General features: G+C 37.3%; 1 protein-coding gene across 1 annotated transcript; it reads right to left on the bottom strand.

Moving 5' to 3' along the window:
* Positions 1 to 67,995: 67,995 nt before the first annotated feature.
* On the bottom strand, positions 67,996 to 132,478 carry NDFIP2 (Nedd4 family interacting protein 2). The gene is made up of 8 exons (XM_058548364.1): positions 132,143 to 132,478; positions 96,219 to 96,384; positions 91,681 to 91,814; positions 85,909 to 86,002; positions 77,767 to 77,891; positions 73,258 to 73,324; positions 70,444 to 70,549; positions 67,996 to 69,017 (listed from the first exon to the last, which is right to left on the bottom strand). Exons 1-7 carry the CDS (start codon positions 132,461 to 132,463, stop codon positions 70,446 to 70,448), a joined length of 1,011 nt encoding a protein of 336 aa, XP_058404347.1. The 5' UTR covers positions 132,464 to 132,478; the 3' UTR covers positions 67,996 to 69,017; positions 70,444 to 70,445.
* Between the last annotated feature and the right edge of the window lie 11,701 nt (positions 132,479 to 144,179).

Here is a 144,179-nt window from a genome sequence, read left to right as displayed (position 1 = left end):
TTACAAAAACCAAAATTCAGGAAAGTAAAATGGCACCAACGTTACGACCTTAATGAAAAGTACCAACAAGCATCATATAAACAGAAAATGCAGATGGGATTGAGTATTTCCTTGAGGAAGGATCTATTCTTTCTTATCATTGTACTTCAGTTGAAGACAACATCAATGAAAAATAATTTCTTTAACTTATTTTTTGATAATTACTTGAAGACGCTCAGCAATTGCTCCAGGTTGACCTCACAGGTACCAATACTGCATTCATTGCTTGCCTATCATGAGCAAGACACTCTCAGTGTTATTCATTCTTCCTTAAATATTAGAATTCCGTCTGTTACAACCACTGTTATGAAATGTTTTCTAATAAATGTTAGAACAACGTCATACAATAGACATCATTATTCCCATTTTATTGGTATGGAAACTGAGGCTTAGAGAGGCTTTGAGCCTAGAGCAAAGTCACCCAGCTTATAAGAGAGCCAGTCTCAAACAGTTTTGTCTTGGTCTCCAAAACTCTCTCTCTTCCTACTCTTTATTTCTATGTGGCAAACTTCCTTACAGGGAAAATATTTTAATGGGACTCTTATCAGACATATCAGAGCATAAACCAAAATGGGTATTCTACTTCAAAGTATTTACTTCAGGGGGCTAACTACCTACTTCACCTTTGAACTCTTTTTCGGGAACTGCCTTCAGCGCCTGTTTACAACCCGCAGAAGATCATGAGTCTCAAGCTTATATTCACCCCTCGTAACAGGAGTAAGCAGCCGCCTCCTCCGTGTGAGTGTGGGGTCATGAAAATGCCTCAGTGTCCCCCCAGATAACTCTCTCACTCACTGGGTGAAGCCTGAAACCTCCCCAATAAAAGCTTAATCCCTTTAATTTAAAAGTTTGATCTTATATTAAAATGGAAAACCCTGCAAGAGGAGTAACAAAGGATCTAAGAGCAAAATCCGTGTACCAAGCTGGCTCGCTCTCACTGTAATTTATACTAACGCTCTCTTAACCTGTTGAATGCTCACTTATTCACATTTTTTCTCACATTTGCTCCTTAGTTTGAAAAAATAAATCCATGCTGGAATGTTAACATATATGTTTGCATGTACTTCCTCAAGGTAATATTTGTGTTTGTATTTTAACAGTAGCCGTCTGGAAATATATTCTGATTGGTAAAATTTTCAAGCCAATAATAGAAAATATTTTTCTAGATGTGTCTTTCCATCCTGATAGTTACTCTTTTTCAATGTCTTGAATTCCAGGTCTTCTGATTAGCATATGGTTTTGGAGAACCAGTCCTGTTCCATATGGAAACTTGTTCTATAGGTCAAAAATTCCTAGGAAATTGGTCCATACCAATTTTTTTATGCAAGAAGAAAAGTGGAATTACCGAGTTTTTTTTATTTAGCATGAGTGGAGGGCTTTCAAAAAATAATTATTGATACAATTCATTTGTTCTTCCTTTTAGCAACCATGCAGAATTATTCATTTTACTACCTAAAATGGAAACGCCAATAAAATCTTACTTCCAAATCATAGAATAGGATGTTTTAGAATTTAGAACATGGATGTTTTTATCCCCTTACAGGACCAAACAGAAAGTTGTAAGCCCAACCATTCAATAGTGCCTAAACAGTGCTAAGTACTTATTAAATATCCTCTTCACCTTGTGCTGCACGGAATGCATGCAAGTATGAATAGAAGAAACAGCCAGCAACTGTATTTGTGGGACCATCACCTCAAACAACAAAATAGACCATATTACATTCCCATTTGTTGCTTCCTCAACTTAAGTCACTCACTTCACATCAATTTAATACTTACAAAAGATATTTGACAAAAAGCCTTTCCACCAAAGAGACACAATTTAGGGTACATATTTTGCTTAGCTGTTTCTAAGTCTTGATGCAAGTGGCAGTGAAGCTGAGATTATTTACTCTCACACCCAGGCTGTAGTGATCAGTAAAAAGGAAAAAACAAATCCATAATCACAGTCCTTTATTAACCTTCACTTTGTCCCTACCCAATAGATCCATAACTAAGAATATTAAGAGATGTTAAAAAAAATTGAAAAGAATAAAGCAAAGACAGAGGAAAAGAAAAGAGGAAGAAAATAAAATAGGTATTCTAGAGAGGGTTGTGCCTGCTTACAGCAGAGCAAATAAAATTAAAGCCAGAACCTCTTTGCCTTCATCCGTCAAGCACATGGTTAAATAATTTGCAAAATGGTGGGACAAAGAATTTTTGCTTCCTTCATACATTTGCCACTCTTAGTACCTTCAGTGAGTTTTTTGGTTCATCAAATCCCCTCTTCAGATTCTATTTAAATGACATTAACATTTGCCCCCTGAGAACAGGGCTGATATTATCAACTTACTTAACAAGGACTATGAAATTTGAGACAGACTGTGGGAAAATGTTGGCTCAATGGACAGTACTATATTTCTGTTTCTCTTTCTGGGCCAGAATGTCAGAGAGATAAGTCTCTGAATTCACACGCGTTACTTTCCCTGCGCTGGCTGCACACTGCGTGGCAGATGGCCGAGTGTGGACTAATGCTCTTTAGTAACTTAAGTGTGGGATGGAACCGAAGCCAAGTTATTATCTTCACTTTTTTTTTTCTTGATCAGAGAAACAGCCTTGAAACTCATGACCCCAATCTTAAACACTGAAATGTCTTTTAAAAAAATCCTGGATCATTTTCAGTAACAAACCAGGGAGAGACTATATTCTATGTATTTATCTACAAGCTAGAAAGAACATTCTCTAAGAGCACAGGCTTTTGACAAATTAATAGATATTTTCCAGGCAATATTTTTTTTCCTTGAAAAATGTTTTCATATCTCATACATACCAAATAGTACATAAAATATTCTTTTATATACGGTTTATATAGAATGTACATAGAGAAATAGACTGTACCAATATATTAGAAGACTGCTGGGTGTCCCTCCCTGATCACCTCTCCCTTCTCACCATTCTAAATTTATTAGTCATCCCTTTCTTTGTATAGATTTACTTTGTATGTGTGGATCACAAAACAATTTACTGTTTAGTTTTGCCAATTTTCTGAGATTTACATACAATCACACAGTGTGCATGCTTACATGATTTGCTTCTTTCACTCAATATTTAAGATTTATGTCAACACTTGTAGCTTTTCATTCATTTAGAGTGTATGTTGCTATGTAGTATAGTATAAATACACCAAGATTTATTCATACATTCTATAATTGGTGAACATCTGGATTTTTTTCTGGTTCTTGACTCCCCAGAACTACGCGACTATGCACATTTTTGTACACGTCTCTTGATGCTCCCGTGCAGGAAATCTTCAGGAGTTATATCAGGGAGTTCTAAACAAATTCTACTGACTAACACTCCCACTAGCAGCAGATGAGGTTTCCACTGATCCACATCCTTTCCAAAACTTGGTAGTACCTAACTTTTAATTTTTGCCAGTCTGTTATGTGTTAAATGGTATTTCATTTGAGTCTTATATTTCATTTTAATGATTACTAATGAGATTAAGCATCTTTTCATATGTTTATGAGCCAGTCAGGTATCCTTTTCTATGAAAATCTCTTAAAGTCTTTTACCCACTTTACTATTGATTAAATTCATGTGTGCTTCACTATTTGATGGGTAGGAGCTCTTTATATATTTACAATACCAATCCTTTGTTAGTAATAAATATTTGTAATATCTTCTAGGTTTTTGTTCATTTTTCATTTTCTTTGTAGTATCAAAATTATAATGTGATAATTCAGTTATTCTATTTATGGTTTGAATTTTTGGTGTCTTCTTTAAGAAATCCTTTCTTACCTAAAGGCCATAAAGTTATGCTTCAATATAGTCTTCTAAAAGATTTATAGTTTTGCCTCACATTAAAAGCTTTAATTCACTGGAATGAATTCACTCAGCTTCCCCTCATGTTATCAATTTCCATAATCAGAGTATAGCTATCAAAACCAGGAAACTAACATGGATACACTACTACTAACTAAACTACAAACCTTACTAAAATTTCATCAATTTTCCCTCTAAGACCCTTTTTAAGTTTGAGCATCCAGACCAATATCCCACATCTCATTTAGTTGTTGTATGTTCTTAGTCTCCCCTAATCTGTGAGTTCCTCTATCTTCCCCGACGCTAATGTTTTTGATGAACACTGGTCGGTTACTTTGTAGAATGTATCTCAATGTTGATCTTTCTGATGTTTTCTCATGATTAGAGTGAAATTATACATTTTTGTTAAGAATCTCATAGATGTGATGTTATGCCCTTCTCATTTCTTCCTATCAAGGGATTTATGACTTCAACATCTTAACCATGATCACTTGGTAAAGGTGATGTCTGCCAGGTGTCTCCTCTGTAATGTTATTTTTCCCTCTGCAATTGATAAATATCTTGGGATACTTTGGACTAGGTCAGTATCTCATTTTTTTTCAAACTTTTGCCCTCTGATTTTAGCATCCATTGGTAGATCTCATTTGCAACAATTATTACTGAGGTATTTGCCTAATGTGGTGTTCATATTTCTGTCGTTCCTTCTACATTTATTCATTTGAATTCTTCCATAAGAAAGGACTATCCCTTATCCTCATTTATTTATCTACTCAATTATTTATATCAGTATGGACTCATGAATACTTATTTTAATCTATGGGCTTAATCCAATAGATTATATTGGATTAATCTTTAACCAATATTAATCCAATAATACTTAATCCAACACTTAAGTATTTTCTTCCTCAAATTGGTCCAGTTTTGGACATTGGAGCTTCTTCACTTTGGTTCCTGTGTCCTTTTGACATGCCCCAGTCCTTTTTTCACCACTTTCTTTTTCTTCTAGTACCACAAGATCGTCCAAGCTCTCCCTGTATATTTCCTGCCCCAATCCTGTAATCAACCATTTCTCTGAGAATCCCTAGTTTCTCTTATTGGAGAATGATATTTAGAAACCAAGATCTGGGTGGTGCTAGGTTTGCTTATTACTACTGGGGTGCCATTGTTCCTAGGCTCTCTCAGCAGAGAGAGCTGGTAAATATATGTATGTATAATAACTCACACACACACACCCCTATATTTCTATAAAAATCTGTGTATATATATATATCAAATACTTTGAATTCACACTGATACCTCTGATTCCAAATTAACACAAGATTCATTCCAGCCTTTCCCTTTTCTTTATTTTTAATATCTTTCTGACAGAGAAACCTGACTCTCAATGTCTACAATGCATTCATTTATTCCCTCAATCCTAGTAGACACATAAAGTAATTACAGAATTGTTAACCCATATTCCTACAAGAAACAGATTTACTAACTAGAGTACCGTTTTGTTTACATGGTTGGATTTTCTTTTTTTGTTTGTTTCGTTTTGTTTGTTTTGTCTTTGCCTTACAACATCTAGTCAAAATACACTTTTCCAAAGTAACTCAGATTAGTTCTAATCTTCCCCATCCTCCTCAGTGAGGTTATGTTATTTATTTGTAATACAGTTAGATTCATTTGTTACTGTTTACATTCCATTCTGGGATCTCTACATCCTGGTTGACTTCAATTATTTTTGAGTATATGAAATATTACTGTGGTTCTTATAGTCAAAGTTATTGAAAATTTATGCCCAGAGAAGAGTGGAACTCTCCCACATCCACACAGTCCCATTCTCATTTGTCCCTTCTCTCTACTCATTTTCCATCCACCTATTTCTATCCTTTTTCTAGTGATTACATTTATACATATACCCTTTTTAATGCCCTTAGGGCCCTGTTTTCTCATTTATCTTTTTATTATGTGGTTTATTAGGGTTTTTTCCCCAGTATCCTTTAATGTCCATCTCTTGCTTATACAACAATAGGCATTTTCTATTTTCTTCTCTCTTTTTCTCCCAATTTTTAGTTGCATTATTTCTACTTTGTCACAGTATATGACATTTGTAAATTCATTTTCACACTCATTCTCACTTTTTTGTAGTCTTAGATGCACCTTTATATATTTTTTAAATGTTCACCATCAGTCCTTTTGCTGAAATTTTACCAGTCACCACTTGGATAAAGTTCATCCTCTAGCAGATTCCTCAAGAAGACGTGATGGGTACAGAACTCCCAAGTTCTCAGAAATTGAGAATTGTTTTTCTACAGCCTTCATATTTGTCAGACACCTTGGTTGAATGAAAAATGCTTTTTTCACTGATTTTCTTTTTAAATGTGCTCTCTTGTTGCCTTTGCTTTGTAGGTGAGTTTTCAAAAGTCTGATGCCAATCTAATTGTTTTGCCTTTGAAAGTTATTCGAATATTTTACTTGAAGGCCTTGAGATGTTTATCCTAATCTTTGAAATCTAATAATTTATTGATTATTTGGGGGTTTATATACAATCATATTATCTGAAATAAATGACATTTTCTTGCTTCTTTTCCAATCTTCTCCCCTCTTTCCTCTTTTGTCTGCCACTCTGGCCCCAGCACAAGCTAAGACCACTTTCTTGGTTATAGCCCAGTCCAGTCCCACTCTCTGTGAATAATTCTCTATAACTCCTGGCTCTGTGCTCTTGGTTCTGCCCTCTGAGTCATCCTTCCTTTTCCATAAAAATAGCCTGAGGTTGCAGCAGAGTAGATTTCTAAGCTTGTTCCTATTGGCAGTAAATTGGAAATCCAAAATTCTCTTTCCACTTTGGGCTGGCTCTGCCCCCTTCAGTCCAAGCTAGTATAAACAGATATTTAACTTACCAATATAAAATGTTAAGACAGATAGCAATAAATTAAAAGCATGCTAAACACTTATATAAAGAGGTAACTAAGAAAATAAGCAGTTTTAGGCTCTGACGCCAGGTGGACTTTGGTCAAACACACAATCAGCCACTTACTGACTCTGTCAACGTGGGCTTGTGTAAATTCTCAATTTCACTTCTATCATCCTAAAATGTGGACAAGGGATGTAAATGAGTAAACATTTAAAATACTTTCAGGACCTGCTACATAGTGAAACTAAATACATTTTGGTTATTGCCAAATGGTTGTTACTCCTTCCCACATAGCATTTGTATTCAGCACAGACAAATTAACAAGAAAAGCTTGACAGCAGAATTGAGCAAAGAGAAAAGAACTATAAACTATTAAGCCATTTTGACCATTATTTTTATTTATTTGTGTGTGTGTGTGTGTGTGTGAAGATTAACCCTGAGCTAACATCCATTGCCAATCCTCCTCTTGTTTTTGCTGAGGATGATTTGGCCCTGGGCTAACATCCGTGCCCATCTTCCTCTACCCTATATGTGGGACACCTGCCACAGCATGGCTTGACAAGTGGTGCGTCTGTCTGCACCTGGGATCCGAACCTGTGAACCCCGGGCTGCCAAAAGCGGAGCATGAGAACTTAACTGCTACACCACCGGGCCAGCCCCTTGACCAATATTTTTAAAACTAAATATATAGCTAGGGGAGTGGATCTTGAAAGTTCTCATCACAAGAAAAAAATTTTGTAACTATGTATGGTGACAGATGTTAACTGGACTTATTATGGTGATCATTTTGCAACATACACAAATATCAAATCATTACACTGTTCACTTGAAACTAATGTTATATCAATTATACTTCAATAAAAAAATATAATAAGCAGTGGTAAAATTTTTCTTGCAAATTTTACTTTGTTTCATTTTAGTTTTTAGGTAAAAGCAGCATCACTTAATGAATAGAGCATTGACCAGAAGTTAAAAGTCTTGGCTTTTCCTAACGGCTCCTCCTCTGACCAGTAGCCACTGGATGTGAAAACTCACAACCCTCCTGAGGCTTCATTTCTCTATCTGCAGAATAGGAATTCTATCCCTGTCCTTTTTTCCCTCCATGGTTATTGTCACTATCAAATGAGACAGTGAAGCTATCAAAAGGAGAAGAAAACCATCGAGTACCTACTGTGCGCCAAGTGCTTGAGATAACGTCATCTCACTTAAATCTCCCAAAAACCCTGAGAGGGTAGTATTATTTTGAGCAACTTACATATAATAAAACAGACTCAAAGCTTAAGTAACTTGTTTTGGGTTACTTGCTAAATGGTAGAGCTGGATCTCAATCTCAATGTGTCTCTAACCCACATATGTTCTCATGACATTGCACTTGGAAAACTATTATCCTCTTGGCATGATTCTGTCCCAGATCAGATTACCTAGGCTGAATGGGCCCGACTCAGAGAGACTGAGACCTGGAAGCAGATGTGCTAACTGAGGTGGGGGGTGGAGAGTGAGTGGGGCAAAGTGGGTCCTGGAAGGTCAGTTAGGGAGCCAGAGTCTAGGTGGGTGGCAGTAGTGCAGTCATACAGATAAATGTAGGAAATCTGAATAGAGGAAATAGGACATCTGGATGGAATCGCATCCATAAGGGACCCAGAAGTGAGGAGGCTTGCAGCCGAGGCAGATAGATTAATTTCAGCATAAGGCAACCAGCAGCAGATAGTGGGACCTCTGCCTTGGGTTAGAGCTCACAGGGCAGGAGAGATTTTTATCTGTTTTGCTCACTGCCACATTCCCTATGCCTGGTAGATAGTAGGTGCTCAAATAATTTTTGAATAAATGTGGGGGTCTAAGAAGAGGATAACAGGGTTCTAGAATGTTACTGAAATAGTGAAACTCAATTATCAGAACTAAAGGATCACCTCCACCTAATCGGCAGGAATTACTTACTGCTGAGTCAAGAAACCCTGTCCTAGAGGGACCTCTTACTGAAAGTCAAAAGAGGACCATGGAATTCAGGTTAGGTTAGACCTGTAGGTCGGGGTCAGATGACCTGACTACAGGGAAGAAAGGACTAGGAAAAAATAAAATAAAATCAAGCACATACCTTCCCTTAATTTTACACCACATTGCTTCATGAAAGTCCCCACCTGTCCCAACCCCATTCCAGCTGCCTGTAACGCTCTTCTACCTGCAACCTCTGCCCCGGATCAGTGAGAGTTGAGCGTTCTGGCACATTCACAAATGGTCTCTGAAAACATTCTTTTCTTCAGGTATCCAGATCCTAGTTCTCTCTCCAAGTTCACTTTGGAGACAGAACCCTAGCTCTTAATCCTAGCTTGGTCCCCCGGAATTCAATCTGTGTCCCTGTAGGCTCAAGTTTCTGGTGATCCTTTTGTTGATACAAAACCCCAACTGATAACCTGATTCCCTTTTAACACAAAGCATTGCCATCACTGAAAAGAAATACCAAGAAGGCACCATTACCTCCCCCTGTCAGAGAAGAACATCCATATTGACTCCTCCCTGGGACTGGACCCAAATCTGTTCCTTGATCTGTGAATTTATGGGAAAGGACATTGGCATCACACAATCCCATCCTCAGCTTTCACTTTCTTCCCTCCATCTCCTCCATGTCATTGATCTCTCTCTCCTCGCTCCATAAAGTTTGAGAGGAATTGCCAACTTGTTTCATGGCCAGAACTGACTATTTATGATATGTAGGTGATATGTCTTTGTCCTGATAACTGTTTCCAAATACAAGCTCTGGACAGTTGCTTACTTCAGAAGCTCTTAACTCAGTACAAGATATGGTCCTACAAACCACTAGAAAGCTTTGGACTTTGATTTATGGAAACCACTCATAATCTACTCTAAGTTATTGAAAATAGCAAAATTAAGGTCTCCGTGGTCTTTTAGTATATCTGTCTCCAAATACTGAGAAAATAATGTATCATCTGAAGTGGACAAATGAGTTGCTTAACAGTGTTCTCAAAGAAGATAACATTTAACCAGCAGTCACCCTCCGTGCAGTAGGGAAAGAAGAGCCATGACAAGTACAGAGGATTTACATTTATTCCTGATATAATTTGAGCTTAATCAAAATATCCACTGGTCATAGTTATATCTATCCAACACAAACTAATTAAGACTAAAAGCAAGCATTATCTATCCTCATTTTAGCACCTGATTCAGAATGCAAATACTCTTAGTATATTTACTAAAGCATAAAGATCCAATTAATTACAGCAATTTCCCTTATTAGCTCAGAATATGTCAGAGCAAAGAGCAACAGAACTATATTCTAAAAAGTGGATAAAGGGAAACACTAAATAGGTTGATTTGAAGACAGCATAAAAGGGAGATGTCACCAGTAAGATTATATTTTGAATTTTGTTCAATGAAGGGCAAAAAGAAAAAATGCTTGTATCCTAACTGTATTTTTTCACAGAGGACCCTGACACATTTTTGCCCCTCAGAAAGTTACTGAATTTGGGAATAAAATGCTAAGAAAAACCTTCTGCCTTATTTTCAGTTCCTAACACATACTCTAGAGATCATGCTCTAGTTATCAGGAGAAACCTATGGAAAGTAAAGCTGAACTGCAGAACTGCAGATTATCAACTGGCTTAACCTTGTCAAGCAAGGATGTACCGGAAGTGCCATGTGACATTGACTGACAAAATGAAAACCGATGAGGAAAACACACCTAAGATAGTGAAAAAGTTAATGAGGTCTGTACTCTACCACAGCCAAGATCAGAGAAAAGTGATATACTCATTACATGTTTCCGCAAATGGGTAAGTAAGTTCCAGCAGCCTTTAACCTTTCCACCGCCCTGTGTACACCATCTTGATGATGGGCAATGAGAGATAACATTTCCTAACATCCTAATATCAAGGTTATTATGTTCAAAAACTGTACAGTGGATGATGTAAGGTCATAAATTAGAGAAAAAAAGATTTGGGGACTGCAGTAAACATTTTATTTCCTAGGGTTTTCTATTATAGTCTTTTTTTAAATTGCGGTAAAATATGTGTAATATAGAGTTTATCATTTTAACCATTTTTGCACATATAGTTCAGTAGTACTAAGTACATTCACACTAATGTACAGTCATCAGAACTCTCTTCATCTTGCAAAATTGCAACTCTAGTTCTATACCTGTTAAACAATTCCCATTTCCTCCTCCCCCCAGCCCCTGACAACCACCATTCTACTTTCTATCTCTGTGAATCTGACTAGGTACTTCATATAAGTAGAATCACCCAGTATTTGTCTTTTTGTGACCAGCTTGTTTCACTTAGCATAAAGTCCTCAGTGTTCATCCATGTTGTACATGTGTCAGAATTTCCTTCCTTTTTAAGGCTAAATAATATTCTGTTGTATGTGTATACCACATTTTGTTTATCCATTCATCCATCAATGGACACTTGGTTGCTTCCACCTTTTGGCTATTGGATAATGCTGCTATGAACTAGCCCTTCTGTTTCAATCCTATGTTTAACTGTGCCTCAGACCCACATTCATGAAAAAACCACAACGTCAAGTCACTCACATTCCCGCTGAATGGAAAGACAACCACAAAATGTGATATGTCTTCTGCTAAAATATTAAATTATATTAAGGAAAGGCAGAGTCCCCAAACGTTATATTCCATGCTCAGAAATTTTTGTTTTGTGCTTTTTGTTGGTAGTGTTATTTATTTTAATGAAAGCTTCCATTATATCATTCAAAAACATTTTGTTAAGTCAACTTACACTCAATACCTGTTGGTTGGTCTTGTCAGTATGGGAATCTCCTTTTTTCTAAGGAGAGATAGCTAACTACCTGTTTCTCTGAGGGACAATAGATATCACAACAGTTACCATTATATCCTATGGTTAATTGAGAACAAATAAATAAAATGATCCTTTTGAATATAAGGACATACAAGGAAAAAAGAAAAATACATAATTGGAAAATTCTAGACATTCGAAGACTAAATGTAACAGTATCAGAACATGGATAGGCATTTTTAGAAGGCAAATTGCTAAAAAAGTACTCATGTTGCGCTAAATCTCTAGGACAATTGTTGGAATGGCACTCTTACTGTTTTCTGTATGGATCCATGAAAAGACCTGCCAGACACAGAAAGCAAACTGCTACAGGATTCAGGCCCTGATTACAACATTCAAGTTAGCTTTAAAATTACTCCAATTTTGTGTGTGTGTGTGTGTGTGAAGAAGATCGGTCCTGAGCTAACATCTGCCAATCCTCCTCTTTTTGCTGAGGAAGATTGGCCCTGGGCTAACATACATGCCCACCTTTCTCTACTTTATATGGGACCCCACCACAGCACGGCTTGACAAGCAGTGCGTCGGTGCGCGCCTGGGATCCAAACCCCGGGCTGCTGCAGCGGAGCGCGCGCACTTAACTGCTACGCCACCAGGCCAGCCCCTGAAATTACTCCAATTTAAATCAATCTCAATGTGTTTATGTGATACCTGAGATTAACATAAATTAAAAGTATTGTTAAAAATAACTACTATTAAGATATAAAGCAAATGATTAAATTTGGAATCAACAAACCACTTGCTAAGTGAAATAGAGACATGGTCTTGGTATATTCAGAAGCAGAAATCTGACACTATCTTCATTTGTTCAAGGGTGTATGGACTTCACAATTTTCATTTCCTTATAAGTGTCCGATCAACTCTAACAAATGCATTTACAAACCTGAAATCCCAAAAGGCCACTAAAGGAAAGGAAGAGAAACTCATTTATTAATTCCTTTTCTCTATTAAGCACAATATTAGATGTCTTTATATGCTTTCTCATTTAAGCCTGTAACAACGCTGCAAGGAAGGCAAGATTAGCTCCATTTTATAGATAAAGAAACTGGCGCTTAGAAAAATTATGTAATTTGTCCAGGGTCACACAGCTGGTAAGTGATAAGCAGAAATAAATACTCAGTTCTATCTGAATCTCAAATCCGTTCTCCTCTTTAACATGATCTTAAATTTTAGAAACTATTCCTCCAATATTGCTGTACTAGACAATTGTGTTTCAAGTAGCCATATTATTTTTAGCTATACATTTTTTCCAAATACTTCAAAGTTTGAACCAATAGAACCATGAGAATCTAATAAATAATTCAGTGTGTGCTAAAGAAGAAACATGAGATTAAACTTTGTATGTAATATTTTCTGGGCACTTCACAATTCTAAGTTATTAACTATTCTAGAATGTAGTTTGAGGTTTTCTTTCGCATGTATGTACCACTTGTCATATAGTAGAATCACAAATATGTAATGTTGTGTGAAGGGATGTGTCAATCATCTAGTTTTAACATTATCTTCTACATTTAATGACTCATAAGAAATTTTGGATTAAGTGAGTAATTGAATGAATGCACAAATATGAAAAACTGAAAAAAAATGGTGAAATGGCATACAATCTGCTATGGGGGTTTCAGATGAGCCAGGAGTTCATTTCAGGACACATGTCTAGGATCCAGGAGAAGAAAGACATTCTATGATACACCAGATCTTTGGAGCACAGAAAATGCAAGAAACAGCCAAGCAAAATCAGATCCATCGCGTATTTTTTCTTGAAAGTTCAGTAGGTTAGCCAGTTCTTGCCCACTGAAAATTGATATAACTTCCCCTTGCTTAAGTCTTAATGGTGATGGAAAATCTCTGTTACCTTAATCCACCACGATATTTCAGGCTAAGCAGATGGCCTCCATACTACTTGAGTTGTCCCCAATTTATTATTTCCCCAGTTAATCTGCAGGTACTTCCCCTGCTATTAGCCTCTATATTTCCTAAATTCTCAACCTCCTAGTCCCTGAAATCTACTTGTGAGCCTTGCAAATTAATACTATTTAGAGAGTAATTGTTCTCAAACTAGGGTTAAGTGGATGCGGTATCGGAATGCCTAGTGTTGAACGGGTGGGATATCAAAATGTCCTGTGAGATATTTTGAACCTATATAACCCTGCCCTCATCCTTCCTCCCCTCTGTTTTGATGTTTTGATGTGTACCTATAAGACCCTTGCACAAATCTTGGAGCATAGACATAACATATGAACTTTGAAAATTATATCCCACCCTGGGAGAAGGGGGATACGTTAGAATCTGGGGCAAAGGGCCAATGTGCATGGCTTGAAAAAGCCCCAAAGTTATCCTGATACACATAACTTCTTGAGACCTACACCAGTGGCTCCCTGGCTTTTAGATTTTGCTGACCAGTAAACTGTAAAAAATATTCCTAAAAGAAAAACATTCAAAAAGAAGTAGTTTGGAAGTTAAGACAATTCCTTAAATGTAAAAGATTTAACTCAATGAAAAACTCACTTTGCTAGAACAAATAAAAATTTTCTCAAGCACATCACAGAAACCATTTCACCCATATGGTCTATAATGTGTAATTAGCACACCCCTAGTTACAAACCAAGCTTCCTTCCTTCCTGCCACATGATCTTCACCATGCCTGAAGAGAAAAGAAAGGAATTGTTATATCCATTTCAGGGATAAGAAACTCATGCTCTCGGTGGGTAAGTGTGCTCCCCGAGGCAACATGATCAGGAAATGGCAGAATCAAAAGTAGAACTCTAGACTTTTCTGTGGAACATCGAACTGAGAATAAGTGTTTAGAAACTTTTATAACAATTTGCAAAGTAAATTTTGTCTGTTAAATCTAAAAATAAATAAATTAAGATTTGTACTTTGTATGTCTTAGGGGTTTTATTTCTTTTTTCTCATAATTTTACTGACTTCTAAAAAGTATCAGTCCATAAGAATTTGAAAATTAAAGAAAAAGAAACTAATCCTTTACCACAGAAAGTTTGAGAAGCACTGTTGGACTCTAAAATTTCTCCCACAAGAAATCCACTCTTATATAAGTATGGGTGAAAATAAGTATATGTTAGCAACTCTATATACTGTCTCAAAATACTTTATAAGTAATAGTAAAGGAAAGCAAATATTCACAAAATATGAGAATGTTCTAAACAGCTTATAAAAGGAGCATATAATGCACAAAGAGGTAAAGACTGCACTTTAAAATAGCAGAAGAGCCAAGGACAGAGTCTGAAAATGAAGATTAAGTGTTACCATTAAGGAGCGGGATGAGTCTGACAGAGCTCACTTCCTTCTTCATGGCCCAGAGACAAAACCACAGTCCTGCCCAACCACAGCCCCAGCGCTGACCTCTCCAGGTGTCCTCTGGTCGTTGGCCATTCCCTTAGGTCACTGAATCCCTCTCCTGGAGAGAACAAGTGCCTTCCTTGTCACCGTGGGTCACTCCACAGATCAGGAACGGTGTCCCTGGCACCCAGCTGAATAACAGCGTAATCTACTTAGCACAATTTCCTAGCAGTTTTTTTAAGATAATACTTGAATTCAGCTTCAATACAATTTACAGCATTACAACAAGATTATTTTTTGAGTTAATAAACCATGTTCTGCAGTTTTTATCTATGGTAAATTGGTCCTTTAAAACCACAATGTTTATACCAGAACTGCCGTGAACATTCTTGTAAACACAAATTGTTTTATATTCAGGCTTCTTTTCATTGCCTTAATTTTCGGGTAATTATACTCCTTTGTTCCACCCCAAGTAGCATTTTACCTTCCTCGGTATTTACACATCCCAATAATTGCAGATGATTATCAAGGCCTCTCTTTGCTGTCTCTAAGCCAGGGCGAAGCCATTTAATTCCTTTAGCCTGTCCTCCTAAGTCAGTCCCTCCAACCCCCTCAATCATCTTCCTGACTTCTTGTCTGAACTTTTTCCAAGAAAATGTCTCTGTCTTTCCTGGTCTCAGGCTCCCAGAACAAGTGTGGTTTTCAGGTGCCATTTCATCCAAATCACTTCCCCACCCTGGGGTAAATCTCTTGAATTCTTCACATCCCTTTGGTCTTTTCCCCTCTTCCTATACCCAGGGTGGGTCTAAGGTATGTCACTGCCCACGGCAAAATGAGACTTTTCTTTTATGCCACAAAATTGGATTCATTTCAGAAAGGTTCACACCCTCTCCTCCCCCCTTCTCCCTTTCACTTCTGAATTATAGAGACACTGCTAAATTATCTGGCTACAAGAGACTATAAATAAATCCACGGTCTTGTAGTATTTGGAGAGGTTACAGGCTCTAGGAGGCAGAAGTGAGAAATCTGGCAATTCACTTAATTTCTAAAAGCCTCAGCGTCCTCATCTGTAAAAGTGGGCGATAATAAGAAAATGTATATAAAAATAAGAAAAAGTACACAAAATTATCTGCAACACTTAAGGAATTATATAGACTAAGGCTTCTTGTTCTTTTGTTATGATAATTTAGGGTTTGTTAGAAAAAATAATTAGGTAACAGAATGACTTAGAAAAAGTAAACACGGCATAAGGAAGAAATGCTACAGGTAATCCAGATTTCATTCCTTCTCCCTCAAAAATCCTCAAAATCATGAAGGATCTGTTGTTTAAATAGATACTGAGTCAGCTTTAGCCCTATCAGGGAACAGTAATTTGCACACTCCTCAGAGTCTGTGTTGTCCCTTTATTACTCCTTAGAAGCAGCCTTTGTGTATCTATGAAACCTCATGTTTTCAAAATCCACATTACAAAAGCTAATTTTTCGGTCAGAATCTAAAGGGGAAGGAATTTAGAGTATATAAATTATAAGACTCATTAAAAAAAGTTATTTTTTTCTGCAAGAAATTTTTAAATATAAAGGCATTTGCTATAGCTAGCTTTAAAAAAGTCAGACCATTATACTAAGGATACTCAATGTTGAACACTCTCAGCTTTTGTTCAAGAGTAAAAGCATTTCTTTTCCCCATTTTTTCTGACACGTTTCTCACTGCCTTTAACACTCATATTGTCAGGATTATCAGCCTACTTGCAATTCCTGTACAGCCTTGCACAAGATAAAGACTAAACTCAATAGTAAAGCAAGACCCACTCACCTCTCCATGCGCACTGAATGTTTGAACTTGCTGGAAGCTGGCCCAGATCCTGCTCCAGGATGGAAGCACTCACTCTCTGTTTATTGGGTGTGTTGATGGCCTATGGTTCTCAGTTACTCCTATCTCCAGTAATAGCCTTGCATTGAACACAGCCCCTCACCCAAGTTTCACCGCCCCACTTACCTGCATCCAACGATTGTCAATTAAAGACATTAAAGGCCTAAGAATTGGCTGAGGCCTTTGTTGTAAGTGCATTGTAGTCACTTTCTCCCAGGGCCCAATTCTGCTTCCTTGGTTCCCCCTAGATGTTGAACTCTCGCACTCTCCGATGAACTTCCTGCACCTGATTCTCTGTCTCAGATTCTGCTTTCCAAGAACCTGATGCAGTCCAAGGAAGCAGACTCGAAAGTGGGATTTTGTATAAGGATGAACAGCTGGCCTGCCAGCCATAAGGACCCCCTCACTGGTGGGGGAAACACAGGAAAAAGCTCCTTGCACCAGGAGCAGTACAATTGTTAAAACTTTCACCAGTGGAGATCTGGGCGTGTGTAACAGTGGAAGGGAATGCACAGGCTGATGCAATATGCCAGGCATTTGGATGCGTGTTGCGGGGATCAATCGATGATTTGGGGGCAGACAATAAACACCTGAGAGTGATTAATCACCAATTAAAGTATGTGTCCAAGCCAAGGGCCTCTTTAGCAGTATATAAAAAAGACTGTCATCTTTTGTTTTTTCGGTGAGGAAGATTCACCCTGAACTAACATCTGTTGCCAACCTTCCTCTTTTCTTTGCTTGAGGCAAATTAGCCCTGAGCTAACATCTGTGCCAGTCTTTCTCTATACTGTATGTGGGTCGCCACCACAGCATGGCTGACGAGCGGTGTAGGTCTGCGCTCAGGATCCAAACCCACGAACCCAGGCCGCCAAAGCGGACTGCACTGAACTTAACCACTACATCATGAGGCTGGCCCTAGACTGTCATCTTTTACAACCAGAGGGCAAGAAAAATTTGAGATTAGATCCAGGACTTAACTTAAAAGTAGCAGAGCTAGAGGAGAGGTTGTATTCTCAATCCCTTGACCAATTTGCTACTCCAGGGTCAGGGCCCTGATTGAGAAGTAATGGAAACCTAAGATACAGGACGGGGATACCTGAGTTGATATATTAAAAAATCCTGAATACTCAGATTTTCCTGAGCCCTCTAGGCCTGCAGAAGTGGTCCACTCCTTCCTATTAAAGGCTAGTGACTGACCTCGCTTTCCTAAAAATTATGAAGAGATGTCTGCCTTACAATATCACACACACACAGACACACCCACACACGGAGGACTCTTGATCTACTCCCACCTCCTGGCCACCAGAGCAATAATTAAAGTTAAGTTAAAATACAGTCCCACTGAAGAAGTATTGGGTCTGCTAAAAAAGCAGAGAGATTATACCTTAACATTGCTGCAGGACCCCAAGATGTACCAGCAGAAACTGGAAGGGTACATATGGGACTGAATTCTGAGAGTACTATGTTTATAGGAGCAGAACATACAACTGGCCTAGAAAGAGTTTCTGTTATGGCAGCACTCTTCTGTTATCTAGAATTTAACACACGGGCAAGGATCCAGAGAGATAATGCTAACACATTGCTAGGATGACTCTGGAAAGCTTGGAGAAAGTGATGGCCCTCATTAAATGAATAGAAATGCCAGAAATATCATGGTTAATAGTGAAGACAGAATCAAAGGACTCAGAGAAGTAGACACTTTATAGTGGAATAAATAAATGGTAAGAATGAATGAATAAATGATATTGATCTTACCTTTCCTCAGCAAGGTATATTTAAACATGCTGCCAGAACTATCTTTCTAAAATTCAAATCTGATCACATCACTCCTTATTATCACATACCAAATAAAATTCAATTTATTTGTGGGGCTGGCCCAGTGGCGCAAGCGGTTAAGTGTGCACGCTCCGCTGCGGCGGCCCGGAGTTCGCTGGTTCGGATCCCGGGCATGCACTGATGCACTGCTTGTTAAGCCATGCTGTGGCGGCGTCCTATATAAAGTAGAGGAAGATGGGCACAGATGTTAGCCCAGGGCCAGTCTTCCTCAGCCAAAAAGAGGAGGATTGGCATTGGATGTTAGCTCAGGGCTGATCTTCCTCATACAAAAAAAGAAAATTCAATTCAATTGTTTTAGATTTATTACCATATATATTTTTTATTGTATGTACCTGACACATATCGTACTCAAAAAATATTTGATGAATAAATCAATGGACCTACCAAGCTCTCAAGACTCAGCTCTTTCCACTACCCTCTCTTCTAAATACCTCTCATTTAAAAGGACGGACACAATGACTTTCTCACCATTCCTCAAATACAACAGCCATTCACATCCTGTGCCTTTGTATAAGCTCATCACTCTGCTTCAAATGCTATTTCAACATTCTTTCATTCATTCAACCAACAAATATTTACTGAGTCCTACACACACCCTCCCTGCCAACTCCAATTCACTATTTATGTCATCCTCTGTGAGAAGGGATTCTAGTCTCCCCCAGGAAAAATGATGTCCTCTGGGCCATAGCCCTTTGGACCTTCCCCCCTAGAATTCTCCCCTTTGAATTCCTGTTTGTCAGTTTACATGTCTTTCTCTCCACTCCATTGATTACACTCAGTGCAGAAAGACTACCACCTAGCTTAGACCCCAACAAACGGGAAGGTGTGTTGCAGATACCTTTTTCTTTCTGCCTAGTCTCACTTTCAACATTCTTCTAGTAGCAACACTCCTACTTCTTTTAGGGAACTACTGCTTTCTCCCCCTGCTCCCCAATCTATATGGCTCCTACTGCTAACGACAGTTGATTAGTCACAGATGTCACACATGCCCTTAATCACAGAGGGGGACATGTGACCCAGCTCTGGCCAGCAGTGCACCTCCTTGGAAACCGTGCTTGGTCTAAGGATGGGCAGGTGACCCAAGCCAGACCAATAAGAGTCTTTCTCTGGGATATTATATATGGCCACTGGGAAGGGAGGAGACCCCTCTTCCCTCTGGAGTCCCTAACTTAAAGCAGCCTGTGGTCATGCCCTCCTGCTCTCACCATATGAAGCAAGGACATCTGAAATAGTGAGAATGTGACCAACCACAGAGAGAAGCAGATCAAGGAGAGCAGACTTGACAACATTATTTTAGTTTCAGAAATCCCCAAGGCCAGATATACTCTAGTCATTCAGGTAAATCGTCAAAAAAAAATTTGTTGAATGAACACAAACAAAATTTTAAAAAATACTTCAAAACAGTGTTCATTGTCAAAACTCAATTCAAACATATTAAATTATCCCATAAACTATTATTGAGCCTCTACTATGTGCTGGGCATTCTTTTAAATGCTAGTCTGGCACAAGCAGACAACTTACTCTTTTCATAATATAATGCCATTTTACAATGCTCTTTGGAATTAGCCCTTATATTAAAAAGAGTAAAGAAGCTCTCAGAATTTCATTAAATATTTATATGTTAGAGTAATAAACGCAACGCTCTTTTATTGTATTTATATTCTTGGTTATTGGGGTAATTTCTTCTCAATTGTGAAAGCAGATAATACCAAAAAAAAATGGCATGGATATTGGATCAGTACCATAGAAGTCAGCTAACCAGTAAACATAATACATCAAATGGGGTCAAGAATAAAAATGTATATTGTATATGTTCACCTGTAAAACTTGAGACTGATTTGATTTTTGATAAAGCAAGAATGATAATGTAAGAATCGTATTGGTTTTTAAAGATCTTTCTAACTCTGCCACCTAAATTCACTGACAAGTTTTCCCTCAGATAGATCAGCATGGAGTAGACATGTCAGATTGCAAATTCAAGTGGTCCTCCTGAAAAGCATGTAGCCCCAAACGTAACATCTCTAAGGATGTGATCCAGTCCAAACAGAATATAGGATTACTACCACCTCCCAACTGTGAATCCTGAATGAAGTTTGGCATTCATGGATTAAATACTTGAGGTATAAACTCTTGTAGAGTGACTCAAAACTGTGATGTGTACTTTTTCCAAGGCACCAAATGATGAGGTAGTTTCAAGCAAATCTAGACTCATGTGTGTTTCCCAAACCTAGCTATGTATCAGAATCATAGCTTTTTAAAACTACAGCTATCTGGGTACTAGTCTGACCTACCAGTCAGATTCTGAATCAATGGATCTGAGATAAAGCCTGAGCATCTGTATTTTTTTCAGTTCCCAGGATCACAGTGACGCAAAGCCAAATCTGAGATCTAGAAAACAGCCCAGAACTCCTATCTGACTGAATTTTTTTCTCTACCCGTTATCATGCACGCTCAACTTTTTTTAATGTCCATTAAGTGAGAAACAAAACTTCAGCTAATATTAAAGACATGGTTAGCTTGTGTCATAAAGATATACTTAGGAAACAAGTGACATATTTCTGTATCCAAGAATTGGGGAATTCATGAAGATCTCAGAATATAACCCTCCTGAATATCAAGCGTCTAGTCTTTTATAAATTTTGTTTAAGATTGCAATGGCAGCCACATTATATTTAAAATTATTGATTTTTAGGACTCAAAGAGACTTGGGAACTCATTCAGTCTAACTTCCTCATTTTACAGAAGAGGAATCAGAGCTATTAGTGTCAACATATTAATGGATTTCACTCAGATGGCAAATTAACTCTGAAATGTATATTTTAATGTAAATTTTTCAAATTCTGCTTTGGTGAGCTCAGCAATCTCCCAAATTACTAAAATCCTTCAAAAATACTGAAACTGATCCCTGGAGTCCATTGTGCCATTGGGTCAGTAAATAAGGAGCTGATTCCATCTGTAAGAACCTCTCCGTTGGCAACCATGACTTCTTTCCATCTGTTAAAATGGTCGGTTGACCTGACCATTTATAAAACACCTAATTTTAAAAACAAGGATTCTAGAAATCACGTTGAAAAATCTTGAGAAATTATTGTGTTGTGTTCCAAGATGGAGCATATTCTAAAACAGGTTAGACCATGACATAGGTTTGTGACTCAGGTTTACTTTCAGGAAACATTCAATGCTTCTTCAGTTTGATTAGTGAATCTAAGCAGAACATGTAACTTTCTAGTCACAACAAACATAATGTTCAGCAATGATACTAGTTATTGGTTTTCAAGAGAACTCTACCTCAAGTGAAACTGATATAACATTCTTTGTAGACATCCATACATTGGCTTATTTGTATACAGTGCCAGTTTTTATAACATCAAAAATACATTGCAAAATGATACTAGTTCTTAAAAGTTATCTTTAAATGTTTAATGTCTGTCTAATTAGGGACATTTGTGACCTTAGGTGGCTTATGGTATGTCAATATTTTATACAGCAACACTCCAAAGAAACCTGTCAAGTGGAGACTAAATTTGTAGAAGGCAAAATTCAGTATGAAACATATCCCAGATCACTTCAGACATCTTTAGTATACATATGAAGCTGGTCGGAGACAGAATACCCACAATAGATCTTCTACTGCAAGTTTATAGGGTTGTGGTTTGGTTATAAAACCTAAAAATCACATTAAGGTAACATATGTCATTGGTCAACTATGCTTCAGACTGTGAACAAGTAGCTGAACTTCCTATTTGTAATGGAGGGAGAGATAGAACCAGGCCTGAAAGGATCAGAGTTTGAAGGGAGATTATTTATTTTACTCATTAATTCATTTATTCGATAATCCTATATTAAGTACATTCATTACAAATACAAACTGGGAACTTACATCTGGAACTTCCTGTTGATAAGTTAACAGGTTATAGAGTGTAGCCTCGTTTGTTTGAGATTTACTAAACCAGAAAAAACTTTAGCTCAGTCTGAAAATTGATTAGAGAAAGAAAGATATTCTCAGCTAATTATTAACACTATAGAAATTACTGAAACTATTATTTAGGAACTATAGTGAGGCTTCCCTCTGGGACTTTCTAAATAAGGAAAATAAACTGCCCTCTGAGTCTAAAATCAAAACCAAAAAGTACAAAATCAACAAGCAACAGCTCATCTCATGTATGAAGGAGGCAGAAAATCTTTTAGGCTGGTGTGATTCCAGAGGCCATTTGAATATATGGTCAACTCTATTTTCAGCAGTGGATAATCCATTTGAGCATTTTCACGCAGTAACTAATTCACTCTGATTAAGCCTTAGGGCCAGGTCAAGGGTAACACACAGGAAGAGATCCCTGAGCATCTTGTAATTTTAACAAGAACAGCTCTTTCCAGGCCCTTCAATTCCCATCAGTTTTTCTAAATGTTGAATTACATATAATATTAATTAATTTTCAACACAAAAATAGTAGGTAAGAGTTCAGAAGATTTTTTAAAATAGTGACATAATACATGTATATATCCCTTCTATTACTCATTTAGTAATTTCATCATATCACATCTGAAATTTCATGAAATAGTAATTTTTTTCTATGCCATCACATTTACTGGTTATTAACTCATGAATCATATCAGAAGTATTAAATACTGTATTTAGGAAAAGCAATGGCACATGCTGTGCCCGGAAATTTTAAAAACAAGAGAATGGTTTGGAAAAAATAGATCTCAACATCACATTAAAGAAATTTTGTTTGTTTGTTTGTTTCATTTGCTTGATTTTGGTGAGGAAGATTGGCCCTGGGCTAACCCCTATTGCCAATCTTCCCCTTTTTGCTCGAGGAAGAGTTGCCCTGAGCTAACATCTGTGCCAATCTTCCTCTATTTTGTATGTGGGATGCCACCACAGCATGGCTTGATGAGTGGTGTAGGTCCACGCCCAGGATCTGAACCTGCGAACCCCAGGCCACCAGCAGAGTGTGCTGAACTTAACCACTGTGCAACCGGGCCAGCCCCAGAAAAATTTTTATTCTAAGTGTATTAGAACAAATATTTGGAGCTCATGTGCTAATATTTATGTTTGAAATTTCCTTTCAACTCTTTCTACTCAGTCAACAACTTTGTCATTCCAAAAGATCTCTAACCTCTCCTAGGCCATATAATTTTTTCTAAAAGCACTCAGCTCTCAAAAATCCTAGTGTCCCAAACCCTCGTATTTGAAAAAAAAGACAAAAGACAAAGAAGAGCTTAATCTAATCATTTGTATTTCTTGTTTTTCCTACTAGGAATGAGAAATATTTATAAATAAAGAGCTAATGACAAATGGAAAAACCCTTATGCTATATTGCACAGTACAGAAAATACTTAGGACACTTATAATACAATATTATGTGACCTTAAAATGTTTTAAGTCCTTTGTCTTTCTCAAAAAAAAAAAAAGCTTGAAAGAACTCACAGTAAAAGACTTCTTAACATCTTAACAATAAGGTTAAGAAATGAAATTATAGGAGCTGGCCCAGTGGTGTAGTGATTAAGCTCTCATGCTCTGCTTCTGCAGCCCTGGGTTCGCGGGTTCGGATCCCAGGCATGGACCTACACACTGCTCATCAAGCCATGTTGTGGCAGCTTCCCACATACAAAATAGAGGAAGATTGGCACAGATGTTAGCTCAGGCACAATCTTCCCCAAGCAAAAAGAACTCTGGTTCAGTACCACATGGGTCTCTCCATAGAGCAGCTCGAAACATTGCAACTTGCTTTCCCGGAGGGAGGAGTCAGAAAGAGGCAGAGAAAACGAGAGAGAGTGGGCCCAGCCCCGTGGCATAGCAGTTAAGTTCGTGCACTCCACTTTGGCGGCCCAGGGTTTGCAAGTTCAGATCCCGGGCACAGACCACTGCTTATCAAGCCATGCTGTGGCAGGCATCCCACATATAAAGTAGAGGAAAATGTGGCCAGCCCGATGGTGCAAGCGGTTAAGTGTGCATGCTCCGCTGTGGCGGCCCGGGGTTCACCAGTTCAGATCCCGGGCACACACTGACGCACTGCTTGGCAAGCCATGCTGTGGAGGCGTCTCATATAAAGTGGATGAAGATGGGCACGGATGTTAGCCCAGGGCCAGTCTTCCTCAGCAAAAAAAGAGGAGGATTAGCAGATGTCAGCACAGGGCTGATCTTCCTCACAAAAAAATAAATAAATAAATAAAGTAGAGGAAAATGGACATGGATGTTAGCGCAGGGCCAATCTTCCTCAGCAAAAAGAGGAGAATTGGCAACAGATGTTAGCTCAGCGCTAATCTTCCTCACCAAAAAAATAAAGTCTTACAAAAAGAAATGAGAGACAGAGCAAGAAGGAGGTTGCAATTTTTTACAACCTAATCTCAGATGTGATATTCCATCACTTTTGCATATGCTATTTGTTAGAAGTGAGCCACTCAGTCCAGCCCACATACAAGGGGAGGGGATTACACAAGGGTGTGAATACTAGAAGGTGGGAAGCCTTGGGAGCCGTGTCAGAACTGCACACCACACCTGCTCTACCCTCATCTCAACCCCTGTCACTTTTGTTCTCCAGGCTCCAGACACCTTGGCTGGAGTCCTGTCCTTTGAATACACTGAGCTCTACTTTAACTTAGGGCCTGGCCCTAGCTAGTCCTCTGCCTCGGAAGATTTTCTTCAGATCTTCATGCGACTAACTCCCTCATGAGTCCATGTCTCCACTCAGATATCCTGCCTTTCCCTGAACGTGCCAGCCAAAGTTATGATCAGCCCCCAGTCCCTCTCTGTCCCACAACCTCTGCTTTATTTTGGGCTTGGGACTAAGTCACCAAAACAATCATTCCTTCTTTCTGATTCTTCCTTCAGGACCAAAAAAACAATACCAATCAAATCAAAACAAACAAACAAACAACAAAAACACTTAGAACTGGCCAAGTTAATGGACAGATAGTGGAAAGAATTCCCCAAAGGTCTGAAGCATCAAATAAATTAAGAGCAGCCAGTGCCCCCCTTCTATCTGGTCACAAAATTCATGTTGACTTCTGATGCTATCATGGGCCCTGATTGGACCCTGTGCAGCCATACAGCAAAAAGTAAGAATGTAGCAAATGCATTTCAGGATGTTTTTCCCAAATTAAATATCTGTGCAAATTAATAAGGTTAATTTATCACCGACCTCAAATTTTCCAGTTGTCCCCAAAGTACGATCAATTAAACATTAAAAAAATAGAAAAAATGCTGATCTCTAGAATAGAGGTGTTGGCATATATGCTGCAAATAGGAATAATTTTAATTTAAACAAGTACATCTCTGAGACACAGGCACTCTTAAAACTTAAAGCAGTGAAGGATCAAAAAAGTTTGGTTAGCTGTGAGAGGAAGTTCTTCACGGCAAGTCAGAACATGCAGAGAAGTCAAAACTATTTCATAAGATTTGCACAGTGGTTCCCTACAAACTGAAAGGACTATTTGGCCGTAATCCACATACTTCCCAAAACAATGACACTGTGATTACAGCACATGCCCAACATTGATAAGGATGTCTTTATTACCCAGGGAGATGACTTCAAAAAGGTTCAGGTTTCATGTGCAGAATTAAAGACAAGATTTAAATGAGTAAATAAGTGTTTGTTTAGGTAGTCCTTTTTGAATGTTGGCATGAGAGAGAGGCTGGTTATGAAATGCTAATATGCTGCTTGCCATGGTCTCCCCTGAACTGGATGACCTTCCATTGTTATTGGAGTCCAAAGGCCACAGCAAGGTACATTAATCCTTGGAAAACACAGCCACAGGATACACTAGCAGAGCTTGCAAAACACTACTGTGAAATAACAAGGACTGCTTTAGTTGGTATTTACAGTTTGTTTCCCAGCCAAGTCTCTTAGGACAAAAAGCAAACTTGGCATTGCTAAGATTCATCTACCATGCACTTTCAGAGACTTTATGAGAGCAAATTTCCTTTTTTTTCCATTATAATATCAGTCAAAAAATCAGTGACTGACCTCAGAGGGGCGTTTTAACCAAATCTAAAGAGCAAAAATCAAAAAAAGGAAAAATTCAAATTAGACTTTTCCCTATTGCCTAGAGACAAATTTGTCCTGAGAAAGAGAATTAAGCATCTTTAGTTTAAAAACAAAAACTGGACCCAAAAAAAGTGAAAAGATATACTATGCCCTTTGATAGAAAAGCAAAATATCAATTAAGATTTTCCTAGGTTAGTTTATAAATTTAGCTTAATTCTCATAATCATACACATTAAATTTTTTGATTAAAGAAACTAAATGAAAAAGCAAATAAAAATTTCTAACTACAAAATTTCTGAAATAATAATGGTGGTCAGGGAGACTAGCCCTCCTAGATATTAGATCAATTATAAAGCTGCAGTTATTACCAATATTATGGTACTGTCATATGAACATGTAGATAAATCAACAGAACAGAATAGAAATTGCAGAAATAAATGTAAAGGTGATTAATATTTGATAAAAGTGATACTTCAAATCGATAGAGAAAAAATATTCAATAAAAAGTGTGAGCACAAATAGGTAGCTATCTAGAGGGAAAAAATTGGATTCCTGACTTCATAACTTACATTAAAATAAATCCCAGTTCACTCAAGCATTTAAACATGAAAATAAAACATTGAGAGTATTGGAAAAAATTTAAATAATCTTTGAGCAGGAAAATCTTTCTAATATTGATACAGAAATCACAAAATAAGACTTTAAATGTAATGACATAACAATAGAACATTTCCACTTGGTTAGAAAAAGAAAAAATACTATAAATCAGGTCAAAATGCCAAAAACAAACTGGGAATAATATTTGCAATTCATGTCGAAAAAGTCTAATTTCTCTAATACCAGAAGCTTCTAGAAATCAATAAGAAAAGACTAATAAAAAGTAAGCCAAATTTGGAAACAGACAAGTCACAGAAGAGTAAATACGAATTTCTCTTAAAAATATGAAAATATTTTCAATCAAAGAATAATTTTTAAATACTAATTAAAACTGGACTGAAATTCCATTTTTTACCCATCAGATTGGGTAAAGTTCAAAAAGTATGATCATGTATGTGATGGCAAGTGTATAGTGAACCAGGAATTCCATTGCTGCTGGAGTGCAAATGAGTCCAACCTGCATGGAGAGTAGGAGGCAATATCTATCAAAATTTAAATGTGCATACTTATGACCCAGAAATTCCATCTCTAGGAATTTATCCTATGGAAATACTTGCACATATGCAAAATGACATTTATATAAAGATCTTCACTGCAGCATTGTTTGCATTAGCAAAAGTTTGGAAATTGCCATCAGTAAGGTATTGCTTAAATAAGTGACAAGTCATCCAAACCATGGCAGATACTCTTACTGGTCTATCCAATAATCACTCCCTGTCTTCTGTTTTGCTACAGGCCATGTTTTGCTAATCCTCTCTCCAGCCCTAGGAGATTAATCTGAAGAGTCTAAATCAATCATGCTCATTCCATTCTCCTTGTTAGAATCAATAAAATCTCCAGACCACTGATCTCTGGGGGAAGCCAGTAGCTGGGGGATAGGGACCAAAAGGAGATTTACTGTTCCCTAAATACCCTTTTGAACTCTGAATTTTGCAACAAGAACATGTATGTATGAAAGAAATACATAAAATTTGTAAATAATATCATCCTCCATTTTTTAATTAAGAGACTGAGTCCTAAAAAATAATTTTTGTAGCTTTTGAAAACAGTAGTAGAAATAAAACCTAAGCCTACTGTCTTCTAGCTGTGGAGTGAGTCCCAGCAAGGCTCAGCCTTTCTGGATATGGGGTTTGCTGTTATTTGTTTTATATCATCTCTTCTCTTTCCACAGAATGATTAAGAAGCTGATGACTCTATCAGGCAGACGAGTTCAAATTCTGTCTCTGTTACTCCTTACCAGCTATATGATTTTAGGCAGGTAATATACTTACCTGATTCACCATCAAACAGGACAATAATGAAACCTTAAGGTTGTGAGACTTCTATTAGTTTAAACGAGATAAATTAGATAAAGCCATTAGCCCTGTGCTGGGCTTTAGTGAGTTCCCTAGTAGATGTTGGTTGTTGTAATGTGCTCATTTAATTAAAGTAGATTTAAATGAATTTTTGGTTCAATATTGGGGAAATTTTCAGCACTTCGGGAAATAATCAGAAACACTGCATCAAAGATCATAAAACTAAGATTGGCATAACTCCTGTTGAATTAGCAAAAGAAGAGTATTCTAGACAGCATTCTCACACATCAGCTTTGCCTGAACATTGGAAACACCTGGGGAGTTTTTAAATATACTGATGCCTGGGTTCCACCTTTAGAGATTCTAATTTAGTTGGTTTGGGCTGCAGTCTAGGCAGCAGAATTTTAAAGAATCTTTAAAGTTCTAATGTGCAGCCAAGGTTGAGAACCACTGGCATAGACTCTTCATTAAATCATCTGCTCTTTTTCTGTGTGTGTGAGGAAGATCAGCCCTGAGCTAACATCCCAGCCAATCCTCCTCTTTTTGCTGAGGAAGACTGGCCCTGGTCTAAGATCTGTGCCCATCTTCCTCCACTTTATATGGGAGGCTGCCACAGCATGGCCTGACAAGCGATGTGTCAGTGCGTGCCTGGGATCCAAACCTGGGCCGCCAGCCACAGAGCACACGCACTTAACTGCTAAACCACGGGGCCAGCCCCCATCTGCTCTTAATTAAGTCTTAGCTAGTCTCGTAACGTCGGTAGAGATTTTGAGGGTGTATCCATTTCCCTCATAGATTAGAAGTTTCATCAGCGCTAGAATTATTATCTTTCTTTATTCATTTTTATTATTATTTTTTTAACCTCCACCTTCTATCTTCCCTTTAGTCTCACTAAGTGCTTATTTGAATCTCAGTCTTCTCTGTTGATTGATTGGCTATTAAAAATTGAATACTGTTACAGCAGCTGGCAGCCTCCTTCCATTAAGGTCTTCTCCTTGGGTGGCAACCCTGCTCAATGAGAATCGCAATCAGGTTTGGCACATCTGCCACACAGCTGTCGCTTCTTCTGCAGGCAAATATTTCAGAAACGGGTTCCGTTCCCAGCCAAGACAGTCATGTTCCCTGTTGTTTTTCTTCCCAATTGTTTTCAACTTTTGCTGGATTAAATAATGATGCACATGAAATCGTGCAGAGAAGAAACCAAATATTTTGGTTTTGCTTTCAGATGTTTAGGGCAGGAATGTAATATAGCAAAAGAGCGCTGGCTTTGAGGTCAGGACACGGCTTCAAGTCCTGGTCTGCCACCTACTCCTGCGGAGTCACTTTGCATCATTGCTAGGTCTCGATTTCCCAATCCATAAGGTGGGTAATAATAATATAGGATTGTTAAGATAATGAGATCATGTGTATGATATAAAACACAAAGCATTTTTCAAATGTTAATTATAGCATTATGATTAGGAAAGAAGTAAAAACCTTAGGCAACTGATTAAATTGATTCTATATAACAATTACTTAGCATCCCTCATTTAGAATAGAAATAATTTCCCTTGAGTCTTTGTTTGACTAATCTATCAGATCTCGCATCCCTGTCTAAAATTTAACTTGGTTACCTTTATTCCCAATACTGTAATAGCACTAAAATTTGTCGTCTAAACTCAGAGCAACTATGTCATTATTGAGATATACCTTTTCCCAACAAACTCTTCAGAAGGAAGACACAACATAAAAGGCAAAGTGAAGGAAGCTAAAAGGTGCTCTTCATTCACTCATTCTTCAGGTGCGTATTGAGAATTTACCAGGTGTCTTGAGATCCTGCCAGGTGGCAGGCGCTGTGAAGGATCTGTGGTTGAAGTAATGACCGGGACAGACATGGCGGAGTGTAAGTCTAGTGGGGCACATGTGATAAATGTTACACCTGGGAAAGATGGTGATCGTTAGCAGGAGATCTCACATACTCAAAGGTTAGAAGAGTGAAGCTTAAGGAATTCTCCAGCCTCAACAGAGCTGGGCAGGATTAGCGCCCAGGCCTGGAGAACAGGAATGTCTGGGCGAGAGAGAGCATTGGTTCGTTAGAATAACTGAAAGACGTTCAGTGTACCTGGTGTGTGTGAGAAGGAAAGTGGTGAGAGAAGAAGCTGGAAAGGTAAACATTAGCCATAAGGTGTGGAACCCCTGTCAAGAAATTTGGATTTTATCCTGAGGGCATTGGGAAATCCTTAAACGATTTGAAACAGGAGGGTGATATAGTCAGATTTCTAGGGGTTTTGTTGTTGGTTTTGCTGTTTCTTCGGTTGCAATGTGGAGCATGCATTTGAGGGGAGAAGGAATGAGACAATGAGACTGGATGTAATACTTCAGAGGAGAGATGCTTGTGTCCTGGTCTTGTGTTGTGACAAATGGGGTCAGAGAGATGGAAGGGAGGAATCTTTGTAAAACTCAAATCTGATCACGTCACTCCCGTGCTTGAAACTCTTCAAACTTTTCCCATTGTTCTTAAGATAAAATTTCAAAAATTTTTAACATGGCTTAAAGTGTCCTTCGTGAACTGGCCCCCCATTCCCCCTGCACACTAACCCTCTCTGTTCCTTGTAGGTACTAAGCTTTACGGACCTGAGGATGATCACACATAACCTGCCTAGAAGCTACATACAGGTCGTAACTGTTTGGTTCACTGAAGAATGAATGATTGAAGTGGATGATTTAAGAGACATGTAGGAAGTCAAATCAATAAGACTTGGAAGGAAGAAGGACATCAAGGATGAAACAAAGGTTTCTGGCTTGAGTAACTGGTTGGTTTAGGGAACATTTGGAAAGGAAGCAAAGAAGATGGTTCCATTTGGCTTATATTGAGTTTGAGGTGGTTGTAAGTTATCTAAGAGGAGATGCTAAACAGGCAGTTGGATCTAAATACTTAACATATGCCAGATTCTGTGCCAGGCACATTCACATATATTATCTCATGTAATTAACTAAAGCCAAATGTAGATAAAAACAATTACCTATATGACCTAATTTTAAAGTAGGCTTTACACTAATTATGTTAATCTGGACTATGAATAGCCCACACCTATTCATCTGGGGAAATGAGCAATTTATCCTGGGGGAGTTAAAAACCATCTAATGATTTGAATCACTTCATTTCCAAAGTATCCCTATGGCACAATTATAGGAAGACTTAAAAAACAAAAGCAAGTATAGATGGGTTAGTGAATAATTTTATCTCCATGGAGCAGTTTTAGCCTGCCCTAGTCTTTTGCATGAATAGTCAAGGCGCCCAGTTTATTTTAAATAAGCCCAAGAGAGATAAAGAGGAAAATATTCTACCGCTTTCACCTCCAACACTCCACATTCTGTATTACCTTTTACACCCATTTCTGTCAGGGCTCCCCTTTCCTGCTTTTGGCAAGGTATGAAAAGCCAGATCTGTGAGGTATTTCTTCTATCTAGTTTATATATTTTATCCATCTTTGTTGTATGTCTAACTGCAACATGATGCATTCCACAATACATTTCCACTGCATCCTTCAAAACTTCAGACTGTAAGTTCCTCAGCTATAGAACTAAGTTCTTTGCTCCATAATATTTTAGAGCAATGTTTATCAAAGTATGATCACAGTAGCCAAACACATTGGAATCAACAGGGCTGCTTTCTTAAAACAGAGGCTTGGGTCCTTACCCCCAGATCTACTAAGTCAGACCCGGGAATCTGCATTTTTAAAAAGCTGCCCAGGTGCTATTTATTCACACTAAAGTCTGAAAATTCGGATAATTTTTTTTTTAAGTAAGGTAGATAATTCTCATTACACTTCTTGCTATCAGAAATAGTTATGGAATACCTTCTCACAGAGAAGTAATATACCAGAACAATAAATACATACAATAAATTAATGAAAATTTGAATCCCTAAGTAAAAACGAGACTGTTGTTCAAATACTCTGAATTGGACTCCATGAAAGAAGGTTTAAAAAGATTTTAAACCACCTACTGTTGCCACTAGAGTAATTGGTGGAGAACTGAGTTACAAATATTTCACACAGAACTGCTAAATACCAGATAAGTAATCACTGATGACAAAAAAATAGGCTAATTGAGAGGGCGCTTTATAATGAAGATGTTTTATTTAGAAGAGGGAAGAGTCACAGTACAGGGTAATTCCTAAGTTATGAGGTTTCTGTTTTTAGATTTTGTTTTCTTTTTTGTTCATTTTTTTGTTTGGCTTTTGCTAAGTGCTTTTCATGGAAGTTTCCTGAAACAAATGGCAGAATTGATTCACTGAATTAAACTCTCAATTATTTCCCACAAACCTTTATTCAATGTCTGTATCACTACTCGTAGGATGACTGTGTATGTTTACGTGTATATATACATATTCTATATATAATCTCTATTTACATTTATTATATATTTGAATATTATATATACAAAATATATCTATTCGTATATATGAAATAACTCTGAGTTACACACACATCTATATTTAATACTCGACACAGAGATATTTCAGTGTGGCTAAAACTCTTTTTCAAGACACACAAATATTGTTATTTGAAAGATGCTGGACAAATAGAAATATATGAGACTAGATCTCTGCTTAATCTGTATTTCTTAAATTTGAAAAAGAGAAGAAAAAATCATTTCTGTGGACATTTTTAATCCACAAAGTTATAGTCTTTTTTATTCAGATACTAAAATGTTAATTTTTAAGTACTTTTCTTTTGCAAAATAAATTGAAAATTCTATTATCCATCAATTAAACATAGGTAAGAAGTAACAGACATTGAACAGAAGAGAGATACACATTACACATGCAAGGAAAATTAAAACTTGGGATGTTGGGGGGGGGCATGTACTTTGATGTACAAAAGAACCATTGTTAATGTGGGACAAAACCTCCCCAGTATGGAACAGAGATAAAAAGGAGGGAGTTTCTAGCAGATCAAGGTCAGTCGAGATCTATGAATAACATAAATGCTATTAATCTAGTACCGAATGAATCACGGGAGTTCAGCAGGGTATGGTTGTGTGGCAGAGTTCGTGGTAGGAGTGTTTTATGTCACTTTGTATTAGATAATGAGCATATTCATCAAGATTCCTAAAGACTATCCAAACTGGCATAGAAGAAGCTTTAAGGAGCTGAGAGAACAAATCAAAGAACTAGATCTAAGGCTCAGAAAGGTAATAGGGATGTTCAAACAGTGCAGCAAGTTTAGATATTTGCAGGCATCCGTACAATCTCACTCTGCAGGAAATAGCATGAGAAAGGATTTCTTAGTTGGATGGCTAGCAGCTTATTATGAATAATGTTGCCTCCCTCATTATGTCCTAGTTTAATAGTTAGAAAAGATGCAGACAGTAAAACCTGAAAAGACTGTATGCTGGAAAACATGGAATTCTTTTCCTCTTATGACTAATTTAATATCCAAAATAGTTGCTTCTCTTTTCTTCAGGGAAACTTAGTATAAAACCACTAAGTAAATACCATTCCTTTTTTTTCCAGTTTCAAATCTACCTAAATGTTTGAGATCTCTTTGATCTAAGTCTTATGGAAATATATATTTGTTGAAATATACATTGAAATATATATATTTACATTCCAGACCCATACATTTTCAGAGCACAATTATGAGGAGTTGAAAAAAGGGAAAAGACGTGAAAAGAAGAAAAGGAAGGGGAACTGTAGAAGAAAACAGAGGACTTGTAACTGGTAATAGGTAACTGGTAATAAACTAATCCAACAGAAAATAGGAGAAAACAAAAGAAAGAGAAATAAGAAGAAGGTAAAAGCAAGGAAATAATATAAAGACAAGTTTTTTAAAAGTAGACTGCAAAGTAATACAATTTTCACCAATGGATTGTATTTCCACCAGCCCAACAAGGCATAGAACCTTATACAAATACTTTGGAAACTAATAAAGAGTGAGCACCCTGGAACACTGGCCCATGACATCTTAATTCGACTGTAGCTGGCAATGTATACCAGATACTTAACACTTGGACTCTAGTTCAACCTTATTTATTCATTTATTCAACAAATATAAAATACCTTGAATTAGGCATTGAGGATACCACAGTGAACAAGACAGATGTAATTCTTACCCTCATAAAGCTTACTGTTTTAAGATTTATTTTGGTAGTTATAGTGGGTTGAATAATGTTCTCCAAAAACTCATGTCTACATGTAACCTCAGAATGTGAACTTATTTGGAAATAGGGTCTTTGTAGATGTAACTAGCTAAGGATCTTGAGATTAAGTCAACCTGGATTTAGGGTAGGCCCTAAATCCAATGACTGGTGGTGTTCTTATAAGAGGAGCAGACACAGAGAGGAGGTGGCAATGGGAAGATGGAGGCAGAGACTGGAATGATACATCTACAAGCCAGGGAACGCCAAGAATTGCTGGTAGCCACCAGAAGTTAAAAGAGAGGCATGGGATGGTTCTCCCTCAGAGCCTCCAGAAGGAACCGACCCTGCTGACACCTTGATTTCAGACTTTCTGCCCTCCAGAACTGTGAAAGAATACATTTTTGCTGTTTTAAGCCACCCAGTTTGTGATCATTTGTCATGGACAGCCCTAGGAAACTAATACGGTGGTGAACAGAGTTAATGCAAAAATCAGCACCCAGACTTCAGTCTCCCGTATCACAGGGCATACTGAGCACGTGAGTGGCCTGAGGAAACAAACGTGCAGATGGGGCACTTTATTAAGAATTTAACAAAATTCTTAATAAAGAACCAAAGAGTGAGAGTGGGTTCACTGACAGAAAGGACTTGGAGATCATCTAGAGTCATCCTATTCATTTTACAGCCGAAGAAACTGAAGCGGTCTGCCTTTTGGCTTCCTTCCTCCTTTGCTCAAGTGAGATGCAGATGGTCTGTCCTATCTCAGAAGGAAATCTCTGTCTGGCTGACACCCTGAATGATTCAGCTGGATTCCCCCGGCGGGGTGCGGGGAGGATTTCTTGCCAGGAAGATGGTAACTATAAAACCCATTTATTCGACAGTTATTCTAGAGTACCTACTCTCGAAGTTACAATGGGAGAAGCAAGAAATACGAACTCCTATCCTTTAGAAATACTCACACAATCCCAAATATCAGACCTACTACATTTAAACTGTAAGTAAAGTCAAACAAGTACATTTTTGTTCCTTGGATTAAAACTAAAGGCTCAAAACAAGACAAAAGAAAAGGAAACTGTAGATCATTTCCACCAGTGGCATTTAAAACAACGGCAGGACTTTGCTATCTGGCTTATAGCAGACCAATTCTCCTACATAGAAAAAATAGAGAAGCAGGACAAAACACACACACACACACACACACACACACGCACCTATTTAATGTCACTGAAGAACCATGAAAGTAGCCAAAAAACTTGAGGGGGGTCAAAGCCCTTGAAAGAAAGAAAATTAATTGAGCCCAGGCAGAGAGGCTGAGAAGCCAGGCGGAAAGTGACTGCTGAGGTACAGAGAAACTGTTAGCAGTCTCCTGGGACTGGAGAATCAAAAACTGGAGTTCAAGACTCAAGAGCCCCAAAATGTGAGAAACCAAATTCCTAGAGAGAAGGCAAACACAGGAAAATAAGCCTGATAGTCCAAGGTACTTTTCCTCTTGAGACAGCCATCCGTTTGCCTGTGGTGTGGGCCAAGAGAGAGAGAAGCTGATCCAACAAACTCTGCTAAGAGGCTGAGACAGTAAGCAGAGCTATTGGCAGTCTCACTGTGCTGGGGAGATAAATAAAGAAATAGAGGGTAGGGGTCGCCAAAGTGGAGGTGCCCAGGCAGACATTCCAGGGTTTCATTTGAGACTTCCTACGCCTTAGGAGTAAGGGCAAACCCCAGATAGTCGGAGCCTTAAAGACTGATATGCAGTCTCAAATCGGCTTGGTCTCTGATTGGATTAAGGTGATCTGCTCCTATACTAACTGCCTTCCAGAAGCTGAATAACATTCTCTCTGAAAAAAAGAGATTGCCATCTAGACCTTCTACAACTTTTCATACACAAGGTCCAGTATTCCCTGGAAGATTATCAGACACATCCAGAGAGAAGACTAAAAAAAAAAAAACCGGGCCGGCCCTGTGGCTTAGCAGTTAAGTGCGCACGCTCCGCTGCTGGCGGCCCGGGGTTCGGATCCCAGGCGGGCACCGACACACCGCTTCTCTGGCCATGCTGAGGCCGTGTCCCACATACAGCAAGTAGAAGGATCTGCAACTATGACATACAACTATCTACTGGGGCTTTGGGGGAAAAAAAGGAGGAGGATTGGCAATAGATGTTAGCTCAGAGCTGGTCTTCCTCAGCAAAAAGAGGAGGATTGGCAAGGATGTTAGCTTAGGGCTGATCTTCCTCACAAAAAAAAAAAAAACCATAATAGAACCAGACCCAGCAGTGATTCAGATATTGAAGTTATCAGACCCAAACTTGAAAACAAGGGCAGATTTCTCCCTCTACCACAGATAGTTCATAAATGATCACAGACAAACTTGTACCTCATGAAACTAGAATAGGAGCTGGCAAGGAATCTTGGTAACTCAAAAATAGGCTTCTCCTCTGAAGGCTATTGTTCTGTGTGGAGAAACCTGGAGTAAGAGGAAGGAATTCTTACCATTGCTTCAGGGCCTCATTCCTTGACACCTTAGTGATTATTCGGATAAAGCCAGTACCTGTCTTCAAAGTCTTCAATTGTTGCAAGGTACTTGAATTTTTGAATAGCAAAGCCAAATTGAGTGTGAGGAAAGGAGACAGGGTAGCCTGGGTGAGTGGTAGGTGAGGAAGAGGGGCTCAGAATATCACCAGAGAGTTTCCCGTGAGTTGTAGTAGGGGTCAGACCCTGACACAGACTGTGGGAAGAAAGAAAATGGAGTTCCCACATAGATTTAATTAATATCTCTTTATTTTTATTAATCAGAGGTTAGGGGAGAACACAGGACAGGGGGCTTTGAGAATTTTAGTTCCCCCTCCTATCCTTTTCTGCTCCCACACTCATTAAGTCACAAATTAAAGAATTAATGAAATTGAGACAAGCCTCCCCATTACCTAATTCAGTTTACTTTCTTTGGTCTTTTCTCTCTTGTTTCTCCTTCCCGGGTTCCCTCCATGGATACTGCATTTTACCCTCTTCCCTTAAAATGCCCTAAAAGCTATGTGAACCCCCCTTACGTTCCCCCAAGCCTTGTCATAGGACTGTCCCTGGGGTAACAGATTCGGGGAACAAGACTAGCAAACAGAAAGGAAACAGGGTGCGCCTGGCTTTCTCCACTGGCAGCATCAAGCATGCTCTCAATGAAGGGAGAGCTCTGACCCTGACAAGTGCACACATGGGAGTAAACCATTCACTTCATTGTTCCGGGCCAGATGACAGGCTTTGCTCTGGTCACCACATCTGTGCTCTGAGTGTCTGCAAGCTAAAAACAAAGGAAAGGGTTTTTACCCTCCCTCTCCCTTCCCGTAATTACTTTTAGTGGTGAAGCAGTTAATGCAGTATTCCTCCTCTTGGCTGGAGTTTTCTTTTTTTATTGGCACAGTTTTATCCCCGGAGACAATAGCAGATTGTTTCTGGTGTGCGCAGAAGGATCTTGTTCTGGCAGGCAGGCTTCCAGTCAGCAGGCTTAACATCCTCTGCAAAGAACGTGCGTGTGCCTTGTTCTAACCTGACTTTCAAGTGTCTTTTATAACGACAATCATCCTAATCACAACCTGCAACTGCATTAGGAACTTGCACAAAACTGAAACAAAAATACTCTTGAGAGAGTCTGAGGGAGAAGCAAAGAGAGAGAGGAAGCCCAAAAGGGTACAGGGGAAGGAGTCCACGACCGAAATCCTTGGATCAAAATGCACCTGACCTCAGGCTAGCTTCTTGTTACCTGGTTAGAAAAAGCCCCTTTTTTCCCTCATACCTCTGACCTGGTTAACAGCCTTAAAACAGCTATATTGGGTAATCTTAACCACAGCAATCACCCCAGATGGCGAGCTTTCCCGGCAGGAAGGGAAGGAATTTAAAGCAATACAGAACTCCCTACTGGGGCCTGAGGGTCTGTCCCAAGCCACTGACTCTTCCTGAGGCCATAGCTCCTCCTCCACCAGCGGCTGGTCCACTGTCATTGACAGCCAGGAGGAAAGCACCTCATAGATGACCTCCAGGAAAGGCTCTTAGGGACAAGAAATCTGAACTAAGAGAAACAATTACTAAGACCTTTATATAGTCACAGTTTATAAAGCACAAAGCATTTTGGCCTACCATGTCTCAAAAATTTATGGGAAGAAGACAGATTTTAAAGATAAGGAAACAAACTCATCAAGGTAAAGTGACTTGCCAGAGGTCACATGGCTGGCAGACAACAAAGCTGGTTATTAAAATAAACTTTCCAGGGGAGAAAAGACAAATCTGTCATGCAGAAAAATTCCAAATAATTTATGGACATGTTCTGCCCTCAAGGAGGTGGAACTTAACTCCCCCTTCCTTAAGTGTGGGCTGTGCACAGTGACTTCCTTCCCAAGAGTACAGCATGGAATGTTGCGGGGGGAGGGTGGCCGGGAAACAGTAACTTCACAATGGAGAAACCTGACAAACACAACCTCAGGCGGGCGATCAAGGTCAATATTAACAGTGATAAGTCATATTTAGTATGTACCCTTGATTTGATGTGATGATGTACTTTACCTCTGTGGCCTTCCTCCCCAAAACCCATGACCCCAGTCTAATCATGAGAAAAACATCAAACAAATTCCAATTGATGAACATTTCTACAAAACACCTGACTAGTACTCCGCAAAACTGTCAAGGTCATCAAAGACAAGGAATATCTGAGAAACTATCACAGCCAAGAGGAGCCTAAGGAGACATGGTGACTAAATATAATGTGGTATTCTAGATAGAATCCTAGAGCAGAAAAAGGACATTAGGCAAACACTAAGGAAATCTGAATAAATTATGGACTTTAGTTAATGATAATATATCAATAGTGGCATATTAAGTGTAACAAATACACCATACTAACATAAGATGTTAATAACAGGGGAAACTGTGCTGGGTATATGGGAATGTTCTGTACTATCTTCCCAACTTTTCCGAAAATCTAAAATTCTTCTAAAATTAAGAGTTATTTATCTAAAATATCAGGTTCTCTGCCCCAACCCTCAAATCTTTCCATAACAGCATACAGTTCTGCCCCTTATTAAGCATTATCTTGGAAGGTCTGTAATTCAATTAGTGACTAGCTTCTCTACCAGACACTAGATTCTGAGAAGGCAGGAACTATGCCTGGTTTTGCTGAGCATGAGACCCCTAGCACTTTGCACGCTGCCTGGCTCGTAGTAGATGCTCAATAAATATTGGCTGAATGAATGAAGCTAGATCCAGGAGAGTTTAGAACTTGTTAGTCTAAATACATGAAATTCAAACATTCAATCCTAGGTCAGGAAGGATGCTAAAATATTTAAAGTATCAAAATAAAAAAATAGGATGCCAGAGCCTATTTCAATTGTTAAAGTGTTAATTCCGATGGGGTCGAAGGACATTTAAGAACAAAGCACAAACTAGAGCAAAGTTACAAACACAAATTGGAACCGACAGTACAAAGAAGAAGAATAGAAGAGTCAGTGAACTTCAAGATACATGCAAACAATGTGGTATCACATTAAAAGTCGTTGATATCAGTGTGTACTCACAGAAATACAATATTTGTAGGCCCACAAGTTATCCTTTCACTCTCTTGGCTCCTTGGCTTTATTCAAAATACTGTTTACAGTTTGAGATTGCCTACAAAAAGAAGACAGAATATTAAAATGATCACACAATAGACAATACCCCTATGTAGGAAAGTTACAACGTTGAGAAAGTTTAGCTAGAAAAAGGAAAAACTAATAAGTGACTCATTAGCAATTACTTAATATATAACAAGTTTTTGTAAGGACAGAACTGACCTCTTCTGTGGCTTCACAGAAGACCAGACAAGAGAAAAATGAGCTTAAATTGTCATGAGCTTTTATCATCAGAAATTTCCTCTTTTATATCCTGGATAACTTTAAAATTAGAATGGCCAACTATCTGGTCTACGTGGCCTGCCAAGAAAGAAAGGTAGCCCTCGTGCAAGTCTTTTATACCCTGATCAACCTGTGATTCTATTATTTGACCCTGTCTTAACTCTGTCCTTAAATAAAATGATGGCCACAGTGCTTTCTCCCATCACCAACCAGACCACAACCTTCATGTAGGCAGAAACCATTTCTGTTTTGTTCACCTCTCTCCTCAGCAACTAACTTTAGTGCCTGGCAGTTGTTACTCAATAAATACTTGCTGAACAAACAAATTAATAAGTAAATCAACCTTGAATCATGAAAAAGATGACCAATGATATTCTGCTTTTCTAGACTTAGGAGAGCATGAAGTAGAACAAGAAAAGAATGTTGCTATCATTAATTTCTATTCAATCATCTAAAAGAACTTAAAGAGATATTCTAAAGAAAAGCCTAGGGAAAGGCATTAACTCAGTGCCTGACACATTATAGGCACTGTGGCAAATGTATTTTCCAAAGATGACCACATTTAATATATAACCCGTCCCACACGCTCTTCTTACAAAGTGACATTGACACACTTCCATTAGGGTCTATGTTCCCTTTCCTTGAACATAGGCACACCTTGTAACTGTCCCAAGTGTTGCAAAAATGATGCTGTATAACTTCTGAAGCCAAGTCATACAAGGGAATATGTGGCTTCTGCCTCTCTCTCTCTTAGGATGCTTACTCTTGAAACCCAGCCACCATGTTGGGAAGAAGCCGAGGCCACATGAAGAAGCCACACATGGTGACACCAATGTCAAGCACAAGACATGTGAGTGTATGAGCCTTCAGAAGATTCCAGCCCCCAGCCTCCAAGTCTTCTACCTGGGGCCCCAGTCATCATGAAGCCATCTCTCTTATGCTAGGCCTAAATTTTTGACCCACCAAAATTGTGAAAAATAATGTATGGTTATTGTTGTGTTAAACCACTAAGTTTGGGGTAATTTGCTACACAGCAATGGATAACTAATATAGATGCTTACTAAATGCTAGTTTAGTTGGTTTAATTGGCTTGAGTATTCCCGGTTCAGCTAGACAAAGTTGCTCAATGCCAGCTCCCATATGACTGGCACAGTGTTAGGCACTGGGAATAGACACAATCGAGTAAGACATGGCCTCTCCTTTCCACTAGCTTCCTATAAGGGAAGTACACACAAAGTAAAAAGTTAATTTCAGAATAATATAATCTATATTATTTATTATACTAGTGGGTACCTCCTGGCTCAAATTTGGATCCTGAATTGGGGACCTGGCAACCCCTGTGGGCACCTATTTACTTGAAGTAATTAGCATGTAGTCTTGTGGCTTTTCTTGTGAGGGTGCGGACAAGAGATGTGGCTAAAGAAGGAGGCAGAAGTTACGTTTTCAGTGAGCTGAGGCTGCTGAGGAGGGAGGAAGAGATACAGAATGAGGGTTGGTATCTGTTACACACCCTAGGCCCGATTCTGAGTCTCTCTGAGAGAGGAGGCAATTGAGAAGTGGAGGGAATTAAGTTCCAGAAAGTTCTTGTGAGACCCTCAGCACTGTGAGGGCAATTTCAGGGGCCCAGGAAGGAAAGGCACAGTCTACAAGACTTCAACTATTGTGTTACTGTGTTGGTTATTTCTCATTGAATTAATACAGTCAAAGTCTGTTTTTTCTTAATTGTGGTAAAATATACATAACATAAAATTTACCATTTGAAACAATTTTTAGTGTGCAGTTCAGTGGCATTACTCAATGTTGTGCAATGATCACCACCATTTATCTCCAGAACTTTTTCATCATCCCAAACAGAAACTCCGTATCCATTAAACAATAACTCCCCTCCCCACTCCCCTCAGCCCATGGTACCTACCATTCTCCTTTCTGTCTCTATCAACTTGACTATTCACAAATTGGGAGCTTCCAGAGTGAAATCTGAAACTGGCCCCTGTACACAGAGGGCAAGGAGAGACTCAAAAAGAGGCAGACCACTCCACATTGGGAGGTGGCAGGTTTAATAAGGAAGGGAACTTGCGAGGCTTGTCCTGGGTGCTGCAAGACGAGTAGTTCTCCATACCCCTTCGCCAGAATCTTAAAAGTTTACATGGAGGCCTTAACGGGGTTCAGTCACATATGACATCCAGATGGTGTTAACAATACATTGCTCTCTCAAGGCTGCATCCTTGAAAATGGCTCCCACTGCAGAAACGGCGGGCTGAATGTACATTCCACGGACAGGAGAGGGGGTGAGGAGCCTCAGATTGCCCATCTCAGGTCAACTGGCGGTCACCTCCTCCTGATCACCTCCTTCGACACTCCACTCCTTGTGACTGGCTCTTAAAATCTTACCCACGCCCCCTCTTCCGCAATGTGCCCTGAACAGTCAGCAAGAGGCTTCCTTAGCGTAGAGATGGCTCGTTTGGGTGGCCCTCTGGCTGCATTGGAGGTGGATACACAGCAACAATAATATGTACATGCAAGAAGTAAACACATATTAAGATAATGATTCCCAAAATAAGTAACAATTTTTTCCATTAAGAGCCCCATGATCAGAACTATTGATTTATTAAGTCTCCTAGGCTGGGGGTCAGATCACTCAGGGTGTTCACTTGTGTCCCCATGTGATTTAATAAAGATGTTACATTAGCAGACTCATCAAGTACGGACACACAACTTTCTGTTTGGATAATGGCACAGGTACCTCCTTGTAGTAATAATGCCATCCTATTTTGGAGGACAGCATTTCTCATTAGAGACATTTCAGGCTATTATTTAATGCTTGTTGGGTGAATTTAGTAAGGGCTTCTCTGTGTGCTATTATGTCCTCCAAGCCAAATGAGGGGACAAAGATGGCAGCCAAATGATCATACCAGTGGAAAACAGAATATGCCCATTTGGCCTTGAGGAGAGGGAAGTTGGCAATTTTTGTTACCATGGGGCAGATTCTCCACTGTGCCCAGGGAAAACCCACAGTGCAGTAGCCCAACCACCCAGGTGGAAGCAACAGCCAAAGATTTGTGCCAGACGACCATTGAATCCCATCCAGGGCTACCCAACAAATACCTGGGCCATGAAACCAGTCAGTGCCAAACCAGTCATTATCTTTCAATGTGACAGAATTACTACACAATCATAGTGATATCCATCCTATATTCCTGGTATAATTGGGGTGGTTCTGTTTAGGGTGATTTTTCTGTTCCCAACATAGGGATGCCCAAATGTTCAAATGTCCATAACCCAGGATGAGCCACATGCACCCATCCCAAATCTGAGTGCAACCAGCCGTGGCTCTGATGGTGGTATTTTTAGGACCCTTCCAGTCAGCAGTTTGATAGTCTGCCTGTGTAGTTTGATTGAAGAAAAAGAATACCCATGCCCAGTGTTACTGATGGTGTGTGCCACAGCCATGTTTCTGGATCAGTATTGATAATATCAGATGAATTAAGAGTACTAGTCCTTGCTCTTAAGGTACTGCTTTAGGACCTTCCAATCCTCAGGCTCTTGCAGGTGAACTCAAATGTCTTTCCACATATCTTGACCCTACATGGGCTTATCCATGATTATCCACCCTTCTGCCTTCCATTATCCAAACCATAGGGTTAATCCCTTTAAAAGAGCCCAACTGTCAATGCCATGTCCTCTTGATGACCTCCTTCAACACTAGGTACCTCATATAAGTGGAATCATACAATATTTGTCCTTTTGTGTCTGGCTTATTTCACTTAACATAATGTTTTTAAGGTTCATCCATGTTGTAGCATATATCAGAATGTCATTCCTTTTTAAGGCTGAATAATATTTCTTTGTATACATACACCATATTTTGTTTATCCACTCATCTGTCGATGGATACTTGGGTTTCATCCACCTTTTGGCTATTGTGAATAAGGATGCTAAGAACGTGAATCTGAAAATAGCTCTTTGTGTCCCTGCTTTCGATTCTTTTGGGTGTATACCCAGAAGTGGAATTACACTGTATGGATGATCACTCTGATCACTTTCTCAGAGGTTCCTTCAATTTCCCTGTATCTCCAACCCTTGATCAAACTGTCCCCACAAAACCCACCCTGGGATCCATGCTGGCCTCTTGGTCCTTACTGCAGGTGGCTGAGCTGCTGGGACAAATCTTACAACCACCCAGATTGGCTGGAGAACAAAGTCGCATGTCTCCAGCCTCAGCTGGGCCTGCAACACTGTTTACTAATTCTTCCATTATCCTAGAACTCCATGGCTCACCCCTTCAGTGTCTGTTCCAAACCTTCACCACACCCCTCAAGCCCGACACCTTCCCGGGCTCTTTTCTCTCAACTCCTCACCTCATCTCTTATATCAAGTTTCTCCAGCCTCCATCATTCAGAAACACCTTTATGATTTTTGCCCTAATCATTTACCCTGGGACTATCATTTACTTAATATTTTTCTTTAAATTATTTTGTCTTTAATTTTTAATTTATTTATTAGCAATAACATCCAGAAGGTCCAAATTGTGCTATGTGAGATATTTTTTCTATAACACAACTATTAAAAACGTTCATCCACTCACCACTTAAAATTATTATCATCAGTAAGTATACTATAATTTGGAAAAGTGTCTTCTGTAAATGAGAAGACTAAAGACATTCAAGCCAGTGAATGCCTTTACCTCTACAAGCTCTCCTACATCCATACCCAGAAGATTCCACCACCTGGAATCTTAATTCTATCACTCATTGTCCTACTAGGAAACTTGATCCGTCAGGAGACTCCTCTCTCTTCTATCCTCCCATATCTTGACCTCTTCCAGCTCTTCTGGTTCCCGTCTCTTATACCATGACTTCATCATCTGTCCCTGCTTAAGTCTCCAGGCTCTTCTCCCATTACGCCCTGCCTCTGACTCTTCACTCAGCAACACTAAACTGCTTGAGTTTTTAACATGTATTGTTTTCTCTCACCTTCTTACCATTGCTCAGGCTCTTGTCTCTGTTTGTAATTGCTTCCTTCTAACTCCGCTCTCTATTTAAAACAGAAGAATAAGAAGCAGCAGCTATGGACCTAACAGAGGATAAGGGGTTTTATTTATTTCTTTTATGATCTTGAATTTTAAATAGACATAGCATGTGGACAAGTTATATAAGTTTGCTCAATTTTACCACAATCCCTCATTCCCAGCCACTACTTTTTTATAATAAATGTTTATAATATTTTTTCCATTCTTTACTCTGGCATCAAAATGCCCTGTAGTTTTATAATATTGACAATAACACTATCAAGTCCAGAAGCTTAGCTCTGAGTTCAAGGTAAAAGAAATGCATCAAAAATTTCTCTTGCCACAATATAAAGTCACGCTCAGTAGATATATTTATATGTAACATAAATTAAATCTTTAAAGCACATCTCGTTACTAAAATAAAAGTTCTCTCATTTCACCAACAGATATCAGACAATATAAATATTTTTAAAATTTATAATACTTAATATAATGATCTTTTGATTATCAATTGATAGTTATAGAATTGCTATATACAATATAATAGTTTTGATTTGTTCAGATTATTTGACCAATGTAATCTTTCCTTGAAGATTTCACACCGATGAATTTGGTCATCAAAGTTTTTGTTCATGGTAATATTTGCCAAAAAAAAGAGCTAAAATCTAAACTCAAAACTAGGTTTTAAAATAATTTGACAATGTTTATAGCAAAGATATTCCCTTATAGAGACCTAAGCTTCTTAAGTGTCTTATGAAATTTCTTCCTAAGTTTTATTTTTCCAAGGTCACAAAGAGAAACAGAAAATTTAGTCTACCACCTCAGTTTCCAAATCTAGTATAATGCCAGCAACTTTCTATTGGCAATATTAAAGCGGGAGAAATTCTAGGGACTTTCTTTCTTCTCACAGACTTCCCATAGATCCTAGATTCCACTGGATTCTGGACAGTGCTTATTGAATAGGCACATTTCAAATGTCAGTTTTTTACAGAACATGTCTATAAAAATATTAATCATTTTAATATTGTTCATAGTTATCCTTGAAAACTGGTAAGCTAGTAGTTAGGAAATATCCCATATTTTATGCTTCAAGGTTCTCAACCTAATAGAGTCTTACACTGTTTGTTCTTTCACATATCTTACATCATTTCATCTCCATCATAATCCTATGAGGTAGATAAGGTTGTGTGGCAAGTGCCCTCTTTCCTTGTTCCACTCCCTTCTGAGAGAAACTTACCTAGTCCATGTTTTGGAAGGCCATATGCTTTAGAGGAAGCTGGATAATTCCCCTACTTTATTAGCTTCAATTGTGATCATTATATTGTCCTTGCCAGTGATTGGTTTAGGAATGGCAAAGAGAAGTGAGGGAAAGTCTCTGAGGGGCCTCTGGAGAAGTTTTAAAACACAGCTGGAGGGAACATCTCTCTTTTCTTGCCTCTGCATGTGTAGTCACAGAGGAAGAAAGTGAGCCCATGAGGGGTTGTTGGGCCCAAGACCTGTACATTAACGGGAGTGAATAGGAGGGAGTAAACAGAAGGGAGAGATACTTACAAACAGTAGGCAACATATGTAAATATAAAATAAATATATGTAAAACATGTATAAAAGTGTACAATAACATGCTGACATAGATCCTTAATGCCCCAACCAAAACTACAAAGCAATAATACTCTTCAACAAAAGAGAAATTGGTGCCAAAAAATCAAGGAATGAACTACAACCATATGCATCAACACTGCTGAATCTCAGCATTGAGTAAAAGCCATCTGCAGAATCCACATAGAGTGGTTGCATTCATATCATGTTCAAAACCATGCAAAACTGAAAAAACATATCTTGGTTATACAGATGCAAAAAATCTACAAAGAAAAGCAAGACAATGATAAATACAAAGTTCAGGAGAAGTTCCCTTGTGGTACAGGTAGAGGGAAGGCATCAAGGAGGGTTCACGGGGCCTTCAAGAACACTGGGGTTATCCTATTCTCAAAATGGGTGATGGGAGATGGGTGTTCTTGTGTTCGTGTTACTGTTGTTCTTTACGCATTGCAGGTTATAGATATTCCTGCATAGTATTCAATATATAATTAAAAAACTGTCTACAGAGGCCGGCCCCATGGCTTAGTGGTTAAGTGCGCGCGCTCCGCTACTGGTGGCCCAGGTTCAGATCCCGGGCACACACCGACGCACCACTTCTCTGGCCATGCTGAGGCCGTGTCCCACATACAGCAACTAGAAGGATGTGCAACTATGACATACAACTATCTACTGGGGTTTTGGGGGAAAAAAAAAAAAGGAGGAGGATTGGCAATAGATGTTAGCCCAGGGCCAGTCTTCCTCAGCAAAAAGAGGGGGATTAGCATGGATGTTAGCTCAGGGCTGATCTTCCTCACAAAAAAAAAAAAAAAGAACACTGAGGTTATCCTATTCTCAAAATGGGTGATGGGAGATGGGTGTTCTTGTGTTCATGTTACTGTTGTTCTTTACGCATTGCAGGTTATAAATATTCCTGCATAGTATTCAATATGTAATAAAAAAAAAAACTGTCTACAGGGGCCGGCCCCGTGGCTTAGCGGTTAAGTGCATGCACTCCGCTACTGGTGGCCCGGGTTAGGATCCCGGGCGCACACTGACGCACCGCTTGTCGGGCCATGCTGAGGCCGCATCCCACATACAGCAACTAGAAGGATGTGCAACTATGACATACAACTATCTACTGGGGCTTTGGGGAGAAAAAGGGGGAAAAAAACAAAAAAAGGAGGAGGATTAGCAATAGATGTTAGCTCAGGGATGGTCTTCCTCAGCAAAAAGAGGAGGATTAGCATGGATGTTAGCTCAGGGCTGATCTCCCTCACACACACAAAAAAAAAACTGTCTACAAATAAAAAGCAATAATGTGAAGTGACCAATTAGGTCTGTGGGACATTTGAGACTATTGGAATATTTTTATTTAGAGAACAGAGTTGCTTTCACTCTGTGAGAATGGCAAGGCCTCCTACTGTAATCCAAGGTTGTGTGATCAGGTCCTGGATCAAGCCAACTCACAAGTTTTGTTGATTTCTGAGCATGATAAGGTAAATAGGCCTTTTGTGTGAAGTTCTATATTTTTATAGATAGGAGTCAGTCTGTGTTTACTGTTTGCTGTAGCTGTAGGTGTCAGGGGCCAAAATTTTCTCTACCATCATTGTTTTTGTCTCCTCTGTTGTCTTTGGGTTTCCCTAGAGACTCCTTCTTAAATGGGATCTGAGGCTTACAGTGTTTTCTGTGGTAATCCCTGGTTATTATATAGGAGCCTTATTTACGTAGTGAGACTTGCCCCTGGGCTGTGGTATTCACAAGTGCTTCTCAAATTTTTTTCCTCCTTAGATGAAATAGGAAGGCTAGAGGAGGCTATAATTGGGTATTTTCCTTCCCCCACATGGAAGGCTGGAGGGAGTTAGAACTGGGTACTTCCCTTCCCTTAAGTCAGGTAGGCTCTGGTAAATAACTCCTCTTGAGGGCAGGCTTTTGTTAAGAAGAATGCTCTGGGCATATTTCAAAATAGCTACTCCCCTTCCTTCCACCATAAACATGACATTTTTCTCCAATTTTCACTCTGAGAATATGCTGGGGCTCTGAGAGGTAAACTCACAGAAGTATGGAAGACTGCTAAGACTGGACTGCCCAGGGATTTTCATTCTCTAGTTTATCCACACTAAGCCTCCAGCAATTCATCAATTAGAGTTTAAGTTTTCCTACCCTGGTACTGCCTTCTCCTCCCATTAAGTTACAATTCTCTGTAGTCACCCATCTCTCTCTAATTTTCAGGACAATGTCTTGCCCTGTGACCTCAATCCTCTGATGGATCTAAGAAGAGTTGTTGATTTTCAGTTTGTTCAACTTTTTCTTGTAGTGAGGACAGAAGTGATGACTTCCAAGCTCTTTGCATATCAGACAGCAATCAAGCAGCTCACAATTCACTCTACAAACTTTCAGATTTTATAAATAAAACTTTATAAGACACTTACATTTTCTTCCCTTCTACCTAAATAGTATGTTTACAGTCCAAGAGAAAAGGAAAGGAAAGGGAGACAAAATCAAAAGTAAGAGGACTAGATGAGATGAAGGCAAGGCATTGGGCCACTGGTCCCAGATGGGTCACTCCAGAGGATGGAGCAGAGAACCAAAAAAGCAGACCTGTGCAGGAGGATGTGCTATACATGTTCTTCTAAGGAAACACACCAGCAGATATAACTATTCTCTAGAGTAGGTTTAAAATGCTGTCAAGAACAGTTTCACTAAAACACACAGACAAGTTTTGGGAAATGCTCATATCAAACAATGTTTACTTTAAGCCAAGAAGCATTTTTGGAGACAGACATTTTTCATAACAATAAAGTATTCAATGCACTATGAGCACCATAACAATTATAATACTATATATCCAGTGACCTCGCTTCAAAATACATAAAACAAAAATTAGTAGAACTAAAATCCTGGGGTACCGCAGCCAACTCACAGGGGGGCCACAGGCTGATGGAAAATTTTGAAAGAAACAGCAACGTGTATCAGACAATGCACAAACTATTCATTCAAAGTGGTTTCACGGCTTCAACATTAGATCACACTATGTTTTTTTCCATGACACCGTATTTTTGTGAAGCTGTTTTCAGTGATTACTGTGATAAAAAATAAGGGGCCGGCCTGGTGGCATAGCGGTTAAGTGTGCGCGCTCAGCTGCGGCAGCCCGGGTTCACAGGTTCGAACCCACACGCACCGATGCACCGCCTGTCAAGCCATGCTGTGGTGGCGTCCCATATAAAATAGAGGAAGACGGGCACGGATGTTAGCCCAGGGCCAATCTTCCTCAGAAAAAAGAGGGGAATTGGCATCAGATATTAGCTCAGAGCTAATCTTCCTGACAAAAAAAAAAGCATGCACCACTTGAAAAATCAATACAGAACAGGAAACAAGAGTGATGGTGTTGAATCTGAGTCCAAGGTTTGAGAAGTTCAGTAGTACCCAACAGGTGCATACATATCGTTGGTAAGTAATTGTGGTTGTCAAAGAATAAATTAGATAAAAAATAAAATTATTCCTTTTCTCTTAAAAGAATGAGATATGAGCCAGGTCATATAGGGCTGGCTCAACAACCTATGTGAGCTGAATTCAGAAAGAACACTTTGATTGTATTGTGTGTGATTCATACATGTTTGAAGTGGGATATGGAAAAGTCAGGGAAATAGAGACCCATATGCCAGGCAAGACCCTCTGATCTCACCCAGGACATTGTAGTAGGGCCTTGTTGCCTAAAGTAGATTTGTTTCTTTTCATTAAGTGAGGATACCATTGTAAGTAGGAGTTAAAAGACTCTTGGTTTTATACTCATGTGGCTGTCCAGTTTTCCCAACACCATTTGTTGAAGAGACTTTCCTTTCTCCATTGTATGTTCTTAGCTCCTTGTTCTATTGGTGAAATCTGGGAAGTGAAATGAGGCAGCTATTTCACTTTTTCTAGGTTCATTGAATTTGCTAACATAATCAGAAAAATCTTTAACTTAGTACTTTTTTAGTAGATTTCTTTCAAGATACACTGATTCTCAGTTAAATTTTGGTCTAGTTGCTAAATCGAAGATAATTGTTAGTGTATCTGAAATGCCACTTTCATAAACTTATGTTTTTTACTGCAACTGAAAATGACAAATCCCATAAAACTTGTTAGATATTCTCAAAAAAAAAAAGACTCTTGGTTTTAAGTACCAGAAACCACTCTAGCCAACTTAAACAAAAATGATGGAAAGATTTTAGGAAAGCACATGAAATCCAAAGATTCTTGAAAACCAAGCTTTCAAGACTCCACTCAGGCCTTCTCTGAGAACTTCACCACACAAATTTACAGTGTCTCGGTTACCAAAATCTCCTAGCCTCTGTATTTTAAGTTCTGAATTTCCAGAAAAGAGAATCTGATTGGCCCAGCTTGAGTCAGTTGTGCATCTTTGGACCAATTAGCTATGGCCAGAGACTGTAGAAATGCGACAGCTAGAATAATACCTCCATGGTCTAGAGAGAAAGCTCTTCTCTAAGAACCAGATAGAGTCAGCTTAACAGGGACCCAGTATTTGGGGTATTCTTTTTCTCCCAAAGGGGAAAAGGCACAGTTCTAACCTATTGACTTCTCTGAATCAAGGTCCTCATTTAAACTTAGTTTTATGTTACAATATGTCTTTCTCTACAAAGGAAACTACTGTAACAGCTCTGACATTTACATCACAAGAACACTGTTGAAATTAGAGGGGGAACCCCTTCCAAATGTATTAAATCTTGATGGAATTAATCTATAAAATAAAAACCTCCCTCTAAAGGTTGATATTTAGACTTTTATATGTAAGTATTTTAAGATATTTCATTTTATTTCAATGTGTAAGGTTCTGATATAAATTTTTGACTGGGTCTTTATGCTATTGATTATGTAGAGATATTGAATCTCATAGTCTGCAAATTCAAGTGGGCAAAACATATTTGTTTTTCTATAACTAAACATTTTCTTTCTTGAGCCCTCATTCCATTAATGACATAAAATTAATGCTAGCTAAGCAGAATTTCCTGAGCCAATTCAGAATGTTTTTCCCATCCCTTTTCCATTTCTCCAAGATTTCATCTAAGATTCAGAAGGATCTATACCATCCAGACATTGGGAGTGGAGGTTCGAAGGCATCTGAGCCCTGTTGTCATCAGACCATGCTGGCATTTTCTACTGGTCCTCATTCTGACTGGTCCTTAGTGTGGGACATCCACCTCTGCTGACATCTATAGTCCCATGGTCCCATCTGGTCTACAGTCTAAACTCCTTGACAGTTTCTCTGTGTCATAAAACCTAACCTTGGGGCTCTGCAGGTCCAACAGCCCTCCGTGTTTGTTTCTGTGCCCATCTTAGGGACAGGGCAAGGTTTTAAATGCTCTCCATGCCAGTTTGCCTAGGACCCTGACCTGCACTATAATGTAGGAGAGATCTGGAACCTCATCCCTCTCCCAGTTCCCACCCAGGAGATAAAGCAGAGTTACAATGCACTCCTGTACCCTCAAGCATGTGTATGGAGTCTTTCATTCCCTCGTACCATCCCCTAACCATAGCTCTCCTTGTCTACTCTCATCTTCCCCCAAACTGTGGTAACTTTATCTAGTCTTGGTAGGTAGCCTACCTGGATCTGTCCAATATTCTTCTATGCCTCTTGTTTGTGGCATAGTCTTATCCTTCAGTTCTTCAGAGTACTGATATTTGACACTGATTTTCTTACAACTCAAAAGGCTTTTTCTCTTCAACTACTATCCCTGCCATGAATGTCAAATGTGTATTTGAGAACACGAAACTGAACACAGACATTTTCATTAGTCAAGCCCCTTACTTGTTAGTCCTTGCCTTGCTGTTCTAATAACCAAACACTAAGAACTGTTAGTATTACTCTCCCTTCTGCCTGACTGGGGAGCACATGGCAGGGGTTACAGGAAAGACCAAGAAAAGAAGCATAGATTAATATTTTAGGCTATTATCTCACTGCACTAAAGAAATTTTACAATTATTTTTGATATTTCATTTCAAAATAACATGGCATTAATGATGTAAGATATTTTCCTTTGACTTACTGTAAATAAGTGAAACGGAACATTTATTAATGATATATCAATGAACAGCAAACTTACTCGTGAAAACTCTGATCCATCTTTATTGTGGGGTTTTATTTTACCATATTTTGAGGGTCTTTAGTTAAAGGTGATGATGTTAAATTAAAATGTTTCTTAAATATATTTCCAGTGGGACAACTAAAACCCATATCCAATGAAAACCCAAAGTCCCAATTTGACCTGGCCAATTTGCCCTGCTGTATCCCCACAGGACACAGATCAGAACTGCAAGGGTACTGTGGGCATCAACCACAACCTCAGCTCTCTCTGTTGAAGGAACAGTTGCAATTTTCACTGGGAGCTGAATATTCTGGTCTATATTGGACCAGCCCCACCCAGGTTGTCTGCATCCAGGTTTCAGTGCAGTTTAATCCAGTCCCTCCACACCATTTTTGGCCTATCAGGTTACTTTCTCCTATTCTGGTTTCCAGAGCCAAGTGACCTAAGTCAGCTCACCACAATAGTTCTTCCTTATATAAAAACCTGATGGGAGGAACCGGCCCCACGGTTGAATGGTTAAAGTTCCACCGCTCTCTTTGGCCGCCCAGGGTTCACAGGTTCGGATCCAGGGCGTGGACCTACTTCACTCATCAGTCATGCTGTGGAGGCATCCTACATACAAAATAGAGGAAGACTGGTACAGATGTTAGCTCAGGGCTAATCGTCCTCAGGAGAAATTTTTAAAAAAGAGGAAGATTGCCATCGGATGTTAGCTCAGGGAGAATCTTCCTCACCAAAAAAAAAAAAAAAAAAAAAAGCCTGATGGAAAAGAATAATGTCTTCAACTTGCCAACTCGTCTCTGCTTATAGCGCTGCCAAATTTTGGAGTGTATTTCACTTTTGTTTTGTTCTAAATACCAACGAGTGGTTAGGCCGACGCTGGGGCTCCCTTACCCATTGGTCTTCTCCTCACATTCTGTCTGCCAAGTGAGGCTTTTTGTTGGAGACACAGCACAGAGGACAGCACGGAAAGATTGCTCAACCTGCTGTGACCCTCAGCTTCACCTCCAGAGTCCCTGGAGCTGACCAAAGAGCCATGACCAGAAGCTTCATCTTTTTGGCTACTGTTGAAAGCACTAACGTCACATTCCATGCTGTTTACAGGCCATGATTGCCCACTGCTGGACAATGATTGTATTCATTATTTTGTTATATATAAGGCTGTCGTGAACATCTTTATAAAGTATTTGTTTCTTCTGTTGAGTTCTTTCCATGTGATAAATTCTCATAAATGAGATTATGGAAACTATTACAAATGACAATATGACAATTGTATAAAAATAAAATTTACGGTAAAACATTGTTAAGAAGAAAGAGAACACAGTTTGCCTGAAGAATAGCAATAACCATGCATGGGGCTGAGACCTGGAAGGAACGTGCCAAAATGAAAATTGTATCAAGATAATGGGATTATGAGTGATTTTTTTCCCCAAAACTCTATAAAATAATGTTAAATTTTGCTAGAATTTTTTTAGAAGACTACTGAAGTTTTCTGATTATAGTGGCACATGAGTTTCTCATTGAAAAAGTATTTATTCTTATTCTTTAAGGAGTACACAGGAAAGGAATAGCTTTTCTTCAGAGCATTGTAGCTTTTATTAACATAACCAAACTACGCTTGTATTGTTTGCATTGTATTGCTCTTTCGATATTTGAAAAGTATCTGAAGAGCAATAACAACAAAAAGATTCTCTAAGTCCCTGTTTTAATTGCACTGCTCTGTCTCATAAATATACACATTTGGGGGGTTGTAATGATGGCTGATCTACTAATTAAACATAATTGAATAATAATTTTTTCATATTTTAGTCTTCATTCATTCAGATTTGATTTTCGTTTACATCTTGTTTGTAAATTCCAGAGGAAAGACAAAATACACAAAAAGAAGGAAATGACACCGAGGATTCAGTAGATTTGTTTTGTGTGGACAAGTAACAAAATATTTCCTCTATCTGTAAAACTGTCTTAAAAGATGGCTAGTAGCATTAATGGGTTCTAGTTCCTTACTTTAAATCAAAATATAACAAATCCCATTCCTTTCTTCTTTTGCTTCCAAGTATCATTATGTATCACTTTATCCTTACTTCAACAATTAGGTAGACTCCAGCATTTAATAAGAAACTTTTGTTCTGTGTCTAAAAACTTTCTACATAGGGTAAAGCAGATACTATTTAAAAAAACAAAAAATCAAATTCATCTCACTCTGAAATCACAGTACAAAAATGCTATGGACTGATGCTGTGAATGCTGTATTTTTTTTCTTAAGAGTTTATTCTGTATGGGTGTGTGTGTGTGTGTGTGTGTGTGTCTATGTGTGTGTGTATGTCCTGCCTTAGTAGGTTTAGCAGGGGAAGTACAAGGAAAAGGAAGTTACAAGAAAAAGGTTCCCTACCAACTTGTATTTGCCAATCCAGAAGGGAGTTTTACAAATAGGTCACTCATTAAAAGTTTATATGGTAAATTCAGGAAGGCTCATCCTGAGGAGAACAAGAGTGAAGGTTTTATGGAGCATTCTGGGTGGGCAGAAGCATGGGGCAGAACCCAGAGCTTACATAAACCATTACTCTTTCAGATACTCATCTAGTCATTCAGTAAGAATTCAGTTATTACTTACCCTTAAGTAAACACATCTAATCATTTTTTTTCCTCAAGAATCAAAAGGAGACAAACTCGGTTACACAATTAAACAAGTAATTCGTTTCTCATACCTCTTTTACAGATATGTGAATGCTAAAGAATGCCAGACCTGGGGGATGGGAGTGATGTAAAATAAATTATTTAAGGCATTAGCAGTACTTTTTATTTTTTTACTTAAGAATGTCATCTTTTTAATTTCTAAAAATTTTCAAAATTCACCCAAAAATCTGTGGACTGATCAGCAATAACACACTAGAGATAGAAATTTTTAAGATTTTTAGAGCATTTTTAACTTTTACTGACATGGACAACTTAATAGACAATCTATTTACCTAAAAAAACATAAAACATTCCTCTACTAAAAGCCAAAAAATATTCCTCCCTAAGAAACTTACTTGCTTTATTTTCCATGTATTTCCAGAAAAATTTCAGAGTATACAGGTCCCATTGCACACCTGGATTCTTTAGTCTCATAATAAGATTGCTTCTCCATGGATCTCTGGATAATCTTTTTTTGTTGTTGTTGTTGTTATTTATTTTTTCCCCCAAAGCCCTGGTAGATAGCTGTATGTCACAGCTGCACATCCTTGTAGTTGCTGCATGTGGGAAGCGGCCCCAGCATGGCCGGAGAAGCGGTGCGTCGGTGCGCGCCCGGGATCTGAACCCGGACCACCAGCAGCAGAGCGTGCGCACCTAACCGCCAAGCCACAGGGCCGGCCCCAGATCTCTGGATAATCTTGTTCCTCTCGTTTCATTCTCCTTCCAAGCTCTCATCTCCAGGGCTCTATCTTTTACATGTTCAGCCCAGCATCAAAATCAGAGCTTAATAATCATAAAGCTTTACCTATTTCTCCCCATTAGCTTTCTTAAAATACATTGACATAACCAATGACTGGAATCATTTGGATTTTTCTCCAGTCTAAGTTACTTGTAAGATTACTTACTTGAACAGTCCCATGAGCATTTCCTGACATTTTTTCCCTGGTTTAGATTTTAGTAACTGCACGATTGAATCTTTGTTATGACTAGTGATTTTTGAATGAAACCTGGACATTTCATATTATGTTGTGAGACTCTAGATCTGATTTAAGCCTGCTTTAACTGGCTTTCTCTGACGAGGGAAAGGACCTGCTGCTTCACTGCTGCCCAGTGGAGTGGAAGTCCAGGCTCCTCACCCAGCCTGCGCTGACATTCCAGGAAGGGGTCTCCTTGTTACTGCTGAGGAGGGAAAGGCGTTCCAGCTCCCCACGTGGTGTCTGCTGACACTGAGGAGGGGTGGCCTTGTTATCACTTGATGTCGAAAGTCCTAACTCCCCACTAGGCCTCTTCTGACACCAGAGTGCAAACTCCCTACTTGGCCTTCTCAGCCCAGTGGCGAGTGGGGCGCCTTGCTACAGCCTGGCCAGTGTGGAAGTCTAGGGTCCTCACTTTGTTGGTGGAGGTACTGAGGAGACCATAGTTTAGTGTTTTTGGCTGCAGTAGAGTGGTTATTGTCTCAAAGTTTTCTGATTGCCCCTTTCCTGGTCCTTTGGTAGAGAGAGCATTTTGCTGGGGGCTATTTTTGTCTGTGTTCTTTGACGTTTCCGGGTTGCTGGCTTCTTCGGCTCCATGTCTGGGATATACAAGGCCAAAGAAAACTCAAGGAGCTCACCCCCGCATTTTTCTCTGGGTCCCAAGGTCCCTAGCTGGTCTGTCTTCTTCTCCACCTTTTCTTATGTCTGTTTTATGTAGTGTTCAGGTATAAATCTAACAAAATATGTACAAGATCTACGTGAGAAAAATTACAAAACTCTGATGAATTAAATCAAAGAAGAACTAAATAAATGGAGAGATTTTTCATGTTCATGGATAGGAAGACTCAATGTTATCAAGATTTCAGTTCTTCCCAACTTGATCTATAGATTTAACGCAATCCCACCTAGGATGGACTTTCACATATTTGGTCAGAACTGCTTTGAAAGCAAAACATTCGAGCTTGAAGTTAAATGAAGTTTGAGGGCAAATTGTGGTCATCTCATAAGGGTATAGTTTCTTCAGCTTTTGTTCCAGGCAAAATAAAACTGGTTAAAGGATTTTATCTAGGGCCTCCCACTTCTAGGAAGATGGAGTAGACATAACTTTTCCCATGCCTCCCACTATATACAACTAAAAACCCTGCTTTCACTATATCCTTCATCAAAATTTTGCTACAAATTTTGATGAGGTGTGTTTTCATTTTCATTTGATTCAAAATATTTTAAAATTTCTCTTGAGATTTCTTCTTTGGCCCATGTGCTATTTAGAACTGTGTTGTTTGGCCCCGTGGCTTAGCGGTTAATTGCGTGCACTCCGCTGCTGGCGGCCCGGGTTCGGATCCCAGGCGTGCACTGACGCACCACTTCTCTGGCCATGTTGAGGCCGTGTGCCACATACAGCAACTAGAAGGATGTGCAGCTATGACATACAACTATCTGCTGGGGCTTTGGGGGAAAAAATAAAAAGTAATAAAAAAAATAAAAAGAAGTGTGTTGTTTAAACTCCCCATATTTTGGGATTTTTCAGTTATCTTTCTGTTATTGCTTTCAAGTTTAATTCTATTGTGGTCTGAGAACAGACATGGTATGATTACTATTCTTTCAAATTTTTTAAGGTGTTCTTTGTGGCCCAGAATGTGATCTATTTTGGTGACTGTTCCATGTGAGCTGGAGAAAAATGTGTATTCTGCTGTTGTTGAATGAAGTAGTATACAGATGTCCATTATATCCGGTTGATTGATGGTGTTGAGTTCAACTATGTCCTTACTGATTTTCTGCCTGCTGGATCTGTCCAAAAATCCTCCTCTAAAAGACTTCAAATATAAGAATTCAGAGAGTCTTGCATTTGAGTTATGTATATTGAAGATGGCTAATGGGACATCCAGTCAACAGCTGATCTAACAGGATGTATATTGTGAGTTTCTGAAGATCCCAATAAAGCACTTCTCTTTTCCATCTGGGTTGTGTATAAATAAGTAATAAAACAAAAGAGTGGCATATAGAGAACTAAACTGTTATTACTGCTAAAACTAGATTGGAGGGCATAGTTAAATGAACTCCACAATTGGGAAGATGTACTCTTCCCAAGTAGTGCTGGATTGTGGCTGGCTTCCCTGGGCAGAGGCAGAGCACAGCTCACGCCAGAGAACAAAGCACTACTGGAACTCCTGTGAGCTGCTAGCTCCCCAGAGGAAGAAGAGAAGCCGAGCTGAGCAGACCCAGGTATTTACATTTCAAATTTACCCATCAAATAAATTACTTCCCTGAGGAAGAGCTAATAAAGAGGGGGAGGGAGGTCAGGAGTTAACACTAATTTCATTCCCTCCACATGGAGAAACATCAGAAGTGGTAGAGGACTTACCCCCACCTTCCAACAGTACACTAAACCTTTAAAAAAAAATCTCTAGTTCACAAACATGTAAGATATTAGCATTATTGGAAACATTTTCCTAGAATTTGAGGACCCAGAGATTTGCGAAATGTAGACGAATGGCTGAAGTTAATACACACAGGATGGAGCTCATATTACAAGTAATTTCTCTTCCAGCATTTTTTATATTTGGCCTTTACTGTTGACTTCAGACAATGATAAACTAGGTTTATATTAGCAAAGAAATGGTGAGAGAGGAAGGAGGGGATAAAGGAAGAAAGGGCAGGAAGTAGGGAGGTAGGAACAAATAAAAGAAAGGGAGAGCAGACGAAGGGAAGAAGTAATCAGTGTTAACAGGTAGATGTCAACAGTCCCAGACTCTCCGTACATCTCCCCTGCATTCTGCTACACGGAGTTGAGAGAGCAATCAATTTCAGAATCTGGAAACTGAACAGCGAAGATGTATTTATTTCTGTAGGACTTCTTTACATTTTCTTTCTTTAACTCTGCTGTGAGCAAAAATTATTTTTGTCTGGGGATAGAGTTTGAAGTGGGGAAACATGTATTTCTAACTAATATTAATGGGGAGTGTGAAGCAGCCCTCAAAGCTGTAGTCATCACTGCAGACACATTACAGGGGAGTGTCTGTGCAAGGCTCTCCTGGTGTGGACACCAATGACTCTCAGAATCATTTATCCTGCACTAGACCGGAGGGCAGAACTCAGGGCAGGTGGAAGTGAAGACTGTGGGTGTCCTTTTGGCCTATATGAGCAGCAAGGTCTTTACCTAGAATCCTCCTTGGCTCAAAAGAAGAAGCAGACAGTTTCATTTCTAAAAATAAAAACCAAGATCAAGAAACTGGGAGCTGGATCATTATAAGAGAGAATGCCTATTTCACCCGGGGCCTTCTCATTTGTTGTGTTACCAAGCAGAGATTTGAAAGTGGCACCTGCTTTCCTTGGCAAAGTTTTGTTGATGGACAGTGTAGATAGCGTTGAATGATCTTTGAGAGAGTGGTTGAGTTGTGGCTGCTAACATTTTCACTAAGTCCAGCTCTAGAAGCAGTTATTGGAAAGTTAGTCGCTCTGTGGGACTCCCAGTTGGAGAATGAAGTGAATGAAGGGGTGGGAGTAAAGCAGATATAAACCCACTGCTTACACACTGCTGCTGCAGTGAGTTGATTGACAATCAATAAATCAAGTGCAAGGAGCCTGAACTGTCAGTAACCCCCAGGGGGAGGTAAGAGTTGTGACTCCTTTTTCATGTTGGTGGCTTCGGATGGCCTGAGTAGCTCTCCTGTCAATTTTGGGGAAATGGATGGTTATGCCCGTGTATCAGTTTGGATTGCTCTTAAATATCAGTTAAAAAAAACCTGACTAACAATAACTAGGCAATTATTTTTCTCTTTGAGCAAAAAGTTGGAAGGTGGGTGGGTCCAGGGCTGGTGCGGTGCTCCATGATGTCAGCAAAATCAAGGCTCCTCCTTCCTTACCAGTCCTCATCCTTAGTCTATCAACTGTTGCCTCAATGGTACAAGATAGCTGCTTTAGCTCCAGATGTCACACTTGAGCTCAAGGCAGGAAGAATTTGGGAAGAGGAAAGAAGAGATTCTAAAGTCTGTTGGCTTAGCTAAGGAACAGTGACTGTCATTCTGGGACAAAATTTTGTTCCTGAAACAAGAGAATTAATTTTAAACCCAGAATCATTTTGGTCTTCCCTAAACCTATCCAGTCTTTATATTCTTGTCAACTCCGACTCCTTTCCTCCTAACAACCTGGTTCCAGAGAACTTCTAACCAAAATGGAGCTATAAGAAGATCATAAAGCCGGACATTTATGCACTGCAAATATCAGATCCTGGAATAGCCCAGCTCTCAATGGCCTTGAAGCCACAAGTCACCCTTCATCTAGAGACTAAAGGACCAAGAAAAGAAAAGAAACTTTGGTTTCTCAGGAGAAACAAACTACGTTTGCAGGAAGAAAAAGTACTCTTCCCTGAGAGTTGTCTCCCAGAATACAGAGAAAAAGGCACGTTATCTCAGACGTTGTACCTGAGATCACCTCGCCTTTATATGAAATCAGAAGTTATGATGACATCGCAGAACATGGGGCCATCCTAGTAAAAAATGTATGTGGAAAAAGTCTGAAAGAGTACATAATAAATAGTTAACAGTAGTTACTTCTTGCAATGGAGAGGGAGTTGGGAGCTATGTGAAAAGGAGATATCACAATGTATTCTATATACTTTTTTTACCAGCGTATTTGGAGACGAGGGTGCCTGTACCGCTGTTGACTTCCGAGGTTAGTAATACCTGCAGTGGCAAAGTGAGTGGCTCGCAGTGATGTGGAAAATCTCGGACTTTATGTTTCAAAGGTACTTACTATGTGCTAGACACATTGGAGGCTATGAAGTTACACTAGGTACTGGATCCTGCCCTCAAGCAGAAGTGATGAGGCGTGAATGCAAATTACTGTGACCCATAGCAGAAAGTGGTTGAATAATAAGGAGGCTCAGATGAAGTGTGAGAATTGGAAAGACGATTACTTCCTTCTGAGGAGGAGCAAGGCAGGCAGAGCATCACACAAGAGATAGCAAAACACAAAATGTTTATGAAAGGTTTAAACATACTTGCACAACTCCATTTTTTAAGATCTAGTTCCAGTGTCACCTCTATAGTGAAGGGGGCCCTGGTTCTCCCAGAGGTCAATGGCTTGGACCCATGACTTTTGTTCCTACCTTATATTAGCACATTTTCCTATTTATAAATCTTCCTGCATTAGACTCTGAGTTAAAGGACAGAAAGCATTTTATGTATGCTAGTACACACACACAGCCTGGCACTAGCAGCCACCCCCTCCATCGCAGCCATCCATTCATTCAATTTATTGAGCCCTGTGCTAGGCTGGGGAGGCAGGCAATGCTGAATAAGATATAATATCTACCATTGAGGATAGCAACACAAAAATCAATAATGACACTGCAGTGTCATAAGTGCCTTGACAGAAACAATGCATAGGGCTACGGGAACCAAGAGGACCAGAATCAGAGGTTGAGAGAGAGAGCCTGCCCAATAAGCTCTTTTTGAAGAAGGTGGAAAGAGGACAAGGGTAGGAGATGGATTTCATGTAGAGGCAACAGCATCATCCCTTCAAGAACTATAAACGGGCACTCAAAAATATTTAATTGACCCCAATTATGATCAGAGTAAAGTCTAGGGGACTTAACTCCCATCTAAGTATTTCCCTTTCGAAGTAATAGACTTTTTTGTTGTTGTTGTTGAGGAAGATTGGCCCTGAGCTAACAACATCTATTGCCAATCTTCTTCTATTTTGTATGTGGGACGCCACCATAGCATGGCTTGATGAGCAGTGTGTTGGTCCAAGCCCAGGATTGGAACCTGCGAACCCCGGGCCACTGAAGTGGAGCATGAGATCTTAACCACTACACCACCAGGCCAGCCTCTCGAAGTAATAGATATTTTTGAAAATAAATCCAAGATTAAGAACCCATAATTAAGGGGCCGGCCTCGTGACTTAGCAGTTAAGTGAGCAAGCTCCGCTACTGGCAGCCGGGGTTTGGATCCCGGGCGCTTGCACCGACGCACTGCTTGTTTGGCCATGCTGAGGCAGCATCCCACATACAGCAACTAGAAGGATGTACAACTATGACATACAACTATCTACCAGGGCTTTGGGGAGAAAAAGGGAAAAAAAAAAAAAGGAGGAGGATTGGCAATAGCTGTTAGCTCAGGGCTGGTCTTTCTCAGCAAAAAAAAAGAGGATTGGCATTGATGTTAGCTCAGGGTTGATCTTCCTCACACACACACACAAAAAAGAACCCATGATTATAAGAGAAAGCTAGTGAAGTAATTTATCCTAGAATCAGAAACAACCTGCCCATCAACTTTTTTTCTGATCACTTCCCAACCAGGATTTCAGTGCACTGGCTCCCTGAGCAAAAAACAATGAGTCACCAACTCTAAAGTAGCATCATCTGATCAATTCACAGTGAGACCCAGCCGCTGGCCTCCGGGGCCTCCAAGCTTCAGCCTGGAGAGGTCTGTGTTATCTTCCTCACACCCCACCACCTGGAGTGCTTTATTGCTTGGTAAATGGGAAAGTCCCTTCCCCTCTTGCGTGATTGTGTCCCTTAAAATCAACTGTCATCTAGCAACTTGTGCTTTAATTCCACTTGCCGCAGAGAAGATATAAGGAGCCAGTACTAGGCCAACATGATCCTATTATAATCACCCTCTTCAAAAGGAATGGCAGATACAATGCCCACATCAGGCAAGGGTTTATTTCACGTCCTGGAGGCATCTACTAACACTAATAGGCAGCCTGGTCAGGAAACACACTGAGCAAAGATTTAATAATGCCTACCTTTTTCTTTCGTATAAATCTCACCTAATCCTCAGGTACATATCGTGCGTCCCAACAAACAGGTGAGGAAACTGAGGCTTTGGTTAAGCAAATTGCCTGGATTTGCGTGAGAGTCAATATTTGAGTCCAAGTTTTATCTGGGTCCAAAACCTAGTCTTTCTGTTACACAAAGACGCCTCTTAATAATCCAAAGGCTCCTCAAGGACAGAGAAGCAAAGATGCTGGTGGCAAGAAATTGTATTTTTTTGAGGCAAGAAAAATCAACTGTATGATAATTAATCCAATTCTGCTTGCTTTACAGGATTATGGAGAAAAGAACTGCCTTCTCAGCACAAACAGTTCCATTCTGTCACAAGGTCCCACACTGCCCTGGTGATAACAGCCCTGCAGAACCATGTTGTGTGTATAAAGGCATGAAAACCAGAGGGGCTTTCATACAGAGAGGTCACAAAGCAAGAAGTCAAGAAACGCTCATTAACCCTTTAAGATCTGTTTTATGTGCCTTTTCCTTTCCCTGCAAAAAGTCTAACTGATACATTGATCCTAACACTTGTAACCTTCTATCGCGTGTAAACAAGGAGCTAGATAAGAGCAGACACAAGGAATCAGCAATACTACTAGACCAAAATCCAAGAACTTCAAACTATGGGAAGGAAACATGCTGTCATGGGGCAGATGTATCGCATTGGAACCTCTTGAAATTGAAGCTGGAATGTTAATTTCCCAAAAACTCCCAGTTGATTATAATGTGCCATATTGAAGAACAATCACAGCTCTAGAGAGAGGTCCTAAGAATCATTCCATCAAGAATTCATCCCTGGAGATCCCACAGGATTAGAGAAATGTAAGACTCAGATGTCTTTTAAAAGTTCATAACTCTCAGTGAACTGATGCTACATACGTTTTTATAGTCTGCTCATCATTTTAAAAATCTGGATTTAGGAAGTGATACTTCACACTTATTCCATCACCACCTATTAGATTAGAATGTCACCAAGAGTCACCAATGCTTGTTAGCAACTAAGAATCTTTGTCTTATCTCTGAATGAATAAAATAGGAATTAAAATTTTAGAGCCCAAATCCCATAGTTTGCATAGCCAAACCAAATCACGTATGTAGGATTTCAGATGGCTGATAAACTAAGCTTAACGAGAAAGGAATAATAAATGTATTTCCACACTAGGGATTTATGCACAAGTACTGTTCTTGTGCCTCTGAAGAGTTCATACTTTTCAACAAGGTTATCTGCTACTTTTCATATGCTGAGGGCAGAGGCTGCCCTCCAGATTTCCTCTGAGCTCTGGGCACGTTTGTTGTACTTGCTGATCTTGCTATGCTTCTGGTAAAGGTAAAAGAAAAAATAAACCATGCTCTAAGGATGGATAGACTATACCCCCCTCTTCTTGTGTCACTGAAGGTAAAATGTTGATTTAATTACAACAAACATAAAAGGAGTGGAAAAGGAATATAACGGTTCTTTTTGCAAGTGTGAGATAGGAAAACAACGTCTAAGATTCTACGAACAGGAAGTGTGTGATTTGGCCTTGTTATAACCTCAGCTGTTAAAGAGGTCAGACTCGATCTCTTCTCTGTTTAGCTACCGGATTTTTTTTAATGGTTTTCATGAAAATCAAGAGGGTTTTTTAGAAGCAGGTAGCTCAATGTCTCAAAACAAAAACAAACAAATGAAAGCTAAGCTGAAAACATCAGGAAAAGTTAAAACAAGCAAACATGTTGAATTCAAAATAAACATTTTCTTTTTAACTTTTATGAAGTAGGGAATGAACTTTTTGATTTCTTTTTTCTAAATAACTTGAGGCAAGTTTTTGCACTTTAGGTCATATGTCCCAAATAAGAATACAAGCCCATAAGCAGGTCTGACATATGGTGATCTTTTGCAATGTAGAAATGAACATAAATTATTTTCATAAAGCTGATTTTTTTGCATTAAAATGAAACTGTAATTTATCTCCTAACATACAAATTACTGACAAGTTAAATGATGTTCCACACTCCAACCTAATTCCACACCAGCTGCTTTCATCTCCATAAGGTCTACCATATAGACATTTTGTGAGGCCAAGGTGATGATAATATATTGTGGATCTTAAACTGATTTTCAAAAGGATGCATCACAGGTTCACATTTCCACATCTGTAAAACTTTATTAACAAGTAAAACACGTCAGCATGTTTTATATATGAGCAAAGATATTCCTATAATACTAAATGGCACATTATCATCTGACAGTTGAACTTTATCAAGAATGAGGTTTTAAAAAATACTACACTAACATTTCATACGACTTTGAAGAATTAAATAACAATTAAAATAACATTTAACAGCAGTTTAAAAATATAAAAGCTCATTGTTTACCATTTACCGTAAGCTGCAAGCATTCCAATACAACTTTTATTAAAAAAAAGAAGATACTATGCAATGATCTACAGGCCAAACAAATGGCTGGCTTTTAGGAAAGGCTGTGACAACACAAACTGGCTCCTGCCCTAATACTCCAGTTCCTTCTCTCAAAGGGCAATGGGCTTGGGCAGTCACTTCTCAGTACAGCGTACAGATGTATATTATATATATATATGATCATACATAATTTATCCTCCAAATTAGGACACTTTTGAGAGAGGAGGCACTATTTAAGCTGAAAAAACAGAATAACCAGGACTGTCCCAGCAAACTAAGGCTATATGCCACTCTAGTTACAAACACTATCAGATGCATTATCATTACTTTTCTGCTTTTGGGGACAGTATACAACAGTTGAAAAAAAATTAAGTTAAATTAAGGAACCCTGAATCTTTCCCCAATAGGACTTTTTGGACTCCACTTTTCCTGTTATGAGAGGTTTTGCTGGAAATATTAGCGATTATTGTTTTAACAGATTAAAATTTATGAACAACCTCAAAGGCATGGGATATATCTTACAGACTCAAGATAAAAGGGTAGAGATTAATATTTTTTCTGTTAAACAGAGATTTTCATTTTAACTGAATGGTAAGATTTGTCTATCAATTTTAAATTTCTACAATCTATCCTGAACATACTATATAGAAAAATGTATTTTTATCTTAAATTCAGTTTATTGCATAAAGACACAAAAATGGATTTTCCTGGCCATAATTCGCTTATTCATATACAACAGAAATAATTTAATAAACTTTTGCATTAACTCCCAAGCCCCAGTTCACATTCAAAAATCGTTTAGACATCCTAACAAAGATTTTGATTTTCAATCTTTAACATGAAGTGTAAAGGTGATTAAGTGTCCCCAAAACACAAGAGCAGCTATTCTGTCCAAGCTCACAGGAAATGAGGGAAAGTATGCAGGGTTTGATAAATCTGGAAGGGAATGTTAAGTTTTTTAAAATAATATTCTGACATCCCTGATTGGATGATGAGATTTAAGGCTACCACTGAATTGCAACAATTATGAAGGATTAGGTAACATGCACAGTTAATTCTTGCAGATTTGGAGGAAACAAAATCAAAACAAAAAGTAAAGTTTTGATGTTGATCAAAAGTGATACATTCATATTCAGAAACCAAGTATAAATACCACAAAAACTAAAATAAAATTTTAATAAATTGATGTGTTGATAGCTGATTTAGTAATTTAAAATTACCATGTTATCATAGCTTAATTTCATTTAAAAACTATTATGAAGAACAAAGTATAGGTCCATAGGAAGCTAATGAGATGAAGAGATCTAGCATGAGTTTACATTTTTTATAAGTATATTCAAATTTTAATTTACAAATCAGACAACTAAATTAAATATTTTGTTTTCTTTACCCCACGCTATTGTTTTACTTCAGGGGGTACAACACAGGTACTTTAAATCCACCATAAAATTCTATGCAGGGGAGGAGAATGAATGCGGGGAAACAAAAAATAGGAGGCTCAATTAGCAAAACAAAGCTGCATGTTTTATTTACCAAAGACAATGAAATAAATCAGAAAATACAGAGAAATACAAAAGAAGTTATAAAGCATAATAAATTTTATTTTTTCAGAAATGGAAAAATGTCCCTGAATAGTTTTAGATGTATCTTTTAGTAGTAGTGTCTAATAATAAACAAGCAATTTTATATGCTCTATATAGATGTATTAAATGATTTTTAAGTTTAAAAGATGATATAATTCCCAGAATTTTTAATGTTGGCATTCAAAAGCAAAGATATAACTGAAAAGAAAACAAATAAGACATAAAATGATTTGCAAAATGTAGTAGCTTATGAATGTAAAGTAGATTCCAGTTGCAACAATGGTCACATACACACATACACTCACAACACACATACACACCTCACACCCCCATATCCCACAGACATGTTTCCATAACTTGAAAACAGATATTTCGCATATCTCAATTCAGGATATGATTTTCACAAGTTATTTCCACAATCGTAAAGCAAGAAGCTGTTAATAGTACAAGTTTTTATTTGCTAAGTTTCAGAAACTAAACATCTAAAGAAAAAATTATTACAATGACGTTGAAAGATACTGTTATTGGCTTTTTAAAAGGTAAATGCAAATTAGAATATCTTACCAGAAAATTTTCAAAAATGTCTTAAATGAAATAAATATAATATCTAATACAATCTCTTCCTGCAAGAATCTCTAAGATGGGCAATGCTAAAAACCAAGCTTCTCATTTCAGAACCCCTAAGACTGGCAAGTCTCTTAAAAAAATTTTTTTTCTTATAAAGGACATGTTGAACACCCACATTTTCTTAAAATTTGAGCTAAAACAATCTATCTTTAACACCCAAATTTTCTCTATATATTAAGTTCACTTAATTTAAAATTAATGAAAAAATATCTAGACACAATTTCAAGAAAACAATGCAGAAGGTAATTTATGCATGGTTATTTACAGAAAGAGTTTTGCTAAACAATGATATAAATACCATGTTCAAAAATCTGACAAAGCCTTTCTAACAATCAGCACTGCGGGTTTCAAAACACTTTATATATAACAAAGGATGTTTCATGTGTGGAGTTACTAGATGAATCTAAGAGCCAGAAACTAAAGCATTTGACATGGTTATTTTTATTATACTAAATGTCAGGCCAGAAGTCAATGGCATTTCATGCTGGAAGACTGTTTATCACTCAACTCTTTCAATTATTTCAAACACTGATTAACCAAATGTGATTGGACTTGACTGCTACAACTTTATGATTTCTTTCAAGTATATGCAAATCTTTTAAATGGGCACATATGCAAATGTGCAAAACAAATGAAATATAAATATTTAAGAGAATGAACAGAAATGGTTTTTAAGCATAAACCACCCTGCCATTCAATTGTGAAGCTCTGTCTTTTCTTCACTGATTTGTCTTCTGTTTTTAGTAGTCTTCTATCCTATTAAAGTTGTAGGTTTACAGATGATCTGGAAATTTCACATTGGTATAAGAAAGGAATGTCTGGTGGATGCAGTCTAGGGACAAAGAAAGAATTAGTCTTAAAATGTATTAAATTTCAACTATCTAAATGATAGTACAATAAAACCCATTTTATAGCAGTATTACATCAAGTATATATATAATGTTCTTTTGATAAAGATGACATAAAGTAGCACATACTCAGAATATATTCTAAAATTTAAGCTTCCATAGGAGACTATCTAGAAAATATTTACATTATATTTTAGACTCTTGAAAATGCAAACAAGACAATCACATTGAATACTCACAGAATACCATTTAAATTAGTAAAATGACTTTGCTTTTTATCTTACAGTTAATACTGACAAACTCTTAATGTTACTGCTTGCAAAGACATTTTACTGGTTAAAGAGAAAATGTGACATCTTCTAGGGGGAGGAAAAAACCTCAATGGAACATTTAAAACAGTACTTTAACATGACCCATAAATACATTTGTATTCATTGTACTCTTCTGCAGAAATAAGTAAATTCTGTTAGCTTATGTAAAACTCATATAAGTTATAATTAAAATTTAAGCAACCAAATCACAAACCATACAATTTATTTATAAAAAGAATATTTAATTATAGTAACCTTGAAACATTTTGTACTTGTAGATACATCCAGAAGTCAAGTGTTTTAGTTGACACTGTGCTTATGCAGTCCAAATACTTCAAAAGTTCAAATCATTTATAAAATATAAGGTACTTGCTTTAAAAATAGCATAAAGAATAGAGATATGAGGTCTCTTCATGTGCAGACATTACTAGCTGCACAATAAATAAACACTATTAACATATACACTATATCCAGAAACTCACTGGATAACTCCTAAGACAACCTCTGCTCACTTCTTTCTATCACCATTTATTTAAGTTTTAGCCTTTATTATTGATATAAACTGGCACATATTTAAAAAAAAAATAACAGAGCTTCTGTTTTCTTCACACAACTTTTACTCCTTCCTCCAGTTTAAGAACACTGCATAGCAAATTGCTTTTCGATCACAGATTTGTTTTTTATTTTTTTTCACCAGATGTCTATGTGGATTTCACATTGTTTTATGCAAAATGCCCATCCTTCCCGTTAAGTGCTTTGTCACATTTTGTTTTTCAAGCCTTCAAATTTTGTGCTGGTGGTTACTGTATATACATCTTGTGGTCAGTCTTAAAAAAGAGGTTTAAAAAATCTGATTTAAAGTTTCAGTTTATTCATAATAAAAAAATTAAAATTTACGAAATTCAATTTTAAAAATCTGTTATCTTAAAAAGTTCACAACTTATGAAATTTCAGTAAGCTGATTAACACAGTATAAAAACATACTAAATATGCCAAATTTAAGTAAACAATATGAGTACACATTAAGCATTTAATACGCATCTGGTGAATTTGAATACATAAAGGGAATACACAGAGTTAATATACTAATACTTCTTACCTCTATAATAAGAAGAAATATCTTGCTCTATGAGCAGCTGCCATACTTTCAGACATGTTTCTGACTTTTAGATAATTAACGAATCCTCTGAAGAAAAGAAGCAGGCCTAAGAAGGTTGAAATAATACAGATATATTACATTCTTATATAGAGAGGGGGTATGATAAATTTAAAATAGACAATTATAAAGAAGATCCTCCTGGTTTAAGGAATTTAATCTGTAGGGTTCCATTCATTCCATAATATATTTTACACTATAATGATAACTCTATCATAAAGAAATATAATAAAATTTTACTGCCACCCAAAAATTCTTTCAATTTGTTAACCCTCAATGTATCTAACTTAAAGTACAAATTGAAGTAAAGCCAATCCAGCCATGAAAATCCAGAATTACAAAAAACATGCAGTTATTAAATGATTTCTTTAAAAAGCAAGTTATCTAATGCCTTTTAATTAATTCAACTCATAGAAAACCCACTTTACACCAAACTTTTCAATAACTATAACTAGTAAGCAAACTAAGACATATTTACTGATATAAAGTATTCAAGAGAGAATACAAGCATGTAATTGCTGACAACTGTTGACAACTGTGGGATAAAACCAATAAGCCAGTCTAGCAACATCAAGTGCCTGTCATCTGTGAAATCTGTATTTGAAGATATGTGCATTATGTAAACAATTTTAATTATTCGTTCTTATTTTCAAGTAATAGTAAAAGACTAATTTATAATAAAAATTAAGATAAGAAGAATCAGGAAAGACGACTTGGGAAGCAGCCACTCTAGTCATTTCTTAAATGATTTGGGATATATCATATCTATCTCAGTGTTCTCCTCTGTAAAACAGTATTTTAAAATAATAACCATTTACATCATAGGTATCTTTAACAATTAATAAAATGACACCTGTGAAATGCTTCAAATGAAAAATATTAGCTAAGTATAGGAAGCATTACCACTATTAGTAGAGTTAAGTCTTTGATATACTTAAGCATATAATTTTAAGGGAAACATTTATTAACTCCAGTAAATTTTTAACCAGGTAATGGTGGGGAGCAAAAACAAAAACAGAAGACATGTATGCGCGCAACTCCCCTCAACAGGAGGAAGAGTCTGTCAATTTAAAATGCAAAGTCCCAAACTAAATTTGTACCCCAACTCCAAGGCAGTAATTGAAGCACTAAAAGAAGACTCATGGTTATAATAAATTAGAGAGGAAAGATAGAAGGGAGATACCAATGTCTTAAACAAGGGGTATAAATTTCAGCTAACTCTGATCCCAGCTGCTTCCCACATCCCAACTCCTTCCATTTGTGACTCCCACTCTGAATTCCACCCTCATGCCCTTCCAGATGCTGTTCAAAGATAATGGTATTGTGATACAAATGTAAAAGTATTACTGAGAAATGTAAACTAAAATTATTTGTGAAATTCCTTCTTTTGTCTAAGAAGCTGCTGTTTCTACGACAGGCATGTTCTGCTGAGGCATTTTTGAAAATAACCCAATTCATATCTAGAAACCACTCACTCAGCGGCTATCACTGCCCAGCGTTCTACAATGTGCTCAACATTCTTTGGAGTACATGTGAGAGCAACATTTTTTTCATTGATTAAATTTTCACATTCCCCTGAATGCTAGATTATGGCTCTGATGTGGAACTGGGGTTGCCCTCCGCATTTCACTCTGCCTCACAGTTGTCTTCCTAAGACTCCTCAATCGCTTAATAATATTTATAAGCAGATAGGCTCACTTAATATGCTTAAATACCTAATAGACTTTATACATTTTTTCATTTTTAAGTAAGAAACTCAATAAACGAGCACAGAATTCAGGCAGTCAGAACACAATTAACAATATAAAAAATTGGCTAAACCCTTGTATGAGTCTGACTTCCCAAGAAAATCACAACACTAGAATAATTTCACTATAATTATTAGAGAAAAAATCCAGGATCTTCAGTGACCTTAACTGACCACTAAGAATCTGTTTCCCAAAAGATCCTAAAGATCCAAAAGCAGGACTAAATAAAAATTCAAGGAGAACACTGCCACCTACTGAAATGCTATTATTTTCTGCTACAATTATGTTACTGGAGAAATGTGGGCTTTTAAATCTAAGTAGAGACAAAATGTATTCTTCATGTCAGTAAACAAATTTGAAATGCGGATTAAAGGTACAATGTGACTTTAAGGTTAACTTAAGTATCATACATCTAAAGTGAAAAACACAAGGGAATAAAAATTGGAAATCCATAAAATTCATCCATGTTAATAAAAAGACATGCCTTGTACAAAGAAAACTCAACAGAAGTCTGTGATCATTAGACATGAAGCCTTTCCTTACGCCTGGCTGATTAATGATTAACTCAGGGTACATTTCAAAAGTATAAAACGAATGTTTCAATGATCCAAAAATAACAGAATAGATAAAACATTCAACTATCCTACTTTCAACATCTCCTATGATCATTAAAAGAAATTATGCATGTATATTTTCCAAAATAAATGCTGAAAACAATTATTTTTTAATCATCTTAGGATTTTCAAGTTTTGTAGTATTCACTTATCATTCAACCATTGATTCTTTACATTGACAGGCTCTGGATTTTAAATCAGAAATCTAGAATGCTATGTAGAATTATTTAAATAGCTGAGATGATATAAGTGTTTGGATATGAGAATTTTATAGTTGAAAAATTAATTCCACATAAGTTGCAACACAATGTATTTACATCTTACAATTTTAGGAAATATCAAAGTTAAACTAAATGCAAATTAATCAAACTGAAATGCATTAAGAATAAACTTACCAAGTACAAGAAATATCCACCAAAGCCAATACTGTCCATTGAAATATCCAGTAAAATAATCAGAAAACTATGGAGTGAACATAAATATATTAACCATATTTATGTACCAAAATTTGAAAATCATAGATTAGCCTCAGTTTCAGAATGATTTACCTCAAACAAGCTTTAGCACTTAAAACAGCACAAAAAGAAAAATAGAGAAGGAAAAAAATACTTAATAACATATATAATTATTTGAGGAAAAAAATCTCATACAATAGCAAACAAACTTATGCAAAATATTTTAGAAACAAAAATCAGTTTCAAATGCTTGTAAGAAAGAAAGGTAAATGCTACATATCTGAATCCAACATTTTTTCATTAAAGAGTTCACATGTCAGTTCTTTTTTCATAATCTCTCAAAGCCACAACTACCATCTCAAACACACTGCAGCAACCCGCTGCTTTAGATATTAACACCAAAAGCCACATTAGTTTAATCTTATCAGATGGGGATGTTCTGCTGACCTCTAAAAAGAAGAGCTTTTGACCTTCTGTACACCCCCTACTGTTAATCACTGCCAAGAATACTAGGCACATAAAGACCTCCAACTCATTAGAGTCTTTTTATTTTCAAACTAGATGCTCTAGCATTCAGTTCCCAACAGTGAGCTGAGAACAGCTAAATGAACCTTGAAGTGGCATTTCAACAGTTCCTATTAGTGGCCATGGTAGACAGTTTTACATTTTTTGAAATGAGACTAGGAACAGGCAGATGGAAGGCAGGGTTTGATGATGTTGGACCCAGGTATCTTTTCCTTGACTAAACTCTGGACATCATGATTATTACTTCCACAAGTTTTTTTTACAAGTCAATCTAATTTTCTTCAAAGTTACTTCAGATAATTCTTCTCTATTACCCTTTAGCACCTAAACAGTGCTCCAAACAGCTGGTTTTTAAAAGTTGTTAATATAATCTATTCTAAAACTACTACAAGTAAGCTTGTTTTATCTACTCTGTTTCCACTGGTCTTCAAACTGAATCTGATTTAAATAAAAATGATTTTGTTAAATGCAGATTTGTCCTCAAATCTGAAATTAAGTAAAAGTATCTATCTCCAACTTTATAGTTAATTATTTCCAACTATTCATTGGTAATTTCCATAAAAGCTTAAAAACCTATAGCTTTGGTAATAACAAAAATGTTTACAAATTGTAAATAACATCACTACTAAGAAAGCATATCTATTAAAGATTATCTAAATCTGTTTTTTAAAGACAAAATTTTAAGTATTTTCAAAGGAAGTATTTACAATTAATAAATGAACCATGATCTAAATGTTCAGCTTACAGTTCTAGAAATTTCAAAGATTAAAAATTTCAAAGTACTATTATAGATGCAAATCTCACATACTTCTACACCTTTAAATATGTACAATGAAGAGAGAACTAGAAAATTGGGGAAATGTAGCTTGTCAAGTAGGACTGCATTACACTATTTTTTAATCAAGTGATGAATAATTAGAAATTAAAGGTTTTCATATAGGTTTTAGAGGCTATAAGAACAAAAAAGAAGAACCTAAGTAATATATTTTTAACTTTCTATTTTTAAATATAATTTTTAAATATAATATTATCCAGCAAGAGGCAACCAGAAAATTAAGAACAATGTTATCTTTCACCAAAAATATTTACCTAAAGCTATTCTTTCTCTATTTACTCCAAAGGGAAGAAAATACTTTCACTTTGAAGACAAAGAGAAAGACTCACTATGTAAAAAGGATAAACTAATAAGCTTTTGGGCTCATTACTAAGACATCAAAAATGTTTTAAAATACTAAAAGTCAGAGGGCTGAGCCAAGTTTTTTTTTTAATAAATGAATCGATCATGTTGATCGGCCAATCGCAGGCTGCAGAAATAAAATTTTGAAAAATAAATTAACCAATTTTATTTTATTAATATAACACCAGTATTTTATTGTTTACATCCTGTCTACTTTCAAAAAGACTTGCTAGTTTTTAAAAAAAATATATATGCATTTTTAAACAATAAAAACATCAAAAGCTTTAGATCGCAATAATATCAGAATCTTGGGCTAAAGATATTTACACCAGCTCTGAGGTTCACAGTGACACAGAAACAAAAAGAAAAGCAGCAGTATGATTTATAAACTACTTATTGTCTAATACAAGCAAACACTAAGGCTTTTAGGAGAAAACTTTTCTCTCAGCACTGCACTCCAAGGGGAATTTACTGCCTGGCGCATTACAATAAAAGTTGAAGTACAGTGTCACTGTCAGAGGCAGTACAAAATTAGGAGAACAGATACTGAATTGAGACCAGGCTAGATTCTAATCCACATACAAATTGTGGGACACCAAACAAGTTACTAGCTTCTTTTTATTCTTAGTTTCATCATCAATAAAACAGCTGGATTATCACCTGCATCGCTTATTCAGATAGGGCTAAAGAAATTAGTGTTTGTAACAAATTATGCTAGGAACACAGTAAGTACTCAATGAATGGCAGCTACTGTTATTTTATACAAAAGATTTTTAAAAATCCTTTTCTTTCATCAATTCTCAATATACACTAAAGATATAATAATAACCTTAATTCAGCAAAGCTATTTAAAAAGGAAACAGTACTGGTGATCAAACTAGATGCTAGTATATACCTTACGAAACGTTGAGAAACTACAGTCTTTGAATTTAAGTTCCCCATTTTATCATATTAACTGGAATTGACTACTAGATAATTTAACCCCTTCTCAACCTGGGGTTCTATAAGAGAATTAGGCCCTGATACCCTAAAGGCATAGGATGCATATAATGGACTAACATCTTTTTTATGAATCTAGAAGGATACTAGCAATTTACTAACCTTAGGAGAATTGAGAAAATAGTCCTCAAATCATTTTCTGTGTTCTGTGACTCAGATGAGAAATCCCATTTGAATAATGGTAATTAATTCTATTAGTAACATAACCAGGGTTGAATATTTCTAGCTCCAACTCTTTTGAGGTTTTTCTAGTAATAACTTGTGCAAGGGCAGGGATTGTCTCTTTATCTATATATGGTCTATAACAACTAACAGATTTATGCTCATGGTGGGAACCCACTTTACATTTTTTCAAGTAAAATTAGAACAAGAATCTGCCAGAGAGCAGTTCTTACAATGGTTCAGGTTTTAATCATCTTAGAAGAAGCCAGTCCACAGGGTCCCAACCAAGAATCAACTGATTAATAACCACAACCTATAATCTGGTGTGAACAGAGACAGAGTCTGATAAGATTACTGAAACCCTGGGAAGTGATAAAAATAAGTTTAAAAATAATAAACACATTAAATCCACAGTTTCAATATTTTTGTGAGGTAATTTTTTAATCAATTTGATAATGCAGACACACAACTGAAGTGTCTGAAGCACTTAAGAGAAGCTGACATATTAGTATGTGATTCTACTGAAAATTTTAGAATTTGACTCATTCAATCAGGAACCAGTAAATAAAAAAATATGATAAATAAATTAAATATGATTCGCAGAAATTATGTATTTTATCAATTGTATAATAGTACTTAAATGTGTGAGTAACTTTTAAGACTTATTAAAACAACAAATAAAGCCACTCTTGATCACTCTCCTAGGCCTTATCCTAAACAAACTAGGAAAAAAGCTTTGTAAGGAGGAGCCAAAAGGGGACTTGAAGAGGCAAAGGTAAAGAGCTGGGGGAAAATTATGCTAACAATACCACTGCCTGTACAACAGTTACAGAGAATGATTTGGGGAACTAGAAAAGTCGTTGAGACGGGAGAAAGAAAAGGACATATTGTTATCTCTCCACACACCATCTTGTAAATGATAAGAAGTAGACAGAGGGTGATTTACAGAAACAACAGGAAAATGAGAAGAAAGATTAACAAGGAACATAAGGGAAAAAAAGACAAGTTCTGACAGCCACCTCAAAGGCCTGTACTTTACTTTTGAGCTCTTAATGTTACAAAAAAAAAAGAGTGAGAAGATATTTAAGTCCATGATAATTTTACTAACCAATAGAAATTTTGATGTGTTAACTGATTTTAGGCTTGCCTGCACTACATCACAGTAGTGGTAGCCATGATTTACCGAGCACATATATTTGCGCAGCAACTGGGCAAGGTACTTTAATATTATGGATTTCCATATCTCACCAAAATCCTGAAAGGCAGCTATTGTCAGCCTATTATGAAGAAACGAAAGCTCAAAACAACTTAAAAACTTGAAGTTAGAAGACTGATATAAAAAAAGCTGAGATTCAGACTCAAATTTTTCTGATTTCAAAGCTCTTTCTATGTACTAACAAGCTCTCATATAATAAAGTTATAAAATGTTCACATCACAGAGATTACTACAATAAGTATAGAAGTTAAGAACAAGTCTTGAAATAATTGAATTCATATATATAAAATGAACATTTATGAACCACACAGGAAATTTCACATATTTTAATTTTAGAGATAAAAGTGATAGAGGCTATCAAGACACTCACCCTGACAATAAGGATCCATTTGATCAATGAAAGGCCAAATCCACAGATAGCACCATACCTTCCAGCTATGGTATTGGTGATACAGAAGGATAAACAAAATCCAAGCCAGTTGAAAATAAATGCCACTAAAAGCAAGAGAAATAGTTCTTTTAAAGACCACACTTCGGAAACAAATTAACAGAGACATAATATTAACAATACTTTATTGCTTAATGGAAATAGCAATTCCCTTTCCTTTATTTATTTATTTTTTTTTTTAAAGATCCCCCCCCCCAAAGCCCCAGTAGATAGTTGTATGTTATAGCTGCACATCCTTCTAGTTGCTGCATGTGGGACGCGGCCTCAGCATGGCCTGAGAAGCGGTGCCTCGGTGCGCGCCCGGGATCCAAACCCAGGCCGCCAGCAGTGGAGCGCGCGCACTCAACCGCTAAGCCACGGGGCCGGCCCCCCTTTCTTTTAACTCTTACCAATTAAGTGTTCTCTATAAACTACAGTTTATATATTAGTTATTTACTATATATTAACAAATGGGTAAGCTTGATTTCTTGTCAGTTTGGTCAACAGGAATCAATTCCTTAAAGCTTATCACCAATAGGTGAAACTGCATTTTTCAACTAGCTAAAAACCAGGTCACAATGTAGTTCCCATGTGATCCCACCCAAGAAGTCCAGCCTAAGCAATTAGCCAATCAAATTGTTTTTTTTAAAAGCAATATTAAAGATGAGCCAAATAAATGATAAAATATCGTTCCCAGAGTAGATATTGTTCATTGTCTCTTCCTCCTACCTAATAAAACCTGTTTTTCCCCTCCCCCTCCCCAGGAACCCACCCACCTCTACAGAGTCTTCATTTCAAGGAAGGCTGGATCTCATACTTAGCCCCAAAAGGTGGGTCTTGATAGTCTGGGAAAATCACAGGAGGCAGAAACTCTGTCAATGATTTTTTTTTTAATAGGACTTCTAAGAAACATTCTTTGGTTCTTAAAAACACAGCAAGGAGAGGGAAGATGGAATATAGGTTAAATAACAGTGGCTCTAAATTGATCATTGTTGAAGCTGGGTGATGGATACACAGAGGTTTATTATACTCTTGCCTAGTTTATTTGAGAATTTCTAAAATAAAAGTTTTTAAAAAGAAGAAATGGCCCCTCCTCTTCCACTGGACGTCACGTTTGGATGTAATCTCTGGAACTGCTGCAGGGATCTTGCTATCAGCCTGCGGACTAAACCATCACACCAAGTGGAGGAGAGTGAAGAAAAGCAAACACAAGCAGAGCTGCAGCACTAATACTTTCTGTGCCTGAGGTCTGTTCGTCCACGGACTTCTTGTTCTATGAGATAATCTCCTAACTATTTAAAACACTTGAGTAAGGGTTTTCTACTACTTAGAGTAGGAACCATTCTGACACAGGTCCTTGAGATATAATCAGAGTGCCCTATTTGTGTCTAAGATACCAACATTATCAAAATAATAATAGTAATAATAATAAAACTAAAGATCAATTTGAGCCCAGGTTTGGTCCTATTCAGTGCCCATCCTCTTACCCTAAGTATCTTCAACCAACCCTATGGGAGAACAAAGTAAACTACCTAGAAAAATTCTGATTTTTCAGAATTTTGAAGACAAAGAGGAAACACATTATAGTAAGTTTAAATGAAAAAAGCTACTTCTTCAAAGCAATTCCCTTACTCCTATAATTTCTTCCTTCCTAATGCCTTCTAGTCGCAGCTTTCTTGATCATTTATGGGAAGCTGTATTATGTGGTGCAATAGTCAGAAGAATTAATTCTGAAATAAGAGACCTGTGTTTCAGTCCCAATGTTCACTCACTAGATATGTGACCTTAGACTCACTGCTGACTTCTATGAGCCACAGTTCTCTGATCTGTAAGCACCTGCTTTACCAGGCTGATAAGAGGATTAAGTGAGATAATGAATGTAAAGAGCACAGTACAGAACCTGGCACATGGTGATTGCTAAAGAAATGTTAGCCATCCTTACTACCCACACAAAATGATCTCTCCACCTTACAGAGTAGGTCCTATCTTTTCTGCAAAAAATATTCAGGAGACACTACTGGAAATAAAGCTTTTTTACTCTTTTTTTTTTTTTTTTTAACCTAGATACCGATCAGTACCTATCCTCTGTACCTGTGCTATCCAATGCCACAAGCCACACTGCTTCTTCCTCCTGCCTCATGAACTCATCCTACTCTACAAAGAAGGCTATTAAAATTTAAATTAATTAAGGGGGCTGGCCCCGTGGAGTAGTGGTTAAGTTCGGCACACTCTACTCCGGTGGCTCAGGTTCTCGGGTTTGGATCCCAGGCACAGAGCGAGACCACTCGTCAACTATGCTGTGGCGGCGACCCACAATACAAAATAGAGGAAGACTGGCACAGATGTTAGCTCAGGGTTAATTTTCCTCAAGCAGAAAAAGAGGAAGATTTGCAACAGCTGTTAGCTCAGGGCGACTCTTCCTCAGTATTAAAAAAAAACAATTTAAATTAATTTTTAAATTAAACTAAACAAAACTAAAAATTTAGTTCTTCAGTCACACTAGCCATATGTCAAGCGCTCAACAGTCACATGAGACTTGTAGCCACCATGTTGGACAGGGGAGATACAGAATATTTCCATCGTCATAGAATATTCTATTAGACACAGCTGCTCTATATCTAATTGGCTAATATTTGTGTTAGCTGTGGGGAAAAACATATAACAGTCAATCAAAAATAATTTTATATCTATTTAAAATAAAGAATTTATATTAACGAATAGCAGTACAGATTTCCAACTGGTGTGCCACATATGTGCTAGTGACAGGCTGAGATATTTCTCTCCTCAGCCCTCAGGGCAGGCAGGTGAGGTCTGGGGCAGCAGATAGATGGGCACCAGCCCTAACCACCTTACTTCTTTATCTCAGTGTGCTATAAACATTCTACCATTTAGTAAACATGTCACATTGTTAAAACATAGGAAGCACTGATGGAGAAAATCCAAAACAGCAAAATATTTCAAAAGTGTATTTTTATCTTTGAGTGTGCATATGTTTAGCTTTGGGGAAAAAATAATTCAAACATTATCCAATTTCTTCAAAATCAGACTTCCTAATATCTATTATACATATCATTGTATATGTACATACTCACACTAGGAATAAGAGGCATCATGTTTTCTTTTTACTCTCTGCCAGCAGAATGGGTTCCTGTAAGCTGTGCTCATGCGATATAACTTGTTATGGACTGAATTGTGTTCCCTCAAAATTCATAGATTGAAGTTCTAACCCCCAATGTGACTGTGTTTAGAGATAGGGTCCTTGGGGAGGTAATTAAGGTTAAATAAGGTTATAAGGGTAGAGCCCTAATCCAACAGGATTGGTGTCCTTAAAGGAAGAGGAATAAATACCAGAGAACTCTCTCTCCATTCACATGTAGAGAAGAGGCCATGTGAGGACACAGCAAGAAGACAGCCATCTGCAAGCCAGAAAGAGAACCCTCACCAGAAACCAAGTTTTCTGGCACCTTGATCTTGGACTTGTCCCCTCCAGAACTGTGAGAAAATAAATTTCCACTGTTCAAGCCACCCAGTCTCTGGTATTTCATTACGGCAGCCCAAAAAGACTAATATATAACTTAACCATCTTTACTTGGTTTAAGCACCAGGAAAGCAATGAATTTGGTGGCTACTTGAACATAGACAGATTCACTTTTTATGCCCCTCGGTCTATAACACAGAAAGTAAAGCTGAATAGGTCTATAAAGTACAGAAAGGGCAGAAGCATTCAATTCTGGTTCCTCTATGACATATCTGAGTTGGCAAGAAAGAGAATTTAATAAATGTACACTAAATCTTAAGTGTGTAAAATCCATAAAAGAAATAGCATGTAGTGAAGGCAGGTGAACAAATACATGCCTAGGAAAGAAGACAAGAACAACTTGCTTTCAGCTCTACTTCATTCATGCTCACCTGGAAACCTAGGACAAAAATAAGGACGCTTTTTTAAAAGGTATAGGACACCGGGGGCTGGCCTGGTGGCATAGTGGTTAAGTGCGTGTGCTGCGTTTCAGTGGCCCGGGGTTCACAGGTTTGGATCCCGGGCGCAGACCAACACACCGCTTATCAAGCCATGCTGTGGCAGGCATCCCACATTAGAGGAAGATGGGCACAGATGTTAGCTCAGGGCCAATCTTCCTCAGCAAAAAGAGGATTGGCAACAGATGTTAGCTCAGGGCTACTCTTCCTCACACACACACAAAAAAGGTACAGGACACCTATTTCCCACACAGCAAGGCCCAAGATGGAACCCAAAGAACATAATATATACCTAACAGGCTTATATAGCCTATATTCCTTAGAAAAAGTACGATTTGGGGGAGCAAGTGGGAGGGGAGCAGGGCAATTAACTCAGAAAAGTTAGTAAAGAATGCTTAGTGTTACTCTGATTACACTTCTCTGCATTCACTTTCTGAGTGCCCTTCTTAATAAGAAAGCAAATCAGGCAGGTTCAGACAGGTTAACGACATCTGAAAGAAGGCTGCTAATCACTTTAAATCATATTACTTATTATAACTAAAAGGTGAATTCCCAGTTAAGGATGCAGAAGGAGAACATTACCACCACCTTCACTTAATAGCACTCTATAATTTATGACATTTCATATATTTTAACTTATTTGATCCTCACATTAGCCTGTTAAGGGCAAGGTCAGAATTAATTCCATTTTACGGAAGGGCAAATTGAGATTTAGAACAGTTAAGTTCCACATAAAGTCACAGGCAAGTAAGAACTACAGCTAGTACCCAAGTCTCTTACCCCCTTTATCCAGTGATCTTTTTATTCTGTATACTTCCCACCTACCCATAGAGGTTAACAGGATAACCTAGAAAGCAACTGTGTACTATAGTTTATCCATTAACTAGTAAGTCTATACTTTTAAATTTTCAATAGCCACAGGATACTTACTAATTACAAAGGGGAAAACAGTAACTTTATACTGAATAAAGCTGGTAGACACCACCTTAACCTGATGAGAATTAACATCACCAGTAATAAGACATATCTAGATCACTGCCGCATGATATGACACACTGAGAAAGGCACGTCATTTCTGTGGTATTCTTGCAAAAAAGAAATGCATAGCCTGAATCTAATCATAAGAAAACATTAGATAAATCCAAATGGAGAGATATTCTACAAAACAACTGGTCAGTACTCTCCAAAAGAATCAAAGTCATCAGAAACCAAGAAAGACTAAAAAACTGTTCCGATTAAGGCAGACTAAGGGAACATGGCAACTAAATACAATGTGTAATCCTGGATTCGATCCTGGACGAGAAAAAGAACATCAGTGGGACAACTGGCAAAATTTGAATAAGGTCTATAAACTAGTTAGTAGTATTTCATAATGTTACCTTCCTAATGTTGATCACTGGACTGAAGTTACACAAAATGTCAACACTTGGAAAAGCTAGATGAAAGTTATATGGCAATTTGCAACTTTTTGAAACTTTTTCCTAAATTTGAAATTATTTCAAAATGAAAAGTTAAAAACGTTTTAAATTTTAAAATTTTTATACTTGCTTTGAAAATAAACAAATGAAAATTAATGAATGAATATACATATATTAATATTGAGCACTTACTAATTCTTTTGAACACAGAAAAACTCTCATTACATATAAATGCACCAGGTTTCAAAGACAATAAGTTCCCAGATAAAGAATAATCAATTTCACTATATTTAATTCTAAACTGCATAGGGATAAATTTGTCTTATCTTTATATTCTTATTGATATTCACTGTAGGTTTATTTTCACAACTTATATAACCTGAAATGATTATTTAAGTTATAAACTACATTAAAGAAAATCTATTTCTGGACCTTAGAAAAATACAACAGAATAGAATCTAGACAATAGCTTCTATATAGTTTAAGGAGCATGGAAAATATAGCAAGTTGCAATTTGTAGAACAGCCACTAGATGGTAGTGATTACAAACAAATCTATACTTATCAAAGCAAATAAGCTTAAACACTGGCCTACAGACTATCGGAGAAAATATATCAGAAACTAAAGGTGAAAAATAATTCATAATTTTACTGTTATAATAGTGGTGCAATATTTGTAGAATAGGAAGTGTAAAAATATAAGTTGTAGAAACATAATTTACTAAAAATGTAGTAAAAGTCAGATAATTTTCATTAAATAGATTAAATATAAATATGTATTTATATTTATATTAATTAATATACCACCACTGGCCAAATATAAGGTCAACCAAGTGTTTAGGTTATCATACATTTACAACACGGTTCTATCAGTAAAATGTTTTCAAATCTAAAAAAGATTAAAAAGAAGATAGTAGGGTTAAGTGAAATATAGAAATGGAGAAATAACAACTAAGCTCTGAGTCAATTAGATGGTATCAAATAACATGTTTTTATTCCTAAGAAACAGGTATTTCTACTACAAATACTAAAATAAATTTAAATTCCTTCTTTTCCAATTAAGAATTCTTAAAAGACATAACCATGAAAGGAATTAATGTTTAAGCTACTCTTTTTTTTTTTTTTTTTTTTTTTGTGAGGAGATCAGCCCTGTGCTAATATCCGCCAATCCTCCTCTCTTTTTGCCGAGGAAGACGGCCGTGGGTCAACATCTGTGCCCATCCTCCTCCACTCTACATGGGACGCCGCCACAGCATGGCTTGCCAAGCAGTGCGTCGGTGCGCGCCCGGGATCCGAACCAGCGAACCCCGGGCCGCCGCAGCGGAGCGCGCGCACCCAACCGCTTGCGCCACCGGGCCAGCCCCTAAGCTACTCTTTTTGTAAACAAAATATATGAGTAGCCTGTTATCAATATAAAAGGTTACCAGTTGAACTAAAACTAAGAAAAAAACCAAGGTTCACTAGACTAATAATATAAAACAGTAGTTATTTGTAGCCAAAGTATTCATTTCCTTTTCATCGTACCTAACATCGTATTTAACTACAAATTGTAACTAAAAGGACAAAATTTTTATTTTGCATATACATTAGCTGGTTGCCAACCTGAACATAATTTAGCAAATTTGAAGAGAAAAATATAACTGTCTGCCCACCCACCCACCCATTTCTGAGTGGTTATCTACTTCTATTCTTCAGCAGATGAAATGAAAGAAAGAAAGAAACCATTTCAAAATGGAGCAAAAAGTAAGTGAATTTCCAGACTCAAAAGTAACTCAACTCAGGAAGTATGTATTTTCTATATTTTCTATTTTTAAAGTTGAATGTGGTACTTTAAATAAGTAAACTATTTCTCAGTTTTACTATCAAAATAAACCTTAAAGTTAAAATGAATTAAACCAGCATTCTGTCAAAGAAGGTATGAAAGCTCAATCATTTAACTAGGCTGAGGACAGGAATTAACCATATCATAAGTTTAATACATTTACTTACAGAAATATTGGGTTTCCAAAACTGATTTTAGCAATTTAAACAGTTTGAGTGTCATAATATTATTTACTGAGTATACTATGTGCCAATCCTTGTGCTAGGAATTGAAATAGTGAAGACTATAACACAGTCTTCCCTCAAGTAGCTTAAATCTACTTTATAAGTCAAATATTAAATTAAGAATTTTGCAAGATGTTAAAAAATATTACTTAGGTTTCTGGTCTTCTAATTACTCACCATTCCCCACAAATAAAACATACTTTCAAACTTTGATGTCTCAAATCATATTGTTCCAGTTGCCCAGAATATCTCCTTTTCCAACCCTTCCTCCTGCTTAAAGACACTCAAATGGAAGTTCTCTGCCCCAAAAGCAGAATTTATAGTTTCATTCAACATGCTCCTACAGCACTGAATGGACATGCAGCATTTCTCACACAAAAATATATTTAGCTTAAATATGTTTATGTATCTCTATACAGTCAGCATCTAGCACAATGACTACAATACACAGTTATTCTCGTAAGCGTTTAATAAATTCTAAGATTAGTATTGTAATGTATCATCACAGTTCAATATCAGACACAATTTACATTTTGAACAAAGTAGACACACACTAACAATATTTGCCTTTCTTCACTGTCTATGTTACTTTAAATTTACACACAGCCAACATAAGCAAAATATTTTGGGAATGAAAGATCACTTACTGAAAAACGCCAGCATGAAAATCCCATCATTACCTACTCTGAGCTGGTCTGCATCACTGAAGTCATCTCTTGGTGGACATTCTTCCTCCTGAATCTGTAAAACATATAACATTAGAACACCTCACTAAAGTAATCACAACTTTACTATCTTAAGTATAAAGATAAGAATTTAAATAAAATCTAATGTCCTCAATATGTTGTATAGGCAAAATGGGATAATGAGTACAATGTCTGGCACACAGTAAGTACTCAAAAAATATTAGCAAGTATAAATTTTTCATGGGCATCCTTGAAAAGAGTAACTTTAAAGACAAACACAGGGGCCGGCCCCGTGGCGTAGCGGTTAAGTGCGTGCACTCCGCTGCTGGCGGCCCGGGGTTTGGATCCCGGGCGCACACCAACACACCACTTGTCAGGCCATGCTGTGGTGGCGTCCCATATAAAGTGGAGGAAGATTGGCATGGATCTTAGCTCAGGGCCAGTCTTCCTCAGCAAAAAGAGGAAGACTGGCATGGATGGTAGCTCACGGCTGATCTTCCTCACAAAAAAATAAATAAATAAAGATAAACACAAAAAAGATAAAAATTGAATAGCATCAAATTAATGAAAATGATACCTAGAAAGACAGATGTGACACTGCCACATTACTGCCAAATGGGAAAGAGGAATTTTCATAATTCAAGGTGGAGTCTAAATTGGTACAACCTCTATGGTTGGTAATTTGGCAATATTTATCAAAAATAAAAACGTACACACCCTTTGACCCAGTAATACCAGCTCTTGAAATATATTGTACAAATATATACATATAGTCTCACCTACAAGAAATAATGTAATAAAGATAATTCATTGCAGCAATGTTAAGAGCAACAGATTAGACAAAATCTAAATGCCATCAATAGTGCACTATTGTTAGGAGATAATTCTGCAAGAGTCTTTCATGTTTCTGCATGTCTTCTAGATAGAGGCACTGGCTGCCTTTTTTCTGTACTATCTTTTCAAGGATGTTTATACAGGAGATGGCTTTGGAAGAGAAAGACAGTGTCTCTCTCCAGAGCAGAGATGTAGGCATGCTTACTGACTATTAGAAAATACTGGGTTCCCTACACTCAGGGTTCCACGCTGCACGTGAAGACATTACTTGGCCCTCTTTGAGTTGCCTTGTGGGAAATGAGGCTCAGGAAACTGGTATGAGAAAACACTAATACTCTGGCTACTACTGTTGTGAATAACAAAGTTTTTGTCTTTGATCCAGCAGTTTTGTGTCTTCTGCCAGCATCCACAAAACTGTGACAAGCTAATTAGTTACCATGCAAGTAGGGTAAAAATCTCAGACCGTTCATAATCCTTGACAGGATGAAATAAATTATTGCATATCTATACAATGAAATTCAAAAAGCAACGTAAAAATTTAAAAATAAATTTAAAAGAACAAAAAAGTTCTTAATATCCTAATGACAATTTCCAAAATATATTAAGTGAAAATCGTTTGTATAGCACAATACCTTTTGTGTACAGAAATACCATACTAACATATTAATGCATTTGCTTGTAAATGCAGAGAACTTCTCTGCAAGTATACACGAAACCTGTTATCACTGATTGCCTCCAATATTCAACAAATATTGATGGAATACCCATTCTACACAAGACTGTTTCCTGGTACTTGGGATATATGAACGTACATAAAACAAAGATGCTTGCCTTTCTGGAGCCTATAATCCAGTGAGCGGAACCAGACAACAAACAAAGACATAATAAAGTTATTTATACTATTATTAAAAGGTATAAATGCTCTGCAAAAAAAAAGTAAGGAAAGGATATTTAGGAATGCTATGAAATTAAGGGTTACAATTTAAATAAGTTGGTCAGATAGGCCTCAGTGAGGTGAAACTTGAGCGAAGACTTAAAGGAGAGGTAAGAGAGTTAGCTATGCAGCTATCTCATAGAGAAAGTGTTTCAGGTAGAGAAATAAGCCAGCACCAAGGTCCTAAGATTGGATCATACCTGGCATGTTAGAGACACAACAAGGAGGCTAGCATGGTTGGCCAGAGTAAATAAGAGAACATATAGGAAGAAATGAGGTCAGAGAGTCCACCAAAGGACTCAGGATTTTACTGAGTGATTGGGGAGGTCTTACAGAGTTTCTATCAGATGAGTGACATGATCTGATTTATATATAAACGTTATCTCCATGTTACATATACATAATCTCAGTTGAGTGCTGATATTTCAATTTTCTGTTAGTACACACAGAAGCTCAGAGAAGCTAAGCGCCCTGCCCAAGATCACATAATTAGTTAGGTTAAGGCAGGACTTGAATCCAGGACACTGATGTTCTTTCCACCCAATCATGGTAGTCTCACTATGTATGCTGCCTTCCTGGAAGAAAAAGATTTTCAAAACCATATTGTTCATTATTTGGGTAAAAAGACCCCTTAAATTCTGCAATCATATATCCTAGGCAACTCTCTTATAGTAAATTTAACAATTGGCAGTAATTAAATACATATTAACAAAATTTCATATAATTTCAAGTTAATTCAAGAAATAAACATTAAAGCACAGTATGAGCCCCCAAAAATCACCATCAATATGATGGCAAAAATACAAATATTTCATACTCTTTTGAAACATCAGTCCAGAGATTTTATCATAGGACAGAATTTTAAAAAATACAGAAGACATATGCACAAAGACATAATGTCCTTTACAACATTAACACCGAAAAACATTCACACATACAAACACACATCCGCAAATAATGTAACTGTTCACTAAAGAGGAATGGCCGCTAATTTATAGTATATTGTTTCCATGGAATTTAACTCATATATTAAAATAACAGAAAAATATTTATACAAAATGCTTAAAAAATAAAAGATAGTAAATATGTAATAATTTCAACTACATTAAACTCTGATTTATAAATTCTAAAATTGGTAAAAGTCACCAAAGTATTTTAAAATGAAGAGCTGTAATAGAATATCTGTGGTATTTTCTTCTTTCTAATTTTCCACATTGGCTAATTTAAAGAAAGCAGTCATTAATTTAATTGCCATTTATTAAGCACCAAATATGTGCCAGAAAAGAGCTATGTGCCGGAAATATAAACAAAGTTGCTCACAATTTATCAAGTGCCAGTTTTTATGTCAAAAGACAAGTTACTGACACACAATTTAAAACAGGGTACAAAAAAAAAAAACCCACCCACTATAAAGTTATGAAACCGACGAACAAGCCATGTTTTAAAAGTTTTATAAAGTGAATTATTTGGAATTCAAATATTTTTCATAGAAATACTAAAAAGTAGTTCATTTCCATACATCTATTTAATCATCCCATAATTATACATGCAACCCTACACATTAGAAATAGGAAACTGTAGGAAACAGCATTTTGTCCAGGTCTCCTGGCTACCTACATTCTCTCAGTGAGAGCGGTTAAGTGCGTGCGCTCTGCTACTGGTGGCCCGGGCTCGGATCCGGGGCACACACCAACGCACCGCTTGTCCGGCCATACTGAGGCAGCGTCCCACATACAGCAACTAGAAGGATATGCAACTATGACATACAACTATCTACTGGGGCTTTGGGGAGAAAAAGAGAGAGAAAAAAAAAAAGGAGGAGGATTGGCAATAGTTGTTAGCTCAGGCCGGTTTTCCTCAGCAAAAAGAGGATTGGCATGGATGTTAGCTCAGGGCTGATCTTAATCACAAAAGAAAAAAAAAAAAAGAAATAAGCTTTCAGCACATCCAGCTGAGATTCATTTACAGCTGAATATACCCAAATACTAATCAGACCAGTTTTTTATCTGAATCAGGTATAGAAACTCATAATCATACTTTGCAGAAAGAGGGTACTGGAGCATTGCGTTACAAACTGATGAATTTTAAAAATTTTTTACAAGGACCTAAGTTAGTCTCTTGTGTACAATTCTATTTTGCTTTCTATTAAATTTTCCACAATCCTTACAAGCCAGAGTTACAATATTAGAAGCAGGTGAAAACAGAAAACTTTTCTTTATGGACATGTTCCAGTTCAAGCTGGGGATCACATTACTTTCAAAAACAAGACACAGGAAATGATGACAGTGAAGGGATGGAATAGTAACACTTCAGAGTTTTCTCTCCAAAAGGCAGAATCATCTTTATGCTTTTCTCAAAGCACAGAGAGCAAGACTTAATTGCTTCCTACTTTCTCTTTCGAGTTCTATCCTATTGTGTGGAAGTTAGGGCAGTAGGGGACTCAAGGTCTGTAACACCCTTTAAGGACCTTTGCCATTTCCAAGGTCTCTAGGGAGACACTCCCTAAGAAAAGGAGTTACTGTCCTTCCACTTCACTGAGAGTACGTGCATCTATACAAATACATGTACAAACATACATGTGCTAAGCAACCTAGAGGTAATTTTGATAGAAACTCCACCCTTTATAGATCTATCCTCCTTCTCTATGATGCTCCCCTCCCGGCACCAAAAATCCTTATTGACTGAGCTATATTTATGCCACTGTCTTAACAGAGGCTTACTTTCCTCCTCAGAAGTAAAAGACATAAATAATAAATTTGAGGTTTACTGTCTTTACTTATGTGCCCAAAGCTATTTATGTTGACATTTAACTGTGTGTGTGTTGGAGGATGGGAGCGGGAGCACGTATGGAAAGGGTTGTAGCTAATGAAAGAAATCCATCCAGGAAAAACACTCGCCCATCACATAGTCTACTCACTAGGCTCTGGCCTGACGGTGGCAAGAGGAGAATGCTGTACACAGAAACCCTTTCCCTCCCTCTGCCCCTCACCTAATTCCAGCTTTCCTTTGTGAAGTGATTTTTTGTGTCTTTTTCCTGAACAACATGGGATGAATCCAGGGATCTGAAATGACATTTCTAAGGTCTGAAGCAAAAAAAAAAAAAGGCAACAAACCCTAGTCTTGCTTGCAGCCACACTAAAATGTAGATAATTTCCACCTTTCACCTGCCTATAGAATAGCACACATGCATCTCAATGATTCTCCACTACTGAGACAGCCAATCCTTTTATCAGAACAAGTAACAACATACATGTACACCACTGACTCTATTACTAAGTCAGGAAGATGAGGAAGAAAGGGTAGGGGGAATCCTTGACTATCATTCCAATATTCTAGAGTTGGAAGTGTTAAAAGAAAAAAAGAACCAAAGTAAATAGACAAACATAATTAAACGACCTTGTAACTTATTTCTCTGTGCTTTTTAACCTACCTTGAGTTCATTCATAGAATCATTAGACTGGCTATGCTAATATATAAAACATGAATAGAAAAAAAGATGATCTATCATTAGTTATGGACTACAAAATCTAAACTATAAAAGGAGGAAACTTCTTAAGAACATCCACAGTGAAGAGGTTGATGGGAAGAGGATAACTAGATTGAGGGAGTCAGAAGGATGGGTCTGAAGGTCAGCACACAAGATGAGAGAAATCAAAATTTAGGAAGTGATAAATGTATTGGCAAAGATAAGGTGTAGGATGACCACAAGCTAAGATGGGGTGCAGGGGAAGATCAACAGAAACAGAAATAGAAGTGAGGAGGTCAAGGAATGGAGAAGGTGAATTTAACTAGGAGAGTGCCAATTTCACCAAAAAATAATGACACACATACGTAGTAGTGGAGAAAATACTAAAACTCTACATGCACAAACACTCAAACACAGAAAACTATTTCTGACATTACTAAATGTACATGTCAATTAACAAAAATAATATTCTCAAAATGAAATGATAAAATTTTCTCACTCTTTGAGATGTTTCTGCTGCTGCAGCTGCCATTGCAGCAGCTTTGGCCTTCTCAGCTTCATCATATGTAGGAAGAGAGGTAGCAACACTGTAGGGAGGTGGCACAGGATAAAACTCACTGTAAACTTCTGTGTCTGAAGAAAACAGATTAAAAAAGGATAACCATTAAAATAAACTATTTAACATAATTTTTATAGCCAAAAACACAATTTAATCATTTACAACAGGCCACTAAAGACTATTACTGCTATTTGTAGTCCTACGTTACAAACTATATAACATACAAAGTACTACTACAATCATAATTATAATTTTAATCCTACATTTATTATAAAGAGAAAGGACTGATAAATATCATCTAAAGGCTGATATACAAAACAAGAACATCAAGAGTGAGATTCGGAAAATCTGTGCAAGACACAGAAGGTAAGTAACCATATATGGGCATCCTCTATGTGCCTACTGTTATGCTTAAAGAATTTAATTTACTTGCCCATAATCTCACAACCAAAAAAGTAGAAATATCAATAATAATAGTAAAAAACACTTATATAGTACTAGCCACTTAATATACCACTTCTCTATACACTAATCTTAGCAACTCTGAGGTTCAGAAAAGTTAAGTCATTTGCCCAGGATCACACAACCAGTAAGTGGCAGAACCCAGGGATTTCCTGACTCCAAATTCTTTGCTCTGATAGTATATAAGAGGTTAATTTTTCTACACAGGTCAATTTTAGCAACTGTCCGAATCTCCTAAGCAAACCTGGTATTTCCCTTTGCTAAAACATTGATGATTTTAAACTCTTGTCCCTTTCTCCTCCCATTTTTCCCACATCTACTTAGCTCACTAGATTTTCTTTTTATGAAGAATTGATTCCTCATCAATTTTTAAACTATTTTTGAAATATGATGTCCAGAAATATATTACAACAGTAAGGACAGACTACTTATTTAAAAAAAAAAAAAAAAAACTGCATCACTTATTGCCAACTTAAGTAGTGTAAGTAAAATGACAGATTATAGGTCAATCAACTGATTAGACTTATGCTAGAATAACTGACATGAAAAACAGGTAGATTCTAAAAGTAGCATATACCACAATGTTTGACATCACTTCTGTGATTTCCTCTGTTATAACAACACTATTTTTACATTTTCTACAGTAGTTTACGATTTTCTCTATCTTTACCAGAATTTCTTGCATTTCCAACATGAAAACACGTTTCACTCTAATAATACTTTTCCCATTGTATTCTCATGTATATAGGTTTTGCAGTAAGTTTTTTTAACGCTATCATTAAGAGCTAAGGATCTGAAGTTGGGCAATTTTTAATCTAACGACAGGAAGTGGTAGTAGCAGTATAATACTGAACGTTATCCACCAGAAGGCACAAGAGTCATAAATTCTTAGAAAAGACTTCTTATTAGGATGTAAAAACACCATACATGGTCAAGTAAATAGATTTCTTTAGTTCTGAAGACTAGAGTAGAAGCAAAATTTAAGTGAAAATAATGGTTATGAATTTTAAGGCAAAAACATTAAAATTATAAATTTTAAAAACTGCAATGACATACATTATTCAAGATGAGATCTTTTACATTAACAACAGGTATGTAAGTTTTCTTAAAATTTTAACACTCAAGTTAGAAAAAATATCCCCACCAGGAACAGATGAAGGTTGGGAAGCTTTAATTTTTACTTATTAATTTTACTTATTTTTCTACACTTTAAGACAGTAGTTCTCAACTACAGAATTTAAAGTCTGGGGAGCTCTGGTTCCAGTTCCTCTTCCTAGAAGTTGTGTAACTTCAAGCAAATCATTTAAGCACTATGAAGTTCCACCTTCTCATCCATAAAACGGACCCAGAAAGGCTATTACTTGCTACTGTGGGATGGAATAGAAGAGTATTTAAGAGGACTCTGCGACCTGTGAAGCATGATACAAATGTCATTTATTATTATTGATGTTGCTCAGATCTATAAACCCAGCCATCAAGTGACCTCTTGAAGAACATAATCTCCACAGAAAACTGGCACTGGCCATGCTTAAAATATAACAGTACTGACTAAGAAGCTGAAGAAAAATATTATCAATAGTTTTCACTAAATAGAGACTCAAAATTCTGGAATAACTGAGTTCTTGTGCTCCATTATAGTTATGAATGGCCTTTTAGTACAGGTGTAAAAAATAGAAAAGATCAGTAATCACAGAGGAAATTGTAAGAATAACTGAACATCCAGGTACCAGGCTCAACTTGTTTTATAGTTGAATTTACACCTTTATAAATGTCACGCCACATTATGAAAACTATTCCAGATCACAGAAAAATGAGAAGCTTCTCAACTCACTTTATGTTGCTTCCATAATAATTAATACCAAAACCATAAAGACAATATATAAAATTATAGATCCCACTAATAAAGCTGCAAAAACTCTAAATAAAATATTAACAAATCTAATTCTAGAAGAGACTAGAACATGATGACAAACAATTTATTCCAGGAATACAGGGATGAATTACCTTAAAGAAGAAATCTATTAATAATATATTTCATTACAGCAAAAATTGAAGGAGAAAAACCATGTAATTTTATGATAAGGTACCAAAAAGATAACTCCAAGGTTTCTGGCCTACTGGAGCCACTTATTGAAATGGAGAAGACTGCCAAAGGAGGTTTGGTGGTGGAGGAAGAGGCAGTATATGCAGTTATGGTGGTTTTAAACCTTAGTCTATTCTTTGAAACTCTTCTTATCAAGAGGTGGAGACTAATTTCTCAAGAGTCTTGAATAAAGACTAAATCAAGTGACTCACTTTTAACAAACCAAATGTGGCAGATGTGACACCATGTGAGCTCTGAGGCAATGTCATAACATGTAATATGGATTCCATCTGGCTTTCTCTCAGAATGCTAGTTCTTAGAACTCAGCTCCCATTCAGTGAGAAAGCCACAACAAGAGACCACATGTAGGCATTCCGGCAAACAGCCTCAGCTGAGGCCCTGGCTGAAGCCTGCATCAAACGTTTGAATAAAGAAACCTGAAAGATGCCTCCAGCCCCAGTCACTATCTATCAGATGACAATCACATGAGATTCTGGAAAAGGATCGCGTAACTGAGCCCAGCTCACCCTCAAAACCATGAGAACTAATGATAATAAGTGATTGCTACTTTACTCCATTAGGTTTAAGGCAGTCTGTTACACAACAATAGCAATGGCAGAACAACAAAGGGATTGCAATTTTACTCTTAGCATCTTCCATCATTCAGACATAGACATCATCAGAATTTTCTTTCTTCAAGATTACCACCAAAATTCTTACAATCTAGGGTAGCAAATTCACTGCACTATACTCTGTAAACTTGAAAAATAACAAAGAAAATTTAGCCCATAATAAATTTTACCAAGCACCAATGCATCTGTTGAATCTTATAACCAAAGACAAATAAAACTGATATAAATCAATATAAAAATTGCATTAAACTGGGCACAGAAAAAGCATATTGATCAAATAAACATTATATACAAATAGAAGGAGTAAGAATTTACTAATTTAACTAGTGAGAACACCTTCACGGAGATGATTTTCAATAACTGCATAAAAAAGTAAATGGATTTAGTGGAAGAAATATTAGGCCTTTTTACACATGCCATATGATCTAGATAAAATCTGGATAAGCAAAAAGGTAACCAAAGAAAGCTGGTATGAGTTTGAGAGAAGCAAATGACATTATTTACAGAATAAGAGGTAAGGAAGATGAAGTACTCTAGTGAAGGATTTTTTTACGGTAAAATGTTTTTCAATAGCTGATTTCAAAAACGTTTCACGATGAATATATAAAATACTTAGAGGTTATTTATAATAGTATACAAAATCGTATTTAAAATATTATACAATGATTAATTCCTTAGCATTACTGGCAAAATACAAATTGGCCAAAGAAACAGATGAGGGTAGTTCTTTAGAACGACCTGAAAGGACAGATGAACAAGAGCAAGCAGGAAATCACTGTCTTGTATCCAAGAATTATTACCATGTGTATAGGATACATAACGTATACCCTTCATCTCCGTTCACACATACTCACCACATTCTCACTCACACTCATCATCAGTGACACCTTGTTTTATGACTAAGTAGATACACACACACACATGTATGTATGTATACATGTGTATATTTATATATGCATGTGCGTATAAATGTATATATGTGTATGAATATATACGTGTATATGTGTTTGTTTATTTCTTCCAAAGGTTACACACTAGTCCACTGGGAATAGATTCTGGCAAGCATAAGAAAGTTTAAATAGCTACACTTTTTAAACTAATTTTTAAAACAACAATATGAGACAAGTAATGTATGAAGTAAATATTTTACAAACTATGCTTGGGAAAACCTTTTCTAAAAAATCATAAACCCAAAGAAGCCTATTAACAGACTTGATAAGTACACAAAACCACGCTAAAAAAAAAACAAAACTGAGCTATTAAAAATATTACTAGTTGTTTCATACTAAAAACAACAATACCTGAAGTTGTAGGTACTTCCACAGTAATACTACTGTAAGGTGGAGGAGAAGAGTCAGTTTCGAGTATTGATGCTGAAGGAGCAGCCTGTACGACCTGTGGTGTTGGGTTTGAAGTTGACGGTTGCTCTACAGCAGGTGATTCTGAATTATCCTCTTCATTGTGAAGCTAAGAGAATAAAGGAAAAAGGAAACAATGTGATTCTGATTAATATTTTTTAAAATTTTAAGCTAATTTTTAAAGATCATTTCAGGCACAGGGTCACTTTTTAGCTAAAAACAGTAAAACAATATTTAAAAAGATGAATAAAATTTTTAAGTGACCTAATCAATTCTTAAGAAGTTTAGAATTTTGAGTTTCTTTACAATAAAGATGAAGTTCAAACTTTCATAAAGAAAAAAAATTCATGATTACAAATAGATTCAAATTCATTCAATACTGCAGTAAATATTGCCTACCACGTATCAATCTCTGCGTACTGCAAAGAAAAGTAAAATCCTAGTAATACAACCACAATACCATTTCTATTAGACTAGTATCTAGAATAACTGGAAATGTAAACTGAATTAATGAAATAGAATAACAATGTTTAAACTTCCCAAAAATGTGGAATACTCTAAGGAGGTTTTCCCGAGTACCAAAGAATTACCTATAAAGCAAAAAGAGTCAATATGCATATAAACTTCCAGAAAACGTTCTTCATCACAACAAATTTACTGAAAGCTCACTAAGTGCTAGATAATATGTTGAGATCTTTAATCATTTAACTCATTTAATCCTCACAACAAACCTGTAAGATAGAAACTTCTAGCTCCATTTGACAAATTAAAAGAATAAAAAACAAACTGGCAGTATAGAGACTTTTAAGTAACTTGCCAAACATCACGACAGCTAGGAAGGGTAAAGCCAAGAATCAAATGCAAGCAGTGCGGCTGCAGACCTCTTACTTCATTTATGGTCACCTTTTAAACAGTCATTCTTTAGGAGTTGGTAATCACCACATGCAGGCAAACTAATCTGAGGTGAATCAAAAGCATCAATACTCTGAAAAGTGACCCATCAAAAGGTACTATAATTGATCCTTAAATATATCTGGAAAACAGGTTTTATAAAAATATTTTTAAGATACTTTTAAAACAAATACAATCTTGGTTTGAAGAGAAAATACAGGTTTTCAACATTATTCAATTTTCTATCTTAATTTATTCCTGTTACTTTCAGAAATTCAATGTTAAAAATAATCCCCCAAAGAAATTGTGTCACAGAGCAAATGTGTACACATACAAAACTGTGTTGTGACACAGTGAAACGAACACGCATTTTGGAGTTTAGAAGGAAGACCATGCAAATTCTTCCTCAATCTTTTAGGAACCTGGATAAACATCTTCTCCGTGCCTCAGTGTCTCCACATGTTAAGTTCTGAATGCAGCCAAAACCCTCATAGAATTGGACTCAAAAACAGAAATTATGTGGTGCTCTCTATAAGTCCAATAAGTAGTCACTCTCTTGCTTCTAAAAAATAGAAGAAAAATATGCAAAGTAAAATAGGAGCTCAATTTCCTTCACTGCTGTTTGCATGTGTCTTGGTAAGTGACCACTCCCGCAAAACACTTCTGTGAGTTCATGAATGTATTATAACTTTTAAAAACACCCTCATAAACATAGTGAAAATCATTCCTCAAGTTAATAAGACAACTTTCTCCACAACACCAGGATTTATGTAATAAAATCCACTCACAGAAACTGAATTCTAAGGCCAAATAATCACAAAGTGAACTTCGTATGAACTTTACATTTACTTGCAGCACTTTTCCAAGTAGGCACTAAGTGACCACCGTCCTGACTAACAGCACTCTGCCCCGGTGTCACAAAGCATCTTCCATGTTTTCCATTACAAGGGCCCCAGGAGAATTCCTAATTTAGTCATCTTTGATCATGCTTTTAAGAACAAAAATGTTAGATGAGCAAGTTAAGGCAAATAAGAGTCAAGTACAGATACATACTTAGCAATATCAACTAAACAAGTAAGTAATAGTGAAGGTGTCAAAAGAGGAAACCACTTTTCCAAATGCACTATTATGCTGCAAAGGTAGATGAACTGCTCTACAGAAAACAATCCTACCTAACAAAACAGCTCTCCTCTAGTTCCTCACAAGAAACCCTCCTTACCACATCAAATGCATAATTGTGCTCTCCAGAAAGACCACCTCATTTTTTAAACCTGTCAAATTTATTCAAATAACTACAATAAAAAGGATAACTACGGATACTTTTACATATGATCTCAGAAGTAAAGCTCTAGAACTTGTAAAACATACCCTAATTTATTTCCACTGCCCTATGTAACACCTCCAGTTTTATTTTTACAAAATTATGATTTTGCTATGTGTCAACAGTAAAACCCAATAACTCAGTCAATAATCTCTACCCACTATACCATAGAACATCCAATTTATTTTAAATGAAATATTGTAATTTTGATATGTCTGGTATCTCTATAAATTAACCTACTTTGCCTTTTAACTAAATCCATAGAAAGGTTCAAATCAAACTACATGTTTATCAAATGAGACAATCTATATGTGAAAATTTTTCCTTAATCATGCTGTTCAATGGTTCTATTTTACATTCTTTAATAATTACCTAAACATCAAAAAAAGGGGGGGAAGGCAGTAGGATGGGACCTACATATATCCAGGCTCTGTGTCCTATCCACACATCACCTCAAGTTATCCTCCCAGCTTGTCCTATTTATGAGCCTCCTGAAAACACATGGGCAATAGCACATGAAAATTAAAATATGTCTTTAATATAGTGACCAGGGTGACGAAAAGTTGCATACTGAACCACGATTTTTTAGCCTGAAGGATAAAAAGATGATAAGAAGGCTTTCTTAAATGTATCTGTAGCTAGTCTTTATAGATGTATATTGAGTATTTTTAATAAGAAAACTGTAAGCATTATGATTAACTCTAGCTGGAAGGCTAGCCTTCCTGTATATAAACTATTGTTTCTTTTACTTTAATTGGCCTGTCTCCTATACTATAGCCCTTCATTCTATCTTTTTGTTTTTTTTGTGAGGAAGATCAGCCCTGAGCTAACATTCATGCTAATCCTCCTCTTTTTGCTGAGGAAGACCAGCTCTGAGCTAACATCTATTGCAAATCCTCCTCCTTTTTTTTTTTTTCCCCAAAGCCCCACTGGATAGTTGTATGTCATAGTTGCACATCCTTCTAGTTGCTGTATGTGGGACACGGCCTCAGCGTGGCCGGAGAAGCAGTGCGTCGGTGCGTGCCCGGGATCCGAACCCGGGCCACCAGTAGCGGAGCGCGCACACTTAACCGCTAAGCCACGGGGCTGGCCCCCCTTCATTCTATCTTAAGGTGATAAAATATTAATGTAATAACTGGAAGCTTTGCTTTTGAGAAGCTAGAGATTTCACTGAATGTTTTCTAAACATACCAAGATGAGAATGTATGGAAGTGCTGTAAAGTGTTGTTCAGTGAACAACGCCTGTACCAGAGCCTGGTGGGTTAGCCAGTAGTATGGCCTTTTTTTCATTTTTCTTCTCATTTCTTTTCTCTTCTTTTCTGCTTCAACTTGGGCATAGGTCGTAACTACACGGAAAGAACTGTTAAGATTTTTGAAAAAAAATTTTTTTAAGTAGTAAAAAAAAGGTATCTGGGGTTGAAGGAGTAAAGGGGCACATATATACAGTGATGGATGGCAACTAGACTTTGGTGAACACAACATAGTCTGCATAGAAGTCGAAATATAATGTACACCTGAAATTTATATAATGTTATAAACCAACGTTACCTCAATTTAAAAAAAGGTATCCGAAGAGCTAATATATTTTGTATACTACCATATTCTGACTATATTTAGTACTAGAGGACAAAACTGGGAAGAAGAGTTAGTAGTTGTAAGGAGATAAATTTTAGTTCAATAAAAGATCTTTTAAATTTTTTAATTATCAGAGCACTAGCTTTTCTGTGGGGCAACAAATACTTTCAGGCAAGGCTGTTGTATAATTAGGATGACGATATAGCTATTTTCCCCTGAACAGTTCCACTTTATGCCTGCTGTTCCATGGTTTCACTCAATTTAGCATTTTCTCCATCCCTTTAATTCCCCAAAAGATTATACGGTCAACCTACGTACAATGGAATTCTTGCCCTTTGGACGATATTAATAGATGACAAAGGTTCCTTCTAACTCGAAGATAACATGACTCTAGTAAAAACCTACGTCAGTCTCTATCATTCTATGTTGCCTTATTTAATACCTGATTTAGAGAAGAAAACAGATTAGGGCTGCAACAAAATCAACTGGTAGAGTCAAGCGACTCATTTTCATCACACAAGAAGAAAGTGAGCTACCTTATCTATGATCCCAGGGATAAGATAATAGCAGATGCTAAGAAATCTCTGCAGATAGCCCCAGTGTTCTAAATCAACAGCTCAGGAGATAGGTTCCCCAAACCACTGCTGCTTGGCAAACGGAGCTAGACTTTCTACCAATAAAATTGAATTACAGCAGTCTTCCTCATGCACACACACACACCACTAAGCAAACTGACAGAATTTTCTTAAATTTAGGGTTTTTTCCCAAATATTCTTTCCACTAAACCTTTGCTGTCTCTGGACACTTTTCCATAAATGACAGCTAGCTCATGACAAAGCAAAAACACAATTAGGAAAGAATGTACAAGCAACAAATGAATGTTAATGAAAAAACTGCAAGTTGGCAAATCATGCCTAATTTTCAGCTTCTTTTGAAAGTATAGAAGTTTGGTTGTGATTTTATTATTTCATAATATAATACAGGCATATTTCTGCTAGCAAATACCTTTCTTGTTAGTAGGAAAGAATACCATCATTTCATAGTGCTCCACAAAGAGCACCATGAGCTCCAGATACTCCAACACTCAAACAAGTTTGTAAAACAACTGTTTAAAAACAAGCATCATTAGGTATTTTGTCAAGGCACAATTAGGTTACCTTTTCAACAAAAAAGGGTTTCTGTTTCATTTTAAAACCGCTGTTGTCTGCTCACAAAATGTCAACTGAAAGAAAGGTGTAGAAGAGTATATACAGTATAACTGGATTTTTAAAATAATAAGAGAGAGACATTATTTGTGTAATACATACGTGCAATCAAAATTTCTGGAAGGATACACAAGAAACAGCAAAGAGCTGCGGGGAGGAGAGAGACTTCATAGTTCTCTACTATTTTTTTCACCCTAAACATAAATTAATTTGAAATTTTTAATTTTTAATAAATAAAACCAAAACGCAATAAAATAAAACCTCTTATTTCTGGTTTTGTATGTCTCAGAAGCAAAAATGTTAAGGTAAACAAGTACTATATTCTATGATAAAAACCTTCTCCCACATAAAATGTTTCATAAATCACTACAATAGCTCCCCTAGGTTTATGTACATGCATTTTTCTGTTGAAAATGACACAACCTGGAATTGTAACCAAAGAAAAAATACATTCGAAGAATGCAAATCAGAATCTGTATCTGTCTTTCTAAGGAAAAATAAAGAGTAGCGTAATTAATGGGGCAACAGAGTGATTAAGGAATAGAAGATCACATTTATACTGCCAGACTAGACTGTTTTTCTGAGCTTGAAACCTATATATCTACTCGTTAATTCACTTCTTAAAACAACATTAAACATAATTCACATACAAAAAAGGGCTCTTGGCTGTATATGTTCAATTCTTTTCCTCCCATATTGCACTGCTCAGCTAACTTCTACACATTGTTCATATTTTAGCTTAAAATCAAGTTCTCACAAAAGCCTTTCTTATGTCCCAAAAGTAAATTAGGACTCCCTGAGGTAATCTTAACACACCCTGTTCTTCAGAGCACTTATCAAAATAGCAATTATTTATGTAATCATTCATTTACAATCTGTTTTGCCAGCTAAAGTAAGAGCTCTACAAAACAGGGGGTTATATCTGTCTCGCTGAACATCATTAAAATAAAAGTAAGCTCCAAATTATCTGGATTCAGCCTTGGTTAAAATTAAAAGAAAATGCAATACAGATCACCAGTCACAATAGTATAAAATGGAAAGCCTTCAGAGAGAATAACCTGGCTAACCCAAGTACTCTCAAGTCTCTAACAGCTAGTTATTGCCTTAGTAAGTGAAAGGAGAAAGGGTTAGAGCATACTTGCATCCCAAAAACCTCCAAGGAACAAATAAGCCAAACAGATGGGGTAAAAACCTTATATAAATTTCTATCTTCAAAAGAATTCAATCTCTGGTTAAATTCCTTTTTTTTGTTTTTTTTTATTTTAACCATTTCTTTTTATTGATGTTTTAATAGTTTATAACATTGTGAAATTTTGGGTTGTACATTTTTGTTTGTCCATCACCATATATATGTCTCCCTTCACCCCTTTTGCCCACCCCCACCCCCACTGCCCCCGGTAACCACAACAGTTTTCTCTGTCCATGTGTTGGTTTATATTCCACATATGAGTGAGATCATACAGTGTTTGTCTTTCTCTTTCTGGCTTATTTCACTTAACATAATACCCTCCAGGCCCATCCATGGTGTTACAAATGGGACGATTTTGTCTTCTTTTACGGCTGAGTAGTATTCCATTGTATATATATACCACATCTTCTTGATGCAATCGTCAGTCGAGGGACACTTAGGTTGATTCCACTTCTTGACTATAGTGAATAATGCTGCAAGGAACATAGGGGTGCATAAGCCTCTTTGGATTGTTGATTTCAGGTTCGTTGGATAGATTGCCAGTAGTGAGCTAGCTGGATCACTGGGTATTTCTATTTTTAATTCTTTGAGGACTCTCCATACCGTTTTCCATAGAGGCTGTACCAGTTTGCATTCCCACCAGCTGTGTATGAGGGTTCCTGTTTCTCCACATCCTCTCCAACATTTGTTGTTTTTTGTCTTGGTGATTATAGCCATTCTAACAGGCATGAGGTGATATCTTAGCGTTGTTTTGATTTGCATTTCCCTGATGATTAGTGATGTTGAACATCTTTTCATGTGCCTATTGGCCATCTGTATATCTTCGTTGGAGAAGTGTCTGTTCATTTCCTCTGCCCATTTTTTGATCGGATTGTTTGTTTTTTTGTAGTTCAGTTGTGTGAGTTCTTTATATATTATGGAAATTACCCCCTTGTCAGATATATGTTTTCCAATATTTTCTCCCAGCTGGTGGGTTGTCTGTTCATCTTGATTCTGGTTTCGTTTGTCTTGTAGAAGATCTTTAATCTGATAAAGTCCCACTTGCTTATTTTTTCTTTAGTTTCCCTAGTCTGGGTAGGCACGTCATCTGAAAAGATTCCTTTATGAACAATGTCAAATAGTGTGTTGCCTATATTTTCTTCTATGAGTTTTATAGTTTCAGGTCTTACCTTCAGGTCTTTGACCCATTTTGAGCTAATTTTTGTGAATGGCGATAGCAGATGGTCCACTTTCATTCTTTTGCATGTGGCTGTCCAGTTTTCCCAACACCATTTATTGAAGAGACTTTCCTTTCTCCATTGGTTAAATTCCTTTTTATATGTTAAAACTGCAACATAAATATACTGGATCCTAAGATTCCCTCTTCGAATACAAAGTGCTCAATCAATATGGCACACTCATTAGTTGTGTTCACAGTCCTTTAATTAAATGACAAATACTTGACCTAATTATTAAACTGTTATAAAATATCAACAGAGATATTTTTTCAAAATTTTATTCAGCTTACTCAGATCTTACCTAAGAAAATACGTGTTTACAAATCTGCCCTACAATTATGCCTCTTCATCAATAGGTCAGTATGTTCTTAACACAGATTATTAACAGCTTGCTGATCTTATGGTCCTCAAGGACAAAAAAAAGAGAAAAGCAAAAAAGACAGAAAGGAGAAGAAAAATATTTGAGTGTACTGGGTTGGCACCTTCTCATATTTACTTTCATCTAAGTTCGTCTGTCTTAAGGACTCTGCTCCCTGCCAGCCTTCACTTACCTTCTCAAAGTTTTCTCATAATCTAACAGTCTAGCTCACATTAATTTCGCATGAAAAGACCATAATGTATGCCATAAATGTCTATATATTTCATCATAGGAAGATGTTCAACCTCATCTTTTGTGGTTTTATACCAAAATATGTGTTATGTATAACATATTTTAAGTTTACATTTAAAAGATTGCATTTTTTCGAAGTCTGGCCACTAATGGGTTTTTGTCTCACTACAATGCAAGCAGCTTTTTGAGATATATTTCTTAGTGACTATGCTGTAATCTTAAGCAATTAGGCTATCTGTGGAGACATGTCAATGTGTCCCTAAAATCCCTTCCATCCTTCTTTCATTGTAGATTTACAGTAATTTGGGTGGGACTGAACCCACCTCATTTCAAGACTAGGCCCTGACTATCTACATGGGTCAGGATAATGCTCTCCTTTGGCACAGCAACTAGTTCCCAAACAGCAAGGCCCTCCTTCGTGGGCAGGGTGTCTGGGTCAAAGGTGAGCAATAAGATAAGCTACCATGATCCACTTAGAGGATACCCAAAACTGTTGTGAATGGTAGGGAAAGAACTGATGACTAGAAAAGAGACAGATATAAAGTTGGGAGAGAGATGAGACCCTCTCCTCCTTCCTCAACACAGCTGAGGAAACACCACGGCACTTTTTAGTATTTGTGTAAATTAACACAGATGAATAATTTCCAAGACAAATTTCCATCCAATTATGCTTTATTAGAAATAATGATACAGAGCAATTCCAGTGTTTAAGATTTTCTTAAATGGCTAGGGAACCATAATTTAGAAACCCCAAAGGAGAAGGTGCTCCTATGCATTTTTAAAAAGCAAAAGAAATTTCAGATGATGATGTCTGAATTTATAAAACTTTTCAAATCTAAGTTTTCAAAATATTCCAATGCTTTGATTTTCACAAGCTAACATACTGATATTCTATTCAACATAGGCACTGATAAATATAATGATAATAGCAACTTGTAATGAAAGATTTTATTCCTTTCTGTTTTATAATCAAATTAAATAAGAACACTCTGACAGATTCTCCAGAAAGTTTCTGATTTGCATGCACCAAAATAGGTCAGAAAATGTGGTAGCTGGTAAAGTGTAAAAAGGAAAATTGGCTGAGTATACTTCATAATAAAGAACTGAGATTCAAGATATTAAAGAATAGTAAAAAGATCAGAATAGATATCATCAGACTTGAAATAAGCCCCCTTTCAGCAATCAGAATCTGAATACTCAAGAGGTTGTAAAAGCAAACCTATTCAGGCACAAGAATGGAAAACAAGAGCTAGTAAATTCTAATTACAACTATTTCCTTCCAGGAAACTACCACTTGCAAGTTTGTGCTGTGCTTCATGAGGCCCCTGGGGCTTAGGGACCCTCAGCAACTTCTAATTAGATTTGGGAATGTTTCTACCTTCCCAATCAGATCTTAAGCTTCTGAAATTTAGGAAGTATGCTTTATTCATCTTGGTATCCCCTAAAACAGTTAGCAAAGTTTAGGGCATAAAGTAGGCTTCATCTTAAATACAGTCCTCTAAGCCTCCTGGAGTTTTTCTTTTACCAAAATGGAGCAAGGAGCTTAGTCAAGTAATGCATACACTGAACATCTCAAGATCAAGAATCACACCTCATAAATTCCTAGGATTCCCACATGCTTTACACACAGTAGAAACGCGAAATATTTAATCATTCAATTTTTGTAGGCAGTTACCATAAATTAATAAGCAAACATTTGCCCCCAAAAGCTTACTAAATTAAAGTATGTTTTTCAAAACCCATACACAGATCACTGAATTATACATCCTAAACAAGAATATAATTCCAACCGCATATCACCCGAAGTCTTTATAATAATTACTGTAAAGACAGCAGTTCTTACCACAGCTAGACAAGACAGCCAACAGTAAAGAGAGTCACAAAAATCACAAGGAGCTGGGCCAGCCCAGTGGCATAGCGGTTAAGTTTGCGTACTCTGCTTCAGCAGCCCAGGGTTCACAGGTTTGAACCGCAGGCGCGGACTTTTGCACCACTTATCAAGCGATGCTGTGACAGGCATCCCACATATAAAATAGAGGCAGATGGGCACGGTTGTTAGCTCAGGGCCAATCCTCCTCAGGAAAACAGAGGAAGACTGGCAATGAATGTTAGCTCTGGGCTAATCTTTCTCACCAAAAAAAAAAAAATCACAAGGAGCTATCCTCTCCCACCACAAAATCAAAGAGTAGGCAAGGCAAAGGTCACTAGATTAGAGATAAACTACCTGACATGCTTTACACACTGATGAAAGGAGCATCAGTGACTTACAGCACAGCACAGTAACAAATGTTCATCACAGGACTTTTACTCATCAAAAAGCAGTTTACTATTATAATTTATATTCCTTCTGTGTACTGTTGTCTCATTTCTTTTTGTTTGTTTGTTTGTTTTTTTGTTTTTATTTTGTGTGAGGAAGATCAGCCCTGAGCTAACATCCATGCTAATCCTCCTCTTTTTGCTGAGGAAGACCGGCTCTGAGCTAACATCTATTGCAAATCCTCCTCCTTTTTTTTTTTTTCCCCAAAGCCCCAGTAGATAGTCGTATGTCATAGTTGCACATCCTTCTAGTTGCTGTATGTGGGATGCGGCCTCAGCATGGCTGCAGAAGCAGTACGTCAGTGCGCGCCCGGGATCCGAACCGGGCCGCCAGTAGCGGAGCACGCACTTAACCGCTAAGCCACAGGGCCAGCCCTGTTGTCTCATTTCTATTGTTCAATAAAATCTGTTTTCCCTAGAGTTTTCATTTTTGCTAACTTGTATCAACAGATCACCCCTTTTGTGATGTGTTTTTAGTTTTGTAAGCAGTTTACTATTGAAGAATTAGGTACAAAAACATTTAACAACGTTGAACAACGTCATTTAACAACATTGAAGAGCAATTTTGCAATTCCTAGTACAGCTGAAGGTGTGTAGGACTAAATAATTCTACTTCTAGATGTCAACACTAGAAAACTCTTATATTTGGACATAAAGGGACACGTACTAGAACGTCGATGGCAGTACTACTTGTAAGAGAGAGACACTGAAAACAACTATCTGGTCAGTAAGAAATGAATAAATAGTATCCCAAGATTTATATAATACAATTCAACATTTTAAATTGATGAATTAGATCTATATGAATCATCATAGACAAATCTTCAAAACATGCTAAGTGAATAAAGCAAGCTTAAAAAGTATAAAACAGTAAAATACTGAAGCAAATACATTTTCACATAATCTAAAACTACAGTATCTACTGTAAACATACACACATATATGTAGTAAAAGCATGCACAGAAATTATATACACCAACTTCAAGATAGTGTAAGGGGAAGAAGGGAAGGGGAAGGCACGAACGTAAGGTAAGATAAGCTTTAGCTTATCTTTCCCTTTTTTTTTTGGCTTGAGGAAGATAGCCCTGAGCGAACATCTATGCCATTCTTCCTCTATTTTGTATGCAGGTCACCGCCTCAGCATGGCTGATGAGTGGTGTATGTCCGCGCCCAGGATCCAAACCCACGAACCCAGGCAGCCGAAGCTGAGCACGCCAAACTTAATCACTACGTCATGGGGCCGGCTCCTAGCTTATCCTTCTTTGACAAAAAAAGAAAGAAAAAATGTTCAAGACCTGAAACAAATATGGCAAAATGCTAGCAACTATTATCCAGGGTGGATATAGAACTGTATTTTACATTATTTTCTCTACTTTTCTTACGTTTGAAATGTTTCATAGTTTTAACGTTTACATTTCAAAAAAGGTTGAGCTAGCCAAGTTGTCTTCCATGTATAAACTATACATAGCACCTATGAGTCCTTGAAAACAAACTACTCCATGATGAAAACCAGGCAATCAGAAAATGAATCAAATAACAAGCAAGGAAAGGGGCCGGCCCGGTGCCGCAAGTGGTTAAGTGCGTGTGCTCCCCTGCGGTGGCCCGGGGTTCACAGGTTCGGATCCCGGGCGCACACCAATCCACCACCTGTTGAGCCATGCTGTGGCAGTGTCCCATATAAAGTAGAGGAAGATGGGCACAGATGTTAGCCCAGGGCCAATCTTCCTCAGTAAAAACAGGAGGATTGGCAACAGATGTTAGTTCAGGGCTGATCTTCCTCACAAAAAAAAAAGCAAGGAAAGAGAGGAGCAATGGGAAAAGATATGGCGGTTAGCAGTGAATCCTTTTCAGCACAGAACTAATGCTAAATATAGAGCTAAAGACTAAATGGCTGCTGACGAACAGAAAGCAAACATTACATATCCTGAAAAAGAAAAAATATAAGCAACATAAAAATCAGGAACCAGGGAAAGAAGAGATGAGAGAAAGTATTAGTACCACTCACCTCATCTTTCACAGCAGAGATTTAATCTCTAATATCTAAAATTAAAACATGCAGTTTTAAAAATTACTCTAATTTCTTACCAGTTTTAATAATCTTTTCTTAATTTTAGTGAAATTGCACAGAACCTAATAGCTCTGTGGTAAAGAAACCTTTATCCAGAATTCAGCAGTTCTTTAAGGTTTTTTTCCTTGCTATTAAATTCAAACAAAATTATGTTTCATATTTTCATTTTTAAAAATAGCATTATCCCATTCTTATAACATTATTCCTATCTATAAGCACAAATGGAATGATGTTTACCAAATGTTAAGTTATTTCTGGTTGGTAAGATTTGGGTGCCTAGATTGCTTCTTTCTTTGTAGTTATACTGCCTGTATTTTTAAAAATAAGTATATATCACTTTTTATAGAAATAAAAAAAGTCACTACAAAAACACTCACACTTTAGCCTAGTAATTCCCATTTTAAGACTACACACAAAAAAACTAATCAGAAACTTAAAACAGGATTTCTTTACAAAGCTGTTCATCATAGTGTTATAATAATGGACAAGTGGAAACAATCTAGGCATCCAAAACAGAAGAAACACATCGTGTAAATAAAATGGAATATTTTACAGCCATTTAAGATAGTGTTTCAAAAGGATACTTAATGACATAAAGAAAGGCTCATGGTATAGTGTTAAAGAAATAACAAAATTGTGTGTAAATCATATATGATTCCAATTTTAAATAAGACAAAATGTTAACAGTTTCAAAATGACTATTAACAGACAAAATGGGCAACAAGGGTGCTTGCAAGTTGTTTGTATATTGTGTTTTTTTTTTAACCAAGTTCTCTAGAATAGAAATGAAAGTAAGAAACATTCTTTTTGTTCTTAATGTAGGGCAGAATATAATATGTTATTAAGGTAGGGCAGAATATAATATGTTAAAGAGATTTCCATCTATGCTTAAAGAAATAAATTTCTATCAGTTAGAAACTGACATTTGTAAAATTTCTCAATGATATTAAAAAAAAAGTTATCACAGACTCTACATCCATTCAATAACCTTTTATAACCATTATCATCTCTACAAGAAAAGAAAGTCAGATACATAAGCCCAGATATGATCAAGTTTGTTATTTCCTGTCAATTAGTTAACAGTACTAATACATAAAGTAATACCAATATGTATCCATTTGAGTATGATGATTTTCTAATGAAACCCATTTAGAGGTCAAAATGATTCATAAAGGCTTTTCTTTGTCTCCTTCCCACCTATAACAAGAGTTTTCTTCATGGTGCCCTTTTGTCTTAACTAGTTGCCAATTATATTATATATTTGTCCACATAATCTGCGAAAGCATTCTGTTTTTACAGAATACTCTCTATTCCTTAGAACTCCAACTGCAAGGATGGCACACTAATATTGTCAGCAACATGCCACCAATGTTCCAATTGCTCTATTCAACAACCCAGCTGATAAAAGACTCTGCAAACTTTCCACAAACAACTCTGTGAAAAAATGCTTATTAAGCACCCAGCATAGCAGCAGTAAGCCACTGTGGCAATAACTTGTGTTGGTCAGTTTTCTTCCACAGCAGCCTTATATGTAAGTGTAAATAGTGCTTCCTCAGTGCAAACTAAACTCTAGAAATCAGATTACTTTCACATTATTTAAAGGCTATACGGTAGGAAAGTACAAAAATGATAGCGATATGTAACAAGGATATAGGAGCAGATTAAAGAGACTCCCACTGGTCAAATCTGGGATGATCTGAGCTTCAAAATAAATGATGATAGTATCAGATTATAACCAATAAAATAAAAATCCATGAATTCATATTGATACAAATAAATAAATAAATTGGAGACAAGGGAAAGTTCTTCCTCATAGAATTATAAATAATAAACGTAGAAGAAATAAGAGAATTAGGAAATCACCATTTGACAACCATCATAGTTATAACTTTTTCAGGCAATAATAACAAATGAATTCTAAAACCAATGGGTGAAAGCATAATTTTTTTAAAAAGGACATTTGTGGGGTATACCACAAAATAACTGATGTGAACCTATCCAAAACATTAATGCCATGAAAGTCAAAAAAGATCACAGAACTGTTCCAGATTAAGAGAAACTAACAGACATCATAACTGAGCACAAATATCTTATCATGGACTAGATCTTGATCTTAAAAAAATGCTTTTTCTTTTACTATAAAAGATATTAGTAGGGAAATTGGTGAAATATGTTTATAGACTATAGTGTTGTATCAATGTTACTGATTTTGATAATTGGACTGTAGTGTGTAAGAGAATGTCTGTTTTGGGAAAACATACACTGAAATATTTAGACGTAAAGGGATAGCATGTCTGCCATTTATTTTCAAATGTTTCAGAAAAAATATCGTCTGTATGTATACATATGTATGTATATATATCTCTTTATATGTATGTATATATACATACAAAGAGAATATCACAAACCAAATGTGATAAAATGTCAACATTTAAGGAAACTGGGTGAATAGTATACAGGAATTCTTTGCACTATTTTTTCCACACTTTTCTATAAGTCTAAAATTACTTTAAAATAAAAAACAAAATGCTATATGTAAGAAATTAAAAAAATATATTGTATAAAATAAATTAATCTAAAACTCTACAATATAGCTTCCAACATTTTCCACTCTACTGCTAGAAACCCTGTATGATCATTAAAAAGCTCTATACCTTCAGTCACTTTACAAAATGATTTCTCCACATTCAACTGAAATCCAACTTTCCCTGGAGGGCACCACATCCCTCAATGGCCTCTGAAACAAGAATGTTAACCCTCCCACCACTCCCCCTTATCTACAACAAGATGACAAGGAAAATTTTCTTGGATATTGCCAAACTAGATCAAGAGCCACTCTTAAAGTTCACACTGTCTATACAGACTGCCAGACCCTCTCTCATCCTGTTCTTATAATTAGTGTTTCCAAGGAACCAAATCATTCCCCAGAAAGTAAGACTTAGAAGCCAGCCCTCTACTCTCAACATCACCCCCTCTACCTTAAATCCTACTATAAATACAGGACGGCTAAACCAACTTAACACTTCAGCCATAAAACAGGAAGAAATGATATCCAGGGTTGAGTGGTACAGTAACTACCTCAGTTCTCTACTTCCCTGACCTGATACTCATCTAGAACTGCTTCTACTAAAAAAGATTAGATTTCTACATTTTAGTTCCTGGTCACAACCTCCTGGCCTTTACTTTTCTCACTCCCTTACTTCCACTAAGTCTATTCTTTGGGCCCTACATTCTCTGCCACCTGGCTTTTTTTCTATCCTATGCAGCCTGGACTATAAAGTGAAAAACTTGCATGACACACACCCTCAATGTCCTAGTTCCCATATCCTCTGCCCATCAAGACCCAACTTGGGATAAGTCTTTCTGCTATCTCCCAGTAGAAGGAGAGGAACAAATCACATGACTATGTAGATTGGTGCCACTACGAATTTAGTTTCTAACCCCAGTAAGGCCTTCGGAACTAGTCATCACCATGGCAGGTGTTTCAGCTCCCCCACTCTCCTACTCACCACTTCCAACCTTGGAACTCAGTCAAAATCTCTGCTTCCTACTTCACAGAGGAAAACAGGTTTTCAAGCAAAAATTCCTTCAACTTCTCTCCTCTGCATCTATAAATTTAGCATTATGGCATCCATCCTAACATATATTCTTTGCTCCTAAATGCCAGACAACTGCACAGAGAAGATTCTGTCTCCCAAAGGGTTGTTTTTTCTTCAAATTACGTCTCTCCTTCCTTTTCTTCACTAACTGCTTTCTCTCTACCCACACGTATATTCTATTCATGCCATACTTAAAGAAGGAAAAAATCTGCCCCCAGCTAAAAAATAGAGATTTTTTTCTCGTGTTTTTGAACTATTTCCATCTCTCCCTTCTTTCCTTCAGTGACAATCATCCTAAAAAGAAAAAAAAAGATATCTATTCTCATTCAGTGCACTTCTAATTCTCATATCCTCCTCAATCCATTACCATCCGGCTTTCACTCAAACAGCTCTTGCTAAGAACACTGACCTTCTAACTGTTAAATTCAAAAGCCTTTTGTCAGTCCTCATCCTACTGAAAAATCTTTAATACATTCAACACAGTTAAAAGTGTACTTCTAACTGTTGTTTCTTTAGCTTCTAGAGAACTATTTCCTTCCGGTTTTCCTCCAACCTTTAACTATTCATTCTGTTTCTTTTGTAGGGGTCCTTATTTTCCTCTGCCAACTTTAAAGAGTCTTAGCTAAAACTGAATCCAGAGCTGTGGATACTGCCTCCGACACATAGACTGAATTGAAGCTGGATGCTATGTAATTGGTTTCATTTAGTTTCATTTGCAAGGGCATAAGGCAACTAACCTCATGTAATATTGTTAAAGTTACTATTCAAGCACTCATTTGTCATTTAAAAAATCAGCATGGTATACTATCTTGCTTGATTTCACATTCTTTTAGATGTTCGTGTAGTTACTAAATGAATAAACTAGAAAAGAAGATAATTTGATGCCGGAAGATTGAAATTTAAGATACAGATCTAATGTCTCCTAGCTGCATAACCTTGCCTGGGTCTTTGAGCCTCATCTTTTTTCTGTGATTCATTCATTGTCATTCAGTCAGTCAGTTATCAGTCGCTCAACCAACATTTACAATATGTCTAATATGTTCTAGGTACCATATTGGGTGCAGGAAATTCCATCCCATTAATCCCTAAAACTTCTAGCTTCTAACAACTAGAAGCTCCAAGGCAAGGCCCTAATACGGTATGACTAGGGCTGCAGCAGGAGGAATAAAGGAAAATAAAAGCTTGCATATTTTATCATAAGTAAACCAGGGAGCCAATGCCAGTAAGGACCAAGCCTGAAACATCAACTTACTTCAGAGAAAGTTTCATTCCTCTCTCAGCAAACACAGAGAAGCTAAGAACAAAATCCTCAAGCAAAACTAAATGCAGTAATATCAATTGCTAAGGCATGCTGTTGATGATTCACCCACGAAGCCTAGCAAACGCCAGATGCCACTGCAGGCAATAGTTAAAAGGCTCATTCATCAGAGTGTTATATGCCAAAGCAAACCCTCAAAAGTTAGCTGATAAATCTAAATACATAATCTGAATAACTTCATAAAATATCAGAAGCCAAATACATATATACAACACACACACTCTGTTTCTCTCTCTCAAAAAGTTAGCAATCATGTGCCCTATACTGATTCACTCTATATATTTCTTTATTCCTGCATAAATAATATTTATTCTCATGTTACAATGATCACTATAATGTCACATTTCTAAAAGCACTAGTCAACACAAAAACACCGTTACGCCGAGATTTTCCACAAAACTTGACATTGACTGGCATTTTCTAGTAATAATTTATACACGTGAATTCCATTACTGCACTGATTTGCATTAGGAGCAAAGATGCACAAGACAAAAATGTGTTATAACCTGTGCCTTTGAAGAAACCAGAGCAAAATTACTATCCAGAGAGAAGCTGAGTAGGTGGTTCTCTATGGTACTCAAATTCCAAATGTTAGCAAATCTATCTTAGCACACATAATAAAATACGAAATACTCTTGGAGGAGGAAAAAAACCTGGTAATCTAAATTTTCAACTTTACTTTTCAAAAGACTGAATTTCACTTTAAAGAGAAAACTTGAGTTAGCATAACTAAAATTCTGATAAAGACAGACTTGAAAGTATTTCCTTATACAGTAATTTTGCTTTTAACTAGGTCAATGAAAAGCACTGTGTAGGAATATATTATGTACAGATAAACGAAATAAAATTCTCCAAGCAAACAGTTTGAGCACAAACAGTTCTGAGCCTATCCTTAATCATCTACATGAGCTAAGAATAAGCAGCATACTGGTTAAGCACACAGGTGTTGGAATCAACTTTTCTAGATCGAAATCTTGGCTCCAGCACTTACTAACTCTATGACTGCCTGGGCCTCACTTTTATCATCTATAAAATGGAGACTATTTTCTCATAACAATTACAAAATTAACACCTGTAAATACTTAGAATAGTGCCTGACATACTGAAAGGCCAATAAGTAATGAACAAAATAAAAGGAATTTTACATATATCATCTACTTTAGTCCCTACAATAACCCTCTGAGTTGAGTATAATGGAACAAACTTTAAATAATTGAATAGACACATCTAGTTGGGGGCAAAGTCAAGATTCAAATTCAGGTTTTACTGTCTCTAAATTCAGGCTCTTTCTATTTCAAGGTGCCTTCAATAAAACTTCACAAGTAGTAATCTATTCTGCCACAAAATTATCTTTATGAGCACTTCTAATGCTGGTTCGAGTACACACACACACGTCTTTGAATTTACCCGTCTACTTCTCTTTGACACCACTACTCGAATCCAAGCCACCAGTATCCCTCACCTAAACTCCTGCCACAGCTTCCTAACTGAACTGCAGACACTGACATTTGGAAGGCCCCCAACGAAAAGGCTGGTTCACCAAGAAACAACACAACACTGAAGCCTACTGATCAACAAGTCAAGAACACACGAATATAAACAGGCAGAGAAGGAAGACCTAAATTTAAAGAAAACCTCCAACATGAAAGAAAAACGAAACAAAAATATTAGGAGGAAAGTTAACGTAGGGAGTAGAAAAATGAAAACCTCAAAATCTACAGGTGGCTCTAGTTCCAACACAGCAGTGCAGGCCCCCTAAGTCCAACCCTTCCACTGATAGCAACTATAAACTTGGGACAAAATACAAAAAAAACAACTACCTGAACATTAAAGAAAATAGGGATATAGAGGGAAGTTAAAACTTAGTGAAGCTACCTGCACAAAGAAGAGTTTCCCCTTTTTTTTCTTTTTGCAGCTTTGCTCTGAGACAGAACCACAGTTGTGGAGAGGCACCGTGGCTTGGACTGGTAAATCCCAACAGAAATTTTGCTATTTCTAGCCAAAGGAAACATGGAATGGAGCCCAGGCAGGCCAGAAAGTGAGGTGAAATCACTAACCCTGAAACCATGCATGTGTAAGACTGACCCAAACAGATTAGTAAAGGCCTAAGGAATTAAGAGTGTGAGAGAGTACTTACAATCTAAAGCCGAGCTGACTGCCTCTAAAATAAAACATCTACATTCTCCAGAGGACCATAGCAAAACACTCAGAAGATCCAGGATAAAATCCAAAATTACTAGGGGCCAGCCCGGCGGCGCAAGTGGTTAAGTGCGTGCGCTCCACTGCGGCGGCCCGGGGTTCGCCGGTTCGGATCCCGGGCGCGCACTGACAGGCCGCATGGCAAGCCATGCTGTGGCGGCATCCCATATAAAGTGGAGGAAGACAGGCACGGATGTTAGCCCAGGGCCAGTCTTCCTCAGCAAAAAAAAGAAGAGGATTGGCAGATGTTAGCACAGGGCTGATCTTCCTCATAAAAAAAATAATAAAATAAAAAATAATAAAAAAATAAAAAAGAAAAAATAATAAAAATAAATAAAAAAGAAAAAAATCAAAAATTACTAGAAATACAAAATATTAGAAAATATAAATCATTCTCCAGGGAAAAGGCATTCAAGAGATGCCAATTCCAAGATGACTCAGATTATAGTTACCATACACAGATTTTAAAGCAGCTATTATAATTATGTTCTAGGAAGTAAAGCAAAATTACCCTGAAATCAATGAAATGACAAAGAATCTCAGCAGGTAAATAGGAAACATATCAAAAAAAAATGAACCAAATAGAAATTTTAGAATGGAAAAATAAAATACATGAAATAAAAAGTCACTGGATAAGATCAATAATACAGGAAGACAGAGAAAAGAGACAGTGAATTTAAATTGATTGACAGAATTTATAATTTTAAAGAACAGAAAAGAAAAAGGACTGAAAAATAAGCAAACAAACCAACAAAACCACAGGGACTTTAAACCTTTAAAATGTCTAAAAAAAAGAACATGTAATTTGAGGCTCAAAGGAAACAAAAAAGAGACTAGAGCAGGAAAAAAATCTGAAGAAATAATGTCCACAATTCTTCAAAGTAGTGAAGAATATACATTTACAAATTCAACCCCAGTGAGGCTAAAACAGAACAAATTCAAAGAAAACCATAACTAGAAACATTCTAATAAATCTTCTAAACATCAAAAATAAAGAAAAGTTATTGGAAGCAGCCTGAGAAAACAATATAGTACACACAGAGAAACAATTCTTCAAATACCTACAGGTTTCTCATCAGAAACCACGGTTGTCAGAAGAAAATAGAACAACATCTTAAAAGGCTGAATGAAAAAAACTCAGCCAAGAATTCTACACCCAAAATAGATATCTATATACTTCAGGAATGAAGGTAAAATAAAGACATTTCGGATAAAAGAAAGATAAGAAAATTGATTAGCGGGTGATCTACACTTTAAGAAATGGTAAAGGAAGTTCTTTAAGCTGAAAAAACTTTGATAATAAAGAGAAACTTGTTTCTTCAGGAATTAAGAGAGACCATAGGAAATGGTAAATGTCTAAGTACATAAAAGATTTTTTCCTCTTAAGTTTTTTAAAATATGTGTTGTTATTAAAAATTGTAACACTCTCTGTTGGAGTTTTCAAATGACTCTATAGGTAATACACATGACAACTATAACATCAAGGGTGGCAAGGGGTAGGGAGTACACAGACCTATATGGTTACAAAGTTCTAGGTTTTACATGAAGTGATATGACATTAATGTTAAATATATATACCTAACTTTTCACTGTTTATTGTAAAAACTAATGTAAAGAGGAATAGCTAAAAAGGCAATAGATATATTAAAAGGGACATTAAAATTTTTTTTTAAATCAAATGATCCAAAAGGCAGCAGAAAAGGGTGAATAGAAGAATAAAAAAACAGAGAGGACAAACTGAAAACAAATAATACAATGGTAGATGTAAACCAACCATATCAATAATTACATTAAATACAAACACTCCAATTAAAAGGCAAAGGCTGTCAGAGTGAATAAAAAAGCAAGACCCAATTATATGCTACCAACAAAAGACACTTTAAGGATTCAGACAGGTTGAAGGTAAACAGAAAAAGATATGCCATGCAAAAAACTAAGAAGGCTGGAATGGCTATATGAATATCAAATAAAATAGACTTGAAGACAAAGAGCACTACCAGAGATAAAGAGGGGCATTTCATAATAATAGAGCCTCAAAATATAGGAAGCAAGAAATTGAGAAAAATGGAGATAGACAACTCCACAATCACAGCAGATTTTAACACCCCTTGCTTAGCAACTAACAGAATAACACAAAAACAAAAATCAGTAAAGACAGAGAAGATCAAAACAATACTATGAACCAACTTGATCTGACATTTATAGAACACTATATCAACAACGGAAGAATATACATTCTTTTCAAGTGCCCATAATACACCACCAAGAGAAATACACTGGGCCATAAGACAAGTCTCAATAAATTTAAAATCAATGAGATCATACTTAGTGTGTTCTCTTACCACAAAAGAATTACATTAGAAATAAAAAAAATCTATCTAAGAAAATCCCAAATAAATAGAAATTAAACCCTTCTAAATAATGCATGGTTCAAAGAAGAAATCACAAAAGAAATTAGAAAACATCTGAACTGAATGATAACAAAAATACAACATATAACAATTTGCAGGACATAGCAAAAACACTGCTAGAGAGAAGCCTATATTAGGGGGAAAAAATGCTTATATTAAAAAAAAAGTCTAAAATTAATGACCAAAGGTTCCACCATTAAAAGATTAAAAATAAAAAGCAAGGTAGAGGCCGGCCCCGTGGCTTAGTGGTTACGTGTGCGTGCTCTGCTACTGGCGGCCCGGGTTTAGATCCTGGGTGCACACCGACGCACCACTTGTCCAGCCATGCTGAGGCAGCATCCCACACACAGCAACTAGAAGGATGTGCAACTATGACATACAACTATCTACTGGGGCTTTGGGGAGAAAAAGGGAAAAAGAGAAGGAGGATTGGCAATACATGTTAGCTTAGGGCCAGTCTTCCTCAGCAAAAAGAGGAGGATTGGCATGGATGTTAGCTCAGGGCTGATCTTCCTCACAAAAAATAAATAAATAAATAAAAATAAAAATAAAAGCAAGGTAAACCACAAAAAAAGGAAGGAAATAGTAAATAAATAAGGTAAAAGCAGAGATTAGTAAAAAAAAAAAAAAAAAAAAAAAAGAACACAGAGACATTTAACAAAGCCAAAAGCTGGTTCTTTGAATAGACTGACAAAACTGACAAAAATCACAGCTAGACTATTCAAAGGAAAAAAAGAGAAAGCAAATTCCTAATATTAGGAATGAAAAAAGAGTTATCATCACTGATCCTACAGACATCAAAATGATAAGAGATTATGAACTTGATGCCAACAAATTCAAAACCTTATTTTTCTTTCTTTCTTTCTTTCTTTTTTTAACCTCCAGGCATCTTTCTCAGGAACCTACTGGAAAAGCTGTTCCACTAAAATAAGTGAATAGACAAAAAAACAGAGAAGGACTTAGAATTCAAGAACTAGAGAATCCAAGATAGCAAGTGATGGAGAAAAAAGTCTCAGTATGACAGCTGTACACCAGGCTTAGAGAACAAACAGTACAGACAGAAACAGGAGGATGAGGGGCTCTAGGAAGAATGTCTTCAAAGAACAAAATAAATGAATTAATAATTATCCAATGCATTTGACCATGCAAAAAATATAACTGAAAAGCAAATTTTGAAAAATCACCAGAGGATATGCAAAGAATTAACAACAGATACATAGAAAAATAAAGAAATATTAGGCAACTCCATGAAAAATTTAAGACGTTATACAAAATATACCACTTGCCTCAGTAATGAACAATATTTTCATAGTCATAAAACGTAAATACTAATTACTGATTTAACCGAAAATTAGGTGCTTTTCATACATTTAATCCTCACAATAATTCTATGAGGTAGGTATCGGCACTATCCATACTTTACAGACGAGGAAGCTATGGCACAGAGAGGTTAACTAATTAGCCCATAGTTACACTGCTTGTAAGTGAGGAGCCAGGATTTGGAAGCCAGATGAGACTACAGAGGTCATGATCTGGGAAGGGAAAGCAAGTCATGTAAGAAAGCAAAGTAAAATTAATAAACCAACAAGGAGCTGAATATACATATAAGTCAAAAATAGATTTAAACAAACAAAGTAGCTAAAAGAGTTAAAGATTGTTTTCTTTTGAGGAGAAAGTCTTGGAAGACAAAGTGGACAAGAAGACTGTTTCTCATTACTTGTATTTTGGTACTCCAACTTTTCAAACTGTATTAATACCTGTATTATTTTGATTTTAAGAAACATGTTGGACAAAGAAAACATGTCTACAAGCTGAACTCAGCCCAGTGAACAAATACTGAGTTAAGGCCTCTGGATGATCAGCTGAGTTCACTTATTAGCCAGCTGACTACCAGACTCATGCTATACTATCCGTGCTCCCCATGTCTGGTATCACCACCAATGAAAGAAAGTTAACTATAATGAAAGTTCTATTTTCCAGGATCTTTGATATATTTTAACTCAGGTGATATGTTTACAAGTAATAAAATAAAATCTGTCCTCCAAGCTTTGCTGCATAACCTTGAGCAGATCCTCCCTCAATCTTCTATAAAATGAGAAGGCTAAAGAAAATGATCACTAACTACTTCCACAACATCTGGAAACAGTTTATTTTTCTTCGTTCCATAGGCAGACCAAATAACCTAACCGTGGTTAGCTATCTTGCAAATGCAAGCCACCAGTCAGATGAGGAATTATGTAAAAATACCCAAAATCATCTAAACAGATTACTTGGCACTATTCTAAAAGCCAAGTACATACTCGGCACTATTCTAAAAGCCAAGTACATACCCTAATTATGAATATGAACATGGTATAGGCTAGGCAATACATTGTTACTTTTACATAACAGAACTCTGGAAAACTGTTCACTTTATAAATAAAAGATAACATACCAGTAATCTCATGCATACACTTGAAATCATTCAGAAAAGGCATTCATTTATTTCTTCAATAAGTATTTATTATGCACCTATAATGGGCCCAGAACTACAGTACATACTATTATAAACAAGAAGATCTAAGCCCTACTTCCCATTGAGTTTACAAAATACAGACCATGGAATAAGGACTATAATAGGGGTAAGGGCACAGGTTAAAAGAACACAGAGAACTTGGTAGTAAAGGGTTGCAAATGCAGGTGGTGGGAGGCAGAGGGTGAGGGAAGGTTTTCTGGAGATAAGAACAAAAAAACAGATTTAAATAAAGAAAAGAAATTAGTCCTGGAGGAAGGAGGAGGGAAAAAAAGAAAAGGGGAATAATATGTTCAAAAGCCAGAAGGCAAGAGAGAGCATGGTTTGAAGTGGTGGCTGGAGAGGGGTAGGGCAAGAGAATAAAAGTATTATAGTTCAAAATATGGCTCATGTGCGGTAACAAATAAACCAGGTAAGCAGAGGCTCATGTTGTTTTCTAAAGGTTACAAACAAAAACTTAAAAGGGTCTCAAGTGTTACTTTAAGACCTTTCTCTTTTTGGGGAAATCACACAAAAAGTCATACTGATATAAATGAAAGTTCTACCCAAGTGAGAACAAATCATCTATAAAAACTGTCACTATTGCATTTCTTCAGTCCAACATCCAAAAGGCTACAAGTCCTAAGAGCCTCAAAATTAATAAAGAGGTAAAACCATCCAGTTTATTTCCTTATTCTCAAAGCCTCTGCCAAACAGCACAATTTCTTTACATAATATAATGGGTAATTCTGGAGAAATATCATAGACAAACTAAATCACACCACATTCCTCAACTTTTACAATATTAAACTGCTCATGTTCAAACAAATCTTAAAAGTAAGCAAGCCAAAATAATCTGACAGTAAATCTCAGACTACTGCAGCATTTCCCAACTTGCATTTGGCACGTCTTCAACAAGAATTTTACCCACACCTTAATTCCAGCTAAGTGATCAAACTTTTGGAAGAAACCATAACAACATGGCATGAAAACATAAAGGATGATTTACAATCACATGGTAGGTAGGTTAGCCTTAATTACAATGACTTTTTCAGTAAATTTACACTTAATAAACGTCAGCAGAATATATTCCATAGTTACTTAAACTTATGTCAGGCCTACATACACAGACTATATATAAAATTCTAAAATAATATATTATTAATACACATACAATCAGATAATGTTTTAGAATGAAGGTCTGATATTAAGGAAAGAATAAAAAAGAAAAGTCACTAAGTAATCAATATAAAACAGACGATGAAAATCAAAGCAATACCCACAACTCCACAGTTAATGAAGGTACTAAGAAGGGCCCCTGCGTATGGCTTCATGGATTACTTACTGAACAACTCTAGGGGACACCATTCATATATATATGTAGAGACAGAGAGAGAGACTAAGCAATATATGTTAAGCTGGAAGGTAAAGCAAGAACACATACACGCACACACACAAAACATCAACCTTAGAGAGGCCCAAGTCTCAGTAGCAACGAAAAAAAAGCAAATATAAAAATTAGGGGCCGGCCCAGAGGCGTAGCGGTTAAGTTTGCGTGCTCCACTTCAGCGACCCAGGGCTCGCAGGTGCGGATTCCGGGCACAGACCTACACACCTCATCAAGCCATGCTGTGGCTGCGTCCCATATACAAAACAGAGGAAGATGGGCACAGATGTTAGCTCAGGGCTAATCTTCCTCAGCAAAAAGAGGAAGACTGGCAACGATCTTAGCTCAGGGCCAATCTTCCTCACCAAAAAAAAAAAAAAAAACTAGAATAAAATAACATAGGAAAGTTTTTAAGTCTAGGGAATTGGGCTTGAGCTAGCACCAGTCATTCATTCATTCTTATCAAATACTTCCTAAGTGCCTACTACACGTCAGGTACCGAAAGACACAGCAGTGAACAAAACAGACAAAAATCCCTGTCCTCATAAAGCTTACAATCTGGGGGAAGGGGGGAGGTAGGAATTAAATAAGCAAATATTTGGAATATTAGTTGGTGATAAGTACCATGGAAACAACTGAAACAGGGAGTGGGGCCAGGGAGTATTGTGAAGGGGGTGTAGTGATTTTAAATAGGATGGTCAAGAACGGCCTCAATGAGGTGGCCACTCCAACAGAATGAAGATTCTACCAGACACGAGAAACTTGTCTTTGCCATTCTCACAGGGAATTTTAACTCTATTCCACTACCCATTCATCTCCACCCTCATTCTTAGTGACAGACTAGGTGCCTGCCTGATTAACAAGTACAAGTAAGTGATGCAAAACAACTTGACCACATTCCTAAGGGTTTATTTCAAGACTGGGTGACAACAAAAAATTAATTTGTCAGTAGCATCCTGCAAAAGGCCCAAGTTTCAGAACTGCATGAGGTACATTCCTATATCACCTACAGCAGGGTGGGCAAATTACAGCCAGTAGGCCAAATCCAGCCTACTGTCTGTTTTTGCAAATAAGGTTTTCTTGGAACACAGCTACATTAAATTTGTTTACATATTGAGTATGGATAATTTTGCGCTATTATGGCAGATCTGAGTAGTTGTGGCAGAGACCACATAGCCTAGAAAGTCTAAAATATTTACTATCTGGCCCTTTACAGAACAAGTTGGCTGGTCTAGATCATCACTACCACTGCTCCCACAGTGAGACTACTTTCACAGCTACCTTCATGAGCACATGACAAGTGTAGGTACCAGGAACCCCACTTCGGGAGGGCCCCATACTTGGGGTTTAATGCTCTATGATCACTGTCTTGGAATTCTTAATAACTTTATCTTTGAATCTGAGTTTTATAAGTGAACTCCAATGGGACAATAAACCACGCGCCAGGGGCTTGGAACCTCAGCTCCTAAGCAGTTTGCCTCCCCAGGAGGGATTCTCTATCAGTTAAACTCCCTGGCTCAGCTCAACCTCCCCGTGCTCAGCCCGAGACTAGAGGTATGGCAAGGTGGTGGCCATCTCCATTCCAGGCTGGCATCACACGATACATTCACAGGCAAACCAGCAGGGTCTCTTGCCTATCACCAATCAGGAATCGAGCAAGTCCTGGCATGTAAGTTGCGATCTCTTGTGCTTCGTCTGTGTGCTGTGGGTGGATACAGTTGCGGGAAGAGTGCGGGAAGGGGACACTGGCTTCCCTGCCCCAGGCGAGGGCCCCACATTTTCATGTGGCATTGGGCCTTGCAAATGATGTAGCTGGACCTGACTGCTTTCACGAAAAAAAATTACAAAATTGTTTTTTAAATTTTAAATTTACATAAACAGAGGTTATAAATGAGAGTTCCATTCTTCTATCAAATTCAGCATAAAATTTGTTTCTATGTTTTGTCCCATTCCTCTCTGAGCCATTCCCCCTTCCTCTTGCTCTAGCCACACAGTTTTCTTCACATTTCTTAAACCAACAAATTCATTTCCACCACAAGCCATTATCACAACTGAAATACTCATCAACTAGAACATTTCAATCAAGTCTCAGCCTGAGTGTCACACCTTCAGAATGGATGGAGTTCCCTAATTATTCTGATTTCAATCAACTGAGGGGTAAAACCGACTGGCGTGGCATATGGTCTCCAAAGATAGCCACCATCAATCTCTTCCCATCATGTATGTGCATGCCTCTCCCTCATTGAGAGATGGAGTTTATTTCCTCTCCTTTTGAATCTGGGCTGGACTTATGACTGCTTTAACCAGTAGAATGCAGCAGAAATGACATCCTGGACTTCTAAGGCCAAGCCGTAAGAGGAATGGCAGCTTCCTCTTCCTTCTATGATGTGAGTAGCCAAGGGTACATGAAGAGCGCACACAGAGGAGAACTGAAATGATCCAGTCAATAGTCCCAGCTGAGCTCCCAGTCAACAGTCAGCTTCAAGTGAGTGAGCCATCTTAGATGTTCCAACTCAATCAAGCCCCAAAATGGCTGCAGCTCCAGCTAACATCACAAGGAGCAGAAGAACTGCTCTACTGATCAGAGTCAACCCACAGAATCCTGAAACATAATAAAATGCTTGTGTTTGGAGCAGTTTGTCACAAAGCAATATAAAATTAAAACACCAAGATTGAATACTAAACCCATCACAGCTGGGCCTATTATTTAACCTCTTTACGTCTTATTTTTCCTCATCTGCAAAACGAGGATCATGACATTATCTATTTCACAGAAGTGTTCTAAGGAATAAGTGTGCTCATATGTGTAAAGCACTGAGCCGAGTTCTCAGCATATTCCTGACATAACGCAAAATCATTATTGTTCTATTATTGCTATTTTAGTATTGATAAAATGTATTATTTATTCCATTAACCTACTTCATTTTCTTCAAACCACCTACTACTATCTGAAATTATGCTTACTTATTTATCTGCCTCTCCTCCACCAAAGTATGAGCCATGAGACAAAAACCTAACTGTCTTGCTCACCAGCACCTAAAACAGAATTTGGCAGAGATACTTCATAAATTATTATTTAATGAATAAATGAGTTATAGGCATTTGTTTTATAGTTAATCAATAATGATATCTAAAAACTGCTCCCATACCTTATCTTAAGCACGAATCTGACAAGAGGCACTCAAAATAAAGCATATAAACTATATATAACATGGTATTTTCATGATATAATTCCAATGTATTTACTTGTTACTATACAAATATTACACCATTACTAGATCACGTACGGCTCAAACATGCCTAACTGATAGCTAATATCTGATTCAGCATCATTATGGTGTGCTAAAGTAGTTTACACATTCGTACAATTTTTTTAAAAAATGAGCTGCACTTAATGCAATCAACGACACACTTAAGTTAATATCACTACATGCAAAGAAATAGCCAGAGAAACTTTAATCTGAGGTCCGTTCAAAAATAAATTACCCTAGAGGAGGATTGGCAATAGATGTTAGCTCAGTGCCGGTCTTCCTCAGCAAAAAGAGGAGGATTAGCACGGATGTTAGCTCAGGGCTGATCTCCCTCACAAAAAAAAAAAAAAAAAAAAAAAAAATCACCCTAGGGGCCGGCCCGGTGGCGCACCAGTTAAGCGCGCACACTTCACTTCGGCGGCCCGGGGTTCACAGGTTTAGGTCCCAGGCGCGCACCGATGCGTCGCTTGTTAAGCCATGTTGTGGCGGTGTCCCATATAAAGTAGAGGAAGACGGGCTCGGATGCTAGCCCAGGGCCAATCTTCCTCAGTAAAAAAGAGGAGGATTGGCATCAGATGTTAGCTCAAGACTGGTGTTGCTCAGAAAAAAAACAAATTACCCTAGCAACACAAATTAACATAATACTAGTCTTCAAGCTGTGGAAACTTGGTATAAAACACATTTGAGTGTGAATTTCCTCAACTACAGTTTTTTAAAAGTTTAAAACCTATTTTAAAGGTGAAATAAATATCAGACATTCACACAACCCTGAAGCACCTCTGAGGAAAAGCACCAGTCTAGAAGGTAGAGAGACACACAAAAACATAATTCAGTATAACAAGTTCTCTAATACTGTGATTCTCAACTTTTCCTCTGCCTTGATGTAGATGACAGATGCAAGAAACTCGGCCTGCCTCCCTCTTGCAATTATAGTTTCATAGGAGTTTTTACATCTAAGAACAGGATTTTATGAGGCAAACAAACCAGAAGGGTGTGATACAGAACTTCAGATGAGAAATAAACACATGTAAAGTCAGGGAAGTAAAAGAGAATACATTACAGCTGAAGAACTAATAATAAGTAGGTCCTGCTGAACTCCTACAGTTAGTGCATAAAAATTAAGTGGGAGGATTGCTAAAGTATGGCACTGTGCAAGTACAAGAAGGTCCATTCAAGGAACCTGAACGTTAAGAACAGAAACTTATACTTTAAAAATCCAATAAACCCACTAGAAAAGCTGAAATTAAAAAGACTGACAACACTAAAATTTTGGCAAAGTGGTAGAGCAACCAAAACTTTCATACATTGTTGGTGGAAGGGTAAAATGGTGCAACTACTTTTGAAAAAAGTCTGGTGGTTTCCTATAAAATTAAACATACACCTACTCTATTACCCAGTAATTCCACCCAAGAGAAATGACAACACATGTCCACAAAAAGATCTGTACAAGAATATTCCTAACAGCTTTACCCATTAACAGCCAAAAACTGGAAACAATCCAAATGTTGATCAACAGAGCAATGGACAAATGAACTGTAGTATATTCATACAATTTATACAACGAAATACTATTTAGTAATAAAAAGGGATGAGCTACTGATATACACAATAACATGGGTCAATCTCCAAAACTTCTTGCAGAGTGAAAGAAGCTTTGCCCACTATACGCTGTATAATTCTAAAATAGGCAAAACTAATTCAAAGTGAAAAAAAAAAACAGAATAACCATCACCTAGGTGGTAGGAATCGACAGGGAACGGTCATGAGGGAACTTTCTAGGGTGAGAGTAATGTTCTCTATCAGGGTTCAGTAAACTTTTTCTGTAGAAGGCAGAACAGTAAGTATTTCAGGCTTTGTGGGCTCTGCCTCAAATACTCAATTCTGCCAGTGTAAATGAACAGGCAGGGCTGTTATACAACAAAACTTTATTTACAAAAACAGGAGCTGGAACATAGTTTGCCGATCCCTGCTCTATAGTTTGAAAGTAGTTTGGGTCACACACAGGTGTACAGATTTGTAAACTCATCCAATAGGCCATGTACAACCTGTACATTTCATTTTATGTCAATTTTACCCCAAAGAAAAAGAACTATAAAGAAATACTGAACTCTAGACTAATGATAAGCATGCAGTTTGCAATGAGGTACATTAATATCTGCAACTTACTTTGGGAGCATCAAAAAAGAAGATGGCTTAACAGATATAGCATAACATGAATATATAACAAACTGTTGCTAACTGTAGACCCTACAGTCGGTATACGGTATATGGGGGTTAACCATACAATTCTTTCAACTTTTCTATATATTTGGAAGTTTTAATATTAAACGTGGGAGGATGGGGAACTCAATAAGAGGCCACTGCAGATTTCTGAGCAAAGAGATGAAAATCAAATTTATATTCTACAAATACGGCTCATGCAGTGCAAACAACAGACTGAAGGAAGGTCAGATAAAGGAAGAAAGTAGTAAGTAGGCTATTACAGTAGTCCATGCCATAGGAAGCATAAACATTTAAAAAGTAAGTACAAAATGAGTTCATGAACAAAAGAAAAGTCAGAGAAGTAAAGAGTGGAAAGCTTCTTCGTATCAGGAATAAAGAAGGAATTTCAAGGAGAAAGTTCACAATGTCAATGTAACAGAAATCAAGCAAGACAAGAACTGAAAAGTATCTATCAGATTAAGCAATGGACAACCTTGATGATGTCAGAGGGGTGTGGTAAGAATGTAAACCAGATAAAGAATATTGATAAATTCAAAGGAAACAAACAAGTGAAGATCAAAGGAACTGAGCTAGGCCAAGAAAAGAAGGCAACAACCAGAGAGCAACATAAGGTAAAACACTGCAGTACTTCTTTAAAATGGAAAACAAAAGTAAATGACTGCCACTAAAAATCACGATAGATTATCTCATCCAGAACGTGTACTATTGGGTAAGGCAGTCTGTCACGGGCTTGAGTGTCCCTGCACATTCTTGCTGAGTGTGACAGTCTGCAAAACTTATCCATTTCCTGATACTGCGTGGATTCTTGTCAAAAGTCACATTGGCAACAAAGAAGGTCAAGGTTACCACAGCAGGCAGCTGCCGTCCCAGGGAGAGGTGAACTAGCTTGTTTGTCGTTTGCTGCTTGCTAAAAAAGTACTGGACCCTTGGTCCTGAGTTCCTCAGCTGTGACCCACTACTGCATCCATCTAGACCCATCACCCTCATGGGACCTGGTTGCAAGGAAAATCTACACAAATATACTGAAGTTCACGCAGTTTCCCGTCCCTTGAGTAATAACACCATTTGTTTCTGACCAGGGAGCCTCCTGTTTTCTGCCAGCAACCATGAAACATTAAAAGACTAACTTATCAGCTTGTAAATATGGTAAAAATCAAATCTTAACACTTTTCACAGTTCTTGACACGGACAACAAAGACTAGTTGAGATTCATATTGCTAAATAATACAAGAGACACAAAGGTGGTGACCAGCAAAAATTAAAATATATATAATATTTTATGATTTACCTTATGTTATTCATAATAATATTTATCACGTAACAGTCCCTATACCATATCTTCTTCATATATTACATTGTATAATTCTTATAATAATCCTAAGGAGGTAGGTGCTAATATGAGGAAACTGAAGCTTCAAGATGTTCAGTAACTAAGCCAAGGGCTCACAAACTGTAAACAGCACAACCTAAATATAAGCCCAGATGACTTTAAAACATGTAGTTTTTTTAACCATAAATAGTCAACCTCCTTCCCAGCTGATTTATCAAGGAAAATTCTAATTCTCCAGACACAAGAGCTAAGCATCTAGATCTTTGCAGTATGAATACTTCATTATGTTCATGCAAAAATATTTTGGAAATGTCAAGATAATCTTAAAATTTTTCTTTAAAAACCTGTGGTTAAGGTTTAGGAAGAGCTAGGTTAAACAAATCCAAACCACAGTCTTTACTGCAGAATTTCTCAGGGTTTTAATACACACGTGTATGTTTTAATATGCTAATATATGTTATAAATTCTCTAAGACGATCTATTATCCACATTCTGGAATACAGTTTGGGAAACTACTGCTACAATCAACAGTGCCAATTTAACGTGTACACAGAATACCTTTGAAATCTTAGTAGTCAGCTTGGTACAGGTACATAATCCTCTCAAATAGCAAACATCAAAGTTAGAATGTGGCCTAATGCTCCAAGCCAAGTTAACTTACTTCATAGTTTGGCAACATTGCTCATTTCCTACCAAACAAAACTGAATTTCCCATAACACAATGAAACTACATATTATACCTGGCTTTTTCTGAAATTAGAAGGGTAACTGTCAAGGCTTTTTGTATCTCTACGTTGTTATCCACTGCTTTACTTAACAAAATTCAGACCCTTTTAACAATGGAAAGGAAGAAGAGACAAAAACAGTTTCCACATAAAACTTGTGCCTTGAGTAACGGTAGTAAGCCATTCTGATGGTCCTAGGCATTACAGCTAACTTTTTAATATGAAAAGCTAAATTTTAACACTAATAAGTGATAAATTAACATCACATACCATCACACCCCTAAGCATACTTGCCTGTTTCCTACTTAGTCATCTCTTAACATTCAACAACTGAAATTGTTCATTGCTCAAGTTTATTAATCATTCCAGAGTTTTCAAAAAAACTAAGCTAAAACTAAGCAGCCACACAACAATTGTGTTCACCGTATCAGCCAGAGCTGCAGAGTGGTCTCTAGCTAAATAGTCCACTGGAAACCAATTCAGCTGCTTCTCTGGCATATACCTAGATATAGTTATTGATCAGGCCATTCTCAACAAAACCAAGAGTTACACTACACAGATGAAATTACTGTGTAATTATACAGTAACAGGAATTAAAATCCAAATGTAAACTGTGCTAAGATTCTCAAACCTTTGCCTCACAAGGAAAACAAATTGATGTCCTACCTACTTAGAGGGAGTAGAATCTTTAGAAGGACTGATTTTTGCCCTCTGCTCTGAAGCAATGCCTTCACCCATTCAAAGTCTATGTAGGACACATCTACAGTTTGGAAAGAAAAAAAAAAGGCAATAAAATATGATATTGTCCACTTATTTTGAGAGGCATTGAAAAGAAAAAATATCTTAAAACTGAGAGAGCAAATTTCAATATTTTGGTGTGAGAAACTTTAAAAAATAATAATTAAGTTATCTTAGCTAGTCATAACTACTGAAAGCAAATGTGACAATTAAGAAATTATTTTAAGGCACAGCTACATCAGGTAAAAAATGGTTTGAGTAGTAACTTGTGTATGAGAACATGGTTGATTCTGATAAGCAAAGAGAAAGACTTTAAATCAGCTGATGTCATTAAGGGAAACAAATAGGAACAGGAAGAAAAGAGATTAGAAAAAAAACAAGTCCCGCTGGTAACAGGATTCAATATTTACCCACTGCATTTTATTTTTGCTAATATTTTCGAAAATAAGAATACCTTTAAAAAAAATCAAACCACCAAAAGTGTATATACACTGATAACTTGAAAAACGCCTTCCAAACTGGCAGCAATGATATTTTCCAAACTATTCTGAAAATAGTGACAAATTTTCAGAATATGGGTCATTTGGAGGTTTTAGAGGATGTAAACCAGATGAAATGGAAGGATCACGAGCTTTTATCTTAGAAAAATGCAAAATTACATACACTGGGATTTCATGTTTCAGTAGCCTTCATATTTGTCAAAATGCACTTATTAAGAGAAATTCTTAGTTCACAACTCTCACACATGCAAACAGATTTGAAAGGTGAAATCTGCACTAACACATCTACATCTGTAAAATTTCATATAGTACTATTAATTACACCACCAGTGCTCATATTGTTTTTCTCCTCTCCTTCAGTAAACTGGTTAAACTAAATTACCATCACAAAGTTTACAGAATACGCTACCTCGCTGCGACAAAACAGTCAACTATTGCTGAATCCACTTTTTAAACACGGTTTACAGCAGCAACCTCCAATGACACCACCAGAATTAACACTAGAGGAAAAAATATATCAGAAAAATTGATACTGAAAAAATAGAGGGACACTTTTCACTCATTTCAACACACAAAGGTTTATATGGTTAAACTGGAAAACCTTGCATTTAATGAAAAGTCATTTCTCAAACAAAATTAGCATGTTTTCTAGTAAAACTTTCTGTTTCCCCTCTCGCTTAAAACGTGGGGATAGAAAAAATAGTCACTTTTAATACTAACAAAACGAAAAAAGACAAAACGACAAGGTTAACGAGCTGAGGGACAAGATCAGCACCACGACTCCTCTCCATAGCTGCACAATTTTTAAACCCACATTTTTTAACCAAATCTAGGTCCCACCCTACAAAGTGCTTACATCTCCTTCCACCCACCCACTCCATTTATGACGGCGATCACGTTCCCAGCAGGTATGTGAACTCTACACCATTTCCAGAAGACAATCCACTGGAATGTCTCTTAATGTCCCTGGGTCAGGGGATAAGGAAATGATCGAGAACGTGAGAAATAAAACAGACATAAGTTTTAAGGGGGGGTGGAGGAAAGTGTCTTACAGCGGGGTACAGGGTGCGAGTGAGAGGTGAGGAGCTAGGAGGAGACTTGGGTTGACAGACAAGGGTCTCGAAGGAGTCAGAGGCAGGATTCACAGAAGGGTGAAGGAAGGTCCCTCCAGAAGGGCCAAACAAAAATTCGCCAGCACGTCCCCTCCGGGAACAATCTGAGGAAAGGGACCCTCGGGCCACGGTGGGAGGCAGTCCCGGGGTCCCTGGCGGCGCTGGAGGCCGGGGCGGGCCCAGGAACTCACCACCTGGTAGCGGCCAGTCCCCGGCTGGTGATGGTCCATCCTGCCCGGCTCGGGATTCGGCTTCCGAGCGAGTGATTCCCCGCAGCGCTTAGCCCCCTCGGCCACCCCCGAAGACGACGCCGTCGCCAAAGAGCCGCTTCCGCTTCTGTTTCTACCGCCGCGGTCGCCGGGCCGGGCCGCTTCACTTCCTCTCGCTCCCGCAGAAGCCGCGGAGACCTCCGCGTCGACCGCGACTCGGTGGAGAAGCTCCGGGGCGCCGCGCGCGCTACTGAGCATGCTCGGTACGGTTGCGCATGCTCGCTGGGTCCTCCGGCGGCCCATTCGCGTTGTGAGGTGGGGGTTAGACTGGGTGGGAGGGGATGGAAAAGTAAGACAAATCTGGGAGTGCTGTGTAGGTTGTCAGCCTGTCTGGCGTGGGCGGTGGCAAAAAGAGCGGAAAAAAAATATCACCGTCCTTGATTGGTCTTTTCTATTGGACGGGTTTGGCGCAGGGACAGGCGGTGCGCAATAACACCACGCAGAGACTGATGTCGAGGAGGGAGGGGACGCATTCATAGGACACCTGAGGACAGGTCACCTATTTACCCAGCATTCGTGCTCTGACTCCCCGAGGCTAGGACAATGCGGGGAGATCCGTCTCTAGGACATTCCTAAAACGCTCATTCAAAATCATTAGTGATTTAAGGGATATCTTTTTAAATATTTTTTGTCCCCCTCTTGATAGTAAGAGATTTAAGAACCCAACAGGGACTCATAAGCCGTACTCATATACCTCGTCAAGAAAAGAGGCCTGTAGAGCCCTAGGTTACTGAAAAGATACAAGAAAATAATGAAATAAGATAGGGCTATTTTGTGATCATACTCACATCAATAATTCCGAAGGGTTTAACAGTAAAGAATCACTTGGTATGCAGCATTGTAGGACTAGCTCAGGGTCTGGTTAACCACACATGACCTACTATGTGTATCTCCATAAGGCACGAAGCATGTTTCTCTAGCGAGTAGAAGAGTATAATGGGGCAGCATAAAATACCTTTTAACCCAAAGACCTGCTTTCTACACCGCGAAAACTATGATCCCACATGATCTGGCCCAGCTATCTTTTTTCCTTTACTTCTTTCCTGAATTGCCAAAGGAGATTCCTAGAATGAAGAAGTCCACTAGATGAACTTGATCAGCTAGTTAAAATAGCAAAGATACAATAACAACAGAACTCATTGAGAGATAATCAACTAAAATATTTAAGCCTTCCTGATAGTTTTATTCAAAGCGTTGATCAGTTCTTCCTGGTTTGCCATCTTGACACATCTACTGGTAGAGAGTATTAATAGGCTAACATAGGCTAACAATAAGTGGCAATCATATCATCATACTTAAATTTCTTAAAACTTGCTTTCTTTTGATCTAACTTAATGTATGTTAGATCCTAAGAGCTCACCCTCACAATTTCACCCCAAATGGTACCACCTTTCAGTGATCAAAACAGCCAGTGTCAGCAAAATGAAATTAGACTCCTACATCACTTATGTTCTATAAGTTCATTTAGAACTTAATTTTATATGCGCTTGCCTTTTCATTAATCATTTATATGTCCATTTGTTTTTCAAATAGACTGCTGCTCAGGGCAGAGGCCCTTTTTTACACCTAGCACACCCAGAACAGTACTGAGAACATAATAGTGAAAACCAAAGACCTAATCAAAAGCAGACATCCTGAATCCTGTTGGAATAACAGATTCTTTCCATTTTACCCTCCTCCCAAGTTTTGTGAACATGTTGCTAGTCTAGAGAGTAGGTGACAAAATTCAACAGGAAAGTGTTTTTTCAGTGAAGAAGAAGAGAAAGAAGGGAAAGAGAAGTAGAATAACAGCTAACAAGTGTTGAGCCCTTCCCAAGCCAGGGACTGCATGCATGATATCATTTCATCCTCACAACAACTCCACGATGTAGGCATGACTGTAATCCCGTTTAATAAGTCAGGAAACTAAGGCACTGAGAGGTTCAGGAACTTATCCAAAGCTAAATCACTAGTAAGTGGTGCAAGACTCCAGAGCCTGCACTATATTAAGTACTGCGCTATTATACCCGCCCCCACCTCAAAAAAAGCGCTTGTTTCTTTCTGTCCACCACTACTGTGGAACTTGTGCAGAAGACGAAAAAAAGTGGTGTATCACAAAGAGCCAATCTGACTTTTTTAAATCTCATCTTCTTGATCTATATGAAATAAATGATTCTTTCTCATCATCTCCAGAAGGGCCATTCTGAGGTCCTTTTGCCCATTGCACAACTAAGCCAGTGTGACCTGTAACAGGCCATCACAGGCAGAGGCCCTGAGTTGTCCCACTAGGAGCAACTTATTTGGGATGAAATGGAAGTAACAATATTCTGAAATGGGAGTAACAATATCATTTTAGACACCTTAAGCAACATCTGATATTTTCAATCCCTAATCTTTTGGTAGCGACAACTCTAGTTACCTAAGGAATTGGTAGCTATAAACAACCTCAGTGGATTTTAGAATTTTAGGGCACTTCACTAACACCTCTTGTTCTGGCCTAATCAATTTTCATCTCCAAATACACAGCCACCCAAAATTTTACTAGTGCCACACTGCGCACTTCAGTACTAGGTTCCCAGATTCCCTCTGAAGAAAGCACACTCTGCCCGGCTGCAAGGAGTGTGATTAACCCACAACCTCCAACTGTTAGTTTCATTGGGGTTTCCTTCAGCTTTCAACCTGAGGTCATGCTATTTTCAGGGTGGCACCAGGCCGTTGACTAAACAAGGCAGTGGTACAGGTCTAGCCACTTTTGCCTAACACTGGACCCCTTTAAGGGGCAATCTTTGCTTCAGAGCTCCCTGCTGAACTGGCAGAGACTTTATCAGCTCTGCAGTATTTTGTGACAACTCTCCCTGCCCAATCTTTTTTCCTTTCACAGATATTAACTCCCCAATAAATGTCTTGCACTCATAACTTCCTATCAGTATCTGCTTCCTAGAGAACCTGACCTGGACAAGTACCAAGATATAAAGTGATAGAACATTGTTAATATTATCAAAGTTGTGTTAAGGGGCCGGCTGGTGGTGCAGTGGTTAAGTTTGCACGCTCCACTTCCGCGGCCCGGGGTTTGCGGGTTCAGATCCTGGGCACAGACCTACACACCATCAAGCCATGATGTGGCGGCATCCCACATACAAAATAGAGGGAGATGGGCAGAGATGTGAGCTTAGGGCCCATCTTCCTCACCAAAAAAAAAAAAAATTGTGTTAAATGACTACAGCTATCCTTTCATATGATTGATGTTTCATCTCCAGAATAACCCTCAGTACCCTCCATTGTTGTCATTTTCTCATGTGGACTTAATGTACCTACAGCCTTCCCACTAAGAATAACTTTGATGTTATTCTGTACAGTGATGCTGTCAAGTCATGGAACCCCTTTTCCTGGGACATACTTCCCTTTGGGAATCCCTCCTACCTTCCCAGAAGCAGAGCCATTCCCTCCAGAGGTAAACTGATGTCTTATCATCCTCCATATTCTCCTCTTACTTCTAACCAGGTATGTTAAACTGCATATACATGTGCCAGGATTTTTTGTTGAGATTCCCGCCAGTTAAAGAGCAATAGACATACCATTGCCTGCAAATGGCCATCTACACTGGCCTAAATCACAGGGGGGCAATGCTCCAAATTTTACGTACTTCTTCAGTGATTTTTAGTTTTTTTATCACTTCCTCTACAACATACAACTACTCCTTTAGTAGCTACTGATGGTTAGTGTGACCATGGATCCTAATAGTTAATTGCGTTTGGAATATGTATGATTTTGTATATTTATCTAGAGAATGATTGAATACAGGTAAAAATACATTCTCTATCTGAAGATTTCTATCTCTACCTAATAAGAAATTCAACAACCATTATTTTCTGTACATTAAATTCTAAAGTAGATTTTAGAAAATACAAGAAATATTGTTTGTTGTTTTAGTGAATGAAAATAAGCATTGTTATTATCCCAAGGTTTATCTCTATGACCATGTATGTGGATCTTTTAAACAGTTTGTAGGCTTCAACCTCAATTTAGCTTCACATAGTGTTCCTCATTTAACTGATTCTGAGATTCCCATGATCTGTTCAGCTCTATAATTTTAGAGAGGAAGCCTTCTAAAGTGAGCAATTTGACAATCAGGTATCTACTTCCTTTCCCTCTCTTTATTCTTGTCTAGTATGTTGGAAGAATCTAAAATACAGCTAATGGTTTTTATCAGTCAGGGTTCAACCAAAGAAACAGAACCAATAGAAGATATATATTAAGAGATTTATTGCAAGGAATTGGCTTCTGCTGTTGTGGGGGCTGGCTAGGCAAGTCCAAAATCCATAGCACAGGCCACTGGAACTCTAATTTTATTTGTTTGTTTATTTTTCCCCCAAAGCCCCAGTAGACAGTTGTATGTCATAGTTGCACATCCTTCTAGTTGCTGTATGTGGGATGCGGCCTCAGCATGGCCGGAGAAGCGGTGCTTCGGTGTGCACCCGGGATCCGAACCCAGGCCGCCAGCAGTGGAGCTGCGCACTCAACCGGTAAGCCATGGGGCCGGCCCGGCCACTAGAACTCTAAAAAGAGTTCTAGTATCTAGTAGCTTCTGTATCCAGGCAAAATTTCTTCTTCCTCAAGGAAGCCTCAATTCTGCTCTTAAGGGCTTTCAATGGATTGAATCAGGCCCACCCAGATTATAGAGGATAATCTCCTTTACTTAAAGTCAACTGATTTTGTACTTTAGTCATATCTATAAGATACCTTCACAGCAAATCCTAAATTACTGTTTAATTGAATAATTGGGACTATAGCCTAACCAAATTGACGCAGAAAACTATCACACGTTTATTTAAATACTACAAGCTGAAATTGTCTCTATATAATAAAGAATAAAGAAAGAAAGGGAAACAGAAGAGAGAAAGGGAGGAAGTACCAAAGAATTAGCTTAGCGATTAAAATAAATTTCCATATTAAGTGTTTCCTACTGGATTTATTTTATATATGTACTGTTATATACGGAGGCATCACCAGGCAACAATTAGGAAAGATTTGAATTCTGATAAGCTGCGTCTCAGTCCTAACAATATCTTTATTTAGCATTTTCATTTTTCCTTTGGTTGTGAGCAACAAATGTGAGCAAATCAACAGAAGTTTTGCCTTAGGGATTACATATTTTAAATTGGGCCAAGTCATAAGTTATTAAAATGGTCTTTGCTTTACCTTGAGTTCAGAAGGCTGTTCTTTGACCATACTAAAGCAGGACTTTAGATGTTGTTATTTGTCTCCTTTTTTCTCTGCAAGCCTGATAATCACTTTCATCATAGAAGAGCAGGGCTGGCACTGAGTATATTGCCTATTATGACAGGTTTCTTTTGACTGACTCATGTATGATGATCGTGTAAGAAAACAAACACTATGTGTGTGCATGTGGGTGTGGGTGTTTATATAAAATACTAAGAGAGAAAGATGTCTTCTGCATGTCAAGGTTTTCTTAACATGTTCAAGATCCTTTGCTCTCTTCTTCCATAACGGGAACCAGGCCTCATTTGTTAAACAGTCTGATGTCAGAATGCTACTTCACCATTAACAACATAGTACAACATTAACAAGGTCACTATATAATAAAGTTGCCTGATCTCAGTACTGAGGATAAAGGCCATTCAATATCCGAAGAGACAAAGTGATGACAGTAATCAGACAGAGTGACTTACCAGATGCTGCCTTTGCAGAACTAAGAAGAAATTCATACCCATCTCCTGGCCTTAAGATTCAAATAGGCAAAAACCAATGGCCTGACAGAGCCAAAGTAAGCCAAGATAATGAAAAATGGGAGTTCCTTTTATATCTGGCAGTTATATCCTAGAATAAATAAAATATTTATACTGTATCCCACTTCACTTGTCAATAATATGAAATGTCTGTAAATTCTGCTTCTGAAGAATGATCCCTGAAAAATCTGGCATGATTTCCCCAATAATGGTAAAGACGTCAAGCTCAAGTCTTCTTCTTTATCCAGTGTCTTAGTCTCTTTGGGCTGCTGTAACAAAATACCACAGATTGGGTGGCTTATAAACAACAAAAATTTATTTCTCACAGTTCTAGAGGCTGGAAGTCCAGCCAGCATGTTTGGGTTCTAGTGAGGACCCTCTTCGAGGTTTCAGATTGCCAACTTCTCATTATTTCCTCACATGGCAGAAGAGGCCATGAGGTGGTTTCTCTAGGGACTCTTTTATAAGGGCACTAATCCCACTCATGAGGGCTCCACCTCTGGATCTAATCCCCTCCCAAAGACCTCACCTCCTAATACTATCAACTTGAGCATTAGATTTTCAACATTTGAATTTTGGGGGAACACAAACATTCAGACTACAGCATCCAGATACTGATTTTTAAACGCAAAAGCATCAATGTTACAAATATACACATGCACACATAAATATAGCACATAGAGTAGAAAATCAAATTTAATTTTTTTTGTTTAAATGGGACAGATTATTTAGCTCACTATAGGCCCCTGAAATTTCTTTAAAACTCAGTTGTCTGAAAAAGAGAGAAATGTATGTTTTCATGGAGCCATACCATGAAACTTTAGCATTTGTGGGGAACTTCCGGATCACCCATCCCAACACCTTCATTCTGAAGATGTGGAAACTGAGGCTCAGAGAGTAACTGCAGACTTAGAGTGATATCTGTGAAACTACCACTCCACTTCCAGCTTGGTTCAAATATGTTTAACTCATAAAACAATCCAAAATACTCTCTGACTGTTCCCACAGCATCCAACAAGAAATAGCCCCCCAAAAGAGTACTAACAAAAATAAAAAATATAGAACTTCAACACATCATGAACTCAACACATCAAAATTTCTTTTGGAAAAAACACTGTAGTCAAATGTATTGCCACCAAAAAGGATAAATTTTAAGATAGTTACTAATCCTCTCAGAGGTTGCTGCTTTGTGACAAGTAAAACATATACTTTTTAAAATACGATAAATGGGCCCTCCAAAAATATAGTCTTTGAAAATATGGTAGGTACCTAACATTAGTTGTACGCCTGCAAGCTTAAAAACCAGGCAATCGCAACCCCATACATACATGTCCATTCATGTAAGGTTGGGAAATAAGATGACCTAAATACATAAAGTGAACGGGATGCTACTTCTCTTAGCCCAGCCCCCACCCCTTGACCATGGGATGTTACCAAGATTTCTGACATGATACAGCTACACATACAATACAGTACCCCCTCGCTATATGTGACCATTTAAATTTAAATTAACAATATTAAAAATTTGGTTCCTCAGTGACACTAGCCACAAGTATTTAGTGGTTACCATGTTTGACAGTGCAGATAAGAAACATTTGCATCATCACAGAAAGTTCCATTGGACATCACTGCTTAAGCAAAGATTCTCTTACTATTCACTTTAAATTACCCTCCTTGTTTTACTTCCTGAATTATCTGCATAATTTTCTAATAGCTTTGGTCTCAACTATGCCATATCTTAGCAATGTGGCTCTTGAGCAAGTCACTTAACCTGCTGAGCTGGTTTGCTCATCTTTAATATCAGAATACTAATTCCTTCCCTGTCTGTCTCATAGGTTGTTGTGAAACTCAAATGAAAATGTAGCCATACAAATATAAAGTATTATTATCCCTGGAGGCCCTTTCATTCATTTTTAGTGACTGCCAGGAAAAAAAGTGATGTTTAACGCCTTTTACACTTAAAACGTGGAATAAATATTATAATTTAGGGAAGATGGAGACTACCTAAAAGAACACAGAAGCTGGTTAGGTATCTCAACTTGGCCACATCATATTTTTTCTAAGCCAAGTGACTGGGCTTATACTCTACATAATGTGTCTTCATAAAATAAGTAATAGACTCCAACGTGTGTAACCGCAGAAAATACGTCAGCTGTTTATCCAGGAGTAAAACTACTCCATGGTATATTTGTCAATCCAGGAGTAAAACTGCTCCATGGTATATTTGTCAATCCTTATAATTATGGTAATAATAACTAACATTTATGGAATACTGCCAGCCATTTTACTAAGTGCTTCATATATATTATCTTACTGTATTTCACAACAAACATACAGAGTAAGTACTACTGTTATTATCATTTTATATGTCAGGAAACTGAGACTGAGGCTTAAGAAATTTACCAAGGGTCACAAAGCAAGTGAGGGAAAGGGGATTTGCTGGATTTTTTTTTTTTTTACTTTAACAACTGTTTATTGAAATATATATATGCACAGGAAAGTATGCAATTCATAAGTGTACACCTCAAAGATTTTTAATAAACTGAACAAACCCATGCAACCAGCACCCATATTAATAAATAGAGTATTTCTGGAACCCTGGAAAACCCCTTGCCCCACTTCCTGCCTCTACACCCATATGAAGAGTAACCATAATCCTGACTGTAACACCATAAATTAGTTTTGACTAATTTATAGTTTTGACTTTATATACATGGAATCATATTATATGTACTCGAATCTGATTCTTTTGCTTAACTTTACATCTGTAAGATTTATTCATACTGTTGAGTGTAAAAAAATTGTAGTTACTTCATTTTTGTTTCTATATAGTATTCCATTGCATGAATATACCATACTTTATTTACAGCTGATGGACATTTGAGTTGTTTCTAGTTTGGGGCTTGCATTAGTTTCCTAGGGCAGTCGTAATAAAGTATCACAAACTGAGTGGCTTAAGCAACAGAAATTTATTATCTCACAGTTTTGGAGGTTAGAAATCTGAGAACAAGTGTCAGCAGGGTTGGTTCCTTTGGAGGGAAGTGAGGAAGAATCTGTCTCTGCAAAGACCCTATTTCCAAATAAGATCACAGTCTGAGATATTGGTGGTTAGGACTTCAACATATGAATTTGGGTGGGAGGAGACATACAGTTGAACCCATAATGGGACTATTATGAACAATACTGCTAAGAATATTCTTACACTTGTTTTGGTGAATATATATACTCATTTCTGATGAGTATATTCCTACAAATGGACACGCTGGATTATAGAGTATGTATACGTTCTGCTTTCACAGATGCTGCCAAACAGTTTTCCAAAATGGTTATACCAGTTTTCCCTCGTCTCATCAATGTATGAGAATTCTAGTTGAACCACAGCTTCACAAACATTGGTGTTGTCTGTCTTTTTTATTTCAGCCATTGTGATGGGAATGTTGTTGTCTCTCATTGTGATTTCAATTTGGATTTCCTTAATGATTAATAAAGTTGAACTCCTTTCCATATCTTTATTGACCATCAGAAGATCATCTTTGTTGATCTGTTCATTTGCCTATTTTTCTATTGAATTGCCTGCATTTGTCTTGGATTTACAACAACTCATGATTTTTCCAGAAATAATGGGTCCTTTATCGTATATACATATATGTAACTGTTCACTATTCTTGGTGTTAGGAACCAGGCTTCAGGCAAGTGGACAGATGTAGGTGATTTGCTTCACTTTTTGCCTCCTTTTCTTATGCGTGTGTTTAAAATGTCAAAGGTAGAGGGGGGAAAATCATACTTTGAAATAGGGACACGAGGATAAATTAAATGGGGGCAGAACTATCCAACAACATCTGGTCTATTTCAAATTTTTCTTTTTTTCTTTTTTATTTTATAATTTTTATTTATTTAATTTTTTCCCCCAAAGCCCCCGTAGATAGTTGTATGTCATAGCTGCACATCCTTCTAGTTGCTGTATGTGGGACGCGGCCTCAGCATGGCCGGAGAAGTGGTGCGTCGGTGAGCGCCCAGGATCCGAACCCGGGCCACCAGCGGCGGAGCGCGCGCACTTAACTGCCAAGCCACGGGGCAGCCCTCAAATTTTTCTTTTTAATCTGACCTTTAGTTTCAGAGAGTGAGAGTGTACATGTTTGTCCGCGTGAGTGTCAGACTATCTATCTCTCTGTCTATTCTGTTCAATGTTCCCTTCAAAAGGCTTTAGCCATTTGGCCTGCTCACCTCTCTTTTTTAGAGCTTTTTGTCTAGTCTTCCTTCCTCTGCCTTCAAGCACTGGCTGCAAAGAAGCGTAGGATGTGTCCACTGTAAGTACCTAACATGAGACCTTGCACAAAGTAGGCCCTTGTTATCGATTTGTTGACTATAGTTGATTGAAGCCTCCATTTCATTGCTATGCAATAGATGCATGGCATCCATTCATAGGAGCTGTCTTATTTTTAAAAAATTTTTAATATCAACAAAGAAACCTTCCAAGAGGTAACAAAAATACCAAACTTTGTAAATGAGGTTTAGGAAATCTCTAATAGTTCTCCATGAAATTTCCCCTGATTTTCTCTAAGTATAAATAGAACTAGAGCCGACCACTTAAATGGCATCTCACTGATGATCTCCTTCCCACTTTCATTTATTATTACAGATAGAGTCTCTTATGCTCCTCAACCCTGTATTGGTTCTATAACGGGCTAGAACTCTACTAAAGAGTTTTCATGAGTTACTTTTTATTGTGGTAAAATATACATAACAGAAAATTTACCATTTTAACTATTTTTAAGTGTACAGTTCAGTGGCATTAATACATTCACATTGTTGTGCAACCATCACCACCATTTATGTCCAGAAATTTTTCATCATCCCAAACTGAAACTCCCTACCCATTAAACACTAACTCCCCTTTCCTCTCTCCCCCAACCACTAGCAACCACCATTCTACTTTCTGTCTCTATGAATTTGACTATGCTAAGAACCTCATACAAGTGGAATCATACAACATTCGTCCTTTTGTGTGTCTGGCTTATTTCACGTAACATAATGTCATCAGCTTCATCCATGTAGTAGTATATGTCAGAATTTTAAGGTTGAATAATATTTCATTGTATGTATATACCACATTTTGTTTATCCATTCATCCATTAATGGATATTTGGGTTGTTTCCACCAGGGTTATTTTATTTAATCTTCACAATTACTACCACTGGCAGACCTGAATTTGAAAGCTGGCTCTGTCACTTACATAGCAACTGACCCTGGCCAAGTTGAATTTTCTCTTTGCATATTAATTTCCTCATTTGTAAAATGGAAATTACCCACTTCACTGGACTGGAGTGAGGATTTAATAAGATAACAAAATACCTAGTGTGGCGCCTGCCATATAGTTGGTGTCCAGTAAATGACAGCTAGTAACATAGTGATTCATGTTGATAGTAAACAATCAATAGTCTGTTCCCTGCATCTGAGGAGAAGGCCAGAGTAATGCAAGCCATGTATCCCCCACTTTATGAAAAAGTCACCTTAGGTCATATATGTATGGCATACCCAAAAGGTATTTTTGGCTTCTAAAGTACTCAAATCAGTGAAGGAAGACAAGAATCGCTTGTGAAACATGTACTTTTTATTCCTCCCACAATCTATTTGCCAGCCTCAGAGAGGTTAAAATGTTAGTTCAAAGAATTTTAAGGAGTACCAGTGATTTAGCTCTTCAGGGGAAAAAATATTTCATTTTGTTTAAGAAATATGGACTTAGAAATAAAAGCACCTTCAGACTCAACTAAGACTAATCTAATGCTCAGAGTGAGCCTCTGGGAAAATAAATAGCCAAACTTTTCAGAAGAATTTTTTGTGAACTTTCATACCAATCTAGATTTAGATTGCCTCTAATACCAAATATTAATATAAACCATAAAGAAGTTTTAAATATGCCTCATAATTTTATAGCTAAAGTTTTATAATAAACATTTTTCTGATTATAGAAATTTTGAACATACAAAAAAGACATAAAAGATTTGTTTCTGGTCTTTTTTCCTAAGCATAGTTTTTTAGGGGGACAGGAGAGTAAACATAGTGAATGATTCTCTATATTCAATTTCATATCCTTTTTCACTTAACCTTATAATACAATAACCTACATAGGATTTTTCCAAAGTAATGAGAAACTCCTTTTTCACTTAACCTTATAATACAATAACCTACATACGATTTTTCCAAAGTAATGAGAAACTCTTTATAAACACATT

The sequence above is a fragment of the Diceros bicornis genome, chromosome 9 (assembly GCF_020826845.1).
Source record: "Diceros bicornis minor isolate mBicDic1 chromosome 9, mDicBic1.mat.cur, whole genome shotgun sequence".
In the NCBI taxonomy this organism is placed as follows: domain Eukaryota; kingdom Metazoa; phylum Chordata; class Mammalia; order Perissodactyla; family Rhinocerotidae; genus Diceros; species Diceros bicornis.
This window is presented reverse-complemented; position numbering and strand designations above follow the sequence as displayed.

Bases quoted from the DNA above. Each gene is read 5' to 3' on its own strand.
- NDFIP2 (XM_058548364.1), bottom strand. From the start codon at position 132,463: ATGGGCCGCCGGAGGACCCAGCGAGCATGCGCAACCGTACCGAGCATG. The intron at 96,385-132,142 runs GTGAGTTCCTGG...TTATTCTCTTAG, and splicing joins GGACTGGCCGCTACCAGGTG to CTTCACAATGAAGAGGATAA. The intron at 86,003-91,680 runs GTGAGAAAATTT...TATGTTTTACAG, and splicing joins CAGCAGAAACATCTCAAAGA to ATTCAGGAGGAAGAATGTCC.